General features: G+C 42.8%; 1 protein-coding gene and 1 pseudogene across 2 annotated transcripts; one reads left to right on the top strand and one right to left on the bottom strand.

The window, feature by feature from the left end:
• Positions 1 to 18,443: 18,443 nt before the first annotated feature.
• Positions 18,444 to 80,224, bottom strand: SARM1 (sterile alpha and TIR motif containing 1). The gene is made up of 10 exons (XM_082244494.1): positions 80,130 to 80,224; positions 79,173 to 79,680; positions 57,402 to 58,020; positions 46,220 to 46,432; positions 44,339 to 44,430; positions 30,338 to 30,573; positions 22,686 to 22,788; positions 20,892 to 21,081; positions 20,495 to 20,616; positions 18,444 to 19,351 (listed from the first exon to the last, which is right to left on the bottom strand). The coding sequence occupies exons 2-10, from the start codon at positions 79,625 to 79,627 to the stop codon at positions 19,225 to 19,227; spliced, it is 2,157 nt and encodes a 718-aa protein (XP_082100620.1). The 5' UTR covers positions 79,628 to 79,680; positions 80,130 to 80,224; the 3' UTR covers positions 18,444 to 19,224.
• Positions 70,207 to 79,064, top strand: LOC309546639 (annotated as a pseudogene). The gene is made up of 3 exons: positions 70,207 to 70,250; positions 77,644 to 78,844; positions 78,979 to 79,064. The product of its transcript is annotated as an uncharacterized misc_RNA (transcript).
• Positions 80,225 to 116,935: the final 36,711 nt, after the last annotated feature.

The raw sequence follows: 116,935 nt of genomic DNA, 5'->3' as shown, positions 1-116,935 counted from the left end.
CCTGTAAAAAGTAACAAATTCCAATGGGGATTTTCACCTTATTTTGGACTTAAAATTCCTCAATAGATCCCTCAAAATTCCACAATTCTAAATAGAATCCATAAGGTCGCTAATTGCCTCTCTGAGACAAGGGGAGTTACCTGGCATCAGTGGACATTCAAAATGCCTATCTGCGTGTTCACATTTACCCACCTCAGCACTTTCGGGGCTTTGCAGTGGCATCAAAAACTTCCATATTGTACTGCTCTTTGGCTATCCTCTACTCCCAAAGTGTTCACAAAGGTCTTAGCACCTCTGCTGGCCCTGCTCAGGAAACAGGGCATTCAACTCACAGGCTATCTACAGTTGACAACCTTCTTCTGATGGACTCCTCTCTAAGTCAGTTGTCAGAAAAAGTTTCACAGGACAATTCAACTGATCCAGGCTTTTGGTGAACAATTTTTCAAAATCTGCTCTGCAACCCTCCCTTCTCCTGGAATACTTGGCTCTGGTCCTGGCCACATCCCAGGCTAATTGTTGGAGCCAAGTATTCTCCTGGAATACTTGGCTCTGGTCCTGGCCACATCCCAGGCTAATTGTTGCCTTCTTTAAGGCATTGTCTTTTGCCAAATTCCATTTAAGAACTCCCTTAACAAAACATTTTGTTAGCATGGAAAAAAACAGGCTTTTTCCTTCAACTTATCCATGCTCCTATGCAACTAAGAACTTCCTTACTTTGGTGGAACCCCAGCCCTAATAGGGGAGATATTGTTCCTTCCCTACCGCAGAAAGGTCCTCACAACAGAGGCAAGTGTATCAGGCTGGGGAGGAGTGTTCAAATTCTTGACAGTTCCACAAACATGGCCTAGAGAGGAAACTAAACTCCCAATCAACATCCTGGAGCTCAGAGAAGTCAGGTTGTCCCTGCAGTACAAGAACCCCCTTCTGAAAGGACATCTACTTCATGTGCAGTCAGGTAATAATACTACGGTGGCATACGGTATATCAAGGGGGCACAAGGAACCTGACTGCCTTGAAAGAAGCAAACCAGATTCTACCATGTACAGAAACTCACTGTCCAGTTATTTCTGCCATCCTCAACCCAGTAATAGACAGCAGGCAGTTGGATTATCTCAGCCATTACGACTTGGACCAAGGGGAGTGGTCACTTTCTCCACTTTTGTTTGGTCTGATATACCAAAGATGGGAAATTTAGGATGTGGACATCCAAGCCTCCAGATTCAACAAGTTACCTCTGTTTTTTTGCCAGAACTAGGGATCTGGCCCCCTAAAAATCCTCTGGTCTCGGTTCAGGCTTATTTATGCCTTCACTTGAGTGTGAATTTTACCTCTCCCTTGCACAAAATAGAGCAAGGGAGAGGTATGTGGTAATTCTAATGGTATCAAACAGAACCAAAAGAACCTGGCACAGACACACTCACAAGTCTCAAAGTCCCCTATTCCATCTTGCTTCTAAGTCTTTGGATTTAATTTAACAACATGGCTGCTGAAACCCAGGCATTAAAGAGGGATTTCTGAGTCTGCATTCTTGCCTAATGGCTGGCACAGAAGAGATACCTCTCTTCAAGGTGTTTTCATATCAAGCCACCTTTACTTCCCTGGTACCTTAAAGTGGTTCTAAAGGTAAAACATTTTTTACCTTCATAGTTTACCTGTAACGAGGTAAAAAAACGTTTTGCCACATTACACAGAGCAGGTGTGCATAACCTGTTTATTGTTTTATTTAAAAATTAAAAAAATAAAAAATTTAAAAACGCGTTAATGTGGTTTTCCGCCTTGCAGAAACCACCCTTTAAACCCAGCAGGGATATTCCCCTGGAGGTTCTTGCTGGCAACGTATGCTTTTTGGCAGCTGTCACACCAGTCAGACATGTTTCTGAACCGGTTTGCCCAAGATCATCCTTTCTTTCAAAATTGGTTACTTCATTGTACTGCCTGCCTTGTGCCCTCCTCCTAAGCATCCTAAGGAATTGTCTCTACATTGTGTGAATGTAGTCCGAGCCATTAGAGCAGGGCTCGAAAAACCTCAGGCGCCAGGTCGTCATGACGACTAGAAGTTTTGTGCTGGCGCCTGGGGTGCCGCCAGAATTCTCCTCACACCCCCCCGCTATATATCCTGGGCTCCGCTTGCCCATCTGTAGGCCCAGGACTGGCAAAGCGGGTGCCACCAAGGATAGGGAGGAAAGCGGACACACATCCGCTCTCCTCCCCTTCTAGTTGTTGGTAAACCCAAGCACAAAAAATCCCCTCTATCTGAGAACTGGAAAGGCTATTACTCATAAACTCTCCTATCAGAGCTGGATACAGTGCCTTGCGAAAGTATTCGGCCCCCTTGAACTTTGCGACCTTTTGCCACATTTCAGGCTTCGAACATGAAGATATAAAACTGTAATTTTTTGTGAAGAATCAACAACAAGTGGGACACAATCATGAAGTGGAACGAAATTTATTGGATATTTCAAACTTTGTTAACAAATAAAAAACTGAAAAATTGGGCGTGCAAAATTATTCAGCCCCTTTACTTTCAGTGCAGCAAACTCTCTCCAGAAGTTCAGTGAGGATCTCTGAATGATCCAATGTTGACCTAAATGACTAATGATAATAAATAGAATCCACCTGTGTGTAATCAAGTCTCTGTATAAATGCACCTGCACTGTGATAGTCTCAGAGGTCCGTTTAAAGCACAGAGAGCATCATGAAGAACAAGGAACACACCAGGCAGGTCCTAAATACTGTTGTGGAGAAGTTTAAAGCCGGATTTGGATACAAAAAGATTTCCCAAGCTTTAAACATCCCAAGGAGCACTGTGCAAGCGATAATATTGAAATGGAAGGAGTATCAGACCACTGCAAATCTACCAAGACCTGGCTGTCCCTCTAAACTTTCAGCTCATACAAGGAGAAGACTCATCAGAGATGCAGCCAAGAGGCCCATGATCACTCTGGATGAACTGCAGAGATCTACAGCTGAGGTGGGAGACTCTGTCCATAGGACAACAATCAGTCGTATACTGCACAAATCTGGCCTTTATGGAAGAGTGGCAAGAAGAAAGCCATTTCTTAAAGATATCCATAAAAAGTGTAGTTTAAAGTTTGCCACAAGCCACCTGGGAGACACACCAAACATGTGGAAGAAGGTGCTCTGGTCAGATGAAACCAAAATCTAACTTTTTGGCAACAATGCAAAATGTTATGTTTGGCGTAAAAGCAACACAGCTCATCACCCTGAACACACCATCCCCACGGTCAAACATGGTGGTGGCAGCATCATGGTTTGGGCCTGCTTTTCTTCAGCAGGGACAGGGAAGATGGTTAAAATTGATGGGAAGATGGATGGAGCCAAATACAGGACCATTCTGGAAGAAAACCTGATGGAGTCTGCAAAAGACCTGAGACTGGGACAGAGATTTGTCTTCCAACAAGACAATGATCCAAAACATAAAGCAAAATCTACAGTGGAATGGTTCACAAATAAACATATCCAGGTGTTAGAATGGCCAAGTCAAAGTCCAGACCTGAATCCAATCGAGAATCTGTGGAAAGAACTGAAAACTGCTGTCCACAAATGCTCTCCATCCAACCTCACTGAGCTCGAGCTGTTTTGCAAGGAGGAATGGGCAAAAATTTCAGTCTCTCGATGTGCAAAACTGATAGAGACATACCCCAAGCGACTTACAACTGTAATCGCAGCAAAAGGTGGCGCTACAAAGTATTAACTTAAGGGGGCTGAATAATTTTGCACGCCCAATTTTTCAGTTTTTTTATTTGTTAACAAAGTTTGAAATATCCAATAAATTTTGTTCCACTTCATGATTGTGTCCCACTTGTTGTTGATTCTTCACAAAAAATTAGTTTTATTATCTTCATGTTTGAAGCCTGAAATGTGGCAAAAGGTTGCAAGGTTCAAGGGGGCCGAATACTTTCGCAAGGTACTGTAGCTCTATACCATTTGAATAGGTGGACTGCTCTTACTGAAGCATACTGCTCTTAAGATTGACCACCCAGCATCCCTTATCAAAAAGCTGGAAGGCCCTATATCTCTAGTTCAAACCTATCCAAAATGCCTTTTGTGGTGTTAACACTCGCCATTGAGATAGTATTTATTTACTGCTTACAAAGATTGTTGGTTATCTGACATCTAAAGCAGCAGATATTGCCTGCCTGATCTATATGTGAAGGACTAGAAAGGCTGTTCAATCCTGCCTTATTAAAAGAGCTATCTGTCAAAGGCCGACTGTCTGACATTTAAAGCAGCATGCGTTGCCTGCCTGATCTCTATTTAAAATGCTAGAAAAGCTGTTCAAACCTGCCTCATAGAAAATCTCTCTCTCTCATAGGCTCTCTTGTCAAATCTGTCTCTGAAAATATAGCCTGTCAAAAACTGGACAGCTATGCACTATTAAAAAAAAGCTGACTGCTCTTACTTAACAAACCTTCCTAGTACCTGCTGCTCTCAGGATAGAAAGGCTGGTTAACTGAATCTAGCAAATCTTGTCCGGCCTGGTAAATTCTGAAGGCTGGGAACTCTGAACAAGTCTGCCTGATCAAATAAACTAAATGCTATTAGCACTACAGTATAAAGGCCTGCCAACCCTATAGAAACACCCTCCCCATAAACAATGCTATACCCCAGATCATATTAGTGCCCCCAAAACCAACTATACTCTACATGTTTCGCTTAATAAATAAGCTTCGTCAGGAGTGGTAAATAAATGCACCACAGTAGGGTACTGACATGTTTAAGGTTTGACCTCTTGGGTATCTATTTAGTTGGCGCAACCTCCACTTTTATATTTTTCCAAAAAATTGGGTAATCTATTGTGTTTTTGTACTCCCTAAAATGTACATTTATTTTAATATATGTGGTAATATCATGTGACCAAAAATTGGAACTAACACTATCACTTATTCTCTAGGGTGTCTGCTTTCAGAAAATATATAATAATTGGGGGTTTTATGTAATCTTCAGGCCTGAAATTATTTTTTAAATGTGTGAAAAATGCAAAAACTACTCTGGCTGTGAAAGTGTTAAAGGATAAGGTCACCTTCGGGAACGTGTTACAGGTTCCACCCGTAAGATTTGTTAAAGCGGAGTTCCGGGCACAGAAATGATTTTTCAACACATACCCCCGGGACAGTCAGGGCTAGTACATTCCACAATGGCTAGCCTCTGATCTGTCCCGGTTCGCACTTACCTTTTAGAAGAAATACTTATAAAATTTCTTCCACAGCGTTTCCATCTCTCTTGTGGGCAGCTGAAGCCGGCGCGGTCCTCCTTCTGCGTCGTCTTCTTCTCCCAGAATGTGCCTGCACCGGCCCCTCTCATCACTTCCGGTGCCGTCGCATTGATTCCTGGGAGCGATGACGTTCAGCTCCCAGGAATCATTGCGAGACAGGAAGTGACGGCGGAGCTGCGGGGCTGAGGGAGGAAGTACCCTGAGGTGAGTATTTACGATCTTCAATTACAAGGTGAGTTTAAAAAAAAAAAAAAAAAAAACCTAACTATCCAATTCCTTTTCAGGTGATGTCGAACTAGCGGACGGGCACAAAAAAAAAATATCGATTTTGTGCCCGGAACTCCGCTTTAATGAAAAAAACTGGCTCCTAACTTTTTCAGCTGGCTCCTATATTCAAAGCAAATTTGTCAAGCCCTGCATTAGAGTATACCTCAAAGCTACTGCTTCATCAGATAGATCCCCTGTTTCTCTCCTCTGAACCTCTCGCAAGGGGCACCTTGTTTCAGAATCCACCACAGTGGAAAAAAAACTTGATTGCAAGAGCTTCCAGTCTTAAGCAAAAAAACTGCTCCTGCGCTGTTACATGTCCATTCCACCTGATTTAGTGGGCGTTTCCAGAGCATGACAGCACCAAGCCTTGGTAGCCCAACTGTGTAAGACCGCCATCTGGTTTTTTCTTCATATTTTCTCAAAGTGTTATCAGGTGGACATCCAATCCATTGTAAATTCAGCTTTTGGCTGAAAGATTCTCATAGCAGCACTCTGAACTTGGGCCTTTTGACCCCTGTTGTTTTTGGGCCGTTAGGCACAGTTCTGTTTGCCTAGTTGTTGCCCACCCTTCACATTCATTGCTTGGGTACGTCCTACTGTATATGAACATGTTGCCTGTGTCCTGTACTGTTTCATTATCATAAAAGGAATTTTGACTTACCTATAAATTCCATATCTCGGAGTACAGTACAGAACAGTCTCCATTAATTTCCTTGGTTTATTGTGCATTGCTTGCCACATAACTGAGGATTCATAGAGTGGGGTAGGAAAATAGGGGAGGCGTGTCCTCAAAAGCTTGCCGGTTTTCAGTCACCTTAAGGTGTTTGACAAAGGAGGAGGAAAACCTATGAAACGCATTACCAGCCCCCCCCCCCATTTATTTCATAAACATGAAGGCAGGCATTTTGACAGCTGTCAGGATCTGATCTCTCCAGAGCAGGCTAGGGAGATAGGACTGCCTTACATCCACTGACAGCTTTACAGTCTTTCCACCAGTGGCGGCCCGTCCATTGGGGGCGCAGGGGCACCGCCCCCCCATCCATGCGTCCGGCCCCCTAACCTACATGCAGGGTGCCGAATGCATGGATTCCAATAGAGGAGTTTTTTTTTGTTTTTTTTGAAGGCTCTAACAGGCTTTAAAAAAGGGTGGGCTTGGGGCGCAGGGCACTGCGCCCTGAGCCCACCCAGCTGTATGACAATAGCGAATGAATATTCGCTATTTTCACACTGATTCTCCTCCCTGCCAATCAGGAAGCGGGTCGTGAGACCCTTGGCCAGGAAGGGGGAGGGGTCATAAGGGCGGAGGAGACTCACAGCTGCTCGGGGAAGGAGCAAGTAAGGAAACTGGCTGTCCATCCCTGGAGGAGGGAGGGGATGGTAGATTTGATTGCCGGCCGGCCATCCAACCGGGGGGTGGGTTTTGGTTTTGCCGCCCCCCCCCCCCCCCCCAAATTTTCATTCACCAGCCGCCACTGCTTTCCACCTATTACTCTGCTGACAACTCTATGGTGTTCTTATCTTCTACCTGTGCATAATGCTAGGAACTTTATGTGTAAGTGTACTGTTTCTTTTTATGAAATAAAATACTCAATAAATTTATTGAGGATGTTGCGCTGCTATCTCATTGTTGTTTAATCACCTGAAGCTATGCGCTTTAATCCATGGTGTATGAATATGTTGCCTATGTCCTGTACCGTACTCCATGATATGGGATTTTACAGGTATGCCTTTTTTTTTTTTAACACATACTTTTTTAATCAGAGCTGTTAGCTCCAGGTCCCAACTTCCTGTTCATCTTCTATTTGTTCCAGATAAGTTATCCACTGGTTAGTCAAGCAGGATGACAACTCTTATATTGCTATCTATACAACTTCCTTTTTAAAGACAAATTGCACCTGAACACAAATCTATACATCTTGCATGGACACCAGCAGACTTAAATCGTAACTCCAGCCAAAACAATTTGAACAGGGAAGGGATGGAGAGATTTCCTTTTTTCCATACTGTGAATCTTCCAAAAATAAAATGCAGGTAACAGTATAAACCAGTATTTATTTGTTTCGGCCACAGTCATGCTGGAATAAGAAGAAATCCTTACAATGAGGTCACAGCAATAAATATATGACAGAGGTTTTAAACCTTCCCCCAAAACATCTGGTTGCAGTTTTACTTAACGGGTCGCTCCACTTTAATGGGGAAAAAACAGCAAATAAGGAAAAAACAATATAGCGTATACAATTGAGACACAAATCATATTGTAATTGAATGTTATTAAAACTTACCTTTCCTTTTCAATCTGCAGCTGTTGTAATTTTTCTGAAAATGCAATGCAATATGGCTACCTGTAGCTGTTCTGTACACAGAATGTGTACTAACCACACCCCAGAAACATCATTTCCTGCTTGTGTGATTGGCTCATCAAGTCTACCTAAGATACAAGTCAGATTTCTGGCATCCCCTGCAACAAAAATGTCATTTTTGGTGAGATACTCCCAATAGGAACACGTCTAAAGGGATGCAGACCCAGCAGATTTCCTCATTAGACCCCTGCAGCTGCCACAGCTGATAGATAATTATGAAACGACTCCCATTTGACCGACTCGACACAGAGGCAGAGAGGAACAAGCAATGATTTCTTCAGAATAACAAAAGGTAGGAATCTGCAACAAAGTTTGTTAAAATCCTTGCAATGTACATAGATCACCCAGAGGGGAATGTTTTTTTTTTTTAACAAAAGTGGAGTTATGTTTTAAAGCATGCATTAGGAAAACTGCAGAAATAGCTCTCCAATTGGTTTGTCAATAAGTTACCTTTTAGAATTCTCCTTTGCATCATCTGTAATGATCCAGACAAATGTGTGCTCATAAGCTTAGTTTACTTGTGTATTGGGAGACAATAAAAATATGCTTTTAATCCATGTTATTACTGCTCCCCATATGCTGAAAAGGGTAGAGTACATATGCTGCAGTAAAAATTATTCCTGCTCTGGCCCCCTGAACACAACCCATTTAGGGATGGGCTGATGTGGGGTTTAAGGGGTAAATCAGGCAGTGAGGAGGCAATACAAAGCCTTCTTATCACCTGTCCAATATCCTCTGAAGAGTGAACTGAATGTGGTTAGCTCTTCAGAGAGAAACTCTTGTGTAAACTAGCCCCTAGTGGCTGAATACAAGCAGATAAAAATAAGACTTCTATTTAATGTTTTGTTATATTATTATTGTATATTTTACGACTTCATGTACTAGTCCAATCCTCTATGTACAAAACTAAATTGAAAGCTAACAGCTAAACGCAATTTTATGAACTGTCTCATCAATAACACGCAATTGAAACAGGTGGTAGTTTATATCTTTATTAATATTTGTACTGCATAATTACAGGTAAGCTTTATTCAAAATAACAAGACTGCAGAACCGGTAAAAAATGCTGCAAATGAAATCTGGGCACGCAGAACAGGAAAGGATTTACAGTCTTGGGAAGGCCACAATAAAAGGACTTCTACCTGTATATCAATTCTATAGGTTTGTGTAAAGGCAGCCTGGTTACCTGAAGGTCTTGATTACCCATTACGGGATACAGAGCCTCATGTATACACTGGAGGGAAGGAAAAGTGGGGGAGGTGGCATACCAAAAAAAGGACAGTACTTTAGGTAGAATCTTTCTGCCATTTCAAAAGAGAAAATTAAAATTCAGCAGCTACAAACGCTGCAGCTGCTGACTTTTAATAAAAGGATACTTTTCTGTCCAGTAATCCAGCTCTGTCCTTATTTGAGTCAGTTCGTAGCCAGTCTTAGGGTTCCAGACACTGGAATGTTTACTGTAGGAAGCTGACTGTGACTCCTTGCAGCTTCACACCTGGCTTCCTACTGCACATGTGTGAGTCGTGCTGCGCTTTGTGAATGGACCCGCAGCCTCCTGGGACCTGTGATGTGTCCTAGGAGGCTGCAGGTAGAGAGAACTTCTGGGGGAATCACTTAGACAATTCCAGAAGTGCGAGTGGTTATCTGATAAAACTAGGCACCCCTTACCCTAAAAAAAAAAAAAAGTTTTAAAAGTGGAAAAGGATTGATGGAGGAGGACATAAAGTGAAACTTCCCTGTTTAGGTGATGTTCTGCTTTAAAAAAAAATGTTTCTTCCTCCGATTCCTACGTCACTGCAGGACAGAGCAGTGTCAAATGCTAAAGAGATTGACAGAGGCTGCAGCAATGAAATGTAGCAGAGGTTGGAGACAAAGTCTGCCAGAAAGGTGAGTATTCTGCCAACTGGTCTTTCAATGAATTTACAGACTTGACAGGTTGGCAAGAGAAACACATCCCTCCAATTTCCTTCCTGTTTGCATACATGAGTAAAATATAAAGATGGTTTTGTTGCTCTATTACTGAGAGAGAGACTTTTAGATATACAATTATTTACACAGATATGTCATTGTATTTATACTTTCTAAAATGTACTGGTGCCTCTGACCTTAGTAATATTGGTTAATTGCACTACTACAACTACTAATTGCACTGCTTCCAAATGCCTCTTAAATTGAGGGGTGATTCCTGCTTCCAGGACTTTGGTTCCAATTTGTGCTTAAACCTTCTACGCAAGATACATCACCAGATTTTCATCATGTACAATCTCCACAGCACCATACTTACCAAATGGCCTGAAGTTGCCAAGAGAGTCCTGCTTTTTATTTATCTGTTCTTTGAAAACTGTGTCTCGGGATCATAGCACAAAACTTTCTGTCTGTGGCTATTTCTGGCAAGGGGTCCAGCCCTGTTAGGCTGTGTGCACAGCCCCTTCATATGCAAATCATGCAATGTTTCATTCATATGCAAATCATTGCCCCCACTCCAAGACAATTCAGCACATTGCTCAGTGTGTTTGCGGGTACAGTGCAATGTAGGTCCTGAGCTGTTACTGGAGCATCACTGAGAAGAAGCAGTGAATGAAAAAGCTGGTGAGAGGGGGGAGAGCCGAGGTGCTGCTCATGTATTCAGTACACTTGCACTGTCCACGCAGACACCTGGGCGCTGGGAGTCCTTTGGGGGGTAGGGGCAATGAGAAGCTAGCCATTGAAGTGTATATATGGAGGAGGGTTTATTAGTTTATTACTCCACTTTCTTACACCAACTGTGGGGCGAGAAGCTAGCCATTGAAGTGTAGATATGGAGGAGGGTTTATTACTCCACTTTCTTACACCAACTGTGGGGCATATTTTTTTCTCACTAACTAGAACTAGCACAATATTGCTGACCACTGAACTCTGTACACAGTGTTGTATCTTTTATAGTGCTGACCTCTACACTGTATTCACTATGTTGTACATTATACTCCTGACTCCTGCACTGTATTTACTATGTTGTACTGCTTACCTCTCCATGGTTTGCCCTGCACCTAGTTAACCACTTAAGCCCCGGAAGATTTTACCCCCTTCCTGACCAGGGGGTATTTTGCGATTCGGCACTGCGTGACTTTAACGGACAATTGCGCGGTCGTGCGACGCTGTACCTAAAAGAATTTGACGTCCTTTTTTTTACCACAAACAGAGCTTTCTTTTGGTGGTATTTGATCACCTGTGCGATTTTTTGATCATGCGCTATAAACAAAAAAAGAGCGTCAATTTTGCAAAAATAACAATATTTTTCACATTTTTTTTATATGAAATTCCCCCCCAAAAAAATGTAAAAATCAAAATTTTTTAACATTTTCGGCCAATTTGTTTTATGCTACATATGTTTGGTAAAAAAAATCGCAAAAAGCGTATTTTGATTGGTTTGCACAAAAGTTATCGCGTTTACTAACAAAGGGAAAGATTTTTGTCATTTTTGTTGTTTTTTTTTAACGCGTAATGGCGGCTATCTGCGATTTTTTTTTGCGGTACTGCGACATTGCTGCAGACAGATCGGACCCTTGACTGACATTTTTGACACTTTTGGGGTTACCAGTGACATTTCTACAGTAATCAATGCTATACATATGCACTGTTACTGTAAAATTACACTGGCAGTGAAGGGGTTAACTTTATTTGAGAGGGAGGGGTGGTGTGTGTCCCTAGGGGCGTGATTCTAACTGTGATTGGCTGTGGCTTGAGCTGTAGGAGCAATGATCAACGGTCCTACATAGTAGAACCGTATGATCATTGTTTCTACACAGGGGAGAATGACAGGCGGCTTGTTTACACTAGCCGCCTGCCTTTCTCCCTCTCCACTGACGATCGCCGAGTGACCGGCGGACATCGGGTCCGCCGGTCACACGCGCGGGGGGGTCCGTGACCGCGCAGGAGCTGGAGCGCGCCTCCGGCGGCGTGCGCGCTCGCTCCCCAGAGCCTCACAGGCTAGTGATGTATATATACGTCACTTTGCCTGTGAGGGGCTGACCGCCGCAGTATATGTACTTGCGGCGGTCGGCAAGTGGTTAAAGTATATTCTCTGCTTACAATCGCTTTCTGGACATACAGCAAAATAAAGGTGTTCCTGAATTTTTCTTTTTACTTTTTTTTTTAACTTGCCAATTATGCAGCATCTGGTTGCAACAAGCCTACAGTCATTGAGCGTCATTAATGCTGATAGCTGCGCTCAATAGCACAGTACTGTCAGTGCATTCCAATGGAATCACGGGAAATTTAGTTCCTATTTCCTCTTTTAAACTCTTTAGCACCCCTCTTTAGAACCCTCAGTTTTTCTTCTTTTCTTTTTTTTTTCTTTTTTTCTAATAAAAAAACAAAAACAGGTTTAAACAAAAAATCTAAAAAAACAAACAACAATCTCAAGAATAATAAAAGAGCGAGATATGTGCAACTGCATTGTAAACACTATTCATATAAAAACAGAAAATGCTAAGTTTATAAGAAAATCACGGGAAATGTAGTTCCTATTTCCTCTTAGAGCCGGTTCACACTGAGGCGACACGACTCCTTACTACTTCGGGGGCGACTTGTGCATTACCATGCACCACGACTTTGGAGCGACTTGCAGGGACTTCACATAATGGAAGTCTATGCAAGTCGCTCCGAGGTCGCCCCGAAGTAGTACAGGACCCTTTTTCTAAGTCGGAGCGACTTGTGTCGCTCCTATTAGAACGGGTCCTGTAGCGGTCAATGGACCACGAGGGAGCGTGAATTGTCAGGCTGACCAGTCGTCTGACAAGTCCCGCTAGTGTGAACCGACTCTTGGGAAATATGTTGAATGTGACATGCGCTGCCTGCCTAGAAACATAAATATTTAAAAAAAATAAGGCATTAGAGCAGGGGTCTCCAAACGATGGCCCTCCGGTTCTTCAGGAAATACAATTCCCATCATACCCAGTCATGTCTGTGAATGTCAGAGTTTTACAATGCTGAAATCCAATTGGGAAAAGACCGCTCCAGGTGGGCTGGATGTCAGGTGCTGGTCGGATCCGTCGATCCGGAATCACATGTAGCAAAAAAGGAGTGCGGTCATCTTCCTTTTTTGCTACAAGAGTTTTACAATGCCCTCATGGGACGTGTAGTCCCGCAACTGCTTGAGGGCCGTAGTTTGGAGATCCCTGCATTAGAGGATCTAGCTCATACAGTGGTGGATCAAACCACGATGGGCCTCCTGCTATTTTATACCAGGAAAGTTATTACATTGTACTGGAAGAAATGCCACCCCCCCCCCCCAATGGAAATCAACAAGTTAATAGTATTCTGCCCTATTATATAGACATGCATGCACATAGCGGTTGCCCAAAGATATATGATAGAGTTAGGGCTAAATGGCTAGCGGACCCTTCCAAGGTAGGGAATTACTTAATTGTAATACTTAATGTCTCTATAGTGTTGTCCTCATGCCACTCTCTCCAGCTTGCGGGTTACTTCAGGGTCCCTTGGGGCTTTTCGGATATGATGTGGTATAGTGAGTCGGTTGGTCACAAGTCTTATTAGTTGTTGGTTTTGTGTATGCCCCTGCGTGGGCTAAAATACCCGAGATATGAAACGTTATGGTGTGACTGTACTTTTAGGCTTTTTTACCTATTCCAAAAATAATATAAAGACTAAAAAAAAAAAATAATAATAATTTATTTTCGAATATTTAACAGCATTTTTATGTGAGATAAGGGTCCAAAGTAGACAGGGTCCTGAAATTCTGCTTTAAGAAAATAAATAAATAATAAAAAAAAATCTGGAATATGTTCTCATTCTGGAGAAAAAAAAAATTTTTTTTATGGAAACATTATATATACAGTGCCTTGCGAAAGTATTCGGCCCCCTTGAACTTTTCGACCTTTTGCCACATTTCAGACTTCAAACATAAAGATATAAAACTGTAATTTTTTGTGAAGAATCAACAACAAGTGGGACACAATCATGAAGTGGAACGAAATTTATTGGATATTTCAAACTTTAACAAATAAAAAACCGAAAAATTGGGCGTGCAACATTATTCAGCCCCTTTACTTTCAGTACAGCAAACTCTCTCCAGAAGTTCAGTGAGGATCTCTGAATGATCCAATGTTGACCTAAATGACTAATGATGATAAATAGAATCCACCTGTGTGTAATCAAGTCTCCGTATAAATGCACCTGCACTGTGATAGTCTCAGAGGTCTGTTTAAAGCGCAGAGAGCATTATGAAGAACAAGGAACACACCAGGCAGGTCCGAGATACTGTTGTGGAGAAGTTTAAAGCCAGATTTGGATACAAAAAGATTTCCCAAGCTTTAAACATCCCAAGGAGCACTGTGCAAGCGATAATATTGAAATGGAAGCAGTATCAGACCACTGCAAATCTACAAAGACCTGGCCGTCCCTTTAAACTTTCAGCTCATACAAGGAGAAGAGATGCAGCCAAGAGGCCCATGATCACTCTGGATGAACTGCAGAGATCTACAGCTGAGGTGGGAGACTCTGTCCATAGGACAACAATCAGTCGTATACTGCACAAATCTGGCCTTTATGGAAGAGTGGCAAGAAGAAAGCCATTTCTTAAAGATATCCATAAAAAGTGTTGTTTAAAGTTTGCCACAAGCCACCTGGGAGACACACCAAACATGTGGAAGAAGGTGCTCTGGTGAGATGAAACCAAAATCGAACTTTTTGGCAACAATGCAAAACATTATGTTTGGCGTAAAAGCAACACAGCTCATCACCCTGAACACACCATCCCCACTGTCAATCATGGTGGTGGCAGCATCATGGTTTGGGCCAGCTTTTCTTCAGCAGGGACAGGGAAGATGGATGGAGCCAAATACAGGACCATTCTGGAAGAAAACCTGATGGAGTCTGCAAAAGACCTGAAACTGGGACGGAGATATGTCTTCCAACAAGACAATGATCCAAAACATAAAGCAAAATCTACAATGGAAGGGTTCACAAATAAACATATCCAGGTGTTAGAATGGCCAAGTCAAAGTCCAGACCTGAATCCAATCGAGAATCTGTGGAAACAACTGAAACTGCTGTTCACAAAGGCTCTCCATCCAACCTCACTGAGCTCAAGCTGTTTTGCAAGGTGGAATGGGCAAAAATTTCAGTCTCTCGATGTGCAAAACTGATAGAGACATACCCCAAGCAACTTACAGCTGTAATCGCAGCAAAAGGTGGCGCTACAAAGTATTAACTTAAGGGGGCTGAATAAATTTGCACGCCCAATTTTTCAGTTTTTTATTTGTTAAAAAAGTTTGAAATATCCAATAAATTTCGTTCCACTTCATGATTGTGTCCCACTTGTTGTTGATTCTTCACAAAAAAAATACAGTTTTATATCTTTATGTTTGAAGCCTAAAATGTGGCAAAAGGTCGAAAATTTCAAGGGGGCCGAATACTTTCGCAAGGCACTGTACATTTAAAGTTCATCTTTAATACATTCAAAGTTACACTTGTGTTGTAGTGCCCTGGTCCAGCAAGATATCAGGGTGCAGTTTGTCTGCACCACTAGCTGCTTGCATTTGAATCTTACAAAGTGTTTATATAATTTATTATTTTGTTTTTACTTATTACAGGTACTTATATAGCGCCAACAATTTATGCAGCGCTTTCCTTTTATATATATATATATATATATAGTACATTTACATCAGTCCCTGCCCTCAAGGAGCTTACAAATCTGAAAAACTCCTGATTTCTTGCTCCGATGAGAAGTACATTACCCACCAGTCAGATACTCGTATGACTGGCGGGGGAGGATGTATAGGTGCCCTACAACATGTGTAACTAAACAAAAGTTCATATCTGGTGGAGTTTCAGAAAATTTCTTCTAGACCTACTGGGGCACATAAAGTGAACAGAGGCCACTATAAAAAGATCTAATTTAGCCAATCCACCCATGAATGGTTTCATTAAGTGTCCTGTGTAAATATTTTGAACTTTGATCCGAGCATTGCAAAAACACCCATGTTTTAAAAGAAGAAAAACTGAAGGTTCTAAAGACGGGTGCAAACAAAAAGTTATAGGCAAACAAAAATCCCAATAATAAAAAAGAATTACAATGCAGTTGCACATATCTCTATATAAACACTGATCATATATAAAAAACAGAAAAAGCTAAGTTTGAGAAAATCAAGATTTTTCTTTAATGGCATCAGGTGATTTTATGGCCAGCCTTGGAAGAAATTCTAACCCAAACACCACCGTTTTTTATAAATATTTTTTTTTTTTTTGAGTGGGAAAGGATTAGAGTCCCAGTCAGGTTTTTATTGCCGACAAAATTTTTATCGCCCAAGGGTATTTAGTAGTATATATTGAAAAAGGGAGTATCATAAGAGGCTAAATCCTAGATAAAAAGCCAGTCCCTTGGTGGGTGAAGAGGTTAGAGGGAGGCAGCATGGAGAGAAAGTGTGTTGCAGGACTCTCTAAAAGGCCAAAGTATAAAGTCCTTGTTCCTTGGCTATGGTACTTTTGTGGGCCACCAGGTTTAAAGCAAATCTTTTGATGAACGAGACCAAGGGGTCAAGCTATACAGTTTTTTAACACAAGATTCATATAAATTTTACCCACGGTTCACATATTTTCCAATTGACTCTAAATAGAAACGTGTGAATCTTGGGTGATCCTTGTGTGAATCTTGACTGAAAACAAAAACAGACCCAAAAGTGTGAGGATCTAAAATTGCTCTTCCCAATGAGTAACTGGAAACAAGGACCATCCAGTCTAGGGTGGGAAGTAAAATTTCCTAGAACAGGAAAATAGTCGATAAGATGTTATGCTTCTTAAATGCTCTTGCCCCGAATGATGGGCTGTGTGATTGAGTGTATTGTAAAGTTGGGTGGAAAACCCTCATGATGCCAAAGGCAGGGCCGTACCTACTTTGAGGCAAACCAGGTGTTTTTATTTCTTCAGGGGGCGGCGCCGCCCCAGGCTACCTTCTCTGCCACTTCACCCCACTGCACTGATTCCCCCCCCACAAACCTGATCTCCTACAGCGGTCGGCTTCCCTCCTCTGCCCTCCCACCAACGTTGCGAGCTGCGCAGCCACAGAGGGATCTGTTTAGCCAAATAGACCCCCACTTCAGTAAGTGCCGGGCTCTCTCTCGCCTGAAGCTGCTGGCCGGCTCTCCCTCCTCCCGCCGCCTACAGCCGCTGCTAGTGCGGGAGATTGCTGGATGGATGAAAGAATACAGACAGTGATCACAGTATTGATCACTTCTGTATTCATTCATTTCATTAATCACTGACACATAGTGAACTGTGTTTATTATTTGTCAGTTTGTGAATGAAATATAGTTAACACTGTTTACTATATTTCATTTTATGAATGAATAGGAGTCTCTATACAGACTCCCATCTCATTCATCCACAGTGCAGCTAAGGCTGCAGAGAAAGGGACTGTCTTCAGTCATTTTTTCTGTCTCAAAAAAGAGACATTATAGGTCTGTTTAGACCCTTGATATCTCCCCCCCCCCCCCCAAATAAAAAGTTTAAAACAAAATGTAATAAATAACATCAAATTTAAAAAATAAAATTATACATGTACAAAAAGAATAAAGTTGTAAAAAAAACTTAAATAAAATACATATATCCGTAAAGTGGATCAGCCTGCTCACCAGGATATCTACCCGCTATGCAGAGCAGACATGGACACAGCCCGCTCTCCTCTATGTGGTAGTTGAAAAGAAAAGGACCATGTGTCCAATTCCATTCAACTGTCATTCAATCCCGACAGGATCGGATTGGATGGCGGCAGGCGTTAACAGACAGGAAAGGGTGGGACAAATTTAGATAGGGTGGGAAAAATTTAGATGGGGGGGTGCTAATTTTAGTCTTGCCTGGGGCAGCACAAAACCAAAATATACCACTGACCATAGGAGTCCCATAAGAGGTGTCTTTAAGAATAATGGTTCCCATTATACTTACTGTCTGCCTGAACTAGTCTATTACTCAACTCAGGTATGCAGTTGTTTGAAATGCGGCAATATCTGGAGGTTTGGAAGTTCAATGCCTCCTCTTTCATTTTAGATACAAAATTTTATAGTGTTACCCTTAAAGCCTGGCAAGACCAGACACCTGATTTTAATGCCTGCTTTCAGTTTTTAGTCTTCTATCTTATCTTACTTTTTAAGTTGGCTCCATGTCTATAAAGCAAGCATTTTCAGGTGTCTGCTCGCTAGCACGGTTTACTTTCCAGTGTCTATGGATCACCCAATTCCTGGTCTGCTATTATGAAAATATTGACCTTACAGCTTCCTAATCAATAACTAACCCAACTCTTCCCACCCTTATGCCTTCCTATTGGACAATGATGCCGCACCTGGGTAGACAATAGGAATGCAATGGGACGTGGAAGTTCGGAGGTTTTGGGGATCTCAACTGCCTGCTTCATAAACCTCTGCCACCTTACAAAGTAGGGTTCTCAAACAGATTCCCAAATTAATACAGAAGTACCGCATGACTGCAATCTTCTGAGCTGCAAGAGTATAATAATGCTGATTTACTGTGCAATGACCAGGCAGGTGACACGGAAAGTTGCAAAATTAGCAAAGGAATGATGTATTTCCACACTAAACTTTGCTATTTGCCAGCAGTTCCTCCATTATATGTTGATCAAACAGGAAAATGACATATGGTAGAGAAACATCAATGAACAATGTCTTATATATGCATATCTTTTCTTTTTTATTATACTCGTCAAGTCTACAAGATTTATAATAGGAATGTTTTTAAATATTTTGCTATATATTAGCTTAATATATAGACAGACTGAAAGGCAAGCCATATATTACTGAGAGCTGGAGATCCTATAATCTCCTTGATAGTGCTGTATAGGTCACTTATTTTATTCCAGACTTCAAATAACATCTTATGATTCCATTATTGGTAGCACTACCAGGAATGATCTGCACATTCTGATTTAATAACTGCTTGGCAGCTATCTGTGAAATACTACAAGGCGTTTGAGTAAAATCCTGATATCAGCCAGTACTGACTGTCTTTTGAAGTTCTGTCTGAAAGAGGAATCAAGCTTAATGAACAAATGCATTTCAAAATGAACCCTGCTTTTTAGCCACCAGTGCTTGAGTAAAATTTGACCCTTAGTAGTAAAATCCATGTAACCCAGTGCACTATTGCTGCAGATTGATCCCATTTATCAGAACAGGTTCTCCTGAGAAAGCTCAAGGTGCTGTAAGGAAAAGACCAGGCTGGAGGAGTTGAAAGCTTGAAGAACAGTAGACGTTACTCCAGAGCACAGCATGGTTGGGCCAGGGAATACAAACAGGGACAGGACCATCTACAGGTTTCACTTGTCTGGAGTTTGGCTTCCCATTGCATGTTCTACTTCTCACCTAGAGGTGGAGTACCATCTAGACTTTCAGAGCCAACTGAGGAATCCCGAGAGGAGCGACCTTGCAAGAAGCGAATAATCTTTTCAATGGTTGCATCCTGGTATTCATGAGACCATCTGGTAATGAGACAATCAGACACATTGAGAAGATTTTTGAGCACAGAATAATGTGAACAGAATAATGCCATGTCTGAACATAAAAGCTTCTAAAGTGTTTTTTACTTAACCAAAATTTGCTTTAACCAAAACTGTTACTCATATGACCTCATATGTGGCATCTTGACTATGATATTGACACCTGTCACTATGCATTATTCCCCGTTTGTCATGCTGTTTAAGAGCCTGTTCACACATGTCTATTTTTATACAGCAAAACTCATGTGTTTGGGCAAGTCAAGTGGGCCCATTCACACCTGCACATGTGCATTACCTAGAATTTTACATGCACACTAGGGATTTGCAGGACAGAAAGATTTGTTTTGTTTCAGATTCATTTGTTAGGTTAATAATTTCATTTCATCATATTTGTTATGTTAGAATGATTTGTTTTGTATATTTCGGATTCGGTTGATATATTTGTTATATTTGAATTTTCAGAAGATAGCTTTATTCTTTCTATTTTATTCTATTCTAATCTATTCTATTTTCCTATTATTTTCTATTCAAATTGATTATAATGTCAGAAGACAGCTATAGTCATTCTATTTTATTCTATTCAAATCTATTTCTTATTTTTCTATTCTATTTTTTTCTATTCTTTTATATTCTACCCTATGTCCATTCTATTTTTTTATATTCTACCCTATGTCCATTCTATTCTTTTATATTCTATCCTATGTCCATTCTATTTTTTTTCCTATTCTATTCTTTTATATTCTATTCTATTCAGTTTTATTCTTTTCTATTCTGTTCTATTTTATTGTATTCTATTCTAATAAATGTTTTTCTAATCTATAAAGCAGTCTAAGTAGGAATCATCTTATTTCACTTTTATACTTTATTTATATTTTAATTTCAAATTCATTTTTGAATTTGGATAATTTGTTATTTCATTGTGTTATTTTGTTTCATTGAAATTCATTACTATTTTGATTCGGAAGTTTGGATAGATCCAAATCTCCAAATAACAAAAATTACGTCCGAATTTTGAGCACACATGTCTAATGCACACAGACTGTGTGTACCCAGGCTGAATTGTCTGCTTTTAACTACAGTACACAGATTATGCCTATGATACATTCTGTAAAATGTAAAACTTACTTGATGCCATTAAATTTTAGTACTGCTCTCATGTCCTCAGGGAGACTCATTGGATCTGGCCAATCAAAGTGATCGGTAACTGGCACAATGTTCTTTCCACAGTCTAATGCTGTGACAATTTCCTGCAAAGAGTAGAAACCAGTGACAGCTATCAGACAACACATGGAAATCAGTCACAAAATGTACTTGTATGGCTGTTCTGTTTCTGTTTGAGAAATTTTTTTTCATCGCTTTTTGTGTCACTTAGACAGAAAGTAAGCTGAACTCTATATGCATGGGAACACAGAGCAATGGGCAATGAAAACCTTACAGAATTTATAAGCCTTCATTGAGAAAGGTTTGCCTGAAGATCCACTTTGAGGCTCATCAGAGAAATCACAGCTATTCAATCACTAACCTTATGCACCCAGTCTTTGCAGTCATTGTCCCCCATGCACTTTTCCAAAGATCCAGCTGAAAGAACCAAGACAAAGTTTCTTGCGCTGACCACACTCTGAATCAGTTTGTCCTCAAACTTCCCGGCCTCCAGCTTTTCCACATCAATAAATGCACTGAAGCCATGTAGATATAAATGTACCTTCAGGAGGCTGAAATAATACAGAGAGCTTATTTCATGAGTTGCTATAGCACACATTTAGCTGTAATTATCAGAATACAAGGAACCATTCACATCAGTCCATCACCCTCAAAAAATGTCACTGTCATAATTATCAAAGCAAATATTGTATATAGAATAGAAATAAAGTAATTTATTTGAAAGGATGAGTTACTGGCTCCACAGTCTACATACTTACCATATGTACAGTACAATAGGGTTTTAATTGAGCAAATAAAAGTAAACCGAGCACCCAGATTAAATCCATACAAAGAATTTGAGAATATACACAATTCATGCTAATAGCATTCCTGGTGATAACTGAATACAGGACCCCTGTGCTGCCAGACCACAGTTCTCACTACTATGCCTCCGGCCTGTCAGACCATTTCATGTGCCTCTCGCACCCAGGGCTTTTTTCAGCTGTTCTGCCACCTCCACTTCTCGCCTTCCAACTTACTTATCACTGTCACCTGTAAACAGAGAAGCCTTCTGCGTTTACGAGGACAGCTTTCTTTCCAGCAGCTCGCAGCTCTCACAGATCCCTGCCTGTCCTGCATACACACACAGCGGATAACATGGAGGACAGATGTTAACTAATGATCTCTCTGTAAGTGAGAGAGAGAGAGAGGCTTTAGCCACCGGGAGGTACTAGAGCCAAGTCGGGTAGGTGATATGCATGGAAGCTTTGGGGGGAAAAGGAGAGTTGAGAGCTGTGGATGGAGAGGTGTGCAGATGTCTGAGTCAAGGAGAAGGGGTAGAAGTGAGATGTAAACAGCCTGTAAAGAGAGCTGAATCCTGCACTCTGCATAGCATACCCCTGTATGTAGTGCACTCCTTAACCCTGCAATCTGTATGCCGCATACTCCTTTAACTTTCAACTCTGTGAGCCACGTATTCTTGAACTCCGCACTCTGCATGTTGTGACAATCTGACAATCGCGTGGTCGTGCAAAACTGTATCCAAATAAAAGTGATGTCCTTTTTTCCCACAAACAGAGCTTTCTTTTGGTGGTATTTAATTACTTCTGCATTTTTTTTATTTTTTGCGCTATAAAAAAAAAGACACTAATACAGTGATCAGTGCTAAAAAAAATATGCACTGTCACTGTACTAATGACACTGGCTGGAAAAGGGGTTAAAATCAGGGGCGATCAAAGGATTAACTGTGTGCCTAGCCAGTGTTTTACTACAGTGTGGGAGGTGCTTTTACTAGGTGAAGATATGGATCCTAGTCCCTGATTTGCAGAGGCACAGGATCAATGCCTTCCCTCCTGTTAGAATGACAGTCTGACTTGTTTACATAGGCAGATTGCAGTTCTGTTTCTGTGGCTGATAATCGGTGGGTGCCGGTGAACATTGAGTCCACATTACCCGCTGATTGGCATTCACGCCCCCTTCCCAGAAGTACAGGATCATGTGTATATATATATATACGTGATCCTGCACACAGTGGCCGCCCTGTAACAGTAAAACTGATATAGGGCGGTCAGCAAGTGGTTAAGGAAACAAACTTTTTACATTTACAACCACTTTAATGGAAAAGCAGTATCGGTCACAAAAACAGAGATAGTTATTCCTAGCATTTTTAACATACCTAGCCAACTGTGATCCAGTGCTCCTTCGGTAGCTGATAAAGACATCAGGGCCATCATAACTTGATTTACCCACACTGCATGGAAGGGGTGAGTGCAGCATTTCTGTCATGGGCAAGAATGACACCATTTTTTTAACAGCACTGCATATCCAGCCACACACAGCACATTATACAGCTTACATTCTGGTTAAAAATAAAGTCTTGAAATGCATATAGGTTACAAAGCCTACCTTTAATATTTATCTACAAGTGGCCACCCTTTTGCTTGAAATCGCTTGTGCTAGTATGCTGGGAACACCAACACCTAAGCCATGTGAATATGCAGGTCAGATATCATCAGTCCTTCACTTTCCTTCTTTCAGTTGCACTGTGACAAGTTTGAGGGTATGAATATGCTCCGCTTAAGGGTAAATGTTTAGCAATATCTGTTTATTACATAAAAAAGTTGTAGTGTCAGCTTAGTAGTGCTGCATAGATATGTCACTGTAGTATCGGTGCTGTTTTATCTCATCAATCATTCGGCAAAGATGCTGATTAGACTGTCTTAAGGCCCGTACACACGTAGCGATTGTCGGCCGTAAATATTCGGCCACCGACCGATCGGCCGATTGTCGGCTTGTTAGTATGATGCTTCCGACAACCGACAGCGAATTTTCGGCCGAACAGAATCTGGCGTGCAGACTTTAAAATTTTTGTTGGCCATCACCAGAACTGCTGATTGTTCGCCAGTCAGTACAGAATTCGGCCGACAAACAGCAGATTAGCAAGACTGGGCATGCTCAGAGAAGAAAAAACACACGGAAAGTTAACCATCACATGGCATCACTTCTGCAGTCGGCTGTTGTTGGCCGACAAAATTCGTGTGCAGTCTTTAGCACTTTTCAACCGACAGGACAGCACCGGACAAAAGACGGCCGATCGTTCGGCCGACATTCGGTCTGTGTGTACGGGGCTTTACTTACAAACAACCCCTAGAGAGAGAACCTACAAATCTGTATATGAAGCACATTTTTATATTATCGTATGTTAAAGCATTGGCCATTGTGTATTATGTATTCCTGTGTTAATATAGTCATCATTAATTATATTAGACTTTGAGATAAGCATTGCTATAATCAAATGTAATAAGCTATACAAAAAGTAAATTTTTACTAACATTTTGAAACACAAAAATATATTTTAAAAATCCAACACAAATACCACTTTTCCGGGAGTCAGTCATTCTAAATAAGTCAGTCAGGAATAAACATAACCACCAATTGCGCTCAACTTCCGTAAAACTAAGAGGGGTATATGCTAATGCCAGGAGCCTAGTTAATAAAATGGATGAGTTGGAAATGTTAGTACATGAGGAGGACATAGACCTTGTGGGAATAACAGAGACTTGGTTCGACCCCTCACATGACTGGCTGGCCAATATCCAAGGGTATTCGGTGTACCGGAAGGACAGGGTAGGAAAAAGAGGGGGAGGGGTATGTCTCTATGTCAAGAACAATATAAAGGTGATAGAAAGGAGTGACATTACGGATGGGATGAGCATGGAGTTAGAATCTGTGTGGGTTGAACTCCATAGGGAAGGAGAAAAGGGGAAAGTAATTGTGGGGGTTTGCTATAGGCCACCTAACCAAGGGGAGGAGGTAGAGCTGGAATCCTTAGCACTAATGAGTAAAGTGGCAAAATTGGGATCAGTCATCATATTGGGGGACTTCAATTATCCCGACATTGACTGGGAAGAGGGGACTGCACACTCACAGAAGGCCCGTCTATTCACAGAAACCTTACTGGATAATTACATGTCACAGTTGGTGGATTCTCCGACTAGAGAAAATGCAGTCCTGGATCTATTGATCACTAATGACCCAGACATAATCTCGGAGGTAGTAGTTCAGGACAACCTGGGCTCTAGCGATCACAGGATGATCACATTTAGTATAAATAACAATATAACAAGGCAAGTGGGGAACATAAGAACCCTAAACTTCAGAAGGGCAAACTTTCCAAAATTGTACTCATTGATGGAAAGGGTAAACTGGGACCAAACCCTGGGATCCCTGACCACAGAGGAAAAATGGGAATGCTTTAGGAACATATTAGGCAAAGGCATCTTGCAGTGCATTCCTATGGGAAATAAATTTAGAAGAGACAAAGCCAAACCTGGCTGGCTAAACCGTAACGTTAAAAAACGTATTAGGGAAAAAAAAATGGCCTTCAAGAAATATAAATCAGAGGGCACTGTATTGGCTTTCGAGCAATACAAGGAGGCAAATAAGAAAAGCAAACACGAAATCAAAATGGCTAAAATCAACTTTGAGAGACAAATAGCGGAGGATAGTAAAAAAACCCAAAGAAATTCTTTAAATATATCAACAGCAAAAAAACTAGGGCAGAGCATATTGCACACATAATTAGCGATGATGGGGGGATGGTTACAGAGGACACTGAAAAAGCAACCGTGCTGAATGCTTTTTTCTCGTCAGTCTTTACACAGGAAACGGAGGGGTACACTGACCATGACTGTATGGTTAGTAGTAATACACAGGATTTGCCACTATGGCTAACAGAGGGTGAAATCAGGGAAAGACTGGATAAACTTAACACAAACAAATCACCAGGCCCGGATGGCGTACATCCGAGAGTACTCAAGGAACTCAGTAAGGTTATATCCAGACCACTGTTCCTGATCTTTGCTGACAGTATTAGGACAGGAGATGTACCAGGGGATTGGAAGAAAGCTAACGTGATTCCGATATTCAAAAAGAGCCAGAGGCATATCCCGGGAAATTATAGGCCTGTCAGTTTGACATCAATAGTATGTAAACTTCTGGAGGGGATGATAAGGGACTATATCGTAGAGTTTGCTAAAGACAACAACATCATCAGCAGTAATCAGCACGGGTTTACAAATGGGCGTTCTTGTCAAACCAATCTCTTAGCATTCTACGAGGAGGTAAGCTGTGAGCTAGATAGGGGGAGACCAGTGGATGTGGTGTACTTGGATTTCGCTAAGGCGTTTGATACAGTTCCCCACAAGCGCTTAATTTATAAAATAAGGTCTGCAGGTATCGAAAGCAGGGTTTGCTCTTGGATACGGAATTGGCTTAAAGGGCGTGTCCAAAGGGTGGTAATAAACAGCGCATACTCAGACTGGTCTGAGGTTGTAAGCGGGGTGCCCCAGGGCTCAGTCCTGGGACCAACCTTGTTCAATTTATTCATAAACAGCATTGAGGACGGGATCAGTAGTGCGTTATCAGTTTTTGCAGATGACACAAAATTGGCCAGGGCAATAACTGCACAGCATGAAGCAGATATCCTACAGAATGACCTGGACAAAATTACAGAGTGGGCAACGACATGGCAAATAAGGTTTAACGTGGAGAAGTGTAAGGTTTTGCACTTGGGGACTAAAAACATAAAAACACAATACACGTTAGGAGGGGAACCCTTGGGGGAATCAAAAATGGAGAAGGATCTGGGAGTCTTGGTTGATGATAGATTAGGCAACAGCATGCAATGTCAAGCGGCAGCTGCCAAAGCCAGCAGAATATTAGCATGCATAAAGAAAGGGATGCATTCCAGAGATAAGACTATAATCCTTCCACTTTATAAAACTCTGGTCCGACCGCATCTGGAGTATTCTGTCCAGTTCTGGTCGCCAGTCCTCAGGAGGGATGTGTTGGAGCTGGAGAGAGTCCAGAGAAGGGCAACTAAACTAATTAGGGGATTGGAGGACCTTGACTATGAAGAGCGTCTACAATCGCTTGATTTATTCTCCCTGGAGAAGAGACGTCTGAGGGGGGACATGATAGCAATTTATAAATATCTTAATGGGGATCCCAGCTTAGAAAAAAAGCTGTTCATTCGAAGGGATTGCATGAGGACTCGAGGGCATACAATGCGATTAGAGGAGAAGCGTTTTAACCACAGGCAACGTGGGGGGTTCTTTACTGTTAGGGCTACAAGATTGTGGAATTCTCTACCACAAGAGGTGGTTTCTGCGGGTAGTATGGTGGCTTTCAAAAGACTCTTAGACTTACATCTCAAGGATCAGAACATTCAGGGGTATGTGAGATGAGTACAGCCACACACACCTACACAGGTTGAACTGGATGGACTATTGTCTTTATTCAACCTCACCTACTATGTAACTATGTAAATCCAGCCATGGCACAAACATTGTCCTTTTATATACCGGTATTACCTATTGTGTATACATATTACATTCCTATGTTTGTGAAGGTTATTATATATCTAGGTCATGGTATGCCTAGAAGTTGATAATCACAATGAACTGGCTTTGTTCTGTAACACTGAAGGCAATTCACTGCCTATCCAAACAGTTTTTTTTTAGCTGTAATGAATGACAGGAACATACCCCAGCATTTACAGCCACACATGTAAAATGCTTGAACATTTTCCTGACACTCATTAAAACTGAAAAAGTGGCTTGGTTAGGCTACAAATAGGTTCTAGGAGAATCATGCAGATTTGAGATTCATGATCCTGGCATATTTTTGTGCAGATTCATCCAGTAGATTTTTTAAAAACCATAATCTACTGCATGGGCTATGAACTATGGCAAGAGGGCTTAGAAGGGCCAATAAAGGGGCTTTTAGTTAAGCCAACCCCCTCACTTTTAAGGAGGTGGGAACTGGGAAACAGATTTGGGGCTCCCGATTACCCTGAAAGAACAAACCAAAATTTTCTGTCTTTCATACAAATCTTGTATTAGTAGGCAGTACCAAGAGTCAACAGTACTCCATGTCATGTATCCCTCTATCCCTCTATCTCGAATATCTATTGGCACTGTGGACATGGGCCAGGTACACTACTGCTCAGCCCTAGACTACTTTTGGTCTCAAGTCCATATCATTACTCAATCTTCACAGATAGGCCTATTACTAGATTGCAAGTATTTTATCTTTTACATCGCAATTCGTTCCTGACAAAGACATATCGCACATCAGTCCTTCAGCATTTGATAAATGCTGCTCATTCCTGTATCCTGGTTCTTTAGAAGTCCCCCTCTTTGCCAACCATTCAACAATGGAATAGACGAGTGGAAAACATTAGGTTTAGGGAAGATCTTACCACTTCACTGAAAAACATGCAGCCTCAATTTACCTCCATCTGGTTCTACAGGCTGGATTTTAAATAACTGATGTCTGAGTTACCTGGAGACTCCATGGTCACACAGTATACTCTAACAGCTGTCCTGGTGTGATCTTCTATACATCACAAAGGTTTTGGCTTGCTGTTGGCTGTGCTCCAGGGTCCCAATCTATTCTCCCATCCCCCCTCCTATTTTTTGTTCTCCATGTTTTTGACTCCCCTCTTTTCTTTTTTTCCTGATTGCTAGTTCTTTGTTGTCATTACTGGGGGGGCTTTTTTTTTTTTATTTCATTTTATTGTATGGTTGATTTGAGATCACTCGTCATTTATAGCTGTTGTCTTATCCATAGCAAGCTTTTCCGTTGTGCGTATTTTTTATTTATTTTAAGTTGATTTGTTTAAGTTTGGGTTGCTGGAAGCAGAGCATTCACTTGTTACTGACTATCTGTTGTTGGAGCTGCTCTTTGTTTGCAGCACTGCATCCATTACATAGTTGGTAAGGTTAAATAAACTCCAATGACTTTAGTTATTATTATTATTATTATTATTATTATTATATAGTATTTATATAGTTATATCACGCGCATTCACTGAACCCCTTATCCCCATAGGTAAAATAAAAGGCATATGCCAGTTAGGGCCTATTATCCCTGATTAAACCTGTCATGGTGCTGGACAATTTTACATTGCTGTATCCTCTGCAATATTTTAATTCTTGTTGTAAAACCCCAGCCTGTGTTCTTTGTTTATAGCAAATGTGGGCCTTATCTTGCTGCTGGCCAATTTTACACTACTATACTTTTTTGCTGTATCTTAATTATTGTAGTACAACATCTGCCTGTGCTCTTTGTCTCCAGTAAATTTGGACCTAGGCTTGCTATTTAAAATTGACCTGTTGCTGGGCAATTGTACACTACTGAATCACCTGGGGGTTTCTCAGTTGTTGCAGTAAGACTCCTGCTTGTACTCTTTTCTAGTACATTTTAGCCAAGTCTTTGTTATTAAAAATGTGTTGCTACTGGTCAGTTTTACACTGCTGTATCTTCTACAGTCTTTAAATGCTTAATGAGACCTTGATTAAAATAGGGAAGTGGCAGGACAGCTTTGCATAGGCAAGAACAAGCACAGCCTCCCATGGCTTTTTTCTACAATTATTTGGCTGTTAGCCTTAAAAGTAGGCCATAATTGAACAATAACCCAGTCCCCCTCAAAGATTTTAATAGGATTTGCCTTAGTTCGAGTTCTGCAAATTTTGAACAAGATTTGCTGAACCCTTGGCGAATCAAATCCAGGAAACCTCCGCCCTTTACCAGCTGCAAGATGTCAACATTACAGACCAAATACGGTTGAATGTGACTAACTAATACTTTCCTAATCTTACCTTGGTTACTGACTGTAACTGATAATTAATAAAATAACTTTATTGGTGGAACTTTTCATTAACAGGCTTCCAGCTTTCATTTGTTTAGAGCTATAGATTGCTGTACCCTATGCTTTGCACTGTGCCTTATTTAAAACAGTTCAATCACAAAAATAATACATGCTGATATTAGTAATATCAGTATGTATTTTAATCAGTAACATCCCAACTCCAGTTACAGAAGGTGTGGCAAAGCAGGGCAAAAACAGGCTTCACCATTTACCCAGTAAGAGAAATAGCCATGCCCCAAAGTTGCAGAGGTGACCAGTGCTGGAAGAGGGGCACATGTGACTAGTGGTGGAAGAGGCGTGCAGTGATTATCAGTGGAAGTAGAGGGGGAAGGAATGAAAAACTGACCAATGGTGGAAGAGGAGTACAGAGAAGACCAGGGGAGGTAGAGGGGTGTCAGGGATGCAGAAGTTACCAGAAGTGGAAGAAGGGTTTAGGTGGGCAGAGGTGACTAGTGGCAAAAAAAGGCACGCAGAGGTGATCAATGGAAGAAGAGGGGAGGGAATGCAGAAGAGGAGAACAGCGATGATCAATGGATGTAGAGGGATTTCGGGGATGCAGAGATTGCCAGAGGTGGAAGAGAGGTGAAGGAGGTCAGAAGTGAGCAGTTGTGGAAGGGAATGCAAAGGTGACCAATGGAAGGAGTTGAACAGTGATTAATAAGGACTTCAGAGGTGACCAGTGGAGGAAGAGGGGTGCAGAGGTTACAAGTGTAGAGAGAGGGGTGCAGAATTTAACAGTGGTGAAAAAAGAGTGCACAGGTGACCAGAAGTGGAAGAGAACTGCAGAAGTGATCGGTGGAAGAAAGGGGATGCAGGGGATTCAGAGGCTTCCAGTCATGGAAGAGGGGTGCAGGAGTTGCCAAGGTTACCAGCTGTAAAAAAGAGGGGTACAGGAGGTCAGGGGTAAGCAATAGCCGAAGACGGGTGCAGTGGTGTGCAGCAGTGCTGGAAGGGAGATGCAGCGGTGACCAGTGGTGGGAGGTGTGCAAGTGGAGGAACCGGAATGCCTGTTATTCAGTTGTTTATTCATGGATGTGGGCCATGAAATTGATAATAATAACGTAAATGTCTATTACAGGTAAAAATAGCAGAATTACCAAACAAGGTCTCACCTCTTGCTGCATTTACAATACGGGCTCGGTGGAAGCCGGTGGTAATGTTACAGTCCTTCTCCAGTTGCTGCTCAGTGACGTGATGCAGAAAGTTGCGGTCAATGCCACACGTGACCAGATTGTAAGTGTACTGCCTAAATCTTGGTTCTACACTGCCCAGCCAGTCAGCCAGATTACTGCGGTCACATGTGGAGTAGTTTGCAAAAGTCTTCAATTCCACCAGTTCACGTACAAACCTTATGTAAGAAAATAATGTAGTCTTTCAGAAATTAAATGGTAATTTCTACCAGTTCTGCAAACTGTATCACATACAATGAGTAAAATCCATAAACAGGAATTCTTGTACATAAACTACAAGTTAGCTTACAAAAGTTACTAATAACATTCACAAACAAATACATAAAAGTCAGGCAATAGCTGCAGGGCAGTTCCTCTAGGAAACAGGATAGGGCTGGCTATTGATGGATGGAAATTCAGCCCAGTTCAGCAGGGACTGGCAGAATTTTGATCCATGTATGGGAATAGTGTTTGTACAGAAGTCAAAGGATTTGTAACTCTGTTCAGTCTGCCCTGTAGTTTACACATATCTGGCACACAACACAGTCACACTTGCTTTAGCATCGTTACCTGAAATCAGCATTAATACCTCAGTCCATTTCAGGCTTGCTCACATAGGGCCATTGTGCAACATGCAGTAACGCACTGTTCATTTGGGGTGGAGGAACTTGACTGGCCTGCACAAAGTCCTGACCTCAAACCGATAGAACGCATTTGGGATGAATTGGAGTGGAGACTGCAAGTCAAATGCACTTCTGGAGGACTAGTCAAACATTCCCATAGACACACTCCTAAATCTTGTGGACAGCCTTCCCAGAAGAGTTGAAGCTGTTATAAGCTGCAAAGGGTGGGCCAACTCAATATTGAACCCTATGGACAAAGACTGGGATGCTAATAAAGTTCATGTGTGTGTAAAGGCAGGCGTCCCAATACTTTTGATAAAATAGTGTGTATGTGTCCTGGACAAACATAAGCCTTAGCCCTGAACTCTTCATCTAAGATTCTAAAATATCCCAGAAACATTCACAAAGAAAATGCACACACCACGTCCAATCAAAGTGATATTTGTAGTTCTGTAATCACCTGCCTTGCAATCTATATTTTTAATAGTTATATACCGGTAGCTAGATCTCCCTGCCAGAATAACAGCCTCTGTTCCTGTCTACCCTGATGTTTTAGGAGTTCCTGGCTACATTTGTGTGCTCCAGGAACTTCTATTACATTCTGCATGATATAAAATAATTTGATCTAAGAGGAAGAATTATACCTAAAATGTAAAGTACAGAGTCAATTGAAATTTCAGCTTTTGGTGCTTGCTGGAAAATGAAACAACTTGTTTATTGTATCCTTAAAGGGGAACTAAAGGTACTATTACTTACTCTAGTTCCAATGGTCCATGGGGTCCCTCACCCTCACCAGTATCTTCTCCCCAGGTCCTTAAGGGTTCTGGTCTTCAGCTGTTTCAATTGGCTGGCATAGGATGATGTAATTCCCGCAGATGTGCGGGTCTGCAGTCATCCCAGCACACTAGCTGTGGGTCAGAATGTAAAGCAAGCTGCGCATGCAAATGCTAATTGGATACTACTATTCAGAAATGTACTCATATGTCTTTAGAGATATAAATGGACTTTGAATTTATAAACAAAGGGCCACTAACCCAATCACCAATTACCATCCTAATGGTGGCCTTTAAATCATGACCACTTAAGTAGTTTACAGATAATATAGGGGTGACATAACCTGCTGTGTGTTGGAGACTTTCAGCATTTCTGCCTGCTACTGTATGCTCTGACTAAGCCATATGTCGGCAACCCACGGCTCCGGAGCCGCATGCAGCTCTTTTGAACCTTTGCCGCGGCTGCGGGGCGGATGCTAGCGAGGGGAGGAGGCGCACTGTGACACTGCGTTGCCGCTGCTGACAGGTTGCCGCTCTGCTCCACACTGCCCGCCCGGTGACAGGCAATAGCAGTTCCGTTGCTAGGTAACGCACAGTGGCGGCCGGTTTATAGGGGCGCAGGGGCAATGCGCCCGACACTCCCCACTGTGGCGCTGTCCTGGCTGTGATTGGTCCAGACTCCAGCCTGGACCAATCATAGAGGACATCCCGGGTGACGTCGCGTGGGGGGCGGTGCATGCGTTAGTCACACCGTCCCGACGTCACCTTCCCACCCGCCGTCAGAGAGGAGGGCAGCGGCGCGCATGCAGGTCGAGGAGGAAGAAGATGTTCGTCCAGAGACCAGAGCAGAGTCCGACCGAGTCTCCCGAGTCCCGACTCCCATCAGCAGCAGCACGCCAGGCAAGGTGACGGCACCAGTGTGAGGTAAGTGAAGTGATGCCTCAGGGGGGGGCCCACACACTGCTTTGAAGGGGGCATGCATGCTCGCTGGTCTCTTCATTGAAAGGGGCATGTATGTTGGTCACTACATTGAAAGGGGGCATGTACGCTGGTCACTACATTGAAAGGGGCATGTACGCTGGTCACTACATTGAAAGGGGCATGTACGCTGGTCACTACATTGAAAGGGGCATGTACGCTGGTCACTACATTGAAAGGGGCATGTACGCTGGTCACTGCATTGAAAGGGGCATGTACGCTGGTCACTGCATTGAAAGGGGCATGTATGCTGGTCACTGCATTGAAAGGGGCATGTATGCTGGTCACTACATTGAAAGGGGCATGTATGCTGGTCACTGCATTGAAAGGGGCATGTATGCTGGTCACTACATTGAAAGGGGCATGTATGCTGGTCACTACATTGAAAGGGGCATGTACGCTGGTCACTGCATTGAAAGGTGGCATGTACGCTGGTCACTGCATTGAAAGGGGGCATGTACGCTGGTTACTGTTTTGAAGGGGGCATGCTGGTCACTACATTGAAAGGGGCATGTATGCTGGTCACTGCATTGAAAGGGGCATGTATGCTGGTCACTACATTGAAAGGGGCATGTATGCTGGTCACTACATTGAAAGGGGCATGTACGCTGGTCACTGCATTGAAAGGTGGCATGTACGCTGGTCACTGCATTGAAAGGGGGCATGTACGCTGGTTACTGTTTTGAAGGGGGCATGCTGGTCACTGTGCATTGAAAGGGGGCACGCTGGTCACTGTACATTGAAAGGGGGCACGCTGGTCTCTCTGCATTGAAAGGGGGCACGCTGGTCTCTCTGCATTGAAAGGGGGCATGCTGGTCTCTCTGCATTGAAAGGGGGCATTAAGGTAAGAAACAATATATGCAGTGTTATATTTGTTTTAAATGTCGCAATGGTTTTGCAGCTCCCAGGACCCTGGACTAAGCAAACAGCAAATTTACATAGTTACATAGTTGGTGAGGTTGAATAAAGACAAAAGTCCATCCAGTTCAACCTGTGTAGATGTGTGTGGCTGTAATCATCTTGCATACCCCTGAATGTTCTGATCCTTGAGATGTACGTCTAAGAGTCTTTTGAAAGCCACCATACTACCCGCAGAAACCACCTCATGTGGTAGAGAATTCCACAATCTTGTAGCCCTAACAGTAAAGAACCCCCCACGTTGCCTGAGGTTAAAACGCTTCTCCTCTAATCGCATTGTATGCCCCCGAGTTCTCATGCAATCCCTTCGACTGAACAGCTTTTTTTCTAAGCCTAGATCCCCATTTAGATATTTAAAAATTGCTATCATGTCCCCCCTCAGGCGTCTCTTCTCCAGGGAGAATAAATCAAGCGATTGCAGACGCTCCTCATAATCAAGGTCCTCCAATCCCCTAATTAGTTTAGTTGCCCTTCTCTGGACTCTCTCCAGCTCCAACACATCCCTTCTGAGGACTGGTGACCAGAACTGGACCGAATACTCCAGATGAGGTCGGACCAGAGTTTTATAAAGTGGAAGGATTATAGTCTTATCTCTGGAATACATCCCTTTCTTTATGCATGCTAATATTCTGCTAGCCTTGGCAGCTGCCGCTTGACATTGCATGCTGTTGCCTAGTCTATCATCAACCAAGACTCCCAGATCCTTCTCCATTTTTGATTCTCCCAAGGGTTCCCCTCCTAACTTGTATTGTGCTTTTATGTTTCTAGTCCCCAAGTGTAAAACCTTACATTTCTCCACGTTAAACCTCATTTTCCATGTCTTTGCCCACTCCATTATTTTGTCCAGGTCATTCTGTAGGATATCTGCTTCATGCTGTGCTGTTATTGCCCTGCCTAATTTTGTGTCATCTGCAAAAACTGATATTGAACTACTGATCCCGTCCTCAATGCTGTTTATGAATAAATTGAACAAGGTTGGTCCTAGGACTGAGCCTTGGGGGACCCCGCTTACTACCTCAGACCAGTCTGAGTACGCGCTGTTTATTACCACCCTTTGGACATGCCCTTTTAGCCAGTTCCGTATCCAAGAGCAAACCCTGCTGTCGATACCTGCAGACCTTAATTTATAAATTAAGCGCTTATGGGGAACTGTATCAAACGCCTTAGCAAAATCTAGGTACACCACATCCACTGGTCTGCCCCTATCTAGCTCACAGCTCACCTCCTCGTAGAATGTTAAGAGATTGGTTTGACAAGAACGCCCATTTGTAAACCCGTGCTGGTTACTACTGATGATGCTGTTGTCCTTAGCAAACTCTACGATATAGTCCCTTATCATCCCCTCCAGAAGTTTATATACTACTGATGTCAGACTGACAGGCCTATAATTTCCCGGTATATGCCTCTGACCCTTTTTGAATATCTGAATCACGTTAGCTTTCCTCCACTCCCCTGGTACATCTCCTGTCCTAATACTGTCTGCAAAGATCAGGAACAGTGGTCTGGATATAACCTTACTGAGTTCCTTGAGTACTCTCGGATGTACGCCATCCGGGCCTGGTGATTTGTTAGTGTTGAGTTTATCCAGCCTTTCCCTGATTTCACCCTCTGTTAGCCATAGTGGCAAGTCCTTTGTATTACTACTAACCATACAGTCATGGTCAGTGTACCCCTCCGATTCCTGTGTAAAGACTGATGAGAAAAAAGCATTCAGCACGGTTGCTTTTTCAGTGTCCTCTGTAACCATCCTCCCATCATTGTTAATTATGTGTGCAATATGCTCTGCCCTAGTTTTTTTGCTGTTGATATACTTAAAGAATTTCTTTGGGTTTTTTTTTGCTATCCTCCGCTATTTGTCTCTCAAAGTCTATTTTAGCCATCTTGATTTTGTGTTTACACTTCCTATTTGCCTCCTTGTATTGGTCGAAAGCCAATACTGTGCCCTCTGATTTATTTTTTTTCCCCTAATAAGTTTTTTAACGCTCCGGTTTAGCCAGCCAGGTTTGGCTTTGTCCCTTCTAAATTTATTTCCCATAGGAATGCACTGCAAGATGCCTTTGCTTAATATGTTCCTAAAGCATTCCCATTTTTCCTCTGTGGTCAGGGATCCCAGGGTTCGGTCCCAATTTACCCTTTCCATCAACAAGTACAATTTTGGAAAGTTTGCCCTTCTGAAGTTAAGGGTTCTTATGTTCCCCACTTGCCTTGCTATATTGTTATTTACGCTAAATGTGATCATCCTGTGATCGCTAGAGCCCAGGTTGTCCTGGACTCCTACCTCCGAGATTAGGTCTGGGTCATTAGTGATCAATAGATCCAGGATTGTGTTTTCTCTGGTAGGGGAATCCACCAACTGTGACATGTAATTATCCTGTAAGGTTTCCGTGAATTGACGGCCCTTATGTGAGTGTGTAGTCCCCTCTCCCCAGTCAATGTCGGGATAATTGAAGTCCCCCAATATGATGACTGATCCTAGCTTTGCCACTTTACCCAAAAGTGCTAAAAATTCCAGCTCTACCTCCTCCCCTTGTTTAGGTGGCCTATAGCAAACCCCCACAATTACTTTTCCCTTTTCTCCTTCCCTATGGAGTTCTACCCAAGTCTCAAATTTGGCTTGTGATAAACTTTTATAAGTCTACATCCTTACTATGCTGGCCTAATCACTATGCAGACATTTATTGAGCTTGCACTTGCTAGATGCAACCACAGTGTTGGATTAATCAGCATTTTTAATGCTGCAACGAAACAGTGATGGAAGATACAAATTTCATCAGATCATTGGTCTAAATGACTTTAAAGCCTTAGTTATCAATAAGCATTAAGGTGCAAAACATGTTAAAGTGATACTGTAAGTAAGTCTGTGTCCTAAAATGGAGCATAACTGCTGTGAGCTTGGTAGGCTTTTTCCAAAATGTCTAGGTATAAATGTAACAGGGTGTTAAGATGGCGATATATCGATTGAAATTCGACCACATGTGCGGCCACTGAGGTTGAACAGAACTTGATCTAGCGATCAACTTCTTTTCAACTACCTGTATTTTAACACTCGATCAGCGCTACAGGTCATAGACTGAAGCACTGATTAGTGTATTCTGAAGGGGGGGGGGAGCTGTTTAACCCACAGACTTCACAATATCATACAATTATATATACCAAACCATCAAAACTAAAAATCACAAAGCATTAATATGTATTACATTCCCTAAAAAATAAATTAAGATTAAAATTTAAAATTGTGGTAATACCCTCAAATGAGAGCACATATATTGTTTTCTGTCAAAAAAATAAAAAATAAAATCAACAAGAAAACTTTACAACATAATAGAACAGAGCTCATCATCATAATTCTAGCTATTATTGATGAAACAATTTATGTCTTATTCAACATTTAGTCCCACTGAACTATACGTTTTAATTTGGTAAATCCAACATGTTTCACGCCACGAAAGCACTCTAACATTAGTGCTACCGCTCCAGTGGGGTCCAAACCTATCAATTTCCACCAGTTTCAGACTAGTGGGATTCTTAGCATGATATAAAGTAAAATGTCTTAAAAAGTTGTGACCCTGAAATCCTTTCCTAATATACTCCTATCCTAACCTGCAGTGCCCTTTTGGTCCTACCAATGTACTGTAGCCCACAAGGGCACTGCAGATACACTATATTCTGTGTGGAACATGTGATGAATTCTTCAATGATATAGATTCTCCTAGTTATCTCAGACCTAAAAGTTTTAGTCCTAACAGTACTCTGTCCACAACACTTACACACAGGACATTTTCTACACAAAAAATCTCTCAAGCTACCAAAGAAAGACATCCACTTGTGTTGGTCAATCAAGTTGGGGGCCATCATATTCCTTAACGTGGTGCCCTCTTAAAGATAACCTAGGGCCCTCAGGTAATAAATAAAGGGCCAAGGACCTTATGACTCATCAAAACATTCCGGTGTCTCCCCAGATGCTTTTTAATGACTTGATGTTGTTTGGAAAAAGTAGTAGTAAACGCCCACTCAAATCCATTATTACCTTGATTGCTAAACTTAGGCACCAGTAACTCTTTTCGATCTAAACGTGAAACGAATAAAGTGGGGATATTCTCATCTTAGCATGATATAAAGTAAAATGTCTTAAAAAGTTGTGACCCTGAAATCCTTTCCTAATATACTCCTATCCTAACCTGCAGTGCCCTTTTGGTCCTACCAATGTACTGTAGCCCACAAGGGCACTGCAGATACACTATATTCTGTGTGGAACATGTGATGAATTCTTCGATGATATAGATCAATCCTCCTAATTATCTCAGACCTAAAAGTTTTAGTCCTAACAGTACTTCTCGATCTAAACGTGAAACTAATAAAGTGGGGATATTCTCATTTTGGGACTGGGTGGCATAACCTTAAATCACAAATCTCTGTTTAATTATGATATAATTTTAAGTGTGGGACATTTAAATGCTTTATTTTTAATTTCCATTAGGCATCCAATTCTGTGTGATAATATGGTATTGTAAATGGTAAGTGGACATCTAATTGTGTGTGATAATATGGTAGATTATCTGTGCAGCCTATACAGTAATACCTTGGATTACAAGCATAATTTGTTCTGGAAACCTGCTTGTAATCCAAAGCACTCTTGTATCAAAGTGAATTTCTCCATAAGAAATAATGGAAACTATGTATTCATAAATCCTTCAGTTTATAGTCCATATAAAAAGATTATAGCAATGTAATAGGTTGTGTAACCAAAAAGTGTCTATTCACAAATGGCAGCCTCCGCAAAGGGATTAGAAGCAAAATCCAGCAGGAGCTATAGAGTATAAATGAGAAGAAAGGCGCCTCTAAGTGTAGCAATGTGGTTACATTTAATGAAGGTTCAACATTTAGCAACTCACATGGTTGATGATTAGAAGAATGCACATCTAAGTATGCAGGCATCCGGGGTAAAGCGGTCCACATAGACCATCCTCTTCACTGCTGGCTCACACCGCCGTCAGTCTGCAGTCGTGACCGGGAAGACTACCCTGCAGTAGAGCTATCTGAAAGCGAGGCTTTAAGCATCGTGGAGCACAGCGTGGAAAGGATGATGTCGATGGCGATGTAGAGGATGGTCTATGTGGACAGCTTCACCCCAGTTGCCTGCATTCTTAGATGTGCCTGTTTTCATCATCAATCATGTGAGTTGCTAAATGTTGTACCTTAATTAAATGTAACCATATTGCTACACTTAGAGACGCCTCTCTTCTATTTTATACTTAGATGTGACGTGACGCTGCTTGTATATCAAGACATCGCTTGTTTATCAAACTCTAATAAAAAATTTTGCTCGTCTTGCAAAACGCTCTCAAATCAAGTTACTCTCAATCCAAGGTTTTACTGTATATATGTTGTTATGTGTATTCAGCTCTACTCCAATGCCCCTTTTACGCACAGGGTAGAGCATAGTGGTGATGTCATCATGCCCGTTTGGATGAACGGCAGCTGTTTGTGATCTGCTTATTCCCTTTTTTCAATATACTTTAATAGTTCCAAAGGGAAATTATTGCGATTTTTGTTTGTGAGAATTTACCCTTTTCTTTTAATAAACAGCTTTAGATTGCTACAGTATCAAGTTCCCTTTGCTTTTTCTCTGCATATGAGGTAAAAGTGTGCTGAATGCTGACATTACCATTTAGAATGAGGGGAAAAGTCATCTATCCATCAGGGATCTAACATTGTTTGCTAAGTGCTGTGAGACCTCCTGTGAAGTTGAAGCACTGGAGTAAGTGGTTGCACTGAACATACAGTTTCCTGTCATGTTCAGAGTCATCTTAGGGTAACCAGTGTCTCATTGAACACATACGTTTCTTGAGATTTGGGTGGCTATCTTTGAGATGGAATGGTTATATATAGCCCCTGCTGCGCCATGTAGGGAGCCCTACAGTATATGAAAAGAAGGTTGAGACAGAGATCTGCATGTGAGGGAGAGATGGGCTGAGCATAAGCCTCCTATGGAGATGGGACAATCTAGGGACATCCCAGACACCCCCTTTTTGTAACCAGTGATGGGAAGAAAGAGCTTCACTGCATGTAATCATCATAATGGTTTGACATTAACCTGGGTACTGGTGGGACTGTGGAGTATCCCTCTCAGAAAGTCACAGTGACCAATAGAAGTGATAGTTGGTTCTGATGGATCTACCGTAAAGTGATTTTTTCCTTCAAAGAAGCAGATCTGTGGTTAAAATATAGTGTAGGTGAACCCAGTTCAAGTCCTAGGCTGCTACCTTTCTGATAATGACAAAGGAATTGCTCGCCAGGTGGTTAATTATTGGATATGTAACGAGGAGCACCTGGTACAAAAATTCATCTCACTTTTTTAAAACGTTTAATGGTTAAGAGCATCAAATACAGCCAACGCATTTCTGGGGGAAAAGTCTCCTAGTTCTTCAGGGCTTGAGCGGGCGATATAAATAAAGTCACAACAGAATGCACTAGGGGACCTGCGGTAAGGCCCGGTGAAGGCTAGCTTCTCCTAAAAACACTAAAGGCAGCACATGAAGCCAATGAGGCGTACTGCAGTGCAAGGACCATGCTAATGGCAAGAAAACAGCAGATTGATGGAGAGATGTTGCTTCTCCTTTCATTGTCTAGTTACAAGGTGAGGGTGGGGAGGAGAACTGTAAGCCTAAGTGAAACTGCAAGAGAAAGATCACATCAACTCCACTGCCAGACTGAGCTGTCCATTTTATCTATATTAATAAAACCCATGTGTCTCTGCGTCCATCCCTGTGTCCGTGGAATTGCGCTACTGCGCATGTGCCCCACGACAGCCGTTGGGACGCAGAGAGACTTCGGGCGGCCGGCCGGCGCTGGGTGGGCGTGTTACACAGGAGCGGATCCCCGCCCACTTCACTTCCTCCTCAGGATTGGCTGGCGTTCCAATCTGTGGAGACTGCCACCCCCCGGAGTGCGGAGACTGCGACCGGCCCGCGGCCTTTAGGAGAGCCCGGGGATCGGGCCTGCACGGGGCGCCCAGGATGACGGACACCCTACGGAGTTCCACCCTCTGCGGAGGAGGTGCCGGGAGGACTGAGGAGACGTGGGAAGCCGGGGACTGAACTGAAGAGAAGTGACCGTGAGGTAAGTGCACGGATGGGGGGGGGGAACGCTGGCATCTCTGCATTAATTGGGGGCAATGCCGTGGGCACTCTGTAATTGATTGGGGGCAATGCTGTGGCACTCTGCAATTGATTGGGGGCATTGCTATTGCACTCTGCAATTGATTGGGGGCATTGCTGTTGCACTCTGCAATTGATTGGGGGCATTGCTGTGGGCACTCTGCAATTGATTGGGGGCATTGCTGTGGCACTCTGCAATTGATTGGGGGCAATGCTGTTGCACTCTGCAATTGATTGGGGGCAATGCAGTGGGCACTCTGCAATTGATTGGGGGCAATGCTGTGGGCACTCTGCAATTGATAGGGGGCACGTTGGTCACTCTGCATTGATGTCCCCCCCAATTGCTCAGTCTAAAGGTTTACACTCAGAAAATTTTTTACTTGCTCAGCACAGTAAAAAATTAGAGAGAACATTGGCGGCCGGTGTTCTGTCAGAAAACCCTACCCCATCAGATTTCCCTACCTACGTCATTTCCGGTGCAGGTTCGTCATGCACCAGCTGTAGTCGCGTCACGCGTCTTACTGCGCATGCGCAGAATAGGTAGGGAATTTTGATAACATCGTAAGGGCTGAGACACAAGTCCTACTGCGCATGAGCACCAACGGATCGGGCAGCGCCATCTCTTATAACAAACATACATCCCATCTCCATGGCACACACTGCGCCGATCGGACAATCCTATTCCCTACCCACACGCGCACGCCCACTGTCTCATTGGGCTGGCGCAGTGTGGGGCATGGGGATCGGATTTTCGGGCCGGTGCAGTGTCTTGTCAGCGCAGTGTGTGCCATGGAGATTCCTGTCTCCGTTGACGTCCGCTTTAGGAGGAAACGTGTCAGAGAGGAGCGCCGTATCGTCATCACCCATCGCCGTGGACCGCGCTGCAGGTGGCCACGGTCATCCTCTCATCGGTCCAGGTCCCGAGCTATTGTTACAAGACGACTAATGTAAGTGCACCCTGTAATATGTTTTAATAAATGTCAAGAAGGTACTGCACTATTGTTTGGTCTCTATCTTTGTGAGATACCGCGTGGACATATTTACTGGCACCAGAGGGGAACTGTCCAGAGTGAGGACGCCTAGGATAGAGGACAAGCACCATTCAGGAGAATTTAAGATCAGCCCTAATTATCCATTGTCTGGTAAGAGGCTTATCCTCCCGTTTGAGTGGTATCCCATAGTTCACATCCTCTCCTGAGCACCTTTCCCTCATCTGGATTTTTATATATACGCCCTTAAAATTCTGCTCTCTGGTAAGGAGCCAGTTCTCAACATGGTGGCGGGATCATCTGCACCTTAAAGTTGCTGTGTATATTTCACTTGGATATCTTCACATCTACTGAAAATATTGTTTTGGACTTTATACACCTTTACTTCTGTTCTTTTTTCATCTTCACCTGAGTGTGATTCAGTTATTCACATTGTTGAAATATTAACTGTATTTTGTACGTGATGCTTATCAGTTCACCAGTTCACCACATATGTAATAGTTTTGTCACTATTTATTTTCATATTGTTGTATTGGTTCACTTCAACCTGATTGGTTGACACCTATTAGTTTAGCGCACCTGCTTCTTTATATATATTCTTTTCCCCAATTGGTTCTAAGGTTGCAGCTTTACTTGATTCACATCCTGCGCACTTTTTACACTTATATACTGTGCCATGGAGATTGGATGGATGTTTGTTATAAGAGATCCCGCTGCCCGACCCGTTGGTGCGCATGCGCCGGTGCATGCACACTAGGACTTTGGTCTGACCCCTTACGATGCTATCATAATTCCCTACCTATTCTGCGCATGCCCAATAGGACGTGTGACGCAGGTACAAGCTGCTGCATGACGAATCCACAGCTGATCTCAATCGGAAATGACGTAGGTAGGGAAATCTGATGGGGTAGGGAAATGTGATAGAACACCGGGCGAAACTGTTGAAGCGGCGGGTGTGAGCGGGCACGCGGCGGATGTGCGCTCGCGTGGACTTACTGCTAAGCGGCAGCGAGTGTTACAAGTGGCGGCGGGCGAGCGATGTCATGCGAGAGCCACTCGGTCAGCTCTGTGCGTGTCCCCGATGTTGCTAGGGCAACAGGGACTCTATGCGCAGAGCTGGCTACGTCATGCGGCTCTCGCGTTGTTAGAAAAAAAGAACGAGATAAGCGAGAGCCGCTCAGTCAGTCAGCTCTGCGCATGTCCCCGACGTTGCTAGGGCAACAGGGACGCAGATCTAACAGAGGCTCTCGCTTAACTGGAACAAGTCTGTTTTTACAAATGTTTGACCACATGTTCTAGCGCCCGTTAATTTAACGGGCTTAATGTCTAGTTACTAATAAAAACTCCTCTGGATTAAAAATTGGATTTAAAAAAATAACAACAAATGTTCATAAGAAATGGCGCATGTCAAAGATAAAACCAAGATTAAGAAATGTTCGCCCTGCCTATAAGGAATCTCCCTAAGGAAGCCACATGACCCTGTGGTGTAATTCGTAGGGGAGGGGTAACTAGAAAGCACGGCGTTCGAATTTGAGACTTACACACGGATCACAAGCAGATGCAGTGTCATGAATATAGAGGTTTTAATGCTAATAATTTGAGTAGTTCTTTTTTGGATTAATAAAAAGCAATAACACTTGATGATGTAAGCACTATTGGCGTCCTTTTTCTCATATACATGAACTGGGTCACACTGCAAAGAGCCAATGAGACATAGCAGTGGCAGTGGGAAAGAGAAGCGGATAGCAATTGATCTAGTCCTGGAAGGACAAAAAGCGATATTTGACCGAGCTTAATTGTAAAGTCACATATTGTCAGGTAAGCATACATCTAATGGGGGAACACGAGTGTATTATATAGACACAATATATGGAGCACTCAAAAAAGCACTGAGAGAAACATTTGGATACATGAAGCATGCATTGCAAGCACGGCATATTCTAATCCCAATCACGGATGTATTGCATGATTATAGACTATTTGTTAATCACATTTTTCATTAATTTTTGGACTTTGTGGATATAATCCTCATCTATAGGAAATATATGCACTTTATAAATTGGAGATAAACACACCATTTTTCATATGGGAGATATTCTGTAGAATAAATGCTAAATTTATTAGTTTAAAATGTTGATTTGATTATACACAGAAAAGCAAGCATACATGATTTGTTTTATATATGGAAGACTTTGTAAACTGGAGCACTTTTGTTGAGTTACGTTTAATTTTACAGTGTATTTCATTTATATCCCACACAGCGCGGCACATTTTACTATTTATTTTTTGTATGCACACATAAACATGGGGATGTGTTAAGTGCTAGCGGCTTCTCTACTTTTTTCTACGTTTTAATCTTGGCATTATAGTTGCTTGCAAGACAATATCCTTATTATCGCCCTGCCTATGCATTTTAATTAGGCAGATACCTAATTACAGATCAGATATAAATTTGTAACATGTTTCATGCTAGGCTGTCATGTCTCTTTGTAAGGCACACACTGACCTCTTCCTGACGATATTGGAGGTCATACCCAAATCTTCCTTCAGGTCAGTCTCATTCAGCCTCAGCAGGAGGTCACCATCAATCTGATATTCCTGTCATAAACAGCACAGTGTTACATGGAGATACATAGGCAGACAGCATGGACATATACTGAGTGCTGCCTCCAACAGCACATGGGCAATGCAGTTGCATTTGTGTATATGCTTTTCTCTAGCTAAAGTGATTGTAAACATATTTTTCATTTAAATTCCAAATGTGTCATACTAACCTGCTCTGTGCAGTGGTTTTGCACAGGGCAGCCTGATCCTCCTATTTTGGGGTCCCCTACCAGCACTCCTGCTTCCTCCCCATTGCCCCATAGCAAACCACTTGCTGTGGGGGCACTCGTGCGGGCTGAGTTGTGCGGTCCATTGGCAGACACAGTGTGGCTTATCCCTGTCCCCCGATCTCTGCTCATTGACTGTGACTGACATCAGCAGGAGCCAATGGCACCCACTGCTGCCTCCTTGCCTGGTGTAGAGAGAGAGTGGCGAGAGCCACTGCTCTCGTGCTCGGCGCTGGATCAAAATCGTGCTCAAGTTAGTAAAAGGTGGGGGGATGGGGGGGTTGCAAACAGAAGGTCTTTTACCTTAATGCAGAGAATGCATAAAACCTTCTACCTTTGCAACCACTTCAATGGTATTGGTTATGCTGCCAGCCCACAGCCACTCTTTTAACTGCATGTATTTTTCTGTATCCGACCCCCCTTGGTATGATATAATTCCATCTTCCTCATTAGTGAGCGTTTCTATCCTTCCTGCAAGGCACATATTGAGGCTAAGAGAAACAAATATTCATTTTGACCGCCTTTAACATTTCAATATCACTTCTACTGCATCTTATTGTTTTCCTCAAACATTCTGCATGCAATAAATATATTCATGGATGCCAAATGTGACGAAACCGGTAGGGCGGTACCGGACGTTACGGAAACCACGCCCCCTGAACGCCGGCTGTATCTATTGATCGTGGGACGCCGCGGTCTCCTATGACATTTGCTTGGATTGTTTTTTTATATGTAAGTGCAACTTTTAATAAATGTTTCCCTTCTCACAACTGGATTACGCTATGTGTTTTTTCCTACTCTCCTTTCCCATGTCCATAGGTTTATTATACTGTTGGAGTCGCCTGTGAGTTTATGGTTTAACCCCTGAATCTCTGGAAGAATTAGATCAGAACACAGGATCTGCATACAAAGCGTTTGTCGGCCTGTCCATTAATTTGGGGGCCCACGATCTGCGGTAAGCAGCCAATTTGTACCATTCCTCACGGGTGCCTCATCTTGCTTCATCATCTTTTGGGATTTTTTGGCTCTGAACACCAACCTTTGCCTATTGTCCAATCTGGGACTCATAGTCTGAACTTTACTATTTCTATTGGACTCTTATCTGATGCACGTTTTTGCACGCACTTTATATGTTCATATATGAAGTACTGTTTAGTTTGTAAAGAATATTTATTGGATTTTTATTTGATACACTACTATTGGATGCACCTTTCATTGATACACGTTTTTTTTGGACGCACTATATGTGTTAATTTATGTCACTATTTTCACATATTTATCAATTTTTCATCAATTTATGATTAGCGCTACACTATTGGTATACACATATTGTTTTTGGATTTCTATAGATTCAGTGTTTAGCAGCTTTTACAATATCAATTTTTGACGGTTATTCATATTTAGCGCAGGTCTTTTCTGATTTTTACATCTGATGAAGAATGTCTACAATAATTGTGTATCCCGTCTTTACTACATTCAGGCCAGGCATAGAGGTCTCAGGAAGGAATAGAACAGAAACAGTTGGAGTCAGAATAAACAGAATAAACATTACTTACCATAAATACTTTTAAAAATTTGTCAAAGCTAATCTGCTGCAGCCAGTTTTGAACTTCCAGAGGTTTCCAGTTAGGTACTGAGCTTGCAATGCGGGATGGGACCTCTTCTCCCATCATCCGAAGGGCTTTTTTAGCCAGGGCAGAAACTGTACAGTCTGCTGAGTAACAAACAATTCGCCGTAGGCTTTGTGTAGCTCCAATTTCATTGAAAATCTAGAATAACAAACAAGACTAAGTTTACAACATGGAACCAAAAAAAACAAACAGACGAGCTCGGGAGGAGCCACTGTACTAACTAAGCAATGTTAGTACAGGGATCTCCCCTGCTGAGATACTGTGCTTTGACAGGGGGACGGCTCCCCGCCAGAACACACCTATCGGCGCTCTCAGCCATTGGCTGAGAGTGCTGATCGGATGCTGATTGGCAGACCTTTTTTGGTCATGCCCCTTTGGGAGAAGCTGGCCAAACTGTCGGACTGGCTGCCGTACACACGGACCAAATGTCGGCTGGTTTCCGATCGGCCTGTGTGTACAACCCTTAAGGTTTTTCTAAATAAATTACACACGGGGCCAATTTTTGGGTATAATATTCACCTTCCTGCAAAGTTTGTATTATGAAATGTCAGTGTTTATACAGTATCTCACAAAAGTGAGTACACCCCTCACATTTTAGTAAATATTTTATTATATCTTTTCATGTGACAACACTGAAGAAAGGACACTTTGCTACAATAAAAGGTAGTGAGTGTACAGCTTGTATAACAGTGTAAATTAGCTTTTTTTCTCAAAATAACTCACAGCCATGAATGTCCAACCACTGGTAACAAAAAGGAGTACACCCCTAAGTGAAAATGGCTTAAAGCGGAGTTCCGGCCACAAAATCGACATAATCGCTTTTGGGCCATCCGCTTGCTATTGGTCACCTGAAAAACAAATGGATAGTTACGATTTTTTTTTGTTTACTTACCTTGTTATTGAAGAAAAATATACTCACCTTTCTTCCACTTCCTCCCTCTGCGGCCGCGGCCTGCGCCTGCACCGGCCCGGACGTCCCTTCCGGTGCAGGCGCCTCATTCTCTGCTAAACGGCTTCTGGCCATGCCCAGAAGCTGTGGAGGGATGACGCGCGCGCACCAGAAGTGACGTGCGGGGCCGGTGCAGGCGCATTCTGGGAGAAGAGGACATGGAAGAGGACGTGCTGGCTTCAGCTGCCCACATTCGAGATGGCAGCGCTGGAGAAGAAATTTTCAAGGTAAGTATTTCTTCTAAAAGGTAAGTGCGACCCGGGACAGTACAGAGGCTATCCATTGTGGAATGTACTAGCCCTGACTGTCCCGGGGGTATTTTTATCTAAATTTCACCCCTGTGGCCTGAACTCCACTTTAAATTGGGCCCAATTAGCCATTTTACCTCCCCGGTGTCATGTGACTCGTTAATGTTACAAGGTCTCAGGTATGAATGGGGAACAGGTGTGGTAAGTTTGGTGTTATCCCTCTCACTCTCTCCTACTGGTCACTGGAAGTTCAACATGGCACCTCATGGCAAAGGACTCTCTAAGGATCTGAAGAAAAGAATTGTTGCTCCACAAAAATATGGCCTAGGCTATAAGAAGATTTCCAAGACCCTGAAACTGAGCTGCAGTATGGTGGCCAAGACCATACAGCAGTTTAACAGGACAGGTTCCACTCAGAACAGGCCTCGCCATGGTTGACTAAAGAAGTTGAGTGCACATGCTCATCGTCATATCCAGAGGTTGTCTTTGGGAAATAGACGTATGAGGGCTGCCAGCATTGCTTAAGAGGTTGAAGGGGTGGGGGGTCATCCTGTGAGCAGACTTGTATAAAGTACTCGAAATTTCTACTTGAGTAAAAGTACAAGTGCTCGATCAAAAAGTTACTTAAGTAGAAGTGGAAGTGCTCGCAGAAAAAGTTACTTAAGTGGAAGTACTAAAGTATTCAACATTTTTTTTACTTAAGTTTTGCTAGTAGTTTTTTCAAAAAAATTGCTACTTAAGTACTAAAAGTAAAAAGTACCAGTAGTTTTGAAAAAAAAATTCTACTCAAGTACTGAAAGTCGAAGTAGAAGTACTGTGTTATGTAGTTATTAACCACTTAAGCCCCGGAAGATTTTACCCCCATTCCGACCAGGGGGTATTTTGCGATTCGTCACTGCGTGACTTTAACGGACAATTGCGCGGTCCTGCGACGCTGTACCTAAACAAATTTGGCGTCCTTTTTTTCCCACAAACAGAGCTTTCTTTTGGTGGTATTTGATCACCTGTGCGATTTTTTGATCATGCGCTATAAACAAAAAAAGAGCGTCAATTTTGCAAAAATAGCAATATTTTTCACATTTTTTTATATGAAATTCCCCCCCAAAAAAATGTAAAAATCAAAATTTTTTAACATTTTCAGCCAATTTGTTTTATGCTACCTATGTTTGGTAAAAAAAATCGCAAAAAGCGTATTTTGATTGGGTTGCGCAAAAGTTATCGCGTTTACTAACAAAGGGAAAGATTTTTGTCATTTTTGTTGTTTTTTTTTTTAACGCGTAATGGCGGCAATCTGCGATTTTTTTTGCGGTACTGCGACATTGCGGCGGACAGATCGGACCCTTGACTGACATTTTTGACACTTTTGGGGTTACCAGTGACATTTCTACAGTAATCAGTGCTATACATATGCACTGTTACTGTAAAAATACACTGGTAGTGAAGGGGTTAACTTTATTTGGGAGGGAGGGGCTGTGTGTGTCCCTAGGGGCGTGCTTTCTACTGTGATTGGATGTGGCTTGAGCTGTAAGGACACTGATCAATGGATCTACATAGTAGATCCGTGTGATCAGTGTTTTTACACCGAGGAGAATGACAGGTGGCTTGTTTACACAAGCTGCCTGCCTTTCTCCCTCTCCCCCTGCCGATCGCCGAGTGACCGGCGGACATCGGGTCCGCTGGTCACACGCGCGCGGGGGGGGGGGGTCCGTGACCACGCGGGAGCGGGAGCGCGCCTCCGGGGGCGCGCGCTCGCTCCCTAGACCCTCACAAGCTAGTGACGTAGCTCTACGTCACTTTGCCTGTGAGGGGCTGACTGCCGACGTAGATTGGCGTTAGGCAGTCGGCAAGTGGTTAAAGAAAGAAGTCAAAAGTTTGAACATCATATTGTTTTTTATTATTTCAAATGATTTATTCAAATGATTAACCTAAAGGACAATCACAATTCCTTAGGCTGTAACTTTTTGTAAACAAAAAACAGATAAAGTATGTCCCTCCCTTACCCTTTTAAAGCATCCCTCCTTCTCTTCCCTGCATGTTTTTTTTTTCTCCACAGCTTATTGGTGCGCAAAATCATATATAAAACAATGTGATATACAACAATATATTCCAATAATGAAATAAAGGAAGAGTGTATGAAATCTAAGTCAATAAAAAGTTCAAAATATTGTGAATCTTCAAATATATATATGTGACAAAACAAGATGAATATAATTTCATATCTGCTGTTAATGGGAAAGAACCTCCCAACCAGGGCCGGCCTTAGGTGTTTAAGCGCCCTGTGCGAGCTGATCCTGTGGCGCCCCCACCAGCGCCCTGCACATTTTTTCTTGCACTTTTTTTGCACTTCATTTGACTTTTCTTTTTTATGATCACTACAAACTTAGCCCCCTTACATTAGAGACCCCCCTTACATCAGAGACCCCCCAATGGAGCCCCCCTTACAACAGAAACCCCCCAACGGAGCCCCCTTACAACAGAAACCCCCCACAGAGGCCCCCCTTACATCCGAGACCCCCCACACAGAGCCCCGTTACATCAAAGATCCCCCACACAAAGCCCCCTTTACATCCGAGACCCCCCACACAGAGCCCCCCTTACATCAGAGCCCCCCCACACAAAGCCGACTTACTTTGGAGACCCCTCACACAAAGCCCCCCTTACATCCAGAGACCCCAACACAGAGCCCCCTTACATCAGAGACCATCCCCACAGAGCCCCCCTTACATCAGAGCCCCCCCCATAGAGCCCCCCACAGAGCTCCCCCTACATCAGAGCCCTTCCACACAGAGCTCCCCTTACATCAAAGCCCTCCCACACAGAGCCCCCCTTACATCAGAGACCCCCCTTACATCAGAGACCCCCCACACAGAGCCCCCTTACATCAGAGACCGCCTACACAAAGCCTTCCCTTAAGTTACATCAGAGACCCCCCCATGTTTCCCTTAATCAAGATGGCCACCAGTGCCTTGATCGCATGCGCACGTGCCTCTACTGCGCGGCCGCCGGAATCCCCGCCTCCCAGCGCTGAGACGTCAGCGAATGGAGACAAGGAGGGGAGGAGCGGAGTGGCCGAAGGCCGCCACACATGTCAGAGCACCGAGAGGCGCATGTGGGAGCATTCCACGCCGGCCCAGCGGAAGCCTGGAGCGGAACAACGCTACCCAAATGGCCAGAGACCAGGTACCCATGAAAAAGGGGGGTATCTTTACCTTTGCCTTCCTATAGAAAAGGGGAGGGGAGGGGGAAAGGCAGAATAGGGAGGATAATTGAAAGAGTAGGAGAGAGCAGTAAGGAGGGAAACCAAACAAAAAAGGGAAAGGCAGAGAAAAGTAACGAGTAACTATGCAGCACAAAAAAAAATATCGGAGTAGAAGTATCGAAATCATCGAAAAAATGTAGTGAAGTAAAAGTAGAAGTAGGAGAAAAAAATTCTACTTTAGGAAAGTACAGATACCGCATTTCGGTACTTAAGTACAGTAGTTAAGTAGTTCTACTTCGTTACTATACATCTCTGCCTGTGAGTGTTCAGACCATACGTCACACACTGCAGCAAATTGTTCTGCATGGCTGTCATCCCAGAAGGAAGCCTCTTCTGAAGACGATGCACAGGAATGCCTGCAAACTGTTTGCTGAAGACAAGCAGACTAAGGACATGGATTACTGGAACCATGTCCTGTGGTCTGATGAGACGAAGATAAACTGATTTGGTTTGTGTGTGATTTTGGATTGAACAGGAAAGATTTCTGGCTAGAGGTTAGACAACTGACCGAAGAAATCACTGGAATAAAAATACCAAACGATCCATGGGTTTGCCTATTTCACAAAACAATAATATCTTTAAAAAAATATAACATGACTATCGTCCCAACTCTGTTAAACATAGCAAAGGGAATTATACCAAAAAAGTGGAGAGAAGAGGAGAGCCCGAAAATAAAGGAATGATGTAAAAAAATAAATAACAACTTTAATATGGAATATATGTAATACACAAGAGGAGATTCCAATAAATATGAAAAGAAAATGGGGAAAATGGATAGAATTTAAAAAATCAACTAAATATATTGAAATAAATAATTAAGCATATCTACCCTGGGGAAATGTTGTAGAATGGAAGTTATAGCCAAGGAGGGGAGGAATCCTGGGAGGGAGGGGAGGGAGGAAAAGGGGAAATATTATGATATTATAGTATTTGAATTACTGTATTTTCTTTTTATATAACTTTAATATGTAATATGTGAATCCCAATTTGAGGAATACTGTTGTAAATCTTAAATTTTATATGCAAATAAAAATAAAGTAAAAAAAAAAAAAAAGAATGAACAGGAAAGATTGGAACATCCGTCAAATTTTTATTACTACAATAGGATCTTTTTTACTGTAATCACAGTCATTATTTTATATTACATCAATAAATATTTTACATGTGGGGGTGTTATTGCATTCGTTCCAAATAGGTAGATTTACCTTCCTATCTTTTTGTCCTGGTGACCACTGTAAGTGACAGGAAATCCAAAATGTTTTCGTTGTCACCAAAGCAGATGCTAAGGGGAAAACCTCCAATACGGATGCTTGTTTTGGTGACAACTGTCTCCCTCACTTTGTAGAGATTTCCTCCCCCTATTTCTGTTGTACCTCTGGGACAAGGAGTACAGAGAGAAAAAAAAAACTGAATGGGATTCTCACACTATCCAAACTCCAAAAATGTTTTGGCTATCAATAGGGTTGTCTTAAAAGATAGGTAGCATTTAGAGGCCAGGACATTTGGGACACTGATGCAGTTTTTTTTTTTTTTTTTTTACTGTTCTTTAATAGTAAAAGCGTTCATTTCTTAAAGGCAAAACCTTGCTTACTTCATGTGACTTTTGAAGCCAAGTAACTCTTTAGGGAGTTATGATAATTCCAAGATACACTTTACAAAAGCAACATGTTACCTGTTCTTCCAATCTAGATTCTAGGCAAAACATCAAACATGTTTTGAGCCATGATCCTTTTCCCATAGATTAAAAAAACTTCCACTAATAAAATTTAATAAAAAATAAAAAAACTTCCACTAAAAACATTCACAGATAATTTGGACATTTGTAATGCTAAGCTCTTGAGAAACCTGACATACACTTTAAAAGAAAAACAAATTTCCTTTTTACATTGTCACCCTTTAGTCTATTTGTGCCTGACAGCATCTCTGCATACTCATAAGAAGACCAAAACAAATGGGAAAATTTGGCAAACATCTCTTAATGTTTTTTGATGACTTCCAGAACTCAGGCTTATTATAAAATAAGTCAGCAATCAGTGAATATGGAAGTTGCTGAACTTGTTGGCCCTCCATCATTTCTCACTATTACTAAACTGGCTGAGTCACTATGTAAGCATTTAGTTTGCCTCCGTAAACTGATTTGTCTACAGTGCTGGGGGATACAGGACTGCGACCAATCAATGAATTAGAAGGGGCTAAGTGATTTCACTTGATTACAGGCCTCCTTTATCTTTTATAACAACTGACAGAATTGCATTAAACGGTAGCAAGCAATCAGATTAAGGGCCTGTGTCAATGGACTTGTGCTTGTTTGAAGCATGTTTTGCATTCCCAAACAAGTCTATGGGAATGCGAAACCTGCTTCAAGCGGGCAAATATAGAGCAGCTGTAGGTCAAATGCACCTGTTAATCAATTTTTTATGATTATATGATTTTTTATGATGAGCTTCTTAAACTGATATCAAACAAACTGATGCCATTGAAACAAGGCCAAGTCTCATCAGCAAAGGCCCTTAAACCTCCATTCCCCAATGATGAATGTGTGTACTGCCAAAACATTAAGGCCCTGTTCACACCTGAGCAAATTTCAGCTTGTAAAACGCTCAGCTCTGAAGCTCCAAACAAGCAAAATTCCATTCATATCAATGGCCCTGTTCACATATGAGTGTCCTATCACGTGAAGCAAAATGCCTGAAGCTCAAAAAAGTACATGAGCTTCTTTTTGGCAGATTACAAGCTTTTTTTAGCCCCATAGACTTCAATAGAAACGCCTGACTTGAGCGGAAAAATGCTCGCAAAACGCTTGTAAAATGCTCATAAATCGCTGGTAAAATGCTCAAATAGCAGTTCTCCACCCCTAATTTCCTCTCCCTCTCCAACCCCTGTGCTTTCTATTGGCTAAACAAAAATGCCTGAAACTGTAAAATGCTTGTAATAAACATCTAATACGCTTTAAAAAAGATTGTAAAAAGCTGCAAAAAAGCTTAAACAAATGCCCGAAAAATGCCAGTAAATCAATACACTTAGGTGTGAATGAAGCCTAATGCTGTCACTCCTTGTACAGTTTGTGTAGTAAACTGAACCTTTATGACAGCTCTGGGTGTTTAAGTGGCCAATCACCAGTGCTCTAATTTGGGAGGAGTGATACCTAGATTTACCAGGCAGGGAGGGAATAACCCAGATAGCAAGGTTGAATTGTAAGTCTGTTAATGTGCTGCACTTTTTCACTGACAAGTTGCACACTTAAGCCCTGTACACACGTACTGATCGTCGGCCGAACGATCGGCCGTCTTTTGTCCAGGGCTGTCGTGTCGTGTTGAAAACTGCAAAAGACTGCACATGAATTTTGTCGGCCAACAACAGCCGACTGCAGAAGTGATGTCATGTCATGGCTAACTTTCCTTGTCTTTTTTCTTTTCTGAGCATGCCCAGTCTTGCAAATCTGCTGTCTGTCGGCCGAATTCTGTACTGACTGGCGAACAATCGGCCGTTCTGGTGTTGGCCAACAAAAATTTTAATGCCTGCACGACAGATTCTGTTCGGCCGAAAATGCGCTGTCGGCTGTCGGAAGCATCATACTAACAAGCCTACAATCGGCCGATCGGTCGTCGGCCGAATATTTACGGCCGACAATCGGTACGTGTGTACGGGGCATTACAGAGCACTTTAACCACTTTACCACCGGAGGATTTTGCTGTCTTCCGTCCAGGCCACTTTTTGCGATTCGGCGCTGTGCAACTTCAACTGACAATTGCGCGGTCGTGCGACGCCGTACCAAACGAAATTTACGTCCTTTTTTTCCCACAAACAGAGCTTTCTTTTGGTGGTATTTGATCACCTGTGCGATTTTTACTTTTTGCGCTATAAACAAAAAAAGAGTGTTTATTTTGAAAAAATAACAATATTTTTAAAATTTTTTTATATGAAATTCCCCCCAAAAAAGATGTAAAAACCAATTTTTTTTAAAAATTTTGGCCAATTTGTTTTCTGCTACCTATGTTTGGTAAAAAAAATCGCAATAAGCATATTTTGATTGGTTTGCGCAAAAGTTATTGCGTTTACTAACAAAGGGAAAGATTTCTGTCATTTTTGGTGTTTTTGTTTTTTAACGCGTAATGGCGGCGATCTGCGATTTTTTTTGCGGGACTGCGACATTGCGGCGGACAGATCGGACCCTTGACTGACATTTTTGACACTTTTGGGGGTACCAGTGACATTACTGCAGTAATCAGTGCTATATATATGCACTGTTACTGTAAAAATGACACTGGCAGGGAAGGGGTTAATTTTATTGGAGAGGGAGGGGTTAATGTATGCCTGGTGCTTACTGACGTGTAGGGGGGGAGGTAACTGAGTGAGTCATGGACAGATCGGATGTCCAGCTATGCTGAACAGTCCGATCTGTCACTCCCTGTCACTATGGAGATCCGCCCGCTGTGTTTACACACAGCGGGCGGATCTCCAGACTCGATCCCCGACGATCGGGTAAGAGCAGCGGCGATCGCCGCTGCTCCTCCCCTGGCCCGACTCCCGCTGTGAATGAAAACAGCGGGAGCGAGCCTCCGGCGGCGCGCAAGCGCCGCCCAGAAGGGGGAGTGTCTGACGACGTAGTACTACGTCGTCAGACGATAACGAGCCACTCTGCCGCAGTAATATTACTGTGAGCAGTGGTAAAGTGGTTAAACACAATTTCTAGTTGACACTTTTCCAATTTGTAGCAAATTTGCTTGGCAAGTCTCTAGCAAGAGTAGAAGTTGCAGTGCTGAGTCTACAGTAAGAGCTCTGCAAGTCTACAGCATGAAAACTCAGCCACAGTGACCCCTGTGGTGGGATGACTGTTGTACAACATAACTGAACCAGAACTTGCAGCAGACTTGCAGAATGTTTGCAAAGAAAATTTATCTGGAGTCATGCAATGTGGACTTCCTGCAATTGTGCAAAAAACTTGTGAAGCCTGGCAAGTCGAGCAATAGCTTAGCAAGTCATTTTCAAACTTGCAGCACATTTGCTTGCTATCTGGAAAGGCTTTACAATTACACCAGTGTTTAGGGCCAGTGCAAATAGTAGGTGCAGGAATCAGAGATTCCTGCCATGGCTCTCAGAGGCTAGGGTGTATATTTATTAAACGGAGGAGTTTTATCTCAGTTCTCAGCAGTTCTCAGGAGGAAAATAATCTCCTCTGCAGCCTGTTTAAAAAGCCAAGAACTTCTGTTCGCAGAGGGAGGACAGAGGATAAGTTTTTTCTCTGGAAATGGCTGAGATCTGTGTAGAAGGTAGTGGGCTGCCTGTGATTTCTTGAGATATTGTGAGATTACAGCACAGCTGAGTTTAAAAAGTGAAACCAAAGTTAAAGCAGAGCTCCACCCAAAAGGGGAAGGGAATCATTTTTTTTCTAAAGGAGCCTGGAGCTCCTCTTTAAAAAGAACACGTAATTACATGAAAATATTAAGTTCTCTCTGTCTCAGCTTTTCTCTCATTTATAAACAGACACCTAGGTGTGACCACTTGCCCTGTTCACTATAATGTCATTATAATGTCAGCCAGCGGCTGCATCTAGCCTCTGCCGCTGCGATTTGTGCCAGCTTTAATTGCCGGTGTGAATGTACTGTAGCCTTAAGGTAAGGTATGTGCTGCGGGTGAGGGCAGCAGTAGTGAACCTGTTGCTTTGGCCCCCTTTCACACGAACAATCTGATCAGATCCGCCTGTCAGTTTTTTAGGCGGATCTGATCGGATCCTCCATGCATCCCTATGGGGCAGCCAATGTCAGTGGAGACATGTCCGCTGACACCTGCTGCTCTCCGATCCGATCCTGTCCGTGAAATCCAGAAGGATGGAAACCCTATTTTCCATCCGTCCAGGGGATCGGATCGGATCGGATGAGAGCGGACAGGCGGTCCGCTCTCCTCTCATTCCCCCATAGAGAGCAGCGGAGCTCTGACACCTACCTCTCCGCACACAGAGCAGAGAGGGAGCTGTCACCTGCCTGCTCAGTGGGGATCCGCGGATGGATCCCCCACTGAGCAGCACGGAGTCCACAAACAGAGGCGGACTGCGTGAAAGGACCCTTGCTCTGTAAAAGCAAAACACAAGTTCAGCTATGTATTTTACAAGTACAATTGGGCTTTCTGTTTAATTTGCTTCTGAATCCAAGACAAGCCAAGCTACCTTAATTTACATGAAAAAAAAAGTGTAAATCTGTGCATAACAAATGTATGATTACAGTATACATGACAGAACATAGCATAGGAATATATGCATGTTTTATCTTAACATGCAAAAAGGTAATTGCCTGGTATATGTTTATAGTATGCAGGGTTCCATCACATCCTTCAGACAGAACCAGCACACCTCCAACCAACACACATCCATACAGGACACTGGCCTGTCCAATATGTAGCACAAAACTGCTAAGGCAGAAAAAGCCAGTGTCCTGCCAAGTAAATGGCACTCCCTTTAATGGGCTTTCCCATTATTAGGATGGAGGGTCATTTTAACTAAGCAGCACAAAAAAGGTGCTTAAATGTATTGGATATATACAGGTACTAGCACTAATGCATTTTGTTACATAAAGGTTGGTTTAGCATTGAGCATTGTGTGAAATTAAAGCTGGGAATGGATCAATGGTCAGTAGTAAAGACAACATTTCATTTCACCTTTGTATTCTTGTGTTCGGACTTGATGGCAGCTTCTACACACAAGTAGAAAGCAGCAACACACTGGGCTTCTAACCGTGAACTGTCCAGCAGTGGCACAAGACGTTGTAGGTCACCAGCTGTCCTCCCTTGCGTGTTATCACTGTTGTTCAAAAGAGAACGGGCATATTCCTGAGGGTCTAAAGAAGAAATAAAGGGTTCAACCAGTGCCAGTGTGCCTGATCTTTCCACTTCCTTTTCAATCTCTTTATTAGTTGCCAATACGGTAATTGCAAGGCAAGCATGAAATCGGATCTGGTCATCTTCTTTGGAAAAGACTAATGGAAACAACCACTCAGCAGCTTTTTTCTCAATCATCAGACGCTGATTGGAAGGTCCGCCGTACATGGCACAGTATGCCAGGGCCATGGCACAATGCCTCAGAACGATTGGATCTGTCCAGCGGCACCAGAAGAGAATTGAGTCAAGACCACCATCGCATATCAGCTGTCTGCAGGTCTCTTCAGAGTGTTTGAACATGTGCTCCAGGACACCTGAGAGCCTTCTAGCAAGTCTTGGGTCATCTCTTTCTTTTGCAATGTTTAGGATCACTCCCAGGCCTACACGAGCAACGCGATCCCTGTAGATAAATAGGAAATTATGAGAGAACATCACAGCTACAAACAGTGTAAATAGGTTATATATAATATTTTCACCCAATATATATATATATATATATATATATAAATTAGCTAGTCTATTCAAACACATTATACAAACATTGTAGATCCACTCTGCTTACTCACCACTAGCAAACTTGGTTTTAAAGTTTAGAATAATATTCATTAATATAATAAAAGGATATGTACAATTTTAAAGCCCAGTGGCTATTGTAATGTATCCAGAGATAGTAAATAATTTTGTAAAGTTAAAGTGTATGTTACCCCAACATTTCTTATTCCTGATATGTGCCTGCTGTACCATGTACTTGTATGAGAAAGTATCCTATTTTCTTTATATTGCTTCCTTTGCATGAAATCCCTGGCAAATCCAGCTAGTCCCCTTGCTTTCCTACTAAATCCCGAACACACTAGTGCTGGGAACTCAGCCTGCTCTCTTCCAATGATCAGACTTGTCCTGTCATTCCCCCCGCACAGCCTTTCACAGGGAAGCTCAGTGTGCTGCTGCTTTTCCTCCTTTCACTTATAACAAAAAAGGCAAAAAAAGGTATTTTTTTATGTTTTTTTTTTTTTTAATGTAGCAGGATTCCCAGACGTTTTGCTGGATATGGGTTCCCCTGGGCCACTGGGTGCAACAAAAGTACCCCTATGCATGTTCCTCCAAATGTGAGCGCTGAGACAATGACCAGTCCAGTATCTTTGTTTTTTTGTATTTATTGAGAACTTGGATGGGAGAAGGGAATGAGTGGGATACTCCTTTGGCTCAACTATGCACAATTTGCTAGGGACAACTGAAAACGCTTCTTGGCGCTGACTTGACACTGGCTAAATTTTGGTCAACGCCGGTTGATGCTGGTTAAGGCTGGCTTGCTGCCTGTTAACTCCAAACTGACCTTGGACTGCTTTGTCACATAAAGAAGTCCTTTCTTTAGCTCCCTTAAGCACTCCTTGCTGAGGTAGCTACTTGTGCTGCTGCTACCATCTTCCTCTCACTTATCTTCAGGGCTTAAACACTGGCACCCCCTTTCTCTAAACCTTCTCCTCAGGTTAGCTGGCTCCTGGATCCCCTTGACCTTCTGGAGTGGTCCACTCTCCTGGGCAGTCTCAAGTACTCACGATACTTATTTTTCCCCAAAACTTCTGCCCAGCAGCTCCACTCGGTCCACAGGACTCTGGATCCCTCTCTGCAGCCCAGCTCAACCTTCGTCCTCTAGGCCGACCGCCCAGGACACTCTCACTTGCACTGACAGGAGGAGAGACAGACATCACCTCCGCCTGGGACTCCTGCCAAAGACGCTGCCTCATGTGCTCCCCTCAGACTTATACCCTATCCCAGGATGCTTTGTGGCAGATTCTGCCCTCTAAGATGGATACAAGCCCTGGTGTGCTATTGGTCAGGTTTCTCCACTATCCAATAAGAACCCTCATTGGACACAGTGGGGAGACTCCCCAGACACCCTTGGAAGCACATGACGGCCTAACAAAATGATCAGGCCCTCCTGATATGCAGACAGGGCCATCCATATGCTTCTTCCTAGCACCTACCTAGGAGGGTGCTACATCAATATCTATACAAAAGTGTTTTGCCTTTTATTTCTATTTTAAACTGAAGGGTTGTTTTACAAGGTGATTGTTTACAATTGGTTTAAGCTATTACCGCTGTCTGTCCTTTCTTTTGCCTTGAAAATTGCTATCTCAGATTCAGGCCAGTGAAAACATTGCTCTGTTTACATCAGCTGTACTGTGTTCATTCTGTTATTGCAGCCAAGGAGTCAGAACAACTGTTTGATTCCGTGAACTCACAGCCAGTAATTATAAATGACTATTTCCATGTTATAACATAGCCATGCAATCGTTTGAGATGTCGAACAGTTACAAGCAGACAGGTTGTGTATTCATTTAGCTAAATTAAAGAAAGCGTATGTCTCCAGATCGGAACTGAGAACAGCAGAGCTTCTGGGAATCTTCTGGACATGTTTTTTGTTTTCCAAAACTGGCTGCCTAGAATCACATGGGGAGGGGTATTGGCTGGGCTTAGCAAAACAGGCGCCGTGTGCTTCCAGGGGCTTGATTCCCACTCCATACTATCAATGCATTGCAAAATAGAAATAGTGTAAAAAAAAAAGTGTAAGCGGTATAATCAGTTCAGTGAAAAGATTCAGACATTTAAACCCATAAACACGTTTTTCCAGCATGCCACAATGAACAACTGGTTTGAATTTCTGCATTGTGATGCAGTAATTTAGATCTATTGTGGTGCATTAAGAATGTGCTTTGGGTGCCATTCCAAATGAATGGTACTCCAACATACTGTGCCGTGTTTCAAGGGTTGCTGTTTGTTCTTATGTTAACACATAGTAAACTGTGCGTGTTTCAGGTCTGTCTCCGTCACCCATACGAGTTTCCATTTCAGAGTGAAATAGAAACTGGTGGCAGTTCCATGCCTAATTAAGGCTTCTATCACACAGATGATAGTAAAAACAGGTGGCTGAGCCAAATTTTTACAACCCCCTGGCCACTCCCCTAAAGGATAAATAACAGCTAGAGGGTGCTATTCACATGCCATGGCCGTGACGCAAAGCAAATTTAACGCAACATGCCAAGTTGACAGGCAACACCTGTCAAACTCAGTCATTTAGTTCATTAGGGCTGCACTGCAACCACAAGCTAAACACTTGGTGTGTGTCATGTGTCATGGTTGGGGTGCATTAGCCCCATTATAAACTTTGAATTGGCAGAAGAAAAAACAGGCATTCAGGAGGCAGCAGGAGTGAACCTAGCCCGAAAAATGGATCACAGCAGTTTTTAATATAAAAAACTGCTGCAGATCCCCACCAGATAAAACCTGATATACGGGTGAACTGTCTGCTGGTAACCTGGCAGACAACTTACATGCCTCTCTCTGCCCGTGCAGTGAACACACAACGTGAGCAGACTCTGCATACAGGAGCAGATTGTTCCTAATTGACAAAAATCCTTGTTAAATAGTAGCATGATCTGCACCATTTTCTCAGTTTAGAAAAGGATTTATGAGTGCACCACTCTGTGTTGAAGTGATACTAAACACACACTGTTTAATTGATATTGTCCCTTCTCTCTCTGTATGTGGATGATGGCACTGTAATTATTTTAATTTGAAAAAAACAACAAAAAAGTACCTTATTTCTAATCAATGTAAAGCTGTCACATGACTCTGCTCTTTCCCAGCCTGTCTGCAGGGAAACATAAGCAGGAGGAGCTTCTAGTCCTCTGCTGCTGGTCACATGTTCAACATAGAAAAAAACAGCCTTCGGGATACAGCAAAAAAATAAATTAATATCAATAAACTGTTATAAATTGTCAATCAATATATATTTAAAATCAATCTTTATTATATTTTGCCAATAACATGGTAGGGGCAGATTTGTGCCAGTCACAGGCTGTGTCATGCCCCTCCAGCGTGTGTCTTAGAATAACAGGGAGATGAAGTCCCCATCAATCAAGATGTAATATCCCACTTCCATTGTGTTTAGCTGGTTAGTGGGTATAAAGGGGGAGGGAGTGGGCTGTCATTTACCACAGTGTATACAGTCATATGGGCTGCTCAGATGTGATAGGGAGGAATTGCTCAGCATAGAAACTCACTAAAAACTGAGCATGTGCACTAGCTGCCAACGCTGCTCTGCAAAATCCCCAACGTTATTAAGGACATGAACAAAAGGGGGAGACAGAGAACAGCAGGATCAACCAGGTTTTTTTGCAGAATACAGAATTTAAATCCCACGGTGACTGAATAAGTATTAACAGCATGTAATACAGAATTTACTGATAGTTTTTAATGATGTGGGATTAATGACACTTTAATTCCTGTGTTTAAAACTACATTTCAACATAAAATAAATAAAAAAATTAACAAATAAATCATTAAAAAAAAAACAAAAAAAAAAGAAGCTGCTTTTGATGCAATGCTCAGTTTTAATCTGGAGCTCTCTTCTGCAGTATTTTTTTTCCTGCCACTATATGTCCTCGTACTGCTTCTCCATCTCCTACTCTGAGCTTTGCTGGAACGGGATTACAAGATGCTAATACCAAGTCAAATGCAGGTACCTAAAATGATTGCATTTACAGAAATACATTTAAGCATGTAGAAATGCATTATTTGGTGCCTTTTTATATTTGGCTAAAGTTCAGCTTTAACAAGAGGCTCGATATTGTAGACATACAGTGGGCATAGACAAGAATCACCCCCCCCCCCCCCCTTTAAAATAATAAAATTTTGTTGCTTTGCAACCTGAAACAAAGACAGACATGTTTTTTGTTTTATCCAGCTGTATTTACTAATGCAACTTATAACATCCAAGTGAAAGGTATAACACCAACATGTCAGAAAAAAATAAATAAATGAAAAACAGAATCACTGAGTTGGAAAAAGGATCACCCCCCATGTCAGTATTTAGTTGGACCACATTTTGCTATAATTATAGCCTTTAGTCTGTTGGGATATGTCTCTACTAACTTTGCACATCTAGACTTTGCAATATTTGCCCACTCTTCTTTGCAGAACTGCTCAAGTTCAATTACATTTGATGGTGACCATTTGTGGACTGCAGTCTTCCAGACATTCCACATATTTTCAATGGGGTTTAAGTCTTGGCTCTGACTAAACCACTAAACCATGCAAGGACATTCACCCTTTTCTCCTTCAACCACTGTGCTTTGGGTCATTGTAATGTTGGAAGGTAAACCTTCTTCCTATTGATAACTTTCTGGCAGAGGCCAGCGAATTTTCCTCAAGAATTTGATGGTGTTTTGCCCCATCAATTTTTCCTTCTATCCTGACATGTGCTCCAGTCCCTGTTGGGGGAGATACACCCCCATAAGAATATATTACCTCCTCCATGCTTTACTGTAGGAATGGTGTTTTTTTTTTTTTTTTGGATGGTGAGCTGTATTGAATTTCCGCCAAACATATAGTTGAGGCCAAATAATTCAATCATAGTCTCATCTGACCTGACCCCCTAAAACACACCTTGAAGATTCTGAGGCCCCATGGAAAAAGATGTTATGGTTCGATGAGGGGATGTTTCTCCTCAGCAGGGACTGGAGCACTTGTCAGGATAGGAGAAAATTTAATGGAGCAAAATACCATCACATTTTTGAGAAACATCTGCTGCCCTCTTCCAGAAAGTTGTCAATAGGAAGAAGGTTTACCTTCCAACATGACAATGACCCAAATCACACAGAAAAAATGACCACACAGTTCTTGAAGGAGAAAAAGGTGCCCTTGCATAGCTTAGTCAGAGCCCAGGCTTAAACCCCATTTAAAATCTGTGGAATGACTTGAGGACTGCAGTCCACAAATGGTCACCATTAAATTTAACTGAACTTGAGCAGTACTGCAAAGAAGAGTGGGCAAATATTACAAAGTCTGGGTGTGCAAAGTTAGTAGAGACATATAACAAAAGAATAAAGGCTGTAATTAACGTTAAAGGTGGTTAAATAAAATACTGACATGTGGGGGGATCCGTTTTCTAACTCAGTGATTCTGTTTTTTAATAATTTTTTTTTTTTTTCTGACATGGTGTTATCTCTTTCACTTGGATGTTAAAAGTTGCACTAGTAAATACAGCTGGATAAAACAAATACTGTGTCTGTCTTTATTTCAGGCTGCAAAGAAACAAATTGGGATTATTTTAAGGGGGGGTGATTCTTTTCTATACCCACTGTATGTTTAAAAAATAAAGGCTAGTTACTGAAAAATATGGGCAGTTTACAAGGTGGTTCTAACACGATAGTTAGTGGGATTCCATCATATCTTAAGACCACACAACAAACATCATGGTGAATACATTGTATTCAATCACAATGTACATGAAATGCACATGCATTTGTGTAAGTAGAAAATGATCAGTCATTTGTTGGATTGTCAGTACTGTGGGATGCAAAGGAGGGTGTGCAAAAAAAAAAAAAAAAAACGCACACACACAAATGACCTGCTGTGAAGCTGAGCACACAAAGTTCTACCCAGATGATAAATAAAGTGATAATGTTGAGATGCAAAAAAAAAAAAAAACTATCCTTCCATTACTTCTAAAATAAGCTTGTTGGTAAGAGATATGTTGTAGCCCAGCAGCACTTTTGGAATATATACTTTCACTGTCATTGAGGAAGTGAGTCTGTCTGTCTGAAGGCCCAGTACACACTGTACCTTTCAACATGCTCTATCCCAGGATACAATAACAAATCAATACTGCAGGTTATGCCATAATAAACCATGGTTGCATATCCTGAGCTCTATCCACTTAGCTTTTAGCACAAAAAAGGTTCTTCAAGTTACTTAGATATTAATTAGGTGATTGTCATGTTCAGGCATGTTTATTGGTTGTAAAATGCTCTATGATTAAGAAAAAAAAAATGGCCTTGTACACACACATTGGCTAGCCCGTGTGTGCGGAATCCTGTCCGACAGAAGCTGGCCGAACCTCTGGCTTCTGTTGAAGGGGCTAATGGCTGCGAGGGCTGACAAGTGTGTTCTGGCGGGGGGGAGAGGGGGGGGCTCCTTAACCCTACTGGGTTGAAAAAAAAATGATAGTGTGTACCAAGCTTTAGTTTTCGGAAGGGGTTTTTTAATCACCTGGAATTCTCAGGGGACTGGAAGCAATATAAAACCCAAAACCACCTCTGCCAAAGTTCAGACGTGCGTACAGAGATTAAAGTTCAAGCGTGTGCTATGTACAGAGTGCAAAGTTCAGGAGGACTATATGTACAAAGTCCAGGGTTCAGGAGTGGGCTTCGTACAGAGTCCTGAGTACAGGAGTATGCTGTGCACAAAGTGCAGGGTTCAGGAGTGTTCTACATACAGAGCGCAGAGTTTAGGAGTGCGTTACATATAGAGCACAGAGTTCAGGAGTGCATTACATACGGAGTGAAGAGTTCAGGAGTGCGCTACGTGCAGAGTGCAGGATGCAGGGTCCACTAGTGTGCTACAAACAGAGTGCAGGGTTCAGGAGTGCGATACATACAGAGTGCAGTGTTAAGGAGTGCAAAGATCAGACATACAGAGTTCAGGAGTGCGCTACGTACAAAATGCAGAGTCCAGGAGCATGCTACATGCGGAGTGCAGGTTTCAGGAGTGAACTATGTACAGACTGCAGTGTTCAGGAGAGTGCTCTGTACAGGGTGCAGAGTTCAGGTGTGCAAAGATCAGAAATGCAGAGTTCAGGAGTGCGCTATATACAGAGAGCAGAGTTCAGGAGTGTGCTACATACAGAGTGCAGGGTTCAGGAGTGCGCTACAGAGTGCAGAGTTCAAGAGTGCACTACATTCAGAGTGCAAAGTTTAGGGGTACACTACGTACAGAGTCTAGGGTTCAGGAGTGTGCTACATACAGAGTGCAGAGTTAAGGAGTGTAGGAGTGTGTTATGTACAGAGTTCACAGTGCAGAGTTCAGGAGCATGCTATGTGCACAGTGCAGCATTCAGGAGTTAGCTACATACAGAGTGCAGCTAGGAGCTTAGGCTACATACAGAGTGCAGAGTCCAGGAGTGCACTATGTACAGAGTGCAGAGTTCAGGAGTTTGCTACATACTGAGTGCAGAGTTCAGCAGTGCGCTAGGTACAGCGTGCAGAATTCAGGAGTGTGTTACATACAGGATGCAGAGATCAGGAGTATGCTATGTACAGAGTGCAGAGTTCAGGAGTTCAAAGTTCAGGAGTGCACTACATACAGAATGCACTACATACAGAATGCAGAGTTCAGGAGTGTACTATGCACAGAATGCTCAGTTCAAGATAGTGTTAAGTACAGAGTGCAGAGTTCAGGAGTTTGCTACATACTGAGTGTAGAGTTAAGCAATGCGCTAGCTACAGGGTGCAAAATTCTGGAGCGTGTTGCGTACAGAGTGAAGAGATCAGGAGTACACTACGTAGATAGTGCACAGTTCAGGAGTGTGTTACGTACAGAATGCAGAGTTCAGGGGCGTGCTATATAAAGATTGCAGGGTTGAAAGCCCTGGTTTCAAGCCCAATTTGCTAGCAGAGTAGTTCCATCTGCTATATCAGAGTCAACGGCTCTCATAAGTCGCCATCGTGACCCTGCCCCCATGCGGGCCCCCTGTATGCCTGGATAGGAGGAGCAGCTGAGACCGAGCTCCCCGATCCTCAGCCGAACTGTAAATTGGCACTGCGGGAACTGGTCACACCTAAGAAAGTGAAAGCAATGTGTGTGCTGTGGTCTCTGCTTTCCCTTAAAGTACTGCTGTTTTTTTTAAAAGGCTATCTGTATGTACAGTATGTGCATTTATATGTATGTGGCCATGTATGTGTGTGTGTGCGCGCATGTTTGTGTGTGCATATGTGTGTATGTGTGTGTACATGTATGTGTGCGTGTGTGCGTGTGTGTGCATGTACAGTATCTCACAAAAATGTGTACACCCTTCACATTTTTGTTCATATTTTATTATATCTTTCCATGTGACAACACTGAAGAAATGACACTTTGCTCCAGTGTAAAGCAGTGAGTGTACAGCTTGTATAACAGTGTGAATTTTCTGTCCCCTCAAAATAACTCAACACACAGCCATTAATGTCTAAACCGCTGGCAACAAAAGTGAGTATACCCCTAAGTGAAAATGTCCAAATTGGGCCCAAAGTGTCAATATCTTGTGCGGCCACCATTATTTTCCAGCACTGCCTTAACCTTCTTGGGCATGGAGTTCACCAGAGCTTTACAGGTTGCCACTGGAGTCCTCTTCCACTCCTCCATGATGACATCACGGAGCTGGTGGATGTTGGAGACCTTGCGCTCCTCCATCTTCCGTTTGAGGATGCCCCACAAATGCTCAATAGGGTTTAGGTCTGGAGACATGCTTGGTCAGTTCATAACTTTTACCCTCACCTTTTTTAGCAAAGCAGTGGTCATCTTGAAGGTGTGTTTGGGGTCATTATCATGTTGGAATACTGCCCTGCGGCCCAGTCTCCAGAGGGAGGGGATCATAGTCTGCTTCAGTATGTCACAGTACATGTTGGCATTCATGGTTCCCATAATGAGCTGTAGCTCTCCAGTGCCAGCAGCACTCATGCAGCCCCGGGGCATGACACTCCCACCACCAGGTTTGACTGGAGGCAAGACACACTTGTCTTTGTACTCCTCACCTGGTTGCCTCCACACACGCTTGACACCATCCGAGCCAAATAAATTTATCTTGATCTCATCAGACCACAGGACATGGTTCCAGTATTCCATGTCCTTAGTCTGCTTGTCTTCAGTAAACTATTTTCGGGCTTTCTTGTGCATCATCTTTAGAAGAGGCTTCCTTCTGGGATGACATCCATGTAGACCAATTTGATGCAGTGTGTGACGTATGGTTTGTGCACTGGCAGGCTGACCCCCCCACCCCTTCAACCTCTGCAACAATGCTGGCAGCACTCATACCCCGATTTCCCAAAGACAACCTCCGTATATGACGTTGAGCACATATACTCAACTTTATTGGTCGACCATGGCGAGGCCAGTTCTGAGTGGAACCTGTCCTGTTAAACTGCTGCATGGTCTTGGCCACCTTGAGGCAGCTCAGTTTCAGGATCTTGGCAATCTTCTTATAGCCTAGGCCATCTTTATGTAGAGCAACAATTCTTTCTTTCACATCCTCAGAGAGTTCTTTGCCATAAGGTGCCATGTTTAACTTCCCGGGACCAGTATGAGAGAGTAAGAGCGATAAAACCAAATTTAACACACCTGCTCCCCATTTACACCTAAGACCTTGTACACTAAAGAGTCACATGACAACAGGGAGGGAAGAAGGCTAATTGGGCCCAATTGGACATTTTAACTTAGGGGTGTACTCACTTTTATTGGCAGCGGTTTAAACATTATTGGCTGTGTATTGAGTTATTTTGAGGGGACAGCAAATTTACACTGTTATACATGCTGTACACTCACTACTTTACATTGTAGCAAAGTGTAATTTCCTAAGTGTCACATGAAAATATATAATTGTTCCTCTCATGCACTCTGCAGTGTAGTTGAGCATCATGGAAAATGTAGTTCAGAAATATATGGGGTGCCAAGGTTTGCCATCACTGCTCTATAGGGCCCAGGTATCGTCTCATGCTACCAGTAGTGACCCTGACCCTTGCCAAATGCAAAACTAATGAAAACAGTCAGAAAAGATAAGTAGGGAAAAAATGTCAGTGGTCTCCACCTGTAGAACCATTCATGTTTTGGAGGTCGTCTCATTGCTGCCCATCTAGTGCACCTGTTGTTAATTTCATTAACACCAAAGCAGCTGCAACTGATTAACAACCCCCTCTGCTACCTAAATGACCAGATCAATATCCCAGGAGTTTAATTTACTTGATACTATACTCTGATTAAAAAGTGTTCCTTTAATTTTTTTAGAGCAGTGTACATATCTCTCTCTCAGAGAATAATATCTGTTCCAAAAACAGATAAACATTACTCATTACTAGCGTTGTTTAAAAAAAATGAATAAGAAGCAAAGTAAAAACCCAGCAAGGACAATTTATTTTAGTAAATAAAGAGTTCATCTCAAAATTAAAATGTATGTTTTTGTGGCAGTAACAGTTATACCAGGGGTCTCCAAACTATGGCCCTCCAGTTGTTCAGGGAACTACAATTCTCATCATGTCTAGTCATGTTAGTGAATGTCAGAGTTTTACAATGTCTCATTGGATGTGTAGTTCCACAACAGATGGAGGACCTTAGTTTGAGGATCCCTGAGTTATACAATGAGAATCAATGGTTGACACTTGCATTTACATTTAAATAGTACATAGTTTGCTAGCTCTCACAAATTCACGCTTGTTTGGCGTTCACACATTTCAGAATTCACTATAGCACAGGGCTAAAACAAAATGAGAGTAGGTTTGTGACTAGTGTTCTAGTTTGGGCATGCTCAGTTGTGTCAGTACAGACTTCTAAAAACAGCGTGAATTTATCTCTTCTCAGACTTTCAAGCATATTTCTGCTTTCACAAAAATATTATAAGAAATTTAAAAGCAGATCATCTCCAAACAATATACCAAATGTTTGGGAACCATTTAATCTATGAGATTAAGCTCTAAACATTATTTCCATGTGCAATTCACCTGCTTCTAGCACGACTACTGATTTAGATGGTCACTAATTTAAGTGAGCTATAGTGAATTTTATTCAGTGAGTAAATATTCACCGCGTGCTATAGTGAATACCGTTTCTGACTAGTTTTAGTAATTTGTTAACATTTGTTCACCCATTTGCCGACTAGGTGCTATAGTATATTAGGCCCTATGTGAGTATTTTAATCCTTGCCTATATTCTAGTTTAAGTACTGCCATGAATGCTGCTCTAAGTTTCCTAATTCCGGGTGGTATTTTCTCCTGAAGCATCCTAGTGAGTCACCCATGCATAGGCGTGTGCACAGGGTACACGCTAATCACCTAGTGTGCATTAGCATTATCGCTCTGTGTAGCAGTGGGGAGATAGGAAAGAACTCCCTTTTACCAGCTCGGCCTTAAGAGAAGTGCTTATGCACTTCTTTTACTGTGCTTGCAGGAAGATTAATGCGCCATATATATAGTCAGACACACACACACGCATGTGTGTTTGAGCTTTGGTGCGCACACTCTAATGCTATGGGCTGCGCACACCTATGCACCCATGCATGCAGGGACTAAAGTTGTGTCTTATGTCAACTTTTCCAAATGCATCAAAATTTTCATCTAACAAGGTATTACAATAACCAGCATATTGTTGCACAGAATGAAATTATGGTTTGTTAGAGACTAAATATGACATAAACCAGACATTTATTGCAAAGGAGATCTAATGTGTTCCATTAGCTTTCAGAACCTTGTAATAGAGGTGTGTTTGTTAACAAATGTAACAGGAGCATGCATAGGCCAAATTTATTATCAAACCCACTCTTTCATTTAGGGAAGGCTCTGGTCCTAGTTACCTACAGGTTGAGTTTCACAATCTATTTAGAGAGGGACGTTTTTTACAACCATCTTCCCCAGAAGAGCGGTACACAGTAATGTATAATCTGTTTGTATTTCTATAATCTTTCACGTGCTATATTTACCTTTGGTGACCCCCATTGAAACAAAGGAGTTGAAAAAAGGAAGAGTAAGATGCACTGATTACCTTGCGTAACCTAAAGATAAACATGACTCTAGTGGTGGACTTTAGTGAGGACAAGTTGCTGCCAAGGTTCCAACGGCCAGTGGGTGATTTAACCCAGTAGTGGCTCTTCAATTCTGAAATATCAGTTTTGGGTTTACTCAATGTTTAAAAAAATATTTGATATATTGCCGAATGTAAGATCCATTTACCAGCAATGGTGTGTGTGTGTAATATAATTCTTATAAAAAAACAGTTTAGCACTAAATATATAAATCCTAAGAATCCTCTTTGAGAAACTGAAGAAACCTCTAAAGCACTAACGGAGTACATTAACCTCTTTTCAAGTGAATGGAAATTACAGCAATGTAGTACCCTGAGCTTGTCTAAAATGATGCCTTGTTCTGTCTGCTGGAGAAGTACGCTGAAATTGTTTCTGACCACATGTAGGAAAGTGCTGTGATAGTGGCCATTTGTAGATTGAGAATAACATAGAAATTAATGTAAAACAAACTAGGCTCAGATTCAAACCTCAAATCATCCACATACGTGAGCCAATCCAGCTAGTTAAAATTGAGGCTGTATATAAACACGAGGCAAAATGTGAATAATCAAGCTGTTTGTGATCTCAGCTCTATCAGGATCATAACTCCCAACTTTCTGAGATGGGAATGAGGGACACCTATTAGCAAAAGTAAGTAGACATAAGACATACACCTCTTAAAGGAGAATTGTACAAAAAATATTTGGTTAAATTAATATTAAAGGCAGGTTTTTTAACTACCTCAATACCGGGCACTTAAACCCCCTTCCTTCCCAGACCAATTTTCAGCTTTTAGCGCTGTTGCATTTTGAATGACAATTGCGCGGTCATGCAACACTGTACTTAAACCAAATTTGTGTCATTTTTTCCCCACAAATAGAGCTTTCTTTTGGTGGTATTTGATCACCACAAGGTTTTTTCTTTTTTGGTGCACAAATAAAAAAAGACCGAAAAGTTTGAAAAAAAAAAAAAGTTTTTTTTTTAGGTTATAAAATGTTGTAAATAGATACGTTTTTTCCTGCACTGATGAGCACTGATGACGCCACACTGACAGGCACTGATGAGGAGACACTGATGGGGTGGCACTGATATGCAGCACTGATGGGCACTGATAGGTAGCACTGATAGGTAGCACTGATATGCAGCACTGATGGGCACTGATATGTGGCACTGATAGGTAGCACTGATATGCAGCATTGGTGGGCACTGATAGGCAGCGCTGATGGGCACTGATAGGCAGAACTGATGGGCACTGATCAGCGGCACTGATGGGCACTGATAGGTGGCACTGATGGGCACTGATCGATGGCACTGATCGGCACTGATGGGTGGCACTGATAGGCAGCACTGGTGGGCAATAATGGGCACTGGTGGGCGGCACTGATAGATGGCAATAATGGGCACTGGTGGGCAGCACTGTTAGATGGCATTGGTGGGCAGCACTGATAGGGAGGGCACCACTGGCAGCCCTGATTGCCATCCCTGGTGGCCATGGTGGGCATCCCTGGTGGTCATGGGTGGGCATCCCTGGTGGCTCTAGTGGCACCCCCCCCCCCCAGGGCTGCACTGGTAATCAATGTTCTGATTACCAGCACAGACCCCCCCTGTGATCAGTGAGTAATTAGAAAAACTCACTGATCCCCCTGGCTGCAGCACAGATCATCTTCTTCTCCTCACTGACAGGAGAAGAAGAGATCAAAGCCGTTACAACGGCTGTATCTACATTACATGACGGCTGTGATTGGACACAGCCGTCATGTGATCAGGAGGGCCAATCACAGGGCCCTCCTGCCGCAACTTGTTGCTCTGTGTCCGAGGGACACAGGCACATCGAGATTGCACCGCCGCCGGGAACGTCCGAACAGAAGGACGAGACTCCCACCCGGCCGTATATGTACAGTGGCCGGGTGGGAGGTGGTTAAATAACAAACATGTCAAACTCACCTGCAATGGTTTTGCACAGAGCATCCCCGATCCTCCTCTTCTTGGGTCCCCCGCCGGTGCTCCTAGCCCCTCCCTTCTGCCAAGTGCCATTGCTCTGCGTGTCCATTCACACACAGATTCACGACTCAGCCCCACCCCCACTCTCTCCCCATTGGCTCCCGCTGCTGTTTCAGCCAATGAAAAGGGAGAGTCCCCAGAGGGCCGATGCATGAAGGTAAAAACAATTGAGCTTTTAAACCACTTTAAACACACAAGTGCTTTATTACCATTACTAATCCTTTATATTGGCTTTTGGAATTTACAAAAATAGCAATTTAGAAATTGGATGAAAGGTTTAGCACTGTAAAACACTTTTTGATAAATAAGTAATGCATTTTATATGTATAACTATATAGATCAGACCAAAATGAGGGACAAATAAAGAGGAAAGAGGGACAGGGGGACTTTGTTCCGAATGGAGTTTAGTCCTTTTAAATCAGGGACAGTTGGGGGCTATGTATCAGGATTGGTCATTTTTGTGTGCTCATAACTATAGATTTCCACAGAAAAGGTAGGAACCAGTAGACGCTAGGAAATAGCAATGGTATCCTTTAGCACAGTAAGTGGTATAACAAACAAGGGTTCAGTTGACACAAACATGGTTACTGTTAACATTACAGGAATTATTAGCGTGGGTTACAGAGAAAGTTACTGTGAGGGCTAGGACCTTAGTCGTGGCCTTAACCACTTGCCTACTGGGCACTTTTACCCCTTCTTGACCAGGCCAATTTTCATGTTTCAGCGCTATCACACTTTGAATGACAATTGCGTGGTCCTGCAACACTGTATCCAAACAAAATTTTTATAATTTGTTTGCACAAATAGAACTTTTTTTGGTGGTATTTAATCACCACTGGGTTTTTTATTTTTTGCTAAATAAACAAATAAAGACTGAAAATTTTGAAAAATTAAAAACCTTTTCATAGTTTGTTATAACATTTTGCAAACAGGTAATTTTTCTCCTGCACTGATGTGTGCTGATGAGGCTGCACTAATGGGCAATGATAGGCTGCACTGATGGACACTGATGAGGCAGCACTGATGGGCATTGATGGAAAGTGATAGGTTGTCCTGATGGACACTGATGAGGCAGTACTGGTGGGCACTGATGAGGAGGCATTGGTGGTCACTGATGAGGCTGCACTGATAGGTGGCACTGATGGTCACTCATAAGTGACACTGATGGGCACTGATAGGCAGCACTGATGTGCTGATGTGCACGGATAGGTGCCACTGATGGGCGCCTATTGCCAGCACTGATGGGAACTTATTGGCAGCACTGGTGGGCACAAATTGGTAGCACTGGTGGGCACTGTTGGGACTGCACTGATAATCAGGACACTGATAATCGGTGCCCTGATTATGAGTGTACATGTCCTTTTTAGAGACGCCAATTATCGGCTCTCTTCTCCTCTCTTCCCCTCATACTGTCAGCACGAGGAAAGGAGTGCTGATAACTGGCTTCTTTTTACATCCGTGATCGGCTGTGATTGGACACAGCTGATCACATGGTAAATCGCCGGTGTTTGTCTCTTTATCCCAGACTGTGATCACAGGGCGCGCCGCAGTGGGCGTGATCACAGGAGGCCTCCCAGAACTAACTGTCTGCACTGTAGCCATCATTCAGCTATAGCGTGGTCTGCGAGTGGTTAAGCTGGCCATACATTATACAATTTTCTAATTCATTTTCCTTTAGATTTACCTTCAGCTAAGTAGTGCAAGGGCCTGAGTTGTACTGCATACAAATTAAAAGTGTTTAGGTTTGACCTCATATTATATGGTTTTGGTAAATCTAAGGGAAAGTTGAGAGGAATATTGTATAATGTATGGCCAGTCATAGCTCGAAGCAAAGCTCTTGTTTGTTCTTAGATATCCCACTAACGTATTGTCAACAAAGGTTAGGGCATGAGCAGATGAAAAACAGCTTTCCCAATTTTTTGTTTCCTTTTTTATTTTTATTTTTTTTGTTAATAAATAATTACTTTTTTCTTACACTACTGTTTTAGTTTTATGGTCGGCTTGTCCCATCTGTCAATAAAGTTTTCCACAAATGAGAATTATAGGCACTTCTTAAAGGAAACCTGTCATAAAAAGTACATAGAAGCTACCATTGATAATCTTCTTTTAAAAATTATTTAGGTCACTGACCTAGAGCCAGAATGTAAATGAGGACTTTTTTCTGATTTGATATACTGGCTGATTAGTCACTAAAGTGGGGTACACACTAGTAGAAAATCTGCTGAAAATTCCCATCCGAGGTAAAATCATACGATTTTCGGCTAGTGTGTACACAACTTTCAGCAGCCGATGCCGACATTTTCAACGAAAAAAAACAGAGGGACAAACACCAAAATTTTTATCGTCCGTCCCCAGGCGACCAATTTTCGTTTAATGTGTATGCAGTACGTCCGTGAAAAATCAGATACGAAAGACAGCGCATGAACTGAAGTTGCTGACAACCCGGAAGTCTAGGAACAAATGTCCCAAAAAAAAAAAACCGGACGAGAAATTTCGTGAACATTTATACACTGTCAACTAAAAACGCTTATGAACGCTGAGCAAGAGAGAGAAAAATCAGAGGATATTTTGTCCGATTTCCGTCAAGTGTGTACGGGCCTTTAGAATGTATGAAAGCCAGTGAGTCAGCATAAATGGTAGACAACTTGCATTTAATAAGAACCCAGTGTAATGTCTGTTGGCCTTTTGCAGTACTGCACCAAGGAAGGCCCGCATGCATGGTTAAATGTAAATCCTTGCCTCCTGCCCTAGGTAAATGGCTTTTTTTGTAGTACATTACCAAGATCAGACATCGTAACAATCAAAGGAAAGCAAAGAATAGAAAGTCCAAAAGAGACCAGTCTACATTGATATACTCTGAACCAACGTCTAGATAAGTAATGCGAGTGGTCACACTACTTTGAAAACAGTTTGGTTCTAAGTGTACAGGCCCTGCGTGGGTGAAGTATAAGTACGCAGTATACTATTTTGCCAATAAAAATACACAAACTGTACAAAAACAGAAACTATTAGGAATCAGCCAAATTGCTCTGGCAGGCAAGGTGGCAGTCTGGAACCTTTTATTACACATGAGTAAGTGTTTGTGTCCTAAAAATGATGTGCCGGTGACTGTGTTGCCCTGGCAGCCCTTCTACCTTGGCAGTAGAAGAGATTCCACCCTGATCATATGCTGGTCAAATTCTTCATAGAATACATTTATAAAATACATTCTACTGTGTGAAAGGTTAGAACTTCCTATTACACTCATAAAAATAGTATTATTTAATGAGCTGTGCTATAAGAATAAAGATTGGCTGCTATGAGTGACACCCCAAAATGTGAAACATATCCATATACATACACTTGTACGTGAAGTCTATAACTGTGGTCACAAGGAAATATCAATGCCCCCAAAACTTGACAAAAAACTTTAATTTAGGCTTCAAAAAATGAAACTACAAAATCTGTAATTGAAGGTTTGTGTCTTTCTCATTTTATGTTACATTTAAATTAATTGTTCATTATTCATACGGTATTATCACCTCCCAAGTATTCCACACTAAAAGCTACCTGGAAACAATTATTTATCATGTTAAGCATTAAGAAACAAGAAATGAGCGTATTGCTTTTGCTAAAGTACACTTATTTTGTTAGCTGACACTTTTGGGGGCGAAAGAAACCATATTCTTGCGTCTTGTTAACTTCCTTCAATTATTGTAACATATAACACATTTTCTATTATAAACTACTACTTCAGCTGAAATAAATTTAGAATAGACTCTGGCTGGACACCTGACTGTGTGTGTGTTCTATTCTCTCACATTTGCAAAACTGATTTTTGATCATAATTTGGATCTAATGACTAATGTTATATTAAACCATCCCTAGCATATTAAATAAATAAAAATGCCCTCACTCAGTCCCACTGCACTGGTTTTGTGCACTGAAACTATTTTAAACTTATTAATTCACTAGTTTTCATTTGCAATAATTTTTATTACATTTTCCAATAACAGGGTAACAATCATAAACAAATCAAGCATGTGAAATTCAAATGAACATAAAGCGTGTCATAAAGAACACAGGCAACAATAAACAGTGGAACAGCATAGGTACATGAGGCAAGCATGGCCAATGAAAAAAGGGAAATATAGCACGTGTGCCAAGTGATTTACTCAAAAGGCAATATCCGTCCCCAACACTGATAGCAACCAGAGAATCCAGGGCGCCCAGCATGCCCATTGAGGACGCCACCCATGCGCACCGGAAAGGTGGACGTCGCCCACCCCCCACCTGGCCTCAAACATTTCAAGGCCATGAGGCAAGAGGGCTAATGACGCCACAAAGGCCGCTAGGAACTATAGCCTCATCGTAGCGGAGTCACGTAAAGTGTCCAAAAAGACAAGAGGAGGAGAGACAAAGAGAGAGTATAGGGGGAGCGACAAAAGAAAGAAGCAGGAAAAAGAAGAAGGAAGAACTGTCCAAGAGTGGGCACCAATAGGACAAGTTGACTAAGCCACATAGGCTGGAGGGCCCATTCGGCAATGATTACAAAGAGGCCAATAAGTAGTGAATCCAGGGTTCCCAAACTTTATCAAATTGGCAGCGCCTATCCAGAAGAGTGGCCGAGAGGCGTTCATTTAGCATGATCCAGATCCATTCACTAGTTTTCAGTGACTGAGCTTGTATGACAGGTCCAATTTAAAGAAGTACTTCCCATTTAGCCAGGTATGATGGTGTAATGTACTTAGACAATTCCTTTTAAAGGTCAAAAGATACCACTGATTTCTCAAAGATTTAAAATATGATGAACAACGACAGATCTTTCTAGTGGCATTGACTTTAACTATGCACTTGAAGGGCCATAGGGCTTTATAGGGGCTTGGCCCTCCCTGTGCCATAAAGCTGAAAAGTTAAACTCTACTAAATTAGAGAACCTCTTCTTTCCCCCTGATTGTGAATGGTTTCCTACTCACCTTGGATCAGATATAGTGGTAAAAACCCCCTTTGCTACAAGGGAGAAGTTTGGGTATAAAAAAATAATCTTCCAAAAATGAATTTAAAGTACTGTATTACTTTGCTGGTAAATGTCTCTTCTCTTTAATAACATAGGTCATTATATTTTAGGATTTTCTGATTTATTTTCCAAAATATATAAAGGGGGTTATTATGTCTTCTGAGCCCTGATGTGAACCAGCACAGTATAACATCATCTCTTCATTAATATTGTATTCCATACACACAAATCTTCAAAGCAACAAACTGCTGAGCATAACGGATTCTTGTAACAGCTAAGCGTGTGATGATATCCGGTGGGTGGTAAACTGAGACTTGCTTCCTCTGTTGCTGATCAGCTTTGTAAGAAATGGGAAGAGCATACAGACACACACACAGACACACACACACAGACACACACAGACACACACACACAGACACACAGACACACAGACACACACACAGACACACACACACACACACACACACACACACACACACACACACACACACACACACAGACACACACACACACACACACACACACAGCCACACACACACAGACACACGCACACAGACACACAGCCACACACAGACACACACAGACACACACACAGACACACACACAGACACACACACACACACAGACACACACACAGACAGACACACACACAGACAGACACACACACAGACACACACACACACACAGACACACACAGACACACACAGACACATACAGACACACACACACACATACAGACACACACACACACACACACACACACACACAGACACACAGACACACACACACACACACACACACACACACACACACACACACAGACACACACACACACACACACACACAGACACATACAGACACACACACACACACACACACACAAAGACACACACACACACACACACACAGACACACACACACACACAGACACACACAGACACACACACACAGACACACACAGACACATAGACACACACAGACACAGACACACACACACACACACACACACACACAGACAGACAGACACACACAGACACACACACACAGACACACACAGACACATACAGACAGACACACACACACACACAGACACACACACACACACACACACACAGACACACACACACAGACACACACACACACACAGAGACACACACACACAGACACACACACACAGATACACACAGACACACACACACACACACACACACAGACACATACAGACAGACACAACACACACACACACACACACACACAGACACACACACACACACACACACACACACACACACACACACACACACACACACAGACACATACAGACAGACACACACACACAGACACACACAGACACACACACAGACACACACACAGACACACACACAGACACACACACACACACACACACACACACAGACACACACACACACACACACACACAGACACACACACAGACACACACACACACACACACACACACACAGACACACACAGACACACACACAGACACACACAGACACAGACACACACAGACACACACACACACGCAGACACACACACACACACACACACACACACACACACACACACACACACAGACACACACACAGACACACACACACATTCACACATTATATTCACTAGGTAGTTTCATGTTTTTGTTTAAATACTACTTGTACTTTTTTTGTGTATGGCTGTCACAAAAGTAATGTTCCTTCTTACTAATGTCCCCAAAGAAGTATTAAAAAGTCTCAAATTTTTACATTTTTATTTTAAAGATGATGTCATCAATACAGATTCTGTTATTGCTCTGTGTAAAATGAGAATTGAACTGGATATATTTCCTGTCCAAATTGTGTTATAGCCCTCTTTGTAAAGTATTGTGGCTGTCTTACTCATTATAACTCAGATAGCGAAGCTCCAGCTATATAATGTAATATTCAGCATCTGTAGAGTAATTACAAGTAATTACCTATTTTCTGCCACCAGGATTTGCTCCAGGAGCTGACATGCCTTGTACTGCACCTCCTTGTCTGTCGATTGAAGAAAACCCAGAAGAAGGTCTAGTGCGCCCTCCAGTCTGATAGTTTCACACAAACCCTGGGCGACTTCTCTTCCCACTGCTGGCATCACCCATGCCTCTTCCACCATTTGGAAAATGTCCGTGATGGTGTCACAAATACTCTTTTCACACATGGCTTGCTTTAGCTTAGAAATGGTGACATGTAGGTCAGGAAGAACTCTGTCCAAAGCCATCTGAACATCTACGGTAGCTCCTGGGGACACATCTTGGCTTTTGGTTGTACCCCCGGATGTCTGCCACCAGCACATATTGTTTACATATCCAGGCACAACCAGACGCTCGTGGTTAAACATGTTGATATACCTGCAGAGATTGTAGGCTGAGATGAGAAGGGTAAGGACCATGGATCTTCCTAGAGCATTGCTGAAGTCATACAACTATTTATAAGGTGTCCAACCTACAACAAAACATCAATGTAGATAGGTCATTGCATCTAAAAATAACCATTAACACATACAAGAACATGCAATGATTAGATCTACAAAATGTCTCATTAAAGACGTTCTGTACAAATAGCAGATACACCAAAACACGCAATGCTGTTGGGTGCAAGAGAATCGCATTACAATTCCAAAAATGCTTTGTCATGGCAAATTATACAAAGGATCAGTAACAGTAGAAAGGGTCAGTGGATGCAGTAACTCTAACTTTTACAGTTGCAGATGCAAGAATATCCAAGAAAACTATTGTTACAAGCAATCAGATTTTGAATATGAATGCTTAAATATCAAACCTGAAAACAATATCAGGCTAAAATAAACTTGTTAGGGAATTTCCTTGACTTTAATTTGAATGTATATGGTAACATGCAGCCAAACCCTCAAAGATATGCAGTCCCCATCTCACCTAATCCTGCAGTTTCATAAAAGCGTAGTCATCCTGAATAAAATGCAATTTATGTATATCTACGAGGAGGCTTTTGTTCCAGCTTTGTGTCTGGTTGCAGCCCTGGAGTCTCCTCTGTACCTGTCTCTCTCTCTTGCTCTCCTGTCTGTGTTTTCAGCATCTCAGATGGACAGCCGCAGAGTGACGTCACAGATCTTCTGCTCAGCCTCTTGGCAACACTCAGATTTTCCGTTTCCCTGGTGACAACATCCTCTTCTGCTTTTTTTTTTAACCTACAGCTATACAGCAGAGATGGGAGGCGATTCTCTGGTCTCCTCCAATCAGCCATGCTATGAATGCATGCTGCAGACAATAGGACAGCCCAGATCTGGGGTTGTTTTCTAAGATGTGAATACATAAGAACAAAGAGATCACGGGGACATCCTCCTGGTCTTTATAATTACTTACCTATAGACTACAGACACAGGAAAAGGGGTCTGTGCTATTGATCAGACACTCCAGAGCTTTATTATGTACTGATTCTGTGTTTATGGTGCTGCAAGTGATTGTTCCTAGACCTAGACAGTAACTCTATAGAAATAGGTGCAGAAGGAAGCATAGAAGTAGATTGCCATGGCCTTATATATTGTTTTGTGAATTAAACTAAAAGCACAGAGCAGCATTCTTCCTGTTTTCTATTCTACACAGATGGTGGTTTGATTTATATATGCTTCCAAGGTCATGTTCTCTAATATGTTTTATATATAAATATATACAATGGGTACGGAAAGTATTCAGACCCCCTTAAATTTTTCACTCTTTGTTATATTGCAGCCATTTGCTAAAATCATTTAAGTTCATTCTTCTTCCTCATGAATGTACACATAGCACCCCATACTGACAGAAAAACACAGAATTGTTGACATTGTTGCAGATTTATTAAAAAAGAAAAACTGAAATATCACATGGTCCTAAGTATTCAGACCCTTTGCTCAGTATTTAGTAGAAGCCCCCTTTTGATCTAATACAGCCAGGAGTCTTTTTGGGAAAGATGCAACAAGTCTTTCACACCTGGATTTGGGGATCCTCTGCCATTCCTCCTTGCAGATCCTCTCCAGTTCTGTCAGGTTGGATGGTAAACATTGGTGCACAGCCATTTTTAGGTCTCTCCAGAGATGCTCAATTGGGTTTAAGTCAGGGCTCTGGCTGGGCCATTCAAGAACAGTCACGGAGTTGTTGTGAAGCCACTCCTTCGTTATTTTAGCTGTGTGCTTAGGGTCATTGTCTTGTTGGAAGGTAAACCTTCGGCCCAGTCTGAAGTCCAGAGCACTCTGGAGAAGGTTTTTGTCCAGGATATCCCTGTACTTGGCCGCATTCATCTTTCCCTCGATTGCAACCAGTCGTCCTGTCCCTGCAGCTGAAAAACACCCCCACAGTATGATGCTGCCACCACCATGCTTCACTGTTGGGACTGTATTGGACAGGTGATGAGCAGTGCCTGGTTTTCTCCACACATACCACTTAGAATTAAGGCCAAAAAGTTCTATTTTGGTCTCATCAGACCAGCTGGACTCAAATGAAGGTGTAGAACCATCTCAAGGATGATCAGAAGAAATGGAAAGCACCTGAGTTAAATATATGAGTGTCACAGCAAAGGGTCTGAATACTTAGGACCATGTGATATTTCAGTTTTTCTTTTTTAATAAATCTGCAACAATGTCAACAATTCTGTGTTTTTCTGTCAGTATGGGGTGCTATGTGTACATTCATGAGGAAGAAGAATGAACTTAAATGATTTTAGCAAATGGCTGCAATATAACAAAGAGTGAAAAATTTAAGGGGGTCTGAATACTTTCCGTACCCACTGTATATATATATATATATTTATGTATGTATATATATATATACTGTGTATATATATATATATATATATACGGTTTGATTTACATATGCTTCCAAGGCCTTGTTCTCTAATATGTTTTATATATATATATATATATAGATAGATAGATAGATAGATAGATAGATAGATAGATAGATAGATAGATAGATAGATAGATAGATAGATAGATAGATAGATAGATAGATAGATAGATAGATAGATAGATAGATAGATAGATAGATAGATAGATAGATAGATACGGTTTGATTTACATATGCTTCTAAGGTCTTGTTCTCTAATATGTTTCTATATTGGATTTCTCTGCTGCTATGTAAAGACTGCAAAGTCATTGTGCTAGATGTTAATTTGTGTATTGTAAAACATTTAAAAATGAAATTATTTACAAGGCATGAAACTTTGCTATTTTCTTGTTATAGATATGAGATATCATAGGCAGGTTTCTATGAACTGTCAGAATGCACATTAGCCTATTATGTCTTCACCTTGCAGCAGTGGCGGGTCATTTAGAGCCCAGGGCAAACATGCCAAATTGCACCCCGCCCCCCCATCGCCCTCAAAATTTACAAGCATTGTGTATCAGAAAAAATCCCCCCCCCCCCCCCCAAAAAAATAAATAAATAAAAAGTTGAGCACTAATCTGCATGCTTCCCTTCTAAGCATAAATCCCCCCCCCCCTCCCTGTACAAATCCACCCCCCTGCTGAAATCCCCTTCTCATCACAAAATCTTTGCTTCCCCTGAAAAAAATCCCCCCCTCCTAGTACAAATCCTCTACCCCTCAAATTTCCCCTCTGAGCACCAAGCCTCTTCCCCCACTCCAAATCCCCCTCCCAGCACAAATTCTTCCTAACCCCTCATCCTAGCAAAAAATCCCCCAAAATTCCCTTCATAGCACAAATACCCCCAATGATCCCTGCTAGCACAAATCCCCCCACAAAAAAAATTCCCCTCCTAGCACAAATCCCCCCCCCCCCCCACCATATTACCTTTTCTAGTACAACCCAACTCAATTGTATACCTCCTAGCAAAAATGTTCACCCCCCCCCCTCCCCCAACATAAATCCCCTCAAATCACCATTCCTAGCACACCTCCCCAAATTTCCCCTCCTAGAACAATTCTTATGCCCTGCTGCCCCCGTTAAATTCCCCCTGCAAACACAAATGCCCCCCCCCAACATTCTCCTTATGGTGCCCCCCACCTCACATGATGTCACAGTGCCCAGGGCAGCTGTCCCTCCTGCTAACCCCTTGTCCTGACCCTGCCTTGCAGGTCTGAAAAAAAAAAAAAAGCACCCAGTGGTTTACAGGCACTTTAAGGTGGGTACACACTATAGGAAAATCGGTCAAACGATCGCCTGGTTTTCCTCAAAGTTTCACAGCAAGTCGAAACCAATGATGGAAAATAATGTACAAAAATTTTCCTATAACAAAGGCCTTTTTTTTTTCTTTTTGTTTATTGCTTCTGATCATACACAGTCTTTCGTATCTGAGTTTTCTTGTGCGAGAAGCGTACGAAAACAGTACAAATTAAACGTCCCTCATTCCCATCTCAAAAAGTTGGGAGGTATGGATTTACTGCGGCAGGCCGGTGCTGTCCAGCAAAGGGACTTAACTGTACCTCGCTTCACGGGGGCCGCTAGCGGGGGCACAATTCGCCACAGGGGAAGCCGATCAGCGGGTCCGAATTGCTGCCCGGCACCCTCGATCGATCCTCATGGAGACAGAATGGCAGTTTGCTATTGTAAACCGCAGACCGCTGTTCTGCCAGTAATGAACATAGGGATCCTGTGTTCCTCTTACTTAGCAGCAAGCCCATCCCCCCACAGTTAGAAAGCTCCCCCTAGGGACACATTTAACCCTTTGATTGCCCCTGGTGTTAACCCCTTCCCTGCCAGTGTCATTAGTATAGTAGCAGTGCATATTTTTAGCACTGATTACTGTAGTAATGTCACTGGTCCCCCCCCAAAAGTGTCAAAAATATAAATTAGGTGTCCGATCTGTCCGCTGCAATGTCACAGTCCAACAAAAAAATCGCTGATCCCCATCATTATTAGTAAAAAAATAAATAAATAAAAATTGCATAAATCTTTCCCCTAGTTTGTAGACATGATACCTTTTGCACAAACCAATCAATATACACTTATTGGGATTTTTTTTTTTTTTTTACCAAAAATATGTAGCGGAATACAATTTGGCCTAAAATGATGAAACAATTAGATTTTTACATTTTTTTATTGGGAATGTTTTATAGCAGAAATGAAAAAATATAGTTTTGTAGCATCACTCCCTTGGGAGCTGCTAGTTAGGGGTTCCCCTGGGTTACCATTAGCAACAGCATGACAGTTCAACATTTTCCCAAGTGTTTTAGCTCAGTCAGGAAACAGTCTAGTAGCTTTGGTTTTTGTGTTTTTATTGAGAACTTTGATGGAAGAAGGGAATGAGTGGGATACTCCAACTTATATAACTATGCACAATCTGCTGGGATGACTGAATATTACTGAAGGCCGCTGGTTCACCTTGGCAATAGCGATGAAGTTGTGATAAATGGACTGCTTTAGATAAGCTGTACTGTCCTGCAGAACACACTTCAGGGCCCTTCCTGGCACCCCCTTTTGTTCCTATTCTTCAGGGCTTTGTATTTGGCACCCCCTTTACTATCATACTCTCCGTGTGAGCTAGCTCCTCGATCCCCCTGACTTCACTGGAGTGGTTCCCCTTGCTGGGCCAGACCCTTTGGCAGGTCCCTCAGTACCCACGGACACTGTTTTTCCCAAGAGACTCTGCCGGCAGCTCCACTGTCAGCACTCTGGATCCTCTGCAGCTCAGCTACACACCCGGATCACTAGGCCGACTGCCTGAACAACTTTCCTCACACACTGCAGGAGGAGAAACAGCCATCTATCTCCTCCTGGGACTCTGCTTCCCGCCAAAGACGCCCTGTCACATGTCCTCTCTGTATTTATGGCCAATCCCAGGATACATTGCATAATGCCCTCCCACTGGGACTGCCATAAAACATGATGTGTCACTGGCTGGGTTTCCTCCACTGCCCAACAAACTCCCTCATTGGATGCAGTGGGGACATTCCCTTAGACCCAGTGAATCACACCTGGAAACATGTGACAGGCAACCTAATAGATCAGGCTCCCCTGATAAGCAGCAGGAGCAATAAATGCTTTACCTAGCACCTACCTAGCTAGGAGGGTGCTAGAGTTTTTTTTTTTTTTTTTTTCAGAATTGTTGCTATTTTTGTTTATAGCGCAAAAAATAAAAATCGCAGAGGTGATCGAATACCAGCAAAAGAAAGCGCTATTTGTGGGAAAAAAAGGACATCAATTTTATTTGGGTACAGCGTCGCACGGCCACGCAATTGTCAGTTAAAAATAACACAGTGCGGTATCGCCACAAATGGCCTAGTCATTAAGGGGGTAAATCCTTCTGGTCCAGAAGTGGTTAATGCTGATTGGCTGATATGAATTACTGCGCCACACAATTATCACTTTGTTTCTTTCCCTTTTTTATTAACCCTTAATGTGTCCATTGTCTTTATCTTCTCCACATGGAGGATTTTGTATCCTTTCATGAAGGAATGTTATCTGTGTAGCCAAACATCAAGTCTGTCACGTCAAGGTCTCTGGTCAATACATGCTGATATTATCTTTACTAGGTTAGCACCACTCAATTTGTTTCTGTGTCCCTGGTGGGAAAATGGAAAAGGTATCTGAAAGGGTATTTGCTTCTTGCATAATTCACATCGTTACCATTTATACAGAGAACAGAAACAAGCAGTGGTCAGACCAAATATTTTTCTACTTGTTCACATTCAGCATTGCGTAACTTTAGTTCCATGACTTTTACACGCTTAACCAAAAGGAAAAGGATGATGTACGATGGTTTGTGTTTACGATTCCTAGCCAGTAGCTTGTAAATGCAGTCAGATCTTGCCATATTAACCACTTTTGGATCGGAAGGTTTTACCCCCTAGGGCCCCCAGGTCATTCTTTGCCATACGGCACTGCGTTATTTTACCTGACAATTGCGCGGTCGTGCGATGCTGTACCCAAATTAAATTTATGTTCTTTTTCCCCCACAAATAGAGCTTTCTTTTGGTGGTATTTAATCACCTCTGCGTTTTTTTTTTTTTTTTTGCGCTATAAACAAAAAAAGAACAACAGTTTTCTGCCATGAACCGCAGACAATAAAAAAATAATTAAAAAATCATTTTTTTTTTTCATCAATTTAGGCCAATATGTATTCTGCTACATATTTTTGGTTAAAAAAAAAAAATCCCAATAAGTGTATACTGATTGGTTTGCACAAAAGTTATAGCGTCTACAAACGATGCAATATTTTTATGGAATTTTTATTTATTTATTTTTTTACTAGTAAAAATCAGCTAAAAATCAGCAATCCCCGATTTTTAGTGGGACTGCGGCATTGCAGTGCAAAAATCGGACATGTAACTGACACTTTTTGGGAACCGTTGACACTAATAAAGTGATCAGTGCTAAAATAAAAATGCACTGTCGCTGTACTAATGACACTGGCAGGTAAGGGATTCACATCAGGGTCGATCAAAGGGTTAAGTGTGTCCCTAGGTCTTCCCCCCCCCCACACTTTTCCCCTCTCCCCCCTCTCCCCATACCCAACCTCCCACCGGACACCCCAGCCATCATCCGAAGGTCACCGCCTTTCCCTGTTCGAATCCCTGCGTATCCCCAACACAATCTCTACCTGACTGGGAATTGCTGTCTGTATGGTGTCTGCCTTCGGCCCCCCGACACAGCATTGTCGGGGGACAGTACACCATTGGGGGTGTTGGGGTCCAGGGGGCTTCGCCGCGATACACACACTGCCCCAAAACCCCAGATCTCAATGACAGCTAGAATACTTCCAATTTTGTGACCTTACAAATACGATAAGCTTCATATTAGTGTCTCCACGATGCCTTACCTTTTTCCCGTGTCCGCAGGTGCATTGTACATTACAGTTTTGTTCTACGCTTAGGTTGTACCTGTTTGTCATACCATTTGTATGTACACTTTACGATCTTTACACGTGTTATGGTTGATGTGTACTATGCTTAATTTCAATAAATTGTTTTGGAAAAGAAAAAAAAAAGTGTGCCCCTAGGGGGTGCTTACTAACTGTGCGGGGGGAGGTTTGCACTGATTGAGGGAAGAAAGAGATCTGGATTCCTGCTTAGCAGGAACACAAGATCTCCATCTTGTCCCCTTGCAGATCACTGTTCTGTCTCTCCAGAGGATGATTGCGTTGATTGACATCCCCACTAGCCGATCACGGCACGATCTCGCCTCCGGCAGCACAATTGTGCCATCTAGTGGATATTTGAAAAGACATACAGGTACATAGTTTCCCGCAATATCGCCACTTTGCCGCAGTAAATACACGGTGGCCGGCCTGTAAGTGGTTGAAGTGCACAGTATGTAATGGCAATATTTTTTTCGTTTTGGATAGAATAGGGAATAATTAGACCTCTTTTTGTTAAATGGTATACTTTATTACCAATTACAGAATAAGAATAAGGGAGGTAGGCAGGTGTAAACACCTGTTGGTCTATAGGGGTGAATGGACTGTCTGATCAGCTTTCCCTAAAAAACTGACAGGACAGATTGGACCCCTTCGTGTGAAAGGGGCCTAACATAGTTACAACCACATTGCTGTATACAAAATAAGCAACCTTTTCAAATATTCCTCTTTTTTCTCAATCACAAGGTAGCCGTCGTTGTTGCCATCACCTCTGCAAGAGAAGGGGAATTTCTGAGTTAGCAGCCTTGTCTTGTAAGAAACATGTACAACCACAAGTCAAAGTAATGGTCAACTCTTTGAAAGAGAATATGATGATGGTTCTGTTCATATATGAATTGAGCTGAGTCCTTGTGCAAGTGGAAATATTTGCGGTATCCATGTATTGCAAAAGAAAATGTCAACATAACAGAGTTGTCAATATAGCTTAACCTGTTCAGGTCTGCCCCATAGCAGTTTTACTACTACAGGGCAGCACCTGTGTGCCGGACCACGTATATATTCGTGATCCAGCCACCGACGCCTTGCTCCCGCTGTGACCACACGCAGCAGGAGTCCAGCGATGGGTACCGCAGACTCGATGTCTGCCAGTACCCGCCCATTGTTCAGTACACAGGCAGAACGCCGATCTGCCTATGTAAACAAGCCAGATCGCCATTCTGCCTATAGGGAAGGCATTGATCTTGTGTTCCTGCAAAGCAGGGACATGCATCTATGCCTTCCCTTAGTAAAAAGCACCTCCCACAGTACACAAAATCACTAGCTAGGCACACAGTTAACCCTTTGATTGCCTGTTCGCAGTCAGTGTCATTAGTAAAGTGACAGTGCATATATCTTAGCACTGATCACTGTAATATTGTCACTAGTCCCCAAAAAGTTTTAAAAGTGTCAGTTAGTGTGCAAATTGTCTGCCGCAATATCGCAGTCTCACTATAAGTTGCTGATCTCTGCCATTACTAGAAAAAAAAATATCCCAAATTTTGTAGACACTATAACTTTTGGGCAAACCAATCATTATATTGGGATTTTGTTTAGCAGAAATATGTAGCAGAATACATATTGGCCTAAACTGATGAAATAATTTGATTTTTTTCTTGGATATGTCTTATAGCATAAAGTAAAAACCTTTTTTTTTTTTAAATTGTTGGTATTTTTTGGTTTATAGCGCAAAAAATAAAAAATGCAGAGGTAATCAATTACCACCAAAAGAAAGCTCTATTTGTGGGAAAAAAGGGACATAATTTTTGTTTGGGTACAGCGTTGCATGCATGTGCAATTGTCAGGTGAAGTAACGCAGTGCCATATCGCAAAAAATGGCCTCGTCAGGAAGGAGGAGGGGTAAATCTTCCGGAGGTCAAATGGGTAAAGAAGACAGTCGGTACATTACGGGAAGAGGATTGGTTGAATCCAGTGGTTGTTAACCTGACTTTTTCTGAACATGTAAATGAAGAGAAAGAGGCAAGAAGAATAAGAAAGTAATAAAGGGTGGGGAAGGTTTTATATTCAAGATGCTGAAAAGGGGTAGAGCCCTCCTGTGTTTGACCTCTTTGGTGGTTGGAAATATATGTAACAGATTAGAATTGAAGCTTATCCCAAGGATTTCACTTTGCTTGAAATGAGTCAAATTCTGGTCTGGACCAGTATGAAGGAAGACCAGCATACATCCCACGGAGTACCTCTTAACATGAAATTTCCATGTCTCCCATTATGTAAAGTATGCTTCCAATTCCAATGATAGACCTTGTGAGAGGTGTATTTCCTAGCTTTTAGAAATAATAGAATCAGCTAGGCTCCTTTCTGTTAGAACCTTGGCTTCAAAAGCTTTAAAGCCAGTAATCATAAAGCACGTAGGTAACCTGGTCCATGAGGCAGAAGATCTGGGTGACCTGGGAGAGCCTAAGGTGGTTTCTACCAGCAGTCTAATGAGATCTGAGCACCAAATCTGCCTGGGCCATTTCGGTGTGATGAGGTAGCCCTACATTTAGATTCTGCGAAGTACTCGGGGACACCGCTCCAAAGGAAATCGGAACTGATCTGGTCCCAGCTGAACCAGCTTAATTACGTTCTTCAGTTACAAGTTTTACTCGTAACCAGAGGTGAAATGTTAAAAAGAATATATTCCTTTAAAATCAGGAGGGCATATTTGATTGCTAGAATTAAAGTGAACTCATCCATTTTAAAAGGATAACTAAAGATTGATGTATTTAAAGGATATGCACACCCTCTGACGAAGTTACATAGTTACATATAGTTACATAGTTAGTGAGATTGAAAAAAAGACATCAGTCCATTCAGTTCAACCTATGATGTGTGTGTGTGTGTCTTCTGTTAACCGCACATTGCATACCCCTGTATGTTGTGGTCTTTAAGGTGCTCATCTAATAGTTTTTGAAACTATCAATGCTCCCTGCTGATACGACTGCTTGCGGAAGAGAATTCCACATCCTTACTGCTCTGACAGTGAAGAACACCCTGTGTATTTTAAGGTTAAACCGGCTTTTCCTCTAGTTTTAGTGAGTGGCCACGTGTCTTATTGTATTTCCTTTCTCTTAATAGGTTTTTCCATATGCTAGGGTTGCCAGTACAATATTTGTACATTGATATCATATCCCCCCCTCAATCGTCTCTTCTCCAGAGAGAATAAGTTCAGTGCTTGCAGTCTTTCCTCATAGCTGATGTCCTCCATTCCCCTAATTATTTTTGTTGCCCTTCCCTGGACTTTCTCCAGTTCCAGCACATCCTTCCTGAGGACCGGTGCCCAGAGCTGGATGGAATACTCCAGATGTGGCCGGACCAGAGTCTTGTAGAGTGGGAGAATAATCTCTTTATTTCTGGAGTGAATCCCCTTTTTTTTACATCCCAGTATTCTGTTGGCTTTGCTTGCAGCGGCTTGGCCTTGCATGCCACTGCCAAGCCTGTTGTCTACCAGTACCCCCAGGTCCTTTTCCATCCTAGACTCACCCAGAGGTCCCCCCCCCCCCCCAGTGAGTAGCTTGCTTTCTGGTTTCTGGCACCCAGGTGCATTACTTTACATTTTTCAACATTAAACCTCAGCTGCCATGTAGTTGCCCACCCCATAATTTTGTTCAGGTCCACTTGTAAGGTTTCCACATCCTGCCCAGAAGATATTGGCATGCTTAGTTTAGTATCATCCGCAAATACTGAGATGTAATGACGAAACGCATTAGGGCGGGACCACGTGGCTTCTACGTTCCACGTCTGAACTCTCTGCAGCCCGAAGGATACTGCGGGACGGTACGGGGGTGAGAGGCAGACGCTATCTGCAGCTGTATTTATTTCTTATGTGCTTTTAAATACTGTGCTTGCAAGTGCAATTGAGGAGGGGGGATTGTTGTGAGTTAATAAACGTTGTGCACCTGTGCAAGTCTAACACAACACTACAGAAGCTGAATACCGGGCCTCGTTAGGACTGCCTGCTGGGTGCCCATTATTATTCCCACCACCCAGTGCCATTTCAGGGTAATTTGGTGCACAGGGCAAACATGCCAAACTGTGCCAAAGATAGGAGTCCTCAACATTGTCTATAGTTAAATTGGAGTATCCCACTGTTTCCTACCCCAATCCCCAATTTACAATAAACCACAAAACAACCAAATACCCCTGGACTGAATATTGGAGTGAGCTGAGTGGAGGAATAAGGAAATTGTATTTGTCATGACTGTGTGCTAGTAACTCAGGGGGGCCCGTAGAGTGAATAACTGGCAGTCCTTACTGGGGCAGTGCTACATTTACATCTATCTTTGAGCCCTTGTTCACATTGGAGCGACTTGTCATTTGATTTGACAGATCAAATCAGACCCTATGGTTGGCAATAGCCATGTTCAAATCAGTGCAACGCTGACTTTGCGGTGCCACATTGATTCGAAAAAGTTGTTCCTGAACTACTTTTGGCGATTTTTGGTTCAACTTGCATAGACATCTGTGCATGAAGCCGCACAGATGTCTTCAAAGTTGCACTGACATACCGTTTTGAAATTGTGCGATTTCAGATGAAGTTGCATGATTTCAAAGCTGCATTGAATGTAAACAAGGGCTGAATGTCCGTTTCATGGACAGATGTAAAAGACACAGATTTTACAAATGATTTGTGAATTTACTGGCAGTTGGCAACACTGCCCACTTGTACAGTACTGCTGCTCTTACTGTGACAGTCAGCCCTGATCCATCCAGTCAGCCTGACGGGAACCCAGTGATATGAGAGAGAGAGTTTGTGCTTTATGGAACTGGCTGTTGCCGGGCCTATATTAAGGTAGTGACCTAAAGCATAAGCAGCCGCTCCAAAAGCCCCTACAGCAGGGGTCTCAAACTGGTGGCCCTCTAGCTGTTGCAGAACTACAATTCCCATAAGGCATTACAAGGCTGACAGGTACAAGCATGACTACCATAGGCAGAGGCATGATGGGACTTGTAGTTCTGCAACAGCTGGAGGGCCACCAGTTTGAGACCCCTGCCCTACATTAATCTGGCCCTGGTGATCAGCAGCAGGTGCAATGCCAGGATCCTGCAGACTCTCAGAACACTGCTCATACTGCCCCTATGGGCAGGCAGTTGCTGAATTGCAGCAAGAATGTGCTCCTCAGCACCCTTGCAATTAATTCAGAACTACAAGTCGCCGGTTGCAGTGGCCAATGGTAGTTGTAGTTCACTCCATCATGGAACACTGTGAAGAATGACGCAACTGTGTGGGTGGGTGTTTTTAATTTGTGACAGAGGGTGTGGGGAAAGGATCCCCAACCCAACCTGCTGTCCCAGTGGGGGGGGGGGGGGGTCAGGGGAAGAGGTGGCAGAAGCTGCAACATTTTACACCCTAAATACCAGTGGTACATGTAACATGCCTCCATCAGAAATTATAGAGCATTTTTAATAGTTATTTTTATTAAGTAATCGTTTTTAAGTGTTTTTATTTTAACATTTCATGTACTGCAAAAATGATATTGAGGCGTCTTTAAGTGCTCGGCCTAAATATTTTCAGAAAAGTTGGTTTCATTTGTGGTGTGGAATTTTTAAATCAAGAGAAAACATTGTCTAACTTGTGGCTACATCCTGGTGTATTCTCAGTTTGTGGTATGGTCCGGTCATTTGCTTTTGAGCTCTTAATGTTTAACAGTACATTAATATGACCTCATTTACACAGAATGATTTTTAGAGTGCTTCAGATAAGCAGCATGCAAATTTATATTGTAGCAAAGCAAGAACCCTTGTTGAAATCCTAACAACAAACTTATTTTATTTGGTCTGCATTGGTCTGGTAAATATACCGTTGAAAGTCAAAGACAATTGAGTACTGTCCGTGATACTTTTTTTATTTGCACTAACATACAATTTTTCAGGACAAGCTTTCGGGGTATGTCCCCTTCATCAAGATCCAAGCAGTACTGATTCACAAAATGTTTAGCAGAATGGTAATAAAACACACAATCTCTAAGCCAAAGAAAACCAAACAAACTTAAACAAATCTAACTGGCAATGGTAATAAAACTAGCATAGTTAGTGATATAAGACAGAGGGAGAGCTAAAGACAGGGGGGGAAGGTGTGGGGGGGGGGTAGTCACAGAGGGGGGTCGTAAAACTGTAGAATAATGAGTAAGGAAACCCATATTTAAATTTAGGCCATTATTTTTTGTGTCAAAAAGAAGTATCATTCTTAATTCAAAAGTTTTCCTTTCCTGGATAGTTCTGAAATTCCCTTTAAGAACTAAAAGATTGAGGTCTTCTATAGTGTGGTCCGGTTGTGAAAAATGATGTCCCAACGGTGTGCAGAAACTATCTTCTTTATGTTCTGGAGGTGCAGTTGTATGATCCTGTTATATTGAAGGTCCCATTTGTGTGTATTACACTTTTAGACAGATTGATCTGATTGCACAGTTTGCTGCGTTTTTTATGGCAGGGTTTGCTCCCATTATTTTTGACTTCATAATCAGAATTAAGTTTCCTGCTGATTAGTTTATGTCTGAGGCTGGGTGGTTGTCTGAAAGCCAGTATTGGAGGTTGTTGGAATATTCCTTTCAGAGTTACATCCTCTGTTATGATGGATTGTAAATCTTTGATTATCTTTCTTATCCCTTCTAGTGCTGGATTGTATGTGGTTTGTTTTTTTCTCTTTGTATTGGAGAAGATTTTCTCTTTGGGTTTTCAAGGCTGTGTTTATGCTGGTGTTGATGGTTTGGTCTTTGTAACATTTCTTACGGAAGGAGTTTGCTAGTGTTCTGAGATGTTTATCTCTGTCTTCTGGGTCTGAACATATTCGGTGGTATCTGATGGCCTGGCTGTGTATGATGGCCCGTTTAGTGTGTTGGGGGTGAAAACTGGAATTGTGGAGATAGCTGCATCGGTCAGTCGGGTTCCTGTATATCGAAGTATGAAGCTTGCCATCCCTGATGTATACAGTGGTGTCTAGGAAGTTGACATGCCTGTTAGAATAATCCATTTTAAGTTTGATAGATGGGTGAAAGGTGTTGATCAATGAGTAAAATTGTAAAGTAATAAAATGGCGACACTGGTTCACCTTCAGCCAATGATCACTGCCACATCCCTAATCCAATATAGGAAAAAAGTGTAAAAGGGTGTTCCTCATCTGTATCAATCCCCAAATTAGCACCTAAAGGGGAAGCATACAGTGATAGAACCACCAAACATGGGACTTTGGAGGCAGTGATCTCTATGGCAAAAAATAGATAAATATAGACAAAGCAGTTAAAAAGGTATAATTTTATTATCAAAATGATCAATCATTTAAAATCATGGATGCAAAGTATCATCAAAAACGTAGACAATATGCAAAATTAATACATAAAAAATCTGAACCAAGAGATACAGTAATGGGGTCACCAAGGTCCGACATGTTTCGCCAGCATGGTGGGCTTCTTCGGGGACCGGTAATGAGGGTGACCTCTTTAATGGTTCTAAACATAAATAACAAAAAAATTAATACATGGTACAATATTGTAGTACAATGTCGCAAGTCTGCAGAAAGGTGCAGAAGTGCAGTGTTTTATACATCAATTAGAATACATACACTGTTATCATGTAGAACGGTAGATCAGGGAGACCGTAGCGTCAGGTAGTCGTGTCCTGACTGTCTACCTACTGTCTACTACGACTACCTGACGATGCGGTCTCCCTGATCTACCGTTCTACATGATAACAGTCCTCTCGAGTAAGCAATATTATGGACCTCTTGGTCTGTTTGGCGAATATCTTCATGGATGGGTCTGTGTACTTTTCATTTGGCACCATTATCCGGTATTTTCTCCTCTGAAGTAAACCCGTCTTAATATTTACTGATCCCTATGGGGCTTTTGGCTCTAACATCACTAAATCCTTTCATTTCATCACCTTTTTGTTTTATGATTTTCACAGCTTTTCTACACCTCTGACTGAGTTTAGTATCCCCAATCTGTCAAGCACCATATAGCGTTCATATTACTTTGTATGGTTCTAGTATTCATGATTCCTCTTTTGGCCTGGGTTTCCACAATTTGGACCCTCGCCAACTTCGGTCACAATGCTAGTCCTCTTGGCTTTCTACCCATTTGGACCCTACCAGCTTTCAACACCTTTTTCTTCCTCTTTTTTCTTTTTGTGTTATATATCGCCACACAGCCAAGATCACTTTTGAGTATCTAGATCTATCCATTGATATCTTTTTTCATTGTCTTTCCCCTTTTCTTTTTATTCAGAGGTGGCAAGCATTCATATTTGCTCTCCTCTGGTATATGTGATCCGCTGCCGACCAAAATCCGGTACGGTATCTGCCATTTTCTGAGGACACTATTTCCCTGGTCTCCCGTGACCTGGGTTGGGTTACCTCCTGGCGGTATATGCACACTATGACTCCTGTCATTGTCAATGGTTATATACCCTAATTCTGAATTATTGGTGAGTGTATAAATGATGTATGGGAATGGCAGGCAAGATGTACACCTTACATAAATAAATTACCTACACATAATAAATATAATTAAATAAATAAATAAATAAAAACGCCAGACATCGTTTGGAGATAAAAGGCAGTGGCTGCTTTAATTAATGGCTTAAATTACAATAAATAAAAACTTCAGACTTTGTTGACATTAAAACTTCAGATCACATAAAAATAGCAACCCAGCCATAAGGCTCGGGTTGACAACCTGACTTAAACTTTATAGCCATTATCCACATGACCTAAATAACACATTAAAATAACTTTCATCCACCTTAGCACTAAGCTAGGGCGATCGAGATAGCCAAATAATTAATAGCAGGCCGCGACAACCAAAAAGGGGAGGGAGGGGGATCTTGACAGAAGGTCCTGAGGTAAGAAAGTGACCCGGAGCCCCGCGGCCACCTGTATAAATAGCCCTACTGGAACCAGTACAGACTGGATTTCTGGCCAAAGAGCGGGCTAATTGAGCGGGAGATGACCCTCCACGCGCTAAACTGCCCAGAGATAGCTAGAAAAAAGCGGGAAGGACCCCTACTAGTTCAAAACTGCCTGGATACACACTAAGAGTACAGGCGGGAAGTTCAAAACCCAATGACCTGGGTCAAAAGTTCAACACCTCACTGTACCTTTACCTGAAAAATAAACTAGCCAGACCCTAACTATAATTTAATAGTAAAAAATTATTATTATTATTTTTTTTTTTTAAATTGTCTCTCTATACTCTTGCCACCATCCCATAAAGAAGTGGGGTTCATGAAGCACCCCCTTTCTTATTATTCTAATTGATGTATAAAACACTACACTTCTGCACCTTTCTGCAGACTTGCGACATTGTACTACAATATTGTACCATGTATTAATTTTTTTGTTATTTATGTTTAGAACCATTAAAGAGGTCACCCTCATTACCGGTCCCCGAAGAAGCCCACCATGCTGGCGAAACATGTCGGACCTTGGTGACCCCATTACTGTATCTCTTGGTTCAGATTTTTATGTATTAATTTTGCATATTGTCTACGTTTTTGATGCTACTTTGCATCCATGATTTTAAACGATTGATCATTTTGATAATAAAATTATACCTTTTTAACTGCTTTGTCTATATTTATCTATTTTTTGCCATAGAGATCACTGCCTCCAAAGTCCCATGTTTGGTGGTTCTATCACTGTATGCTTCCCCTTTAGGTGCTAATTTGGTGATTGATACAGACGAGGAATACCCTTTTACAATGAGTAAAATTGTTTTAGATTTTCCTTACCTTCTGTCCATATGATGAAGATATCGTCAATATAGCGATAATATCTGTATGGCTTTTGTTGTATGCTGTTCAGGAATTTGTCCTCCAGATCAGCCATAAATAGGTTTGCATACTGGGGTGCAATTTTACTTCCCATAGCAGTACCCATACACTGGAGATAGATGTCATTATTGAAAGTGAAGTAGTTGTGTGTAAGAATGAATTCAATGAGCTGTGTAACATCCTCAGCACTATATTTGTGGTTTGGTGAGGATGATAAGAATCTGTGACATGCAGCCAATCCATCCTTGTGAGGGATGTTACTGTACAGCGATTCTACATCCATAGTGACTAGAAGTGTATTTGGTGGTAATTGTTGTATATTGTTAAGCTTGTTCAGAAAGTCAGTTGTGTCTTGAAGGAAACTCGCCATATTCATGACTAATGGTTTTAACATATTTTCTGCAAGGCCTGAGATATGTTCAGTAAATGTATTCATACCTGTTATGATGGGTCTGCCTGGATTTCCTGGCTTGTAAATCTTGGGCAGCATGTAGAAGTCCCCGATTTCTGGATTATCCGGAATCACATTGATAAGTTCTGAATGTAGGTGGGTTGGTGTTGTTTTAATGAGATTTTTTAATTGCTTAGTAAAATCCTGGGTCGGATGATAATCCAGTTTTTTATAGTAAGTAGTATTTGCCAGCTGCGTCTGGCCTGACTGCTCCCCTTTATCTGCTGGTTTAAAAGTGATGGCCTGATTATTGCGCAAATCGTGTACAGCTCTTCGCTCCTGTGGTGAAACGTTGTATAAAATTTTCTTTTGCTGGGTGGATATCAGGGATGTAACTCAGTCTTAAGCTGTCAATAAGGTGTCCAGTTTGGGGTTACGTCCTTGTGGAGGTGTGAAGTTGCTGTTCTTTTTATTTTTGTCACCTTCTATTGTCCTAGGATACCTTTCATTACTGTGAAAATATTCTTTGAGCCTACAGTATCTCACAAAAGTGTGTACACCCATCACCTTGTATAGCAGTGTAAATTACAATACTGTACATGGTCTCAGTGTGAAGGTAGAGCAGGTGTGGTAAATTTGGTGTTATTGCTCTCACTCTCTCATACTGGTCATTGGAAGTTCAGCATGGCACCTCATGGCAAAGAACTCTCCAAGGATCTGAAAAAAAGAATTGTTGCTCTACTTAAAGATGGCCAAGGCTATAAGAAGATTGCCAAGGCCCTGAAACTGAGCTGCAGCACGGTGGTCAAGACCATACAGCAGTTTAACAGGACAGGTTGTACTCAGAACAGGCCTCACCATTTTTGACCAAAGAGGTTGAGTGCACATGCTCAGCATCATATCAAGAGGTTGTCTTTGGGAAATAGACGTATGAGTGCTGCCAGCATTGCTGCAGAGGTTGAAGGGGTGGGGGGTCAGCCTGTCAGTGCTCAGACCATACCCCACACATTGCATCAAATTGGTCTGCATGGCTGTCGTAACAGAAGGAAGCCTCTTTTAAAGATGAAAGCCCACAAACAGTTTGCTGAAGACAGCAGACTAAGGACATGGATTACTGGAACCATGTCTTGTGGTCTGATGATACCAAGATAAACTTATTTGGTTCAGATGGTGTCAAGCGTGTGTGGCTGCAATCAGGTGAGGAGTACAAAGACAAGTGTGTCTTGCCTACAGTCAAGCATGGTGGTGGGAGTGTCATGGTCTGGAGCTGTATGAGTGCTGCTGGCACTAGAGAGCTACAGTTCATTGAGGCAACCATGAATGCCAACATGTACTGTGATATACTGAAGCACAGCACGATCCCCTCCCTTCACAGATTGGGCCGCAGGGCAGTATTCCAATATGATAACGACCAAGGCTTTATAGCATCCAAACTGGTCGTCCAATCAAGCTCTTCGCTCTCCTCAATTCCATATCTTGGACGTCAGTGATGTCAGCGCATCGCTCCGCCCATTATTCCCACGAGTCCCCGAAGGACGGATTATTGTGTGTGTACAGGCCGACATGAACAATTTTAGGCGGTTTATTTTCTTTTTTGATGTAAATGCATTTTAATAATTTCATTCAATAAATTTTATACAAAATACACTATGTGGAGCCTTTTGTATTTTGGGGTAACCTCCACAATATGGTATTGAGAAAAGCGTGGAGATTGATTGGACGACCTGTTTGGACGCTATAAGGCCTTGGCTGGGTTTTGAAAAACAAGCGCTTGTTGACCTTTTGTAATGAGGGTTCAAAAGGATCTGATAAGGGCATTTTTTATCCATTGGTGGTGGTATCTGATCACTCTTCATGGTGATGGAAGGTGTTGTCATCAACTTTGGATTATCACATTTTTTGAACTTTTGACACCATTTTTGTGATTTATTTGTGCTGTTTATTTGGCACTGATTAGCGCAACTTGATCGAGTATTTTTGGATTTAAATTGTGAAGATATCACACATATTAGTTGCTGCTTATATATTATACTTTTTTGGTTTTCAATCATCGTCACTTGTCACATCATCAGTCATCGTCACCTGTCACCCCATCAGTCATCGTCACCTGTCACCCCATCAGTCATTGTCACCTGTCACCCCATCAGTCATCGTCACCTGTCACCCCATCAGTCATCGTCACCTGTCACCCCATCAGTCATCGTCACCTGTTTGCCATATACATGCAACCACTTACCGACCGCCTAACGACTATATGCGTCGGCCATTAAAAGCTAAATACTGGGGTTATGACAGCAGATAGCTGCCATAACCCCGTTATTTTTTGAAACGGCGGGCGGTCGGCTTTCAGATAAGGGTGGTCCCAGTGGTGGATTCGCCGTGGAAAACTATCCGGTCCCGGATCCTCAGAGACAGGAAGTCGAGTGAGGGCAAGATGGCCCTCACTCGACTCTATGGTCTTGGAGGACCGGAGCTACATCAAAAGATGTTGCCTAGCAACTGGTTTAAAGGGCCGCTTTTTTTTTTTTTTTTTCCTTTTTCAACAATTTTTTTTTCTTTTTTAGTGTATTTTTGAGGTGTGAGGTCTTTTTGACCCCAGATCTCACAATAAAGAGGACCTGTCATGCCTATTTCTATTACAAGGGATGTTTACATTCCTTGTATCAGGAATAAAAATGATCAAAACATTTTTTTTTTTTAAACTGTGTAAAAATAAAAAAATAATAAATAAAATCAATAGGAAAAAAAAATTAAAGCGCCCTGTCCCCGTTAGCTCGCACGCAGAAGCAAACGCATACGCAAGTCCCGCCCACATATGTAAACGGTGTTCAAATCATACATGTGAGGTATCTCCGCGATCGTTAGAGCGAGAGCAATAATTTGAGCCCTAGAACTCCTCTGTAACTCTAAGCTGGTAACCTGCAGAAATTTTTAAAATGTTGCCTATGGGGATTTTTAAGTACCAATGTTTGGCGCCATTCTGTGAGCATGCGCAATTTTGAAGCATGACATGTTGGGTATCTAATTACTCGGCGTAACATTATCTTTCACATTATGGAAAAAATTGGGCTAAATTTACTGTTTTCTTATTTTTTAGTTAAAAAAAGTGAATTTTTTTCAAAAAAATTGCATTTGGAAGACTGCGCAAATATGGTGTGATAAAAAAATATTGCAACGATCTCCATTTTATTCTCTAGGGTCTCTGCTAAAAAAAAATATATAATGTTTGGGGGTTCTAAGTAGTTTTCTAGCAAAAAAAATGATTTTAGCTTGTAAACACCAAGTGTCAAAAATAGGCCCAGTCTTAAAGTGGATAAATGGACAACTATGTGAAAAGTGCTACTTGGATGTTAGGCCTCTGTATGTGGCTAGGCTGTGTAAAAGTGTTACACATGTGGTATCGCCATACTCAGGAGGAATAGCAGAATGTATTTTGGGGTGCAATTTTTGCTATGTACATGCTATGTGTTAGAAATATTGCATAAATGGACAGCTTTGTGTAAAAAAAATGTGTTTTCATTTTCTTTCCACAAAACTAATTCACAAAAATATTATACGTTGGGCTGTTTGCTTTCCAAAATGGGGTCATTTTATGGGGGTTTCCATTGTCCTGGTGCTCCAGGGCCTTCAAAAGTGCGATAGGTTGTCAGGAAATTATATGTGTAATTTGTGCTCCTAGAATGCCGGACGGTGCTACTTGGATGTTAGGCCTCTGTATGTGGCCAGGCTGTGAAAAAGTCTCACACATGTGGTATCGCCATACTCAGGAGGAGTAGTAGAATGTGTTTTGGGGTGTAGTTGCAAGTATACATATGCTGTGTGAGAGAAATAACCTGTTAATACGTCAATTTGTAAAAAAAAAAAAAAAAAAAAAAAAAATCTTCATTTTGCAAAGAGTTGTGGGAAAAAATTACAACTTCAAAAAACTCACCATGCCCCTTATTAAATACCTTTGAATGTCTACTTTCCAAAAAAGGGGTTATTGGGGGGTATTTGTACTTTCCTGACTTTTTAGTGTCTCAAGAAATGAGATAGGCCTTCAGTACATCAGGTGTGGTCAAGTGTGATCAATTTTCAATGATTAGCACCATAACTTGTGGACTCTATAACTTTCATAAAGACCAAATAATATACACTTATTTGGATTATTTTTACCAAAGATAAGTAGCAGTATAAATTTTGGCCAAAATTTGTGAAGAAAAATTACTCATTTGCTAAATTTTATGACAGAAACAAAGAAAAATGTGTTTTTTCACAATATTTTCAGTCTTTTTTTATTTATAGCACAAAAAATAAAAAACCCAGTAGTGATTAAATACCATCAAAAGAAAGCTCTATTTGTGTGAAAAAAAGGCCACAATTTTTTTATGGGTACAGTGTTGCATGACTGAGTAATTGTCATTCAAAGTGTGAGAGCGCTGAAAGCTGAAAATCAGTCTGGGCAGGAAGGGGGTGAAAGTGCACTGTAGGCAAGTGGTTAATATTTGGTGATTCGGTGATTAGGAAGAACACTTTATTGAAGGATCATTTTATTTGAAGATTATTTGAAGCAATGTGTATTTCACATATATAATTAATTGGACACAATTTTTTTTTTATATATTTCTATATTTATTATTTACTGCAGAAGATTGAATATTTATATTGCACTATTTATATTTATTCTACTTTTTTGGACTTTGTGGACATTCAGTTTTGGATTATGCATTATTTATGAATTAGCGCAGATTCTTGATTATTTTGCACATATAAATCTCGGGAGTCTTCAGAGGGGGAGGGGAGTAGGAGGGGTTTTCTCAGCTAAGCATTCTCTCCTGTATGCATGCATAGTATGTATGTCTGAAGTATGAACACTATGTAGCAGGGGTGACATAATGATGAAGTACTAGGGGTAAGAAAAGAAAACAACCAATTTATAAAGCATGTTTCCTTTTTAGTTGTTTTTATCTTGGTGTATCAGGTTGTAAAATACGGTAGCAATGCACCTGCTTTTCCAGGTAATTCTAAACTCACGTCCTTTCCTAGGGTGGCTACACTCATTCCTCCACTGTAGGCTTGGAGGGGGCCATGATCATCACTTTATCTCTTTTACATGGGGGTAGCTTACATAAGGGACATCATTTTGTTCTTGAGTTTAGATATCTTTTATCCCCAGTTGGGGAATGTCAGGTCACCAACCTGGCTCTGCTGTCTTGGCAGGTAATACATACAGTGCATTTAGGCGTTTTCCTAGAATTCAGCTTTATATTATTAGAATAATGGATTAGCAAGATATTGATTACATTTGTTGTCCTACCAAAGTACTCTGCCCATAAATCAATCTCCTCTGAGTAACCATATTCCAGGCAGCTGAATACTATGATCAGTGCTCCTTTTAACATGAGTTTTGGCATGTTATAGCAATAGCAATTACAGCATCAATTATTAAGAGATTTAAAAAAAGCACAAAAGACACTTGGCTATTCTTGGGTGTCAAATATTTGACTTAACAGCATAGAAAGGGAGAGAGAGAGAAAATGGGAAAGGAGATCTATTTATTTCATTGTATCATTTCTATGTTTGAGGATAGGAAGAAATATAACACAATAGAACACGGCAATCTTTTTTAATGTAATGCATTTATAGTCTCTTTTATAATCTTCTAAAATAATTTTAGCAGCTTTATAGTAAAAAAATCTTCTCAAGGTGTTATGAGTTTATAAGTTTGTTTCTATATATAGCTTTTTATTAAATATGTCCATAGGGGCCGCTATATAGTCATTTTAACCAATTTACCAGTGCTGTAAAATTACTCTGGCTTTATAGGGGTTCTAAAGTTTTAGTTTTTTTTTTACCTTAATTCACTCTACACATTAAGGTAAAAAAAACCTTCTGTGCTGCAGGATCCCCCCCCTCCAGCCCCCCTTATACTTACCCGAGCCCTATCTCGATCCAGCACAATGTGCACAGGAGCAGCAGCTCTCTCAGCTATCTGCCTCCTTACTGGGCAGATTAGTAGCCGCAGGAGCTCTTGCAAATGCTGTGATGAGCAAGTGGCGGGCGGGGTCAAACCGCCTGGTTTGCATCAATAGAAAAAGACAGGGTGGCTTGGGACAAGCGCCATGGCTAGACCTAGGGGTTGCTGGGGTGGGCTGCAGCTGTGGCCCCCCTGGCCTGTCACCCCATGGACATTCTGAGGAGGAGAGGGCAGCCTGCTTCAGAAAACTAAAATGAAAAAGTCAGCTGAGAAGTGACAGTGGCAGACAGAAGAAAGCCAGGAGGCGGTGTGAGTTATGCTGTGCTCTTCCCCTCTTCCATGCAGTAGGTGTTATGTAACGGTATCAGCCAAATGATCAGACCAGTGGTGATGTGCAATTTCTACTTTACTTAACAATGTGGAACGTAGATTACACAGGTGATCATGTGAACAGGGGTTTGAAGTACAAAACAGCAATATGAGGAAGGGAGAAACATTCCTAAAACATGTGAAAACAATTTTATTGCAGTTCTAGTAATGGCCACTAGATGGCAACAGAGTGTTCTGAGTTCAGTTTACAGATATGATAAAGATCTGAAGATTTCTCACGTGTTCCCAGAGATTGATCGTCCATTCAGCAGACTGGGAGCTGTGGGGATTTCTTGCTGGCACAGACTTCACACAGGCACTGCTGATGCTGACTTTGGTCAAGAGGCTCTGGGGGGCCGTAGATAGGACCAACCTACTGTTTGGACAGCTTCTCCACATGGACTGTAACAGAGTCCTCTCCAGTGACTGGGGCTTGGATAGATACTGCGTGCTCTTGTGCTCACTGCTGGTGGCCCACACACCAGACTGATCGATTGATGACCCAGCACCTGGGGACAGCTCACTTGCCCAGTCACTGCTGTCCCATCAGGCAGGATCTCTCTGAGCACAGGAAGCTGGGCGGAGCTGGCATTTATACTCTCTGGGCATGTCCTGGAACTCAGGGGATGCTGGGAGCCCAGAGGATTGTGGGGAATTGAGTTAAAGGGACTTGCACCTGCATCTGGATAAAGGGGCACACCACTACACTCCATCCCACTTGAACTTGCGATCCCAGGCAAGTTCACAGACCATACAAAGTCCTCTTGTGCAAAGCGTTCAGGTGGTTTCCCAAAGTTGTGCCTCTGAGAACATCTCAAGGGTTGAGGTTCAGGCTCTTCTCCAGGAGCAGGCAAAGGTGCATCCTCACTTTCAGGCCTCTCCGTAGACAGTGGGTCAGGGGGCTCCACAGCAGGAGTAGGAATCTGAGCTGGGCAATCATTGGGCTGTACGGCATCGTCTGTACCTGTAATCTCTCCTGAGAGACTTGGAGGTAGCAGTGGGGGAACAGGGAATAGCCAACACTGATTCTCTGTTGGGGTTGTTACTGGTGGCTCTGAAACCTGTTCTTCTGGCTCTCTAGATGAGCTCCCATGAATCTCCCTGTAGCTTTCAATAGGCTTAAGGAGCCTGCGGTGTAGCCGTCTTGGCCTGTCTTGAGTATTTTGCTTCTGTATGTCATAGACTGGCACTCCTCGGATGGGTTGCCGTAACACAACTCCAGGCATTTCCTCCCATGGACTTTGTAGCTTACCCTGCTGATGTGCACCTTTGCGCCGGATCAGGACCCTGTCTCCAGGTTTCAGGTCACGGACCTCCGTTCCTGACTCTTCTTGTTCCACCCAGGTTCGATCCTTTACGAACTGTTGGACTTCTGACAGGCGTCGCCTCCACTCTTGAATCCAGGATGCTGGAGTATACTCCATTTCTTCAGTGGGGACAACACCCCATAGATCTGTGGGTCCTCCAAGAGTATGGCCGAACATCACATGGTAAGGAGAGCGACCTGTCGCTGAGTGCACAGTATAGTTATACTTCCAAACCACTTCAGCCAAGTAATGGGTCCATCTGGTTCGTTTCTCACGGGCCAGTCCTCTCAACAGCTGTATCAGGGTACTATTAAACCTCTCACATGCTCCGTTACCCTGTGGGTGGTATGGGGTCGTATGCGTCTTTTTGACACCTAAGGAGCGACACCATTCCTGGAAGAACTCACTTTCAAAGCAGGGCCCTTGGTCTGAATGTATCTTCTGAGGGCAGCCATAAGGGAGACAGAAATGCTTCCACACTGCTTGGGCTGCAGTCTTTGCAGTCTGGTCATGAGTTGGCACGGTTACTGCAAACTTAGTAAAGTGATCCACCATAACAAGGACATAGCGATGTCCATCTTCTGACATGTCAAGGGTGAGAAATTCAACTGTTAGTACTTCCAATGGGGCAGACGTGTTCCAAGTCATGGGAGGCACCTGGGCCTCAGCCCCTTTTGTCATGGAACATACCGCACAGTGCTGAGATATCTGATTGATCAACTGGAACAGCCCCACACACATGGCTTGCCTTTTGAACAAGGCAAATGTCTTGTGGACACCCCAATGTCCTCCTTCCACATGAATTCTTTCTGCCACTTGTCTAGCTCTGGCCCGTGACAGTACGACCTGCCAGGTTACCGAAGAGTCATGGGGGAACATTATTCTGCGATACAATATGCCATCTCTCAAGAGGAAACGTGACCATTCACCCAACAGTTTTTGTGTCTCTGGCAGCAGTCGTGATCTTTCTCTTCTACTGGGCCACCGCTGTAACTGCATCGCTTCTCTTACTGGGGCAATCACAGGATCATTCTTCTGTATTTCCGCCCAGTTATACTCTTTCAATACATGGATGAGGTCCACCCGTGGTTGACTCTTAGGTCTAGCCCTCATTACGGGTGGAATTTCTTCTTCTTCAGCCTCTTCATCCACATCTCGCTGTGGTTGTACTGAAGGGTACCGTGATAGGGCATTGGCCACGTGTTTGTCCTTTAGTGCTGCCAAGGTAAGAAGCAGATTTCTAACTTCTTTAGGTGGTCCCAGGTGGGTAGGACATCGTTTCAACAGCTCGGGCTTCAGCCCCTGGATGATATTCATGCCCAATATCACCTGCGGCTGTCCTTTTCCGGATACACGTGTAACCACCACACCTTTTTGGCCAAGGTCCTGTCCCCACAGTTTTACCTTCATCCAGGTAATCCCAACCACTTCTATAGGAAGTTCGTTGGCAGCTGTCAGTGAGGACCATGGGGTATCTCGACTCATTTTCTTCTTTGGGAAGTATTGCTGGAACAAAGGTTCTGGTAGAATAGTGACTTGGGAGCCAGTGTCGAAGAGACACTCGATCTCTTGGCCATCGAAGTACCCATGTACCACAGGGCAATCGACCCCCACGTCCTCCGTGTGTGACTGGGGAGTCGTTTTGCTGGACCGCCCCACTGCTTGACTCCTAGCGGCTGGGCGCTCTGGGTTTAATGGCCCCCTTGGTATTTGATCAGGACAGTCCCTCAAGCAATGTCCCTTTTGTTGACAGCCCCAACATGGGGAGGGTGACCTCTCCCTTCTTGGTCGCCGTCGGGGCGGTGATCGGTTTCTCCATGAAGGGATGTTCTCCCTTGGCCCCCTTGGATTATCTCGCTCGCGCCTCAGCGTGGCAAGTTCTGTCTGGAGCTGGGCCATTCCTTCTGTCAGCTTGTGGATGGCCACCTCCCATGGAGCTATTTGTTCAGTTTGTGGCAGTTTACATGGTTTATCCCCTGTGCTGGCCATGAGAACGTCCACACTGGCACGTCTGGGATCTGAATACAGGATAGCTGCTTCTAAAATTTTGTGGAATTTTAAGTTTGGGTTACTTCTGTCCTTTTCTTGTAGCTTTTCCCTGACTTTGTCAGACAGAAGTCCATCCAAAAACTGATCCTTCAGCCACCCGTCTGTATCACTCCAGCCAGCACGTCCTGCTCGCCTCCTCTCATTGCGTCGGATCTCGGCTGCTATATCCTGCAGTTCCAGAGCGTACTGCGGAATGGATTCTCCCACTCTCTGCCTTCTACTGATAAAGCGAGCCCTAAGATCCCCTAATGCAACCGGTTGGGTGTACACTGCTTCCAAGCGGCTGATTATCTTGTCTAGGGAATCCTGGTCCTCTGCTGGAAGGTACAAAATTAACTTCCTTGCTTCCCCTTCAAGGGCATTAATGGCCAGATCTGCCTGCTGTGTGGGTGGCACCCCATATGACCGGATCAAGCCCCGCAATCTCCTAATCCAGTCATCCAAGTCCTGATCTGGTCCTGTGTACTTAGGCAGTTGCTGTGGTAGCAGTCCTGCCAGTAATAGGGAAGCTATGGCAGACTGTTTGACACCCTCAGTGCTGATTCCCTCACCACTGACTGACATGGCTGATCCTGTTCGTGACGCCAAGTGTTATGTAACGGTATCAGCCAAATGATCAGACCAGTGGTGATGTACAGTTTCTACTTTACTTAACAATGTGGAACGTAGATTACACAGGTGATCATGTGAACAGGGGTTTGCAGTACAAAACAGCAATATGAGGAAGGGAGAAACATTCCTAAAACATGTGAAAACAATTCTATTGCAGTTCTAGTAATGGCCACTAGATGGCAGCAGAGTGTTCTGAGTTCAGTTTACAGATAGGATAAAGATCTGAAGATTTCTCACGTGTTCCCAGAGATTGATCGTTCATTCAGCAGACTGGGAGCTGTGGGGATTTCTTGCTGGCACAGACTTCACACAGGCACTACTGATGCTGACTTTGGTCAGGAGGCTCTGGGGGCCGTAGATAGGACCAACCTACTGCTTGGACAGCTTCTCCACATGGACTGTAACAGAGTCCTCTCCAGTGACTGGGGCTTGGATAGATACTGCGTGCTCTTGTGCTCACTGCTGGTGGCCCACACACCAGACTGATCGATTGATGACCCAGCACCTGGGGACAGCTCACTTGCCCAGTCACTGCTCTCATCAGGCAGGATCTCTCTGAGCACAGGAAGCTGGGTGGAGCTGGCATTTATACTCTCTGGGCATGTCCTGGAACTCAGGGGATGCTAGGAGCCCAGAGGATTGTGGGGAATTGAGTTAAAGGGACTTGCACCTGCATCTGGATAAAGGGGCACACCGCTACACTGGTTGGACTGACAGTTTAATTACCTGCCCCTTATCCATATTTCTTTCTGTCAGGAGATGAGTAGCCCTTGGAGGTGATAGGGGGCGGGTAATCAAACCATGTATGAACAGCCCGATATAAAAGAGATCCTATATCATCTGCTGCATGGAGGAGCACTGTTGAGACATAAGGGGGATAGGACATCACAGACTGGACTTCCTCTGTAGCGAACCTTGTCCCCCATCCTGCTGACCCTTGTCCTCCATTCTGCTCACCCCTGTCTTTCATCTTGCTCCCCCCTGTCCTCCATCCTGTTGATCCCTGTCCTCCATACTGCTGGCCCCTGTACACTGCCCTGCAGACCCTTCTCCTCTACCATACTAACCCCTGCCCTCTTCCCTGTTGACCCCTGTCCTCCATCCTGCTGGCCCATGTACACTGCCCTGCAGACTCTTCTCCTCTGCCATGCCGATCCTTGTCCTCTGCCCTTGCGACTCCCATCCTTCACAGTGCTGATTCCTGTACACTGCCCTACTGACCCCGGTCTTCTGCCCTGATAATCCCTGCTCTCCACCCAGCTGACCCCTGTCCTCTGCCCAGATGACTGCCCTGCTGATTTCCTGCCCTCGCCCTGATGACCCCACGTACAATGCCCTACTTACTCTTGTATACTCCCTTGCTGACCTTTCATCCTCTGTCCTGCTGACCCCCTGCACACTGCCCTGCTGACTTCCTGTCCTCTGCCCTTCTGATTCCCTATACACTGCCCTGCTGACTCCCTGTCCTCTGCCCTGATGACCACCTGTACACTGCTCTACTGATTCTTCTACACTCTCCTGCTGACCTCTCATCATCTGCCATGCTGACCCCCTGCACACTGCCCTGCTGGCTCCCTGTCCCCTGCCATCCTAACCCTTGTACACTTCCCTGATAACCCACTGTACACTGACGTACAAACAAAAGGCCTTTGTACGCTGGTGTACAAACGTATGCCCTCTGTACACTGCCCTACAAACTGCTGACCCTCTCCTCTGCTTTGCTGATCCTTGTACATTGCCCTACCTACTTGTAGGCAGGTAGAGGTTAATGCTGCCTCGATTGGGAAGGGTATGGTTATTTGTGTTCCCAGGTTTTCTTTTGGCTGCCTTTTATTGGTTCCAACCCAATGATTACATGTGGCATAAAAGGAACAGTGGGTCCACATCCAAAAAGCCCTGGGGGCCTAATGCTTGGAACCAAAAAGATGTGCCGCTTGCAACCATTGCCAGTGCTATGTCTGGATCGGAATTCCTGCTATTAGGGGAGACTGCTGGGACTGAAATTATTGACTAGGGAAGTTACAGAAAAGACTCCACTTTATGTTGAACTGTTACCTGTGAATGTCATCATGCTAAATTATTTAAGTAAAACTTCTGAAACTTTGCCTTTGCCAGGTCGGAAGTTACTAAATGGGTGTAATGCAAGTAACCTATGGTCTACAGCTCGGGTCACTACACACACTGGGGTATGAAGAGAACGGTAGAAGAGTTAATGCAATGTGAAGTACAAGCAAGTGGTTACTAAGGGTAACAACAGTTTCTTTAGCAGCCTGCTACAAGCATGTACATGTGGCAGAAGAGATGCAGAGGTGGAGATGTTGTCAGCACTCCTTCTGTAGCGATCCATCTCCCACAGCAACGGGAGCAGATCTGCACCTCTGGGGAGCCCTCAGCTTGCACACAGGTACAAAAGAGTTAAGTGAAGTGCATGCATGGAGTCAGCACTGGGTGCATGGTGGGGCTCCATACCATTACTGGGACGAAGGTAGCAGTGATATGCTGGACACGTGGAGAGGACAAGGGCTCCTAAATTCACAAGTAACCGTGGTAATGCTTATTACATGGAGAGGGTCTAATCAAGTTTAATCTGTTAAGGTAAGTAAAGTAAGTAAGTAAAGGTACCTCCTGTGTAAGACAGTGTCCCTAACCAAAGTGCATAGTTTAGCACAGAGGCCTTTCATGTGGCTCTTGCTTAGCACCTAAGGAGAAGGGAAACAGAGGAGACGTGATGACCACCAAATCACCATTACCCTACCCCTGCCTGCATACTCATAGAAACATAGAATGTGTCGGCAGATAAGAACCATTTGGCCCATCTAGTCTGCCCAATATATCTGAATCCTATGAATAGTCCCTGGCCCTATCTTATATGAAGGATAGCCTTATGCCTATCCCATGCATGCTTAAACTCCTTCACTGTATTTGCAGCTACCACTTCTGCAGGAAGGTTATTCCATGCATCCACTACTCTCTCAGTAAAGTAATACTTCCTCATATTACTTTTAAACCTTTGCCCCTCTAATTTAAAACTGTGTCCTCTTGTGGTAGTTTTTCTTCTTTTAAATATGCTCTCCTCCTTTACCGAGTTGATTCCCTTTATGTATTTAAAAGTTTCTATCATATCCCCTCTGTCTCTTCTTTCTTCCAAGCTATACATGTTAAGGTCCTTTAACCTTTCCTGGTAAGTTTTTTCCTGCAATCTATGTACTAGTTTAGTAGCTCTTCTCTGAACTCTCTCTAGAGTATCTATATCCTTCTGGAGATATGGCCTCCAGTACTGCGCACAATACTCCAAGTGAGGTCTCACCAGTGTTCTGTACAGCGGCATAAGCACTTCTCTCTTTCTACTGCTTATACCTCTCCCTATACATCCAAGCATTCTGCTGGCATTTCGTGCTGCTCTATTACATTGTCTTCCCACCTTTAAGTCTTCTGAAATAATTACTCCTAAATCCCTTTCCTCAGATACTGAGGTCAGGACTGTGTCAAATATTCTATATTCTGCCCTTGGGTTTTTACGCCCCAGGTGCATTATCTTGCACTTATCCACATTAAATTTCAGTTGCCCTGCTGACCTTACATCTTCTGCGCCCCTGTCATTTTTTATTGCACCCTCACATCAGACAGGCTAGATCTGGCCCTGACGTGTCTTTCAATGTAAGCACTTGCTGAAGAGGAGGAGCCAGGAGCACCGGTGGGGGACCCCAGGAGAGGAGGATCGGGGCTGCTCCATGCAAAACCATTGCACAGAGTATTTAAGTACTGTATACCAGCCCTCAAAATTTCCACTTGCCGACTCGCATTTGGTGAGTGGAAATAAGCTGAGGGTGAGTGCTCCAGCTCAGCTCGGACGGGGGGGGGGGCGGTTCCGCTCGGCTCAGGTAGGGAGGCGGGCGGGGGGGCAGTCCAGCTTGGCTCGGGTGGGTCCACTTGGCTGGAGCAGAGAGGTGGGCTGACTAGCTCAGGCAGAGAGGATCAGGTTACACACAAGCAGATTTGCAGCGAATAATCTGATGGGACTCAGCGCTTGCCAATATGAGATCCAAGGTCCATCACCAAGTAGGTCCCCCTCTGTTCTTCCCTAGCTATAGACTTAAAGTGATACTAAGGTCCCATTTATTTTTAGTTAAAAATAACAAACATGTTATACTCACCTGCTCTGTGCAGTGGTTTTGCAAAGAGCAGCCCAGATCCTCCTCTTCTCAGGTCCCTCTTCGGTGCTCCTTGCCCCTCCCTCCTTGAGTGGCTCCACAGTAAGCAGCTTGCTATGGGGCACCTGAGCCGAGCCACAGTTCCCTGTGTCTATTCAGACACGGAGCTGTGGCCCGGCCTCCTTTCTCTCCTCATTGGCTGACTGACTTTGACAGCAGTGGGAGCCAATAGCTGTCTCAGCCAATGAGGAGGGGAGTCCCGGGCAGCCGAGACACTCCTGCAACATCGCTGGATCTAGATGGTCCTCAGGTAAGTATTTGGGGGGCTAAGAGGGACTGCTGCATACAGAAGGCATTTTATCTTAATGCTTAGAATGCATTAAGATAAAAAAACCTTCTGCCTTTACAACCAGTTTAATATGGGTTCCCCTCTGTTCTCTCCCTAGCTACAGAATTATTATGGAGTACCCTCTGTCCTCCCTTTAGCCATTGAATTATTATTGGATCCCCTCTGTCCTCCTCCCAGTTATAGACCGTATATAGGATCCCTTTGTTCTCCTCTCAGCTATAGGCTTAATTTTGGGTCCCTTCTGTCCCTCCCCACAATAATAGACCTAATATGGGTTTCCCATTGTCCCTTCCCCCAATTCTAGACCCAATATAGGGTCCCCTCGGTCCTCCCCCAGCTATAGACTTAATGTAGGATCCCCTCTGTACTGACTCAGCTATAGACTTAATATGGGATGCCCTCTGTTCTCCCCTCCCAGTTATAGCTCTGCTATGGGGCTTTCTGTCCCTCCCCCCAATTAGAGACCTACTATGGGGTCTCCTTCATCCAGCTATAGACCTATTATTGAGTTTCAATCTGTGGACCATTTATGGGCCCCCCCTTTGTAGAAATATTATTGAGCCCCCCTTTGACACTGTAAGGAGCTCTGCCACGTGACCTCGCTGTTTTCATTTGCTGCTGGACACACAGGTCTGGTGGCTGATATCCTGAAGATCTAACATGTCAGATATCCTAGCGCACCTCTCAACCCTGCACTCAGTACATAGCGCACCTCTCAACCCTGCACTCTGTACATAGCGCACCTCTCAACCCTGCACTTTGTATGTAGCACACCTCTCAACCCTTCACCCTGTACGTAGTGCACCTCTCAACCCTTCACTCTGTAGGTAGCGCACCTCTCAGCCCTGCACTCGGTACATAGCGCACCTCTCAACCCTGCTCTCTTTACGTAGCGCACCTCTCAACCCTGCACCCAGTACATAGCGCACCTCTCAACCCTGCACTGGGTACATAGTACACCTCCCAACCCTGCACTCGGTACGTAGTGCCCCTTTGAACCCTGCATTCTATACATAGCACATATTTACTTAACAAGGCAGTAATGTTGTGTGCAGTGCCTCTAGTAGCCAATCATATTTTATCTTTATTTTATTTATTACAATCAGATCAATGAAAAATTCTTTAGGTTAATATTGTTAAAGGTGTTGTTGTTAATATTTATTTTTGTAACTTAATTCTGCATACAACATTTAATTTCATAAGATAATTTACGAGAGCGTGATTAGGGATGGAATTAGGAGCAGGTCAGGGTAGGGGTTGGGTGGGGCAACTGGTGGCGAGTAACTCGTAAGGCTTGGCTAGTATCTTCGGACTTGAAATTTTGAGCCCTGCTGTATACTATGTTTATTATTTTCACCGCTTGCTGACAGCCATCGCTGTCCTTCATCCTACCATCCCCTGCACACCGTCCCACATACCCTCTCCTGTGCCATACTGACCACCTCTGCCCTACTGACCCCTGTCCTCCATCTTGCTGACCCCTGTACACTGCTCTGAAGACCCTTCTCTTCTGCCCTGCTGATCCTTGTCCTCTGCCCTTGTGATCCCTGTCCTCCGCAGTGCTGACCCCTGTCTTCTGCCCTGATAACCCCTGCTCTCCACCCAGCTGACCCCTGTCCTCTGTCCTGCTGATGCCCTATACACTGCCCTGCCGACTCTCTGTCCTCTGTCCTGAAGATCCCATGTACACTTCCCTACTTACTCTTGTACACTGCCCTGAAGATCCTTCTCTTCTGCCCTGCTGATCCTTGTCCTCTGCCCTTGTGACCCCTGTCCTCCACTTTGCTGACCCTTGTACACTGCACTACTGACCCCTGTCTTGTGCCCTGATAACCCCTGCTCTCCACCCAGCTGACCCCTGTCCTCTGCCCTGCTGATGCCCTATACACTGCCCTTCTGACTCTCTGTCCTCTGCCCTGAAAATCCCATGTACACTGCCCTACTTTCTCTTTTACATTTCCCTGAAGACCCTTCTCCTCTGCCCTGCTGATCCCTGTTCTCTGTTCTTGTGACCCCAAGAATTTTCTTTTCCAGAATGACATCCACCCATCAAGAACATCAGGGCATGTTGATATTTGTATAACCCTTCCAAGATCCAACCAACTGTTTGCATCAGAGTTGAGGCAGGGTGCAGTGATGTTTTTACGAAACTTTGTACAGCACCCTGCTTGCTCTTCCCACCAACCAATGATCTGCCTGCAATGCACAGAGAAGCACAAAGATCCAGTGATAACATCACTGGGTTTAAAAAAAGGTACAATATGTAATGAAAATATTATACATTTCATTACCACGCTGATGGTGGGGAGAGGGGTGTATTTTTTTTAGCACACCACTACAGAAAAATAATAGAAATATTAAAATGTTTAAAAAATTAATGATAAAAAAGATAAAAATTGCTAAAAACAAACAGAGGATAAGAGGAGGAGAGAGGAGCCAATAACCGTAATCAGTGGCGGCCGGTGCGTTGGGGGCACAGGGGCGCCGCCCCCCCTATCCATGCGTCTGGCCCCCTAATCTACATGAGGGAAGCCGGACGCATGGAGTTCAATGGGGATTTTTTTTTTTTTTAATCACCTAAATAGAGCCAGAGACTCTAATAGGCTTCAGCAAAGGGTGGACCCGGGGCGCAGAGCAGTGCGCCCCGAGCCCACCCATTGTGTGACAATGGCAAATGAAAATTCGCTATTGTCACATGGATCCTCCTCCTGGCCAATCAGGAAGCGGTTCCAAGACCCACTTCCTGATTGGCCGAAAAGGCAAACCCCATGCCATTGGCCAAGGAGGAGGCAGGAGGACTGAAAGCCGCCGCTACAGGTAAGTGTACTGGTCTCGGGGGCTTGGCACACTGTTCACTCTGCATTGAAAGGGGGCACGCTGATCTCTGCATTGAAAAGGGGCACGATGATCTCTGCATTGAAGGGGGCACGCTGGTCTCTGCATTGAAAGGGGGCACGATGATCTCTGCATTGAAGGGGGCACGCTGGTCTCTGCATTGAAAGGGGGCACGATGATCTCTGCATTGAAGGGGGCACGCTGGTCTCTGCATTGAAAGGGGGCACACTGTCCACTCTGCATTGAAAGGGGGCACGCTGGTCTTTGCATTGAAAGGGGGTACGCTGGTCTCTGCATTGAAGGGGGCATGATGATCTCTGCATTGAAGGGGGCACACTGGTCTCTGCATTGAAAGGGGGCACGCTGGTCACTGCATTGAAAGGGGGCACGCTGGTCTCTGCATTGAAAGGGGGCACGCTGGTCTCTGCATTGAAGGGGGCATGCTGGTCACTGCATTGAAGGGGGCACGCTGGTCACTGTGCATTGAAAGGGGGCACGCTGGTCACTGTGCATTGAAAGGGGGCACGCTGGTCACTGTGCATTGAAGGGGGCATGCTGGTCACTCCGCATTGAAGGGGGCACGCTGGTCGCTGTGCATTGAAAGGGGCACGCTGGTCACTGTTCATTGAAAGGGGGCACGCTGGTCACTGTGCATTAAAAGGGGGCACGCTGGTCACTGTGAATTGAAAGGGGGCACGCTGGTCACTGTGCATTGAAAGGGGGCACGCTGGTCACTGTGCATTGAAAGGGGGCACGCTCGTCACTGTGCATTGAAAGGGGGCACGCTGGTCATTCTGCATTGAAAGGGGGCACACTGGTCACTGTTCATTTAAAGGGGGTACGCTGGTCACTGTGCATTGAAAGAGGGGCACGCTGGTCACTGTGCATTGAAAGGGGGCATGCTGGTCTCTCTGCATTGAAAGGGGGCACGCTGTGGTCACTCTGCATTGAAGGGGGCACACTATACCTTGATTACTGAAGGCCTGTTTCACACTTTTGTGACCCCAAAGTCACGCAATTTTTTACAGCGTTTTTTTGCCGCAAAGCAATGCCTTTACATTTTTCTGTTTGCCCCCCCCCCCCCTCCCACGAAAATTTTGAGCACCAGCCGTCACTGACCGTAATAACAAATTTAGCTAGGAATTATAAGAAGGTAAAAAAAGAAATTTAGAATCAGATGACAGATAAAGTAAGTGATCTGCAAATACAAGCTTTAACAATGTAAAATGGAAGAAAAAGTCTATTTAGAAAAAAGTCACTGGAGGAATGTTTCAGCAGTAACCGCTTGAAATAATCCCCATATATTGTCTAATATGTGTATTTCCAATAATCAACAGCTCTATCTAGTGGCTATTATGTGGTATTTTACTGAAACACTGCAATCTTGAAAATACTGCATTATGGCCCCTAAATGGAGCTGACACTCATAGGAAACCCTAAGTGTTGCAATTTTTTTTTTTTTTTTTTTTTGTGTTTCGGATGGAGAGGGGAAGAATTGCAACCTCTATCAGTTTTTAAATTCTTTCTGTGTCTTGGTTGAAGACACTTTATCTTACATTCCAGTAAGAAACACCTGTCTGACATCTGTCTCCTGAACAGTAAGTGAATTGATGTCTTCCCAATGGACACAAATAAAACAGAGGTTGTAACCCTTTTCTATATTTTCTCTAACTACTTTTTCTGTCTGACACCTATCGAACAGGCAAGTGAAAATTAAGCTCATAAAAGGAGATATAGCTAAATAAATTCAAACTGTTCTACCCCACTTTCATGCATTTTTTTGTCTTGTATTGATTTGCAGAGGTTATCATTTTGTTTTAGTATGCTGACATCTATTGGCGGTTTTGGACCACTACAACTTGTTTACTAATTTGATTTTGGTATCTTCCTCTGTCCTCTCCTCCTGTTTAGTGCTAGTTGGTTTAGTCCTAGCTAGACCCTCCCCACTTTTTCCATGTTCCCTTAGTTAGTGTTAGTTATTCACAAAGACAGGATTTAGGAAAGTGATTGTCTTCTTACACTTCAAATAACTAGAAAAACACCCTTTGTGCTGCAAAAGCTGAAGAATAATGAAGCTGTGTCGTTGAACTGCCTGTAGATGGTGCCTAGTTAG

The sequence above is a fragment of the Pelophylax lessonae genome, assembly GCF_965119305.1.
Source record: "Pelophylax lessonae genome assembly, chromosome: 2".
In the NCBI taxonomy this organism is placed as follows: domain Eukaryota; kingdom Metazoa; phylum Chordata; class Amphibia; order Anura; family Ranidae; genus Pelophylax; species Pelophylax lessonae.
Note: the sequence above shows the minus strand (reverse complement) of the source record. Positions and strands in the feature narration are given on the sequence as shown.

What these genes read in the sequence shown, in the direction of transcription:
- SARM1 (XM_082244494.1), bottom strand. Translation starts at nt 79,627, where the DNA reads ATGGTCCTTACCCTTCTCATCTCAGCCTACAATCTCTGCAGGTATATC. An exon ending in CCGAACACAAGAATACAAAG is followed by an intron (nt 46,433 to 57,401) that starts GTGAAATGAAAT and finishes TTGTTATTCTAG; the next exon opens with ATTTTCAATGAAATTGGAGC. An exon ending in ACTGGATCACAGTTGGCTAG is followed by an intron (nt 21,082 to 22,685) that starts GTATGTTAAAAA and finishes GTATTATTTCAG; the next exon opens with CCTCCTGAAGGTACATTTAT.